General features: G+C 41.5%; 1 protein-coding gene across 1 annotated transcript; it reads left to right on the top strand.

The window, feature by feature from the left end:
• Window positions 1-28,572: 28,572 nt before the first annotated feature.
• On the top strand, window positions 28,573-77,970 carry ZNRF2 (zinc and ring finger 2). Its single transcript, XM_083378559.1, has 5 exons — window positions 28,573-29,482; window positions 53,387-53,482; window positions 70,280-70,385; window positions 72,610-72,691; window positions 75,232-77,970. The coding sequence occupies exons 1-4, from the start codon at window positions 29,011-29,013 to the stop codon at window positions 72,665-72,667; spliced, it is 732 nt and encodes a 243-aa protein (XP_083234685.1). The 5' UTR covers window positions 28,573-29,010; the 3' UTR covers window positions 72,668-72,691; window positions 75,232-77,970.
• The last annotated feature ends 29,552 nt before the right edge of the window (window positions 77,971-107,522 follow it).

Below are 107,522 nucleotides of genomic sequence, written 5' to 3' on the forward strand. Positions count from 1 at the left end.
CAGCCATATTTTTATAATGCTCAGGGGCCAAATATTAAAAAAGAATAGAGCAGCTCCATGCAGCAAAGAGTTGCACAATAGACAGGTAAAGAAATAAATTTTTCAAAGACAGTATGATTGGTTGAATGGATGATTTGAACTTCCGCTGTTTTTCATGTATTCTATTGCATGATCAAAATTCTCTACAATATTCAGATTGAAGCTGCCCAGTGCAAGAGCCAATTGGTGTCATGGTTCTGGTGCTGTCCTAGAAACTAAGACTGAGTTTGAATCCTTTAGCCATGATTGACTTTGGGTCTCTCTCTCTCACTCTCTTGGATATCAATATTTATTGGATATCAATCCAATAAAAAATATGATATTGTTGAAAAATTAAATGCACAAGGAACAAAGAACAATATGGATCCTACATTTGATCTTGTCTTGATCTTTCTGCAAGACAATTAATACACTATATTCTACTTACAGTTTCGTAAAATAGTGGACAAAGAGAAACTCGGTATGTAATAGGTTACATATATTGTGGATGTAAAATTATTTGGTTTTGCTACTCCACTGTGACAGTGAATTGCTCATTAAATAAGATTCTCTGGGTCACTGGCCTCAGGATAAATTAGGTCAAAAGCAGGATTTCAAAATAAAGCCCATGTTTCCTTTATAAATCAGTGTTATTTATGAAGTCAGATAGATCTCTGCCCCTGGAATGACAGAGTGCTTGTTAACAGACTAATCTACCCCAATCTTGGACTATATCTTTTGACTCCTTGAAAATAGAAATTTTTCTACATGTTCCCAGGTCTGCCTCTTTTCTTTCTTCCTTCCTTCCTTCCTTTTTTTCTTTTCTTTTCTTTTGCTAACTAGTTGGGAGACAATCAGAACACAGCCATTTCCCCATATATTCCATCTGGAAAGCATGGATGCCTTTCCTCCTGACTGATTTATTTATTTATTTTATTTATTTAGTTTCATTTATATACCGCCCTATTCCTTGAGGACTCAGGGCGGTTTACAGGGAATTAAAAAATCCACCATACAAAAGTTAAAAAACCAAATTAAAAAATATTAAATTGACCCTGTATACTTAAAACCCCAGTTAAAAATTTCTCCTCAGCCTGGGCCTGAGAGCTCAAAGAGCCAGGTCTTCAGGCCCCGGCGGAATGATCGGAGGTCGGGGGGCAGTCCTCAGCTCCACCGGCAGCTGGTTCCAGAGGGCAGGCGCTCCAACTGAGAAGGCCCTATCCCTGGGTGTCACCCGCCGGGAATCTCTCACCGGCGGCACCCTGAGCAGACCCTCCCTGTGGGAGCGCCCTGGGCGAAGGGCGTTTGATGCCGGCAGCAGGTGTTCCCTCAAATAGCCCGGACCCAGGCCATGTAGGGCTTTATAGGTAATAACCAGCACCTTGAATTTCACCCGGAGGGCAACCGGAAGCCAATGCAGCTCGCGGAGTAGAGGTGTTACATGGGAGTATCGGGAGACCCCCATTACAACTCGCGCGGCCGCATTCTGCACCAGTTGAAGCCTCCGAGTGGTCTTCAAGGGCAGCCCCATGTAGAGAGCGTTACAGTAGTCCAAACGGGAGGTAACAAGCGCATGAGTAACTGTGCGTAGGGCGTCTCGGTCCAGATAGGGACGCAACTGGTGCACCAGGCGAACCTGTGCAAAAGCCCCCCTGGTCACGGCTCCTATGTGGTCTTCAAAATTGAGCCGTGAGTCCAGGAGGACGCCCAGGTTGCGAGCCCTATCAACGGGGGGTAACACCTCACCCCCCATCATTAGAGGTGGAATAAGTTGGTTAACCCGAGATGCCGATATGCACAGCCACTCAGTCTTGGCGGGATTGAGACGAAGCCTGTTTCTCCCCATCCAGACCTGAACCGCCTCCAGGCACCGGGACATCACGGAGAGGGCATCGCTGGGTTGGTTCGGGGTGGAAAGAAAAAGTTGGGTATCATCAGCATACTGGTGATACCCCACCCCGAAACCACGAATGATCTCGCCCAGTGGCTTCATATAGATGTTGAACAGGAGAGGCGAGAGGACCGACCCCTGAGGAACTCCACAAATGAGAGACCTCGGGGCGGATCTCTGCCCTCCTGTCAACACCGACTGCGAGCGGCCCTGGAGGTAGGAGGAGAACCACCGTAGAACGGTGCCTCCCACTCCCAACCCCCTGAGACGCCGCAGCAGGATACCATGGTCGATGGTATCGAAAGCCGCTGAGAGATCTAATAGGACCAGGACAGAGGAGCAACCCCTGTCCCTAGCCCTCCAGAGATCATTCACCAGCGCGACCAATGCTGTCTCCGTGCTGTGTCCGGGCCTGAAGCCCAATTGGTACGGGTCCAGATAATCAGTTTCCTCCAGGAACAGAGGGAGCTGATGCGCCACCACACTCTCAACAACCTTCGCCAGAAAGCGAAGGTTGGAGACTGGACGATAGTTGTTTAAAACAGCCGGGTCCAAAGCAGGCTTCTTGAGAAGGGGCCTCACCACCGCCTCCTTCAAGGCGGCAGGGAAGACACCCTCCTTCAAAGAAGCAGTTATTACTGCATGGAACCAGCCTCGTGTTCCCTCCCGAGCCGCATAAGCTAGCCAGGAGGGGCACGGATCCAACAAACAGGTGGTGGTGCTCAGTCTCCCCATGATCCTGTCCACATCATCAGGGGAAACAGGGTCGAACTCAGTCCAGATAACGTGCTCAAGACCGCCTGATTCCTCCACGTCAGACTCTGCCCAGTCAGAGTCCAGACCGGTCCGGATCCGAGCGATTTTGTCCACCAGATGATGACTAAACTCCTCGGCTCGTCCCTGTAAGGGATCCTCTCTCACCTCCTGGTTAAGGAGGGAGCGAGTCACCCTAAACAGGGCGGCCGGGCGATTATCTGCGGACGCGATAAGGGCGGCAAAGTAGTTAGACTTCGCCGTCCTTATCGCCGCAAGATAAGACCTTATAAAGGTTCTTAACTGCAATCGGTCGGATTTGGATCGGCTGGATCTCCAACCGCTCTCTAGACCTCGTCTCCAACGCTTCATCTCCCGGAGCTCCACAGAGAACCATGGGGCCCAGCGGGATCTGCGCCGGGTCAGAGGTCGCATGGGTACAACGCAGTCAAGTGCCCTGGTGGCAGCCGTTTCCCAGGCCTCCACCAGAGCATCGACTGGGCTGTGGGTAAGGGTGATAGGTATAGGCCCAAGCGCCCTCTGGAACCAATCCGGGTCCATTAGGCGCCTGGGGCGGAACCACCTGGACGGTTCCGCCACCCAGCGGCGGGGGGTGGCATGACGGAAAACCAGCCTCAGGAGGTAGTGATCTGACCATGACAGAGGGGTGATGGACGGGGAACCCCCTCCCAGATCGTCCAACCACTGTCCAGACAGGAACACCAGGTCGCGAGTATGATCCCCCTCATGAGTCGGGCCCTCAATAACCTGGGTCAGGCCCATGGCTGTCATGGAAGCCATGAACTCCCGAGCTAACTCCGATGACCCTCCCAGTGACGGCAGGTTGAAGTCACCCAGGACTATAAGCCTGGGGAACTCCACTGCCAACCCTGAGAGGGCGTCGAGCAGCTCAGGCAGGGCTGTTGCCACACAGCTGGGCGCCAGGTATGTAAGCAACAAGCCCAACTGAACCCGAGGACCACATCTCAAGAGGAGGGATTCACTCCCGGCCATCTGGACAATGGTGGCCTCCCGGGGACACAAAGTCTCCCGAATAACCACTGCCACTCCACCACCCCTGCCCTGAGCCCGCAGCTGGTGCAGCACCCGGAAACCCGGTGGGCATAACTCGGTGAGAGGCACCCCTCCCTCCGAGCCCAGCCAAGTTTCCATGATGCACGCTAGATCCGCACATTCCTCCTCGATCAGGTCACGGATGAGGGGAGCTTTGTTGACTACGGATCTAGCGTTAAAATAGACCAACCTGAGCTCAGGGGCCTGATCACCCTCATCCCCGGGTAAGAGGGTGCTAACCGGAGGGTCGGAGCGTGCCACCGCTCGGAGATAGCGGGGGCGCGATCCCAGGTGTTGATATGGCCCTCCGCGCAAACACCTGCTGCCATTCCCTATCGCCGTGGGGATTTGAAGCCCCACCCCCACATTCCCAGAACCAGCAGCCACCTGCCCCGACCCCGTCCCGTCGGGACCTCTAACAGGTCCAGACTGAGTGCCGGTTAAAGATTCCCTCCCTCCCCTCCCCTCCCTCCCCCTCCCTAACCTTTTAAAATAACCGGCTAAAAATTTTATCAGGGGCCTCTTAGTACGTCTCCACTCGAGGCCCCTAGTTAAGCCCAGCCACCTCTCGGAGCCCCAGCAATTGGGTCCGTCATCAAGGGGAATGTTAGAAAAGAAGGCTGGTCGTATCCAGGAGGGAGAAACCCGTCTAAGGGCGCACAAGTCCGATCCAGAGTATTGTAAACGAGCCATGAGATGGAACTGTCTATATGAGCCATTGTTCACAAATGGGGTCAGGAGTTATTAAGCTGATGGGATGTTAGTTCAGATGTAAAGAACATTAAGTCTGGAACGTGTCTTCATCCAGCAGTCTGCCAATCCGGCTCTGCTCTCACCTGAGCCGGTCCAGACAAGAGCTCATGACTGTCCTCTCACCTAGCCATGAAATCCAGCCTGGGATGGATAGGGGCAGCGTTGCTGGGGAAGCAAAAGTCCACCTTGCTAGTCTCTCACACCAGCAGGGGATTCATAGCCAGTCCAGAGCCGCCCTCTCACCACGGCCTGTCCTAGACTCCTTCCGGAACATCATAGGGAGGTCACGGGAACAGGAGAAAAAATGTCCCAAATCCTGTTCCAGCATCCAGTCCATCTTAGAAAGTAGCAAGCAGACCATCCAGCACACAAATCCATTTCTAGGGCTGTAGGGAGCTCAGTTATAAATGTCAGATACTCAGGTTCAAGCAGCCAAATCTCCATCGTCCTCTGAGAAAAAGGAGACAGAAAAGTCTCTCCCATAGCCTCCACGCCGAGACGGGAATCCGCAGCCATTTTATAAGCGGAAAGGCCAGGAGCAACAGACAGGAACAGAGAGATCCACACGGCTGCAGATGGCGCCCTCCAACCGAGTTCAGGCGCCTGATGATCCATCCAGAGGTCCGAAGCAGGATCCTAGGCTGCCGAAGTCATCTCAATCTGAAAAGCTTCCACAACGCCCGAGGAAGGGAGAGCGAGCAATCAGCACAGCGCCTAACAGCTGATCCTGAGCACCAGCTGATCGGCGGCAAGCTACAGGCCGCCCGGCTGCTGCCGCTGCCGCTTCTACTTCTCTGGGGGGGGGGGAAAGGCTCCACACCGCGAAACGGTGCTAGCCTGTTGTTCCTACACCCCCCCTCCGAATATGCCCTTCGGCTGGGCTTTCGTGAACCTCACCAGTCCCCATTGTGTAGGCTCACCGCAGAGCTCAACGAACGCCGCCCGTGGTCGCCGCCATCTTGGGCAAAAAAATAATAATAGGTTTCTGATGGCATCTATAGATATGCATACATTCAGTGCAAATTGGTGTCTTCTAGTTTTGGCAATGCATAAATATCATACTCCATGTTAGGCATATGGTGATAGCCTACATAGTTGGGTTGAAAATATAAACCATGATGTTGTGACTTCAAGATGTTAATTGGCCAATGGGTATGTAAGTGTTCTCATGGCCATAAGAGGGAGCTAGGAACATAGCTTCTTTCTCTCTGAATTCTCTGCTCTCTCTACTATTACTGTTTTGCTGTACTGTTGGTTTACTACTGTGATAAACCTGAACAACTGTGTTATTGACCTCTGGACTGGTAAGAAGACTTTGTATTTGGAATACTCCTTGGACTGTTACTATTGTGTATGACCTGGAATGTTTATTATTGACCGTGCATTTTTGTTTTTACACCACCTCAAAGTAAAATACTTTCTATTTTTCACAACTCAGTGTATTCTTGTGGTTACTGTGTGACTCTTACTGCTCTCAGTACCCTTCCTTGTCTGTGCAACTCCTTGGTAGCACAAGGAGACCTCTGCACAACAATTTCCTAACACTCCAAATAGTAATTCCTTAATGACAAAAACTTTGCTTGGGTGATGGATTGATGCAGATGGTTTAGTGATATACCTCATGCAAATTTCCAGAGTTCTGATAGTAAATGGTGAGTGATTCCCTTCAGGCTATATTAGAAGAATGTTGGAATAGTCCTTTAATTCTATGTAAATTAATGTGGAAGAATATAAGAAAGTTTTTAAAATCTTTTTTTCATATATTTTCCATATAACTCTTTACTAGTTTGCTTTTCATTTCAGTGCCAAAGAGTTCAACTATAGCTGCACTTCCTTGTCTGCTTGTGTATTATGCTACCCAACAGTAGCATAGTTTTTGCATGCACATTAACAATTAGATCTTCAAGAACCTGACAAAGAATTCATATTTCAAAAAACTAATGAAGATGTACCCCTTGGGGTTTATACAAACCTCTAGAAATGGTCTGCAAATTTATTTACCTTTTGGAGGATTGCCAGCTGCACCATCAGGGGAGACAAAACCAATGATATACATCTAGTGCAAAAGACAAACTAGAAACAAAAATTAAAATAAGCAAGAAAAGAAGAAAATGGTAAGAGAACACCTATCCAACCTTGACGAATATAAATCACCAGGACCCAACAGATTACATCAGAGCTCTGAAGGAGCTGGCAGATATTATCTTAGAACCATTGCACCATATCTTTAAAAAATCCTGGAGCATGGAGGAAGAACCTGAGGATTAGAAAAGGGCTGATGTGGTTCCCATCTGGAAAAAACAGACCCAAGAAACTACAGATCAATCAGTCTAACATCAATACCTGGGAAGATCCTGGAAAAGATAATCAAAAAACAGATCTGCAAACAACTAGAAGCAAACAAATTATAACTAGCAGACAGCACGGGTTTGTTAAAAACAGATCATGCCAAACCAATTTTATTTCATTCTTTGATAAAGTGGCTAAATTAGTAGAGTAGCAAAACGCTGTAGACACTGTATACTTAGATTTCAGTAAAGCATTTGACAAAGTAGACCACAACCTGCTGCTTAGTAAGCTAGAAAAAAGGTGGGATAGATAACAACACCATCAGGTGGATCTGTAACTGGCTGACAAACCGTACTCAGTGAGTAGTCCTCAATGGTACTACATCCACATGGAGAGAAGTAAGCAGTGGGATACCACAATGCTCCATCTTAGTCCCAGTACTGTTCAATATCTTCATTAATGACTTAGAAGAGGGAATAGAAGGGAAACTCATCCAATTTGCAGATGACACTAAACTGGTAGGAATAGCCAACATCCCAGAAGACAAGCTCAGGATCTCAAAAGATCTTGACAGACTTGAACAATGGGCCTTATCCAACAAAATGAATTTTAATGTGGAGAAAAGCAAAGTTTTACATTTAGTCAGGAAAAATCAAAGGTATAACTACAGATTAGGTGAGACCTGGCTCAAAAAGAGTAATTGTGAGAGGGACCTTGGAGTCCTAGTGGATGATCATTTGAATATGAGCAAGCAGTATGCAGCAGCCACCAAAAAAGCCAATACAATCCTGGATTGTATAAACATAGCCATAGAATCAAGATCACACAAAGTATTAGTACCGCTTTATAAAACCCTAGTAAGACCACACCTGGAATACTGCAACCAACAAAAACAATGTTGAAACTTTGGAAAAAGTTCAGAGAAGAGCAATTAAAATGATCAAAGACCTGGAGAGTAAAACGTATGAAGAATGGTTGCAGGACTTGAGTTTGGCTAGTCTAAAGAAATGAAGAAGCAGGGGTGACACGACAGCAGTATTCCAATATTTGAGGGGCACCACAAAGAAGAGGGCGTCAAACTACTCTACAAAGCACCAGAGGGTTAGGGTTAGGACAAGAAGCAATGGTTGGAAACTGACCAAAGAGAGAAGCAACCGGGAATTAAGAAACTTCCTAACAGTGAGGACAATTAACCAGTGGAACAGCTTGGCAGAGGAGGCATGCTGCAGGCCTGATCAGCCTGATTATTCTGGCTGGTGGATTCCAGGAGGAAGGCCTTCCCTGCTGTTGCTCTTGCCCTCTAGAACATCTTGCCCCCATTGTGAGGTTGGTCCCAACATCCTATCTTTTCATTAGGGCTGAAAGATGTGGCTTTGCCAGTTGGCTTGAGGCCCCAGTGGGTGAACAGTGCAATAGAGATGGTTAATAATAGATCCCATCTCCCCCCACCCCGCCCTTGCCATGTGTCCTTGATTTTAATATTTGATTTTAACTTTTTATGTTTAAACTTATATGTAACTGTTAGTTGCCCAAATTTACCCTCTGATAAGATGGGCAGCCAATAAAATTTATAAATAAATAAATATGTAGCTTTCTGTTATGTGTCAATAAATAGTTGCTATTAGAGAAAAGCAGTCTGTAGTTCCCTTCTCTACTTTATCTGATGTTGGGGGTACCAATTTTTAATTTTGGGGCACTTTAATATAGTTTAAATGAGAAATTGATAGCAGAAAGTGGCCTCTAGGCCTAATAAAGATTTTGATGGCCATAGAACTCTTGCTTATTCTTGAATATCCTAGAGATATTTCTCCATGGTATGCAATGATCTGGGATTCCATCACTAAGGAATACTGTGGGGCATGGACATTCATCATAAGTACTTTCATTGCACTTGCCCAGTAGTTTTTACTCTATACCAGGAGTGTCAAACTCAATTTCATTGAGGGCCGCATCAGCATTGTGGTTGCCATTGGGGGGCTGGGTGGGTGTGGCCAGCATGGGCGTGGCTTACTGAGTGGGGCGTGGCCAGCTTGACATAATTCATGTTGGGGGCACCTGTGTGCAGGCCTGGGGCAGATCCAAGGGTCTCCGGCAGAAGGTGGGGTGGGACCGGAGCGAGCACTGGGGCATGGTCCATTGGAGGAGCTCACTGAGCCTCAGGCTGTGCACGGGGCCCCTGGACGGTGGCACGGACTGCCCGGAACTCTGGGCAGCGAAGGTCAAGAGCCCAGCCCGACCCTTGAGCTCCCACGGCACCAGGACCCCACAGCCCTGCCTTGCCTAGCTGCACTTCCCCAAGGGGGCGCCCACCTGCGCTTACCTCTTCCTCAAGGCAGCTGTTGCTGCTGTGCTCTTTCCTTGGCCAGGTTTCTCATGGTGGGTACAGGAGGACAAAGTGCATGGGTCAAAGGAAGGTCCGCTCCCTCTCCATGCGAGGAGACCTGGCTTTGTAACCAAAGCATCCTCAGCAATAGGATGGGAGACCACCAAGGTATGGTGAAAGGGCAACAGTGCTGCTGGTGGCCAAGTGCTAAAGCGGGAATTCCCTCAGACCCTCCCTCCCTCTTATTCCAATCTCCTTCCTTCCTTCCTTTTCTTTCCCCTTTTCCTTCCTTCCTTCTTTCCTCCCTCCCCTCCTTCCCTGCCTCCCTCCTTTTCATTCCCATCTCCTTCCTTCCCTTTCTTTCTTCCTGTTTCCCTCCCCTTCTTCCTTCCTTCCCTCCCTCCTTCTCTCTGTGCCCAGGAAGGGATGAGGGGAGGGGGAGAGGTTGGCAGCACTTCTCTCAAAGAAAGAGTTGGAAGAGACCTTTGAGGTCTTTAGTCCAAGCCCCTGCTCATTACCATTTTAGACAATGGAATATCCAATCTCTACTTAAAAGCCTCCAGTGATGGAGCATCCACAACTTCTGAAGGCAAGCCTTTTCACTGGTTAGTTGTTTTCACAAGTCCTTAGTTCTAGGCTGCTTTTCTTCTTGGTTAGTTTCCATTTATTATTGCTTTCTGATGCTTTGGAAAATACGTTGAGCCCTTCTTCTCTGTGGCAGCCCATCAAATATTGGAACACTGCTATCATGTCACCACCCCTAGTCCTTTAGACTAAGCTAGACATACCCAATTCCCACAAACATTTGTCATGTTTTAGCCTCCAGCTCCCTAATCATCTTTGTTAACCATCCATTTAGACCAGATGGTCCCCCTGGTTTGATTTATAGAACAGTGGGCACAAGCAGAGCCTCCTCAGAGACAGCACCCCAATTATAGAACTTTCTCCCAAGGTGCGGCCCTGGGGCTCAGTTGGGCTTGTTGCTTACATACCTGGCACCCAGCTGTGTAGCAACGGCCCTGCCCGGGCTTCTCGATGCCCTTTCAGGGTTGGTGGTTGAGTTTCCCAGACTTATGGTTCTGGGCGACTTTAACCTCCCTTCCCTGGGGGGGGGGTCACCAGAGTTGGCTCGGGAGTTCATGGCTTCCATGACGGCCATGGATCTGACCCAAATAATCCAGGGCCCGACTCATGGGGGGGTCACACTCTCGACCTAGTTTTTCTATCTGGACAGTGGCTTGATGATCTGGGAGGGGGCTCGCCAACGATTATTCCCCTGTCATGGTCCAATCATCATCTCCTATGGTTGGTATTCCGGTTTGCCGCCCCTCGCTGCTGGGCTGCGGAACCGACCAGGTGGTTCTGCCCCAGGTGCCTGATGGATCCGGAACGGTTCCAGACGGCGCTTGGGTCTATACCTATCTCCCCCACTCACAGCTCGGCTGACGCCTTGGTGGATGCCTGGGAAAGGGCTGCCACCGAGGCGCTCAACCATATTGTACACTTGCGACCCCTGATCCGGCGCAGATCCCGTTGGGCCCCATGTTTTTCTGTGGAATGATCTCTGGAGGGCGCGGGATAGGGGATATTCCTCTGTCCTAGTCCTATTAGACCTCTCAGCGGCTTTCGATACCATCGACCATGGTATCTTGCTGTGGCGTCTCAGGGGATTGGGAGTGGGAGGCACAGTTCTTCAGTGGTTCTCCTCCTATCTCCTGGGACGCTCGCAGTCGGTGTTGGCAGGGGGGCAGAGATCAGCCCCTAGGTCTCTCGTTTGTGGAGTTCCTCAGGGGTCGGTTCTCTCGCCTCTCCTGTTCAACATCTATATGAAACCGCTGGGTGAGATCATTCGTGGTTTTGGAGTTGGGTATCATCAGTATGCCGATGATACCCAACTTTTCTTTTCGACCCCAAACCACCCCAGTGATGCCCTCGCCGTGATGTCCCGTTGCCTGGAGGCGGTTCGGGTCTGGATGGGGAGGAACAGACTTCAACTCAACCCTGACAAGACTGAGTGGCTGTGCATTCCGGCATCCCGGGACATTCAAAATGTTCCATCTCTTTCTATGGGGGGTGAGCTCTTACCCCCCGTGGATAGGGCTCGCAACTTGGGAGTCCTCCTAGATTCACGGCTTACCCTGGAAGATCATATAGTGTCCGTGACTAGGGGGGCTTTCTCCCAGGTTCGCCTGGTGCGCCAGTTGCGGCCCTATCTGAACCGGGATGCCCTGTGTACGGTCACTCATGCGCTCGTGACCTCTCGCCTCGACTACTGTAATGCTCTCTACATGGGGCTTCCCTTGAAGACCACTCGGAGGCTCCAACTGGTACAGAATGCGGCCGCGAGAGTTGTCTTGGGAGTTTCCCGGTACTCCCATGTTACACCTTTGCTCCGCGAGCTGCATTGGTTACCAGTTGTCTTTCGGGTGAGGTTCAAGGTGTTGGTTACGATCTTTAAGGCCCTACATGGCATGGGTCCGGGATACCTCAGGGACCACCTGCTGCCGGCATCGACTCCCCTCCGCCCTGTGCGTTCCCACAGAGAGGGCCTCCTCAGGGTGCCGCCAGTCAGGGAATGTCGACTGGTGGCCCCCAGGGGGAGGACCTTCTCTGTGGGTGCTCCGGCATTATGGAATCAACTGCCGGTGGAGCTCCGGATGGCACCAGACCTCCGAACTTTCCGTCGGGGCCTGAAGACCCACCTGTTCGAATTAGCTGGTCTGACCTGATGGGGGATTATGGGTTTTTAATTGTTTTTTAAATTTGTATTACTGTTTTTAATTGGGCATGGGTTTAATCCTTTTTTTTTTAATTTTTGTATTGTCTTTCTTTTTATATATGCCCTGTGAACCGCCCTGAGTCCCTACCAAGGAGAAGGGCGGTATATAAATCAAATAAACTATAAACTATAACTATAACTATCCCGCCAAAGAGAATTGACATCGGGCACATCGCGTCTGTTAACAGCGTTGTGGTCACCCCAAAATCCTTCTCTGACATCCAGGAGCTACCCATCGAAGAACAGGAGAAATGGCAGCTCGTGATGGAGAAGGAAATGCAGAACTTAAAACAACTCAAGGTCTTCACCCCCCAGCAACCTCCAAAGGAGAGGAAAGTCATTGGCACAAGGTGGGTTTACAAGGCAAAACCACTTGCCAATGGCCTCTACCTGTATAAGGCCCGTTTGGTAGCTCAGGGATTCGCCCAACGCTATATGGAAGACTATGGGGAGACATACTCCAACTGTCCGGGCAGAGAGCGTCAAGACCGCCCTCGTAACTGCAGCCGCTCTGGGGGAGGAAGTCGTCCAATTCGACATCCAGACGGCTTACCTCCACGCCAAATTGGACCGGCAGATCTACGTGAAGGCCCCTCCTGGCTACCAGCAAGAAGGGGAAAATACATGGTTACTCCACAAAGGGTTATATGGTCTCAAGCAGTCAGGGAAACTATGGTATGACTGCCTTAGAAAAAGTTTAGAACAAGTTGGTTTCAATGCATCCCGTGCAGATGAATGTGTTTTCACACGCAACTCAAAGGGTACCACAGAAAGGGTGTTAGTTTATGTGGATGACCTACTATATGTAGGACCTGACAAGGAAGGGTGTGATGAATTTGCCAAGGCCCTGGAAGAAAAGTTCACTTTGAAATCTTTGGGGCGGGTTGATAAGTACTTGGGTGTGCATATTTTGGCCACTAAGGGGGGGTTCGCTCTATCTCAAAAAGAAAAGATAGAGGAGTTATTGGCCAAATGCAAAATGGCAGAATCTAATCCCACGCATAGCCCAATGCAAAGTGACTTTTACAACCATACTCACAAGGACGGTCCTGAGTTCACAGATAATACACTTTACAGATCTGTGATTGGCTCCTTGCTATATATCAGCAATTGGAGCAGGCCTGACATAGCTTTAGCTGTAAATCTATTGTCCAGGCATGTGGAACACCCAAAGGAATTCCACTGGACTGCTGTTAAGAGGGTACTTAGGTACCTCAGGGGCACGACCGATGCCCTCCTTGTGCTGGAACCAGAGAAGGGGGAGACGGCCCAGCTCTCTGCTTACTCAGACGCAGACTGGGCTGGTGACACCAAAAGTAGACGGAGCACTTCTGGTATCCTCATATTGCTAAATGGCTGCCCAATACATTGGCATGTTAGGCAGCAAAAATTTGTTTCTTGCTCCACGGCCGAGGCTGAATATGCCAGCCTGTCAGACACGGCCAATGATTTGACTTGGTTCAATGATCTGATAACGAGCATCTGGGCAGCTCCTCCTCTGCCCATCCAAATTCTAGAGGACAACACAGCCGCCATTGCAATCTCGGAGGCTTATGCAGTAGGCTCTAGATCTCGCCACATAGACATACGCTATAAAAATGTCAGACAGCTTGCCAAAGAGGGTTTTATACGTGTAGGGCACTGTAATACAGCTGACCAGATAGCTGATCTGTTCACCAAACCTGTTCCAATTGACCGGCACAACCTTCTGTGTAAGCGTTTGTGTTTGGTCTTCTGAACGTTTTTATACATGTCTATGACACCTGCTCGCCCCCTCACACACATTCACTGGTCCCTGTCATTGGCTGGCAAGAAGGGGAATTGTTACATGTTTTGTGCCAGCCCATGGCAGTTCTCCAAATAGGTCATCAGATGGAGCAAAGAGGCTTCTTTGCTCCCCTGCAGCAGCCCCATTGGCGAGAGTTTTATGGCTAGGGAGGGGCCGAGACCCCCCATAAATACCTCTGCCCAGGGGCTGCTTCTTTGTTCTGCTTCTTTTTTCTATATTCTCACTTGCATGCATTCTCTATCATACAAGCATGGATGCTTCCATGCCATATAGCTCTTTTTATATAACCTGTCGATGAATAAAGCTTCATAATGACTGCATTTCTGCATTCTGCCTATTTCACTTGGAAGCACCTTAACGTCCCATCGATCTCTTGTGAAAGCTGCTTCACAATGACACCCAAAAGATATTAGTTTGGGCAAGGCTGGATTAAATTATAAAAAAGAAGATGAGGGGAAGTAGAGGGAACACTTTCCAGTCTCTGACAAAATAATTTGGGGGGGGGGGAGTTGACACGGCCTTTTAATTTTAGCTGACACCAATTCCTTTTAACTTCCTATTCAATCCAAAGAGTTCTACTGTATTATTGCCTGGATTTTAGGGAAGGAAGGAGGCAGGAATAGACCACAACGCCAATCTGTGAGTTTGCTATCTCCACTGTCTGCACACCACCTTCCCCACGCAGCACGTGTATGAGGGACAGAGAGAGAGAGATCCCCTTTTTGTAAGTTTGCTTACTCTGCAACACTCCCCTTCTCCACACTTTCGCTTCCCTGCTGGCTCTCTTTCTCTCTCTCTCTCAGAGAGAGAGAGAGAGAGAGAAAGAGAGAGAGATTTAAAAAAGAGAGAGGGGGGGAAGGTGGAAAATCCCCTTTTTTGTAACACAGCTTTCTCCTCCTCCCCTTCCTCTCCAGGCTCTCTCTTTCTTTCTCTCACAAACACAAACACACATGCACACACAGAGAGAGAAACCCTTCCTGAACGGAGCAGGAGATTTAAAAAAGAGAGAAGGGGGGGAAGAAAGGTGGAAGATCCCCTTTTTTGTAATCCAGCTTTCTCCTCCTCCCCCTCTCCAGGCTCCCTCTTTCTGTCTTTCTCTCACAAACACACACACACACACACACACACACAGAGAGAGAGAGAGAGAGAGAGAGAGAGAGAGAGAGAGAGAGAGAGAGAGAGAGAGAGAGATAAACCCTTCCTGAACGGAGATTTAAAAAAGAGAGGTGGTGGGGGGTGAAGAAAGGTGGAAGATAATAATAATAATAATAATAATAATAATAATAATAATAATAATAATAATAATAATAAACAACCTTTATTGTCAAAGTACAACATGTGTACATTGAGATTAGCTGAGCCTCCCCCTGTGCTCTCTCCCCCCAACACACAGTGACAACAAACCCTCCATCCCACCACACTATGTGAACCAAGATCCAAGATCCCCTTTTTTGTAACATGGCTTTCTCCTCCTCCCCTCTTGGCTCTCTGCTGTCACTCTCTCTCTCACATACACACACACACAAACACACACACAAACACAAAGAGAAACCCTTCCTGCTTTCTTCTTCTTCTCACCCTTTCTCTCTAGCCACCATAGAGTTCCAGGCTGCGGCTCTGCATGACTGCTGCGTTTCCCTCTCTGGCCCACCACATGGTGGAGAGGGTGACTGGGAGCCGGCAGCTGCTCCGCGCCTTTCATCCCACAGGCTGGGCGTGCCCTGGGGTGCTAGGCAAGCAAGGAAAGGCCCTGCAAAACGGGGCCAGGCATGGGGAGGCTGCCCAGCAAAGCAGAGCGACTGAAGAAGAAGCCTGGCAAAGTGGAGCGTGGCTGGGTGTGATGGGGTTAAGCTGGGAGGGGCGGGGCTGGCTGAGGCAAATGAGCTGTAGCTGCTGCTGCACACCACCAGCCCCTGACCACTTGCCATTTCTGTGTACATGTTTCAGGGTGCCCAGTTGGGTTGCGGTGGGCTGGGGCTGGGGCAGTGCAGGCCGGTTCCTTGCCATTTCTGGGACAGCCCCCCAGGGCCAAATCTGAGTCCTCCCCAGGCCGGATCCGGCCCGCGGGCCTTGTGTTTGACATGTCTGCTCTATACATTTCTTGAAACTTCAGATACGGAAAAAACATCAGGAATATATCCCCAAGGGAAAATAAAGAATGCCTTGATAGGGAGAGGGAGTTGACTCAGTGACCTATACACTCTCCTCTGATGATTAGGCCCTGTATGCGTATAGCTGGCTGTCCTGCATGATTGAAGTTTGTGTTTAGTATATGAAGTGTATAGAACTGTTAATGCAACTATGGCTTTGGACAGAAAATATGAACATAGAGTAGAGTAGGGAGGGCTTTTTTTCTAAATATAGTTTCAATAAAAGTGATTTGTATTCCCTTTATTTTGTGCACATCGCTGGGAATACTTAAGGATAGCATTTACAGTGTGACACTAATTTCTTGAAACAAGGATGTTTAGCTAAAGACTTTGGAGAAAGAGGAAGTAATCGAAATGGCTGCATAAAAATCTCCTATGAGATCTTTGCCAGTGAAGTCTAACAAATCAAGAAAGAAGAACTAAACTGAGGCTGTGTGATTTTAGAGTTTCCCTTGCTTGCCCCTTTTTTCCTAGCTTTCTTATTTCTGTCAGCAAAAGAGAGTTTGCACAAGCAATTAATTATACATGTGAGGTATAAAGGAGCCACATTCATACATTTTGCATCCGTATTTTATAGCAGTATAATACCATACTGACTTTGGGGTATTTCTTGTTATTAATGAGCACAAACAAGTTGAAACAAGATTTGACCTATTTACAAATTGTAGTTTAAATCAGTCATTATTCTTGATATCATAGGGACCCAGCTTATATAAAACTGAATATTACTATACTTCATGTACAGGAAATAATATATGAGTGAGAGGCTTACTGTTTAGTTTTCTTTTATATCTAACATGAAACATTGCAAGATATGGCCATATAGAAGAGTTAATTTTGGTGATATTCCTGTATGATACACCATGATTTTGAATCAGTGATAGATGCGGAAGAGGGTATATTTCTGCATTTTATTCTGTTGTTTTTAATTCTAGCCAGACAAGAATCAGGAATTCTCCACCTGATTCTGCTTCTCAGGTCTTTCAGCATGGTAGAGTGAATCATGTGGTTCATACATTAAAATACTATACAGTTTACATCTACTATATTTATATAACATATGCTAGTGCAGTGTTTAAACCAAAACACAAGTCATGTTATTGGCATCTGTTGAACAGTTGTAGATTGAAACAGCAATCCAGTGGGGCCTCTTTTTGTCTCACAGGCAGAGAACTATATAAACCATATTTATATCTTTGATACTGCAGAATAACTGACTTACAGCCACTCTCCCAAGGATATAATATACAAGTGATCTCATGCTCCTGATTGCTTTTAACTTACCTAATTTACCTAATTAGAATTTTTCTTTTATTTTCATTTTTGACTAAAAATCCGTAATATAATTTCTGCTATAAACTGAGCTTACAGAAAATAATTACCAAGAATAACAATGAAATTTAATTTTAGATTTTCTGCATTTCTCCACAATTTATAAATCTTGCCTTTGGTGTTTTTATGAACTTAATAGCTGTGGGTGATACTTTCTACAGATAATTTATCTACAGATACAATTTGAAACAGGTGCTTGACATAAAATCAGGTATCACTCAGTCAACAACTGCCTTGTTCAGCAACAGAAATTCCAGTCTCAACTGTGGTTGTAAGTTGAGGCCTACCTAGAGTATCATTGGAGTCATCAGCCAGACCTGCTAGGACCAGAACATCAACCGAGTTCTACCGAAATCAACTTAATTCTCTACATCCCTCCTAGTCTTTCAGTCTGCCCTGGACACTGAGAACTGTGCCCCCAATGCCAGGCCTTAGTATCAACTTTTCCACCAGCAATCTCAGCTGTGTGAGAATAAATGGGTTTGGACGAAGCAATGTTGTCTGTCACCAAATCCACTGCTCCATGGCTATTAACAATGGCTACCTTTACAACGTTGTATACGAATTCCACAGCAGATTGATGCTTCCAAGTACAAGAATCTTGTAAGAGAATTATTCTTTTCCATCCCACTAGGCAAAATCTTTGTATATATGCATAGATGGCATCTATTTATAGGTATGCATCTGCAAGTGCACATACAGTTTCTTACTACACTTGGCCTTTACGCATGAAAGACTGCCTTATATTTAATAATTATATGAATAAGCCTTGGACCCATGCATTCATCCTTTTCTTCCCTTTTCCTTATTCTGGCATGTCTGTAACGAAATTGAGAAGTTTATTGGGATTAACTAAAATACTTTAACTGTGCACTGAGCTTTTTTTTTCCCCTGCAGACATTTCATTATCAATCTACGTAACATCATCAGTGCTTGAATGGAGTGGAGTTTGTTGTCTATTTATATACCAGTAGCTTGCCCTGTCAGTGTTGGTGGGATTCTTCTTGGTGGTTCCTTGAACAGACTGTATACTGTTAGCATGTTTGTCAGTTGGTAGTTCCTTGATTGGGGTATTGTTTACTTCTTAATTGTTGGGTGTTGATTACTGGTGAAGAGATGTTTTGGTCTGTTTCTTTTTTGATTTTTTGATTGTCTATTTTGAAGTTCCTGAATTCTTGGAAGCCTGGTAATCAAATCAGCAATCAACCGGCTCATAGAGATTAACAAGATCTACATACTATTCAAAAGAGACAATCAAAAAGACCAAAATACTTCACACATTAGTCAACATCCAGATAAAGAGAGATTAACACCAAGATTAGCCCTTGTAGCATTGATAATGTTATCTAGTTTGGTAATAAAATATCTGCAAGAAAACAGCCAAGCTCAAAGAGCCAGTCCAGGGGTAGGCAACCTCGGCTCTTTTATGACTCATGGACTTCAACTCCTAGAATTCCTGAGTCATGCTGACTCAGGAATTTTGGGAGTTGAAGTCCATGAGTCATAAAAGAGCCGAGGTTGCCTACCCCTGAGCCAGTCCATGGTGCTTCCTGAGCTTGCTTGTTTTCTTGCATATGTTTCATTACCTTAACTAGGTAACAGTCAGACTAGTACTGACCTAGTTAGGGTAATGAAAGGTATGCAAGAAAACAAGCAAGCTTAGAGAGCACCAAGGACCTCTCATTTCAACCCTGAGCTACAAATATTCTCTTTTATTGGTAAGTTCAAAAAGCATCAAGGATTCCATAATTCAACCCCAAACTACAAATAGTTTCTTTTATTGGAAAGTACTTTCAATCTATCTTTTCCAAAAAGTCAAGAACAAATTACGATTTCTGGTTCTGTTAAAAATAAATGTAGTTCCTGATCTGGATGAAAAAACCCCCCACAGATAATTAATTTAAATACAAAACAGTTTCTCCCTTCTGACCAACATCATACAGTGAGATTGGAGAAGACAGAACTGCCATGTGTTTACTGGTAACTAAAGCTCAGCATTGTTCAAACTAGTCCAGAATGTACCAGTCTGTATAAAAGGCAGCAAAATTTATAGCTGTAGTATGAAGCAACATATTACTTTGAGATTATATAAGCTCTTACCAGCTTTATTACAATAATGTATTTTAATTTATTTAGCAGATTTCAGGAAACTGATAAGACTGCTCTCAAAAGCAGACTTTTGCAAAATAAACTCTTCAAACAGCAGTTCTTTTTTAAAATTGTTTTAATTTTGTCTGTATTATTTTGATAAATAACCCAGGGTGATGAATATACAGTATCTTCGTTCTCCTGTTTTCCCTACAACAATAACTCTGCAAGGTAAGTTGACCTGAGAGAGAGTGACTGGCCTTAAGCCAAACAGTTGGCTTTCATGCCTTAATGCAGGACTAGAACTCACAGTTTCTTGGTGTCTATCCTGGTGCTTTAAACAGTACGCCAGCCTGGTTGAAGAACCAAACAGTTCTTTAGAAATGATATGAAGCAAAAAGATATTTTGGTTAGTCTTCATGAATTTCAGAAACTACTAAAATGTCAGTATTTAAAATGCAAAGTATATGTTAATTAAATTAGAAACACATATGCAAGTAGACATTCTTACTATTACTTTTACAGTTTTACATGTAGTTCCCAAGTAGTCAATATTTTTACCCAAGTTGATTTTTAAAAAATGTATATATGTATATACCATCTGATTCAACAGACACTAAAAAACAATTTAATGGGTTTTTAAATCAGCATACCACATCTACTTTTCATCTCTCTGAGTACTGTGCTTTTCTTTAAAGATGGCAGATCTAATGCATGCTTGCTTCTCAGATCAAATTGAGCATGGAAATGTCCAAAGCTGTTTTCACTACATGTCAATGTGGTTAAATTTATTTTGGCCTTTTACTTCTTTTCCTTAAAAAATGAAATACAAGATTTGCAATAATGATGCCTAAAATGTTTATGTTTATATATTCCTTATAAATGGAAAAGGATTCTAAATTAAAATTAGCTTATATGTGAGTGGAAAGATGGGATGCAAATATTTTGAGGAGAAAAAAAGTGACATTTCTTATAGAGAGGTATCCTTTCAAAATATACATTATTTCCAAAGGTTCCCATATTCCTAGGAAAAAAATGTGCATATGGATGGGCAGAAAGGAGAGAACAACAGAGGCAGTTGCAGAGTGGACTAATTCTATTAAATGTCCATAGTTTTTACAGCCTTAGTCTATATCTTTATCAAAATTGTCGTGATAAATGTTGAGATAAATAAACAATTGTTAAGATAATATATACTTCCAATATAAGATTCTACTTTTAGAAACTTTTGCTTCAAAATTTTGTTGAGATTCTACTATTGTATGCATGAGCTATCTTAGATGCTGTTTCTGTGTTTCTTTGCCATCAAAAGATTGTCATCCACTAAAAACAAATCTCAGTTCATTTCGTTTCTACCCAAGCCTGGCAATATTCGCATACATTGCTAAACCAGGATTTTTAAACAATGACTTTTAAACAAGCCGTAATAATCTGGTTTCACATATAACACTGATATATGATGGACTTGTATTATAAATCAAAAATAATCAGACCTTGAATCAGCATGTTCTTTGAATATAGCTGTTTGGAACCACTGTTTCATTTTGCTGTTTCTCTTAAAAGATTTGAAAGTAGAAAACCGAATTCAAGTTCTTGACCAATCAGAAAGATTGTTTTGATTATTTCAGCTATATCACCCAGTTCTCCTAAAACAAATAAGTCAATTTCAGAACAGTTAGAAATACTTTGTTTGCAAATCTTCTTAGTTATCTATTTTTATCTCTGCATTCACTAAAAATATCTTTATATTTTGCAAATAACATAGTTTTATCAAGTCATCCTGCAATAAGAACTAGAAATTGTCACATTAAAAGATAAGATTCTATGAAATGCATGTTGTTGTTCTTTTTTAAAGAACAGGTTGTTGGTAGTGGTTTGTATTAAATTAACAGCTAGTATTTTAAAATTGAATATAGATTCTTGTCCTGTTTTATTTCTATTAGCTATCATGGCATTTTATAAGACATAGGCATATCTTTAAACTACATAACTGTTATGATCAAAACGCCAAGTTGACTACTCTTAATGACATAGTTTAAGAAGTGGTATTCTGAGATAATAATAAAGTAAGATTTGTTATTAATTGTAAAAAAACAATAAGGAATAGATTTACAATTGTTCCTTTTTTCTTCTATTCTACTTATTTATTAAATTTCTATGCTGCTCATCTCACTGATGCAGCGACTCATATTTTAGCATTTTTATTCGAAAAAATTACCTTTTTAAGCTTTCATATGCATTAAACAACATATGCATATTCAGTTTACACATTTTGGAAAAAATAGTTTTATTGTGATGTTAGCTTAATAAAGATAGCCACAATGGGGTCAAAGTTAGGGTCTTATTGGGATGTTTTTTAGTCTCGTTTCCAAATAAAGTTTGTGTGATGAAAGACAAAAAATGGATAGTGGGTATTTTTTTATTGTAGATAGCAAACATAAGGAAATATTTGCAAGAAAGCTAGCATATCTTTTAAGATCTGGAAGCCCAATTGGAAGCACCTATCAAGTATCATGCAAACAGTGCAGCTGTTACTCTTTTTTCATTGTAGCATATTTTTGAGATAGACGGTTGGAGGGGAAATCTCCTTCTCATAGAGAAAAGTTTATAATGACTTAATTATCAAATGTCATTAGATTTCATCTCTATATGATATGGGAGATGTCCACACAATTTGTTTGGAAAATCAGAATGAACAAAAGGCAATCTCGTCTCCATCAGTGCTAATGTTTCCATTTTAGGATTTATCACTTGGATTTTTCAGTGTACCTAGGTAAGTGTGGCTTTTAATTTGTAATTAACTTTCAGGACACATTAACAAGTAGTAAAACTGAAAAACTGTACCCCCATTAGGATAACTTTGCAGAAACTTTGTTATACTTTTGAGAAATTCAAAGACCAATTTACTTGCTGTAAAACCTACCTTATAAAAACTGTAACTACTAAATGTTTAAAGTTACTTAATAATGAAATTATGTATTACTAAAAAGAACTGCATGAAATTAATTATAAATTGCTTAAATAACAGCTTCAATCTCAATCTTCAGTATACAGTATACATTAATTTCCTGCATAGTTATGTGCAGTACAGTTGTTTTTATTAGTACATATTCACTGAAAAATATAATAGTTGTTTGCTTGGTATTCACGACATTGCAAGTTCTGAATTTCACTTACTTTCTCTCTGAAATACTATACAATGTAAGATCTCTGGATATCATATAGCCAAGTTTCAATATGTAACAAATATTAGAACTCTAAAACAACAGAGTTCCAGTCTTGCACAGTTGCGCAGTAGCACAACAGCAAAGGGATTTCAGGGCTCTGTGCCCTTTGGCTGAATTTCTTCCTGTTAGGGGACCCTAAATAGGCCAGAAGTTGCTCCGAAGAGGCGACAAAGAAGGAAGTAAGTCCCGCAGACCATGGAGAGACGGTGGGCAACCCGATCAGTCCAACAGAAACCTTCCAGAAATCAACAGGAGAAAGGCTAGCCTAACTTCAGAGTCTAGCCCAAGCTATAAGCAACTGAAGTCAAAAAGCACTATTTTAAGCTGATTGTAAACAGTGCGTTTGAATCTGGGCAAGATCATCAATTTTTTCTATCCTACTTATTAACTTTCCTGGAAAAAAAAATTCCCAAGAAGCAAAAAACCTCCGAATGTGAAGGGGGGGGGATTTTTGCCCCACCCTTTTACTAATGGAAGTGGCAAATTAAACCTTTTATGGAGGACCAAAACATACAGAAATGAAATGAATATAGAACCTAAATTTGGATATATTTGGAATTGCTGAATGGTTAAGATTCTCATTTTAAAGGCAATTTTCTATTTTGATAATTGTTTGGGGCAATTAAGCTGACTTTGTAATAATGCCGCTTGGGTGTGTGTGTGAAAGCCCTAATAAGCAGGCATATACATAGAATGAAGGCTACTGCTAAGCTTGTAAGCCGCCCTGAGTCTTCGGAGAAGGGCGGGACATAAATGGAATTAAAATAAATAACAATAATAAATAAATAAATAAATAAATAAAAAGATATTGTACTTGAGTTATATTTTATATCTACAGCGACACCTACAAGAATATGGAAAGACTCTTTGATTCAGCAGAATATATTGATTAAAGATATTGGGCAAAATAAGAAGTCCAAAATGAAAATTAAGAAAATAGATGATGGAATTTATCAGAGAGAATATTTTAAAAAGAAACACCTGTTTGAATATGGTTAAAGTAACAGAAACCACTTCATGGATAACTGGCTTGTTGTGGCGAAGGGGCTTGCGTAATTCAATGAAGCTATGAGCTATGCCGTGCAGGGCCAACCAAGACGGACAGGTCATAGCAGAGAGTCCTGACAAAACGTGATACACTGAAGAAGGAAATGGCAACCTACTCCAGTATCTTTGCCATGAAAACCCTATGGACAGTACTAAAAGGAAAAACGATATGACGCTGGAAGATGAGCCCCTCAGGTTGAAAGGCATCCAATATGCTACTGGGGAAGAGCAGAGGGCTAGTACTAGTAGCGCCAGAAAGAATGAAGCGACTGGGCCAAAGCCGAAAGGACACTCAGCTGTGGATGTATCTGGTGTGAAAGGAAAGCATGATGTTGTAAAGATTTTTTCTCCATAGGAATCTGGAATGTAAGATCCATGAATCAAAGCAAGCTGGACGTGGTCAAACAAGAGATGACAAGACTGAACATTGGCATCTTAGGAATCAACGAACTAAAATGGGCAGGAATGGGTGAATTTAATTCAGATGACCATCAGGTATACTGCGGGCAAGAATCCCTCAGAAGAAATGGAGTAGCCTTCATAATCAATAAAAGAGTAGGAAAAGCAATAATGGGATACAATCTCCAAAATCTCTGAATGATCTCAGTTCAAATCCAAGGCAAACCATTCAATATCACAGTAGTCCAAGTCTATGCCCCAACCACCAGTGCTGAAGAGGATGAAGTTGACCAGTTCTATGAAGCCCTACAGCACCTTATAGAACTAACACCAAAAATGATGTCCTTATCATCATGGGGGATTGGAATGCTAAAGTAAGAAGCCAAAAGATAACCGGAATAACAGGCAAGTTTGGCCTTGGAGTACAAAATGAAGCAGGGCACAGGCTGATAGAATTTTGTCAAGAGAATACGATGGTCACAGCAAACACTCTTTTCCAAAAACCCAAGAGATGGCTCTACACATGGACATCACCAGATGGTCAACACAGAAATCAGATTGACTATATGCTCTGCAGCCAAAGATGGAGAAGCTCTATACAGTCAGTAAAAACAAGACCAGGAGCTGACTGTGGCTCAGATCATGAGCTTCTCGTTGCAAAGTTTAGGCTTAAACTGAAGAAAGTAGGGAAAAGCACTAGGCCACTCAGGTATGAATTAAATCATATCCCTGTTGAATATACAGTAGAGGTGACAAATAGATTTAAGGAATTAGATCTGATAGACAGAGTGCCTGAAGAACTATGGACAGAGGTTTGCAACATTGAACAACAGGTAGCAACCAAAACCATCCCAAAGAAAAAGAAATGCAAGATGGCTATCTGAGGAAGCTTTGCAAATAGCTGAGGAAAGGAGGGAAGCAAAAGACAAGGGAGAAAAAGAAAGATACGCCCAATTGAATGCAGAATTCCAGAGAATAGCTAGAAGAGATAAGAATGCCTTCTTAAATGAACAGTGCAAGAAATAAAGAAAACAGAATAGGGAGGACCAGAGATCTCTTCCAAGAAAATTGGAGAGATGAAGGGAACGTTTCATGCAAAAACAGGCATGATAAAGGACCAAAATGGCAGGGACCTAACAGAGGCAGAAGAGATTAAGAAGAGGTGGAAAAATTACACAGAAGAACTATACAAGAACGAGCTTATATACAAGAACTATACAAGAATGAGGTGGTCACTGACCTCAATCCAGACATCCTAGAATGTGAAGTGAAGTGGGCTTTAGAAAAGCTGAGCAACAACAAAGCTAGTGGAGGTTGACAGTATTCCAGCTGAGCTATTCAAAATCTTAAAAGACGATGCAGTAAAAGTGCTACACTCAATTTGCCAGCAAATTTGGAAAACTCATCAGTGGCCACAGGATTGGAAAAGATCAGTTTACATTCCAATTCCAAAGAAAGGCAGTGCCAAAGAAAGTTCAAACTATCGCACCATTGCACTCATTTCACATGCTAGTAAAGCTATGCTTAAAATCCTACAAGCTAGACTCCAGCAGTATGTGGATCAAGAACTACTAGAAGTACAGGCAGGATTTCAAAAAGGCAGAGGAACTAGAGATCAAATTGCCAACATACGCTGGATCATGGAGAAAGCTGGGGAGTTCCAGAAAAACATCTACTTCTGCTTCATTGACTATGTTAAAGCCTTTGATTGTGTGGATCACAACAAACTGTGGCAAGTTCTTAAAGAGATGGCAGTACCAGACCATCTTATCTGTCTCTTGAGAAACCTATATGCGGGTCAAGAAGCAACAGTGAGAACTGGACACGGAACCACTGATTGGTTCAAAATTGGGAAAGGAGTCCGGCAAGGCTGTATACTGTCACCCTGCCTATTTAACTTATATGCACAGCACATCATGAGAAAGGCAGGGCTAAATGAATCAAAAGTTGGAATTAAGATTGCTGGGAGAAATATCAACAACCTAAGATATGCAGATGATACCACCTAATGGCAGAAATTGAAGAAGAACTAAAGAGCCTCGTGTTGCGGGTGAAGAAGGAGAGTGCAAAAGTTGGCTTGAAACTTAATATTAAGAAAACCAAGATCATGGCATCCGGCCCTCTCAGGTCCTGGCAAATAGATGGGGAAGAAATGGAGGTAGTGACAGATTTTATTTTCCTGGGCTCCAGGATCACCGCAGATGGGGACTGTAGCCAAGAAATTAAAAGACGCATGCTCCTGGGGAGGAAAGCCATGTCAGATCTAGACAGCACAATAAAAAGCAGAGACATCACCCTGTCAACAAAAGTGCGTATAGTCAAGGCTATGGTCTTCCCAATTGCAATGTATGGCAGTGAAAGTTGGACCATAAGAAAGGGTGAGCGCCAAAGATTTGAGGCCTTTGAACTATGGTGCTGGAGAAGACTCCTGCGAGTCCCTTGGACTGCAAGGCGATCAAACCGGTCAGTCCTAGAGGAGATCAACCCTGACTGCTCTTTAGAAGGCCAGATCCTGAAGTTGAAACTCAAATACTTTGGCCACCTAATGAGAAGGAAGGACTCACTGGAGAAGAGCCTAATGCTGGGAAAGATTAAGGCCAATAGAAGAAGGGGATGACAGAGAATGAGATGGCTGGCTGGAGTCACTGAAGCAGTAGGCGTGAGCTTAAATGAACTCCAAAAGATGGTAGAGGACAGGAAGGCCTGGAGGAACGTTGTCCATGGGGTCGTGATGGGTCAGACATGACTTCGCAGCTAACAACAACAACGTAACAGAAAGATTTTGGATATGAATTTTACTTTAAGAGGGAAGAGACCCTCTTTCTTCTCTTTTCTTCTCTTATTTCTTGATATGAGTAATATAAGAGTTAGAATGGCATATATATATATATATATATATATATATATATATATATATATATATATATATATACACACACATACACATACACATACATACACATATATTTTAGATATTTAAATGTGATTGATTTTAAGAAAATTACAATGGATTGAAAAAATGTTTTGAATGAGTTAAAATACCAGATGACTAGATTTATTAAATGGAATATTTAAATATTAAATATATTCTTAATTATGGCAAGAAAGAATGGAAAATTTTTGGAAATAAATATGTATTAGCTTAGGGGAAACATGGGACTTTCAGTAGTATACTATCTTTTTATCCCTCTTGTTCTTTTTTCCTTTTTTTAGTCTTATTTATTCCCTAAGTAAGGTAAAAGTTATGGGATGGTTTACATGAGAAAAAATAGAATCAAGTATTTAAATGTAATTAACTTTGAGAAAATCTTAACCAGTAAGAATGTCTTGAATATTGTGGGAAAAACAAATGTAAAAAGAACTGTAAATGGGATCTATGGTGAGGCAACAAGAATAACTAGATAGAAAAGAAATATTATATTTATGTGATTATTATTTGCAGAATTATTACAACAAAAATTATATTCAATTGTTATCTATCAAAACAATAAGAATTGTATTAACTTAAGATTGGTAAAAGAGAACATTATGGGAAGAAGAGGAAATCAAGTAAAGTTATTATGTGGATTATAGACCATAGAAACCAATTGTTAGCGAATGTTTTTTTAAATGTAAGCCCAGACAACCCACTGTTTACCGAATATTAAGGTGACCTAATTAAAAAAATAATAAATCATTAAAAAAGAGAACTGTAAAACAACGATCCCCTCCACCAAAGGAAATCACAGTGAGTGACGTCACTACCCGACACATTATTGCCCTCGCTGCTTCTAAAAAATTAAAAATAAAAATAAAGAGAGAAGCTTCCAACTGGCAAAATATTTCCCAACAGCTTTTTTCACTCTGGGATCCTCCAGAAATATTCTAATCCTAACTTCCAACATTCCCAGGCACATGGTAACATGCCTTGGAATTCTGGGAATTGTAGGCCGATTATTTTGGAAAAACACCGGGCCAGGTAGAGCCCCGTATAAAGAAAATAAACGTGCCCTTAAACTTGTGTACCTTACATTTCACTCCTCTTCCTCACGACACCTGTTGGAACTAAACGGGGCGGAAACACCCGCTTTATTTTTCAACTTAGAACCGCGGGTATTTTTTCCCCGGGACAGAAGTTACGTGCTGTACCCTTTGCCCTCCAACCCAGGCACCCAACGTTAATCCGTTTGAACGAGTCTGAACGGATACGATTAACACCTCAAGGCTCGCGGGGGAACAGGAGAGATTGACTGACAGGTTCCTTCCGCTCTCTAACACGCTTCCAACAGAACACTGTACAGATTTGGGTTTCTTCCCCCCCCCCCCGCCGCCGATAACGACCATTGCCAGGCAGAAACTGAACTACCCCTGTTCAGCACCGAGAAAAGCTTAGCCTGTTGATCGGCCGGCAGCGGCTTAAAAGCGCAAGGCCGGCGAAGGAGGGAAGGAGGCAAAGAGAAAGAGAAGCGGAAAACGCGCGAGTCGGATGGGCCGGTGCTTGCCTCATCCCGCGGGCCGCAGCACGTGTTAACCTGCTTTCCTACTCCACCCGTCGGAAAGGGCCGGGTGTGTTATCTCCGGGACTGGCAGAGGGCGGAGCAGGAGGAGGCCAGAGTTTCCCCGCCTCCCGCCTCCCTCCCGCCATTACGGCGACAAGGCAGTACAAAAAGAGCGAGCGAGCGACCGCGCAGCGGTGCCGCCCCCTTGCCTCGCACTTGAGTGAGCGCGGGGGAATCGGGCCGTGAGGCAGGGAAGCGGCCTCACGGGCGAGCGGCCGGCTGCGGCCGCTTTGCTCGCTCTCCTTTCTGCAGGGAAGGATGGCGGAAACTGCGGGGCTGAGCTTTCAAGCCGCAGCTGCAGCGGCGCCGTCATTCTGCGCCGCGGTTATAACTGCTGGAGCCTTCCCCGTCGCTGCTTCTAGGGTCCCGCAGAGGTGGAAGCACATTCGCAGACCCGGGGCCGCTAGCTGAGCCACCGTTTCCTGGTACTTCTTTGGCGCTCGGCTTAGACGGGCGAGCGGTGGATGTTTCGTTCTCTACTCCGTTTCGCCGGCGGGTCTCACTGAAAGGAGAGGCGGGAGAAGAACGAGGAAAAAGAAGGTGGTAGCGAAGGAAGGACCATGGGCGCTAAGCAGAGCGGCCCGGCAGCCACCAACGGCCGAACGCGGGCTTACTCCGGGGGAGACTTGCCGTCCGGCAGTAGCAGCGGCGGCGGCATTAACGGGACGGGCGGGCGGCCGATAGGCGGAGCGATGAGGTACACACACCTGGCGCCTGGAGCGCACCACGCGGCCTCCGGCTCCTCGACGAGCAGTGGGGCGGCGACGGCGGCTCCCCCTTTGGCAGCTCCCAGGAGTAGGTCTCTGGGCGGGCCAACTGTCTCCGGGACTAGAGCGGCGCATTCTGCCTTCAACATCCCCAACAGCAGCGGCCTCTATGGCTCCCAAGACTCGGTCAGCAGCACTCCCGAGGAAGGGGGGCGGGAACGAGCCACGGCGAGTGGCGGCGCAGAAGGACCCGGCGAGACGAGCGGAGGACCCCGGCTGGTTATCGGCTCACTGCCCGCGCACCTTTCGCCTCATCTTTTTGGAGGTAAGGATTCCTGCCAGGCCATAGTGAACAGGGCCTGTGAGAGTGAGGAGTGGGGAACTAAACCGTTTGGTAGGGGACAGTGGTGCTGGGGGGTTCACTAGAAAAATGTAGGGAGAAGGAAAGGGCAAAATTCTCATTGTTAAATCTCCAAAATGGGCAAAATCTTTATAGCGGTTGAACAGTTTTAGGACGGGACCAGACTCTTCAAAAGTTTGATCTTGGGACTCCTAATCTCCTCCAAGTGGAAGAGCGATATATATTCCCCTTAAGAGATAACAGCAGTTTTCCTTGTGGACAGTGGAGCTGCTTGTACTATTGATTAAGCCTCGCTGTTAATAAAGTTAAGCTACACTGTGTTCAGGAGGTTAAGTCTCCTGTTTATAGCTACATAGGTTTATACACTTGACTATACAAATCTGTTCAAAGTAAGAATGTAGTCAAGTGGGAGTTACTCCCAAACAAGTCTATCTGAATACAACACAGACTTGGAGTTACATTATTAAAGCTGGTAGCCTTTATACATGCAATTTACAGCTGCTGTTGTCTTGCTCTCATAGATTACCATTGCTTATGCTACAGTAGACCACTTCCTAAGTGGTTCACTATAATACCTGACCAAAACTAATGACACCACTGGGATGTAAATGATCAACAAGTGGTTTTGTGCTAAAGAGTCCTACTTATTTCTAAACAGATTTTTTTCTTCTTAAAGTGGCAAAGCCTGGATTTTAATTGCTAATATATAAGGAATGGGTAGGACATTAACTTCTGTATCAAAATCACCCAGGATACCATATTAACAATATGGTACTAGTACACAATAGCTATTGATTTCTTCAGCAGAAAAGTTCAAGTGCCAGTGTGGTCTCGTAATGGCTTTAGACAAGAAATACATAGTTAAAATGAGAATATATGGAAATTATGTTAAAATGTTAAAATTTCTGAAATCCAAATTGACCCCAGTGACTGCAAAAGTATGTGTACTTTAAGTCACTATGATCAATCATCACAATCTGTTACTTTTCTGCTGACTAAAAAGGTCTAGAGAAATACAGTCTCTCCAATATCAATTGTTGATGCTGTCCATTCAAACATGTCATATTCTAGGTGATTCTATGGAATACAATTCTCCACATTTTCTGATCTTGTTATGACTTTATCAATTGTTTTATGCTCTAGATCAGGGGTCAGCAACCTGAAACAGTGAAAGAGCCACTCAGAACCGGTTCCCTCACAAAAGGAAAAACTGGGAGCCGCAAAAATTGTGTGCACTTGCGCACACATGCGCACATGCGCTGAACAGGGTTTGACTGAAGAGTGGAGCCAAGGCGAGATATGCACCTACCCTGCATATTTGAATTGATTGGTTGAACTTTTTTAGTCCCACTTTTTTTTTTTTTTGGACTGCACATGGCAGAGGACTGGGAGCCGCAGGAGACGGCTGAAAGAGCTGCATGCGGCTCTGGAGCCACAGGTTGCAGACCTGCGCTCTAGATGGTGTTGGCATTGATTGTGTCTAGCCACTATGTTTTTTGGCATCCTTGTTTCCTTTTATTGCTAACCATTTCAGGCATAACTTTCTTTTCCAATGATTTTGATCACATGACATGATTAAAATAAGGAAGACAGAATTTTCCAGCACTGTGTCCAGTTTTATACATTCCAATACTTAATTGTCATCTTTGCTATCCAAAGAATGTTCTTTGGATACCTTCTTGTTGCCTTCTCCAACAAGACAACTTGAATGACTTAATTTTCTTTGTGTCAAATTTTTTCATGGTTCAACTTTTGCAAGTGTAAGCAACTATTGGAAAGCACAATACTGCAGACTAATCTGCATTTAATTGCCATGCTGATGTCCTTTTCCATAAATTCATATTCATAATTGCTGTGCAACTCAGTGTGATTTGACTCCTTTTTCTGGGCAGTGTTCACTTCTTTGATCAGTTGGTAATCTTAGGAAAGTAAATTTTATCACACATTCACTCTCCACTGTTAATTGTTCTTTTGGAATATTTTTATTCCATTCCTAACAGTGATCATGAATTTAATCTTCTTGAAGTTCAGAAAGAGGTCACATTTCTCTTTCTCCTTTTGATTAATTTTTTTCAGATCTTTTTTGGTTTCTAAGAGGAGTTTTGTTGCCAATTGATTGAAGAGGTTGAATAAGGAAAGTGAAAGAATGCAACCTTTCACTTCTTTTTCTGTCTTGAACCAATCAGTGTCTCTATGAGGTATTTGCATAGCAGTTTCTTGATTTGTGTGCATGACTGCACCAACTTGATCAGATATCTTCATATCCCAGGCCTTCTAGGGCTTTCCACAGCCTGTCATGATTCACACAATCCAAGTGTCAATAGATACTATTTTGATATTCTTGATTTTGCCATTATCCAGTGTAGATTTACAATATAGTTGTGAGTATCACAATCTTATCAATTACTTTTTCTAAAACTTTCTTATAAAGAAAACTTCAACTGTTTAATTGTTTCATGGTTGCATTCATTTTGTTTGCTATAAAATTGAGTAATTTTCTCTGAATGTGTGCATTGGAAAAGGTATATTTCTTACAATAGTTTTATATTATTTTATACTATACATATCATATATGTAACATTTCTTATGTCCTGGCTCAGATATACTTAAGTATATTTATGGTTGAGGGAACAAGTTTGGATGACACAAGAACCCATAAATAGGGTTTATCAGTGAAAACTCCAGTTTAAGCTTACTGGTTCAGTCCAGTTGGCTAGATAGAAAACATTTGTCTTTTAATTTTATGGTGCTGTGTACTTCTGGGCACTATTAATTTTCAGCCTCAGGTGGATTCTCTGATAAACTATACTTCTGGATTATTGGGTTCTCATGGGATTGATGTCTTTAAATAGCTTTTGAGCACAAAATGAAAACAAAGTTATCATGAACAGTAGGATATGAAGAAACAATAAGAAAGTCTCCCCAGATTTTTGTGGGACAAATGTGATTGAGTTTCAGTCTTGTTAATGCATGCACAAACAATGTAAATTAAAAATTGAAATATGTGTGTACATAGCATTTATGCTATTAGTAGACACATCAACAGTGTAGAACAATTAATCAGCGGAAAAGCTTCTCTCCAGATGTTGTGGGTGCTCCACCACTGGAGGCTTTCAAGAAGAGACTGGACGGCCACTTTTCTAGAATGGCACATTTCGAGGGTCTCCTGCTTGAGCAGGGGATTAGACTAGAAGACCTCCAAGGTCCATTTCAATCCTATTTTTCTATGTTCAATATTCTAATAGGCACCTATACTTTTCATATGTCTAGCTAGTGGAGGCTTGGATAGTATACTATGGTGGGTGCTTCAAGAAAAAAACTGACACATTTGTCCAAAGCTGAGATGATTGCACAAAATCATAGTTGCTCCAAATAAGAGGAAGAAATTGAAATTAAATTTATTGTTTTAGATAAATGAACAAGGAACATAATTAAAATAGCCAGCTTCCTAGCAATGAAAGAGAAAGCATTTGAACTAGTGTGCAGTTGTTTATTTTAGTTATTAATTGGCATTTTTAATTTTTTTAGACTATATAAGGCTGTATATCTTTTTGTAAACAATATATAACATTCCTTGATGTAATTTACAGTATAAATTGTGAATAAAAATACCAGGGAAGCAATGTTGTAGGATGAATTAATTGATCTTTTGTAATATCTGGAATTAATATACTCTTGACATTATTTTTGTTTAGGTTCTCCCATACCTGAAGATCAGCTATTGACATTCCTTCATGTGGAATTAAAATAATAATAATGTCCCCAAATGCTTTTCCAAAAGGTACTTGGACTTCCTTTGGGGTTTTTCCCCCCTTGAAAATATTTCACTTCTCATCCAAGAAGCTTCTTTTGAATTAGAAGTAAAATGTTTTCAAGGGTGGTGGTGGTGGGGGAACAAGAAAGTCCAGTCAACTTTTGGAAAATCACCTTTGGGACAACAATGACCTGGATAATTGAGAATCTCCATAGACAATAAAAACTAATGTAGTTCTAAGAAAGTGGTTTGGGGAAACCATTAGCCTAATTCATTCCCAAAATATTCTATGCTTTGTCTTGCCATTTGGCATAAGAGATGAACTTGGAAAGTCAGGAACCTACAAGTCCTAGCTGAGGCTGAATTATCAACTCAACATTAAATAGCTGCTTCCCTTCAGAAAGCTATGAAAAGAACAATCAAGTTTCCCTTGTCTCATAAAGTCAGGAAGGAAAGATTTGATATGTACACATAATACATAAATATAATAAAACTTATTTAGTTTCAATTCTGCCAAATCATAGTCCATCTAGAATGCTTTGATAGGACTTCCAAATTCCTTTTGGGTTTAAAACATTTTGTCACGTGCATATCACATAGTAATGATACCAATTGACCAGTACTCATAGAGCAACCCTCATTAAAAAAAATAGGCCAAAAATAAAATAGTATTTACTGCATCTAGAAATACTTTTCTTCTCTTCGTTCTAATCTGTAATTAACCGAATCGTATTTGTGAGCATTCTGTCAAGCCAATTTATGTGTGGTGGTGGGGGTCTAGAACAACTTGGCACAGGCAGCTCACCATCACCAGCTTGCCACTGCCAAGTTGCCACAGGATAACTCCATATTCAAGGTGTTGGTAATGACTTACAAAGCCCTACATGGCATGGGTCCGGATTACCTATGGCAACACCTGCGGTCGGCGTCAACTTCGCTCCGTCCAGTGCGCTCCCACAGAGAGGGCCTCCTCAGGGTGCTTCCGATCAAAAATGTCGACTGGTGGCCCCCAGGGGGAGGGCGTTCTCTGTGGGCGCGGCAGACCTGTGGAACCGCTTGCCGGTTGAGCTCCGGATGGCCCCTGACCTTCGCTCCTTCCGGCGGGATCTAAAAACTTACTTATTTGAGCAATCCGGCCTGGTTTGATGGGTTTGGGGTTGGGGTTTTAACATGGTTTTTAATTATTGTATATATCGGGTATAATATTTAATTGTTTTTTAACTTTTGTACTTTGTCTTTTAATACTTATTGCCCTGTACACCGCCCTGAGTCCTTCGGGAGAAGGGCGGTATAATAATTTAATAAATATAAATATAAATATAATATATAGCCAATTTGCCATAGGCAGAACTGACTGCAGACGGCTGGAGAGAGAGCTTGGCAGGCAAGTGAATGGGTGGACAGAGGATTGACGGCTGAAGGCTTCCCATTTTCATACACACACACACACACACACACACACACACACACACACACACTACCACCGTCTCTTCAGTCCAGAGCTTGGTGTAGCGGCAGTAGCGTGTGTATAAAATGGGATGCCCTCAGCTGCTGCCCTCCATCTGCCCTACCAATCGCTGCTGCCACTGTCATCCATAGGCCTAGCCTCTTCAGCCCCAAGCTCCACGGTAGCAGCAGGGTTGTGTGAAAATGAGATGCCCCCAGCTGCTCCCCCCCCTGCCTACCAGTGCTCTGTCACTGGCCTTTTTGGCCTGGAGCTCAGCAGTAGCAGCAGCGGCTCTGTAGTGTCTGAATATGGGATGCTGCTGCCACCATTCTACACTCTGCCCACCTGCTCATTCACCACTTTGTGGTGCATTCATAACAATCTGGAACTGAGCATGCTTAAAACTGTAGATATGAGAGTGGGTTTTAGGAGGAGCCCTTGTATTCTACTTCCTCTTATTACATACAACAGCACAATATCAGCAGTAGAAGCCGTCAGGTTTTTGGGTTCTGTAATTTCCCAGGACTTGAAATGGACACTTAACATTAGAACCATCATTAAAAAGGCACAATTAAGAATGTTCTTCCTGCATCAGTTCAGAAATTCAGACTGCCCCAAGAGCTGTTGATACAATTTTACAGAGGAATTATTGAATCTGTCATATTTACTTCTATAACTGTCTGGTTTGGTACAACAACCAAATAGGACAGGTACAGACTCTAGTATTTTTGCTCTTTCATGGGATTATTATCAAAGTATAAGAACTAGGAAGTTCTTCCATAATCTCACCCAGTTTTCAGAATATGATCAATTTTCTCTGTGAGAGATATCCAGATGCATAGAAGCTTAAGAAAGTAATTCTAGTTCTGCAAAACATATAGCAATCAAATTATTGTCTTAAAACGTAATATAATAGGAACTTAATAGGAGGAGGAAAGTAATCATACAGAGTACACAAACATATTGGAATGGAATTTTTGAAACATTTATCTTGTAGAATCATCCTTCAAGTTTTCCAATAACTTCAGTAAGTTATAACAGAGCTGTATATAATTAACTATTGTGTTATAATATACTGCTGGAAATTGTGATACAAAATCAGGAGGAAGAATGTTATCCTGAAAGTAGTATCTTAATTGGCAATTTTACCTGTTTGCATAGACCAGGGGTAGGCAACCTTGACTCTTTTATGACTCGTGGACTTCAACTCCCAGAATTCCTGAGCCAGCACAGTCATAAAAGAGACAAGGTTGCCTACCCCTGACATAGACCCTACTGTCTGTTATGATTCAGGTTTCCCTGATTCTCTGAGCTTATGCTTTCTAAGTCACAATTTTGACTGAGGCTGCAAAATGTTCTGAGAGTGAACATGAAATTGGCTCATGATACTGCCAATTTTGTTTGTTGTTTGATTTGTTTATAGTGGTGAGGTGAGGGGGTAGGTTCCTTTCATTTTTTGCTAATGGGAAATGAATGTCAATTGCCAACAGTCTTAGTAGAATATCTGTGTTGCTATAACTGCCCAGCCTTTTTATAAATTTGTGTGTACTACTTGCAAGTATGACACCTTAACGAGTCCTACTTGTGATTGCTTTGAGTATAACCTGGAATTTCCACTTTTATGATTTTGAAAGGATAATCTGAATTTTAAACAATAGTAAACTCTATTGTGGTGCAAGTTATGTAAATATAAATGTTCTCTGCTTAAGGTATTTTTACAAGGTTTGTTCAAAATAAAATAGAAAAGTTTATTTGGGTTTGGCTAAACCAGGGGTAGGCAACCTTGGCTCTTTTATGACTCGTGAACTTCAACTCCCAGAATTCCTGAGCCAGCCATGCTGAGGGGAAAAGGAGAGGTTTCCAAGCTGAGCCATGCTGAGCCATGAGTCATAAAAGAGCCAAGGTTGCCTACCCCTGGGCTAAACAAAGCTAAGAAAATATTCTATATGGTCTCTGTGCATGTATTTATTTATATTCTCTAGCAGGGCTTGAAAATAAGAGTTTGTACTAAGTATTTGAAAATATTGCTTGTCACCACAATTCAGGCTCTATCCTGCAAATATGTGCATCTGTAATTCCTATATATTTTCGTTTCATATAGATATTTGCTTTAATGTTTATTGCATATAGAAGATTATATCTGAAAAAAGTCAGGAATAGCCACATTCCTTGTGAGTTAATCTACCTTTAGGGCAAAAAAAGACCTAAGTTAATTCAAAATCTTCAGGGGTCTTTAAAGTAGTGTGAAGTCTGTGATCTGTGAAGCTATAACTTGGCAGTAGCAATGGTAAAAGGGATTCTAAGAAATAACTTAGCAGTAATTTAGTTTAGCCCTTAGGTTTATATACTTCATTCCATTATACATTTTTACCGGAAGCCTCTGTATAACTGAATATTACTATTCAAAAGGAGGTAACACATGAACCTTATAATATCCCAGTAGGTTGATGTTTTGTAATTATAGGCTATAGAAATTTAGAATATCTGTAACCATTTCAAAAATATTTCCTCTGTTTTAGAAAAGATATATGCTATACTATTCTTTATATGTTTTTACAGCATTATGAACTATTTTCACATATAATTCTATCAAATTTGGGGAAAATTTGATTTACAGGTTATTAAAATGTAGGTAGGTAATATTTATATAAATCAGTTACCAGATTATTGAAATGTAAATATTGTAAAAATCTAAAAAGTTTGTCTACAAAGTGAATTTAAAATTGTTTTTAATAATGGAATTAAATTTGAACTTTAAAGAAATATATGATCAGTTATATATCTAAATAAATCACTTTCAGATTAATTCTAATTGGGAAACTGCACTACTGTTTCAATTCCCAGAATAGTAATTTTTATATTAGTAATAGTTTATCATCAATAGTTCATCAACTATATTTAATTATGAACCATTATGGATTATAATCCTTCAGATGGATTTGTTCTGTTTCTGAAGTTCGGGTTTCACTAAACATAAAATTTTACAATATTACAGTAGATCTTGTCTCTTTAAAATAAGAATATATCTTTTCAGATTATATAGAAATGCTAATTATTAAATGAAGATTCTTACTATATTAGTTCTCTTGATTTGAATAAAGTTTTTAAGGTGCAAAATTGATATAAGATCAATTTTTTATGAAACACTCATTTAATATTACCGGTACTTCAAAAACTTTTATTAAATTTTGTATGTATAAAAGGAAATTTTATTTCCTTTTTGCTGTGTTGTTTTCTAGCTTTTCCTGCCCTTTTTACTTTTTTTAAAAAAAAGATTGCAGTGCAGATATTCACTCCATTCATAAAACTTGCTTCCTTTATATACTGTATTTTAAAGCTTGCAAAGCAACACATTAACTTCCTCAAACTCATTCATTCACAGTATAAATCCTTAGTTTAAAGCATCCATGTATTTACAGCTGTACACACATGTATAGTATAACTTATGTTTAAAATGGTACTTTAACTAGTAGAATAAGTCATATTAGAACAGGGGTGTCAAACTCAATTTCATTGAGGGCCACATCAGCATTGCGGTTGCCCTCAGGGGGCCGGGTGGGTATGGCCAGGGTGGGTGTGGCCTACTGGGTGGGCGTGGCTAGAGTGCATATGGCCTACTGGGTGGGCGTGGCCAGCTCTACATCGTTCGCATCAAGGGTGCCTATTGGGGGCCTGGGCAGGAGTGGGACAGATCTGAGGGTCTCTGGCAGAAGGAGGGTCTCTGGGCCAGGGCCAAGGCAGTGGGGGCCGTTCCCTCACTGTTTCCAGGATGGCTTCGTGGGCCACATGAAACCACTTTGCGGGCCGGATCTGGCCCCCAGGCCTTGTGTTTGACATGTCTGTATTAGAATGTTGTACAGCAGTGGCCCCCAACGTTTTGGGCACCAGGGACCAGTTCCATGGAGAGAGGTTTTTCTGTGGACTGGAAGGGATGTGGTTTCGCTTGTTGTCTGCAACCCATGGAGGAGGCTTCGCTTGTTTGCGCAGACTGGTTTCTGGCATGTCGCAGCCTGGTGCCAGTCCACGGATCTGGGGTTGGGGCCCCCTGTTGTACGATGTGCTTACATATTTATTAAATCAGTTATATGACTTAGTTATTTTATTCTAGACTGCATGCTAAAAATTATTTACATCTGAAACTTCATGAAAAAATCCTTCCTAATTATTATTTTCTGAGTCATTATTAAGTCAAATTCTTTGTCATACTGCTTTGTATTATTAAAAACTGCACTATTACAGGTAGTCCTTGATTTACAACAGTTCATTTAGTGACCATTTTTCACACTTATGACAATTGCAGCATTCCCATGGTCAAATGATCAAAATTCAGAAACTTGGTTGACTTATATTGATCATGCTTACAATGTCTCTGGGTCTTGTTTTGCAAACTTCTGACAAGCAAAGTCAATGGGGAGGCCAGGTTCACTTAAAAACTGTGTTACTAACTTAACAATTGTGATGATTCACTTAACAACTCTAGCAATAAAGGTCATAAAATGGGGCAAAATAAATTTAATATCTGTCTCAGCAATAGAAATTTTGGGCTCAGTTGTGATCGTAATTTTGGGACTACTTGTATTTATTTGATTGACCGATATAGCTGCCCAATTTGCAAAAGCAATTCCAGATATCCTATAATTGACTAGAAACATGTAAACAAAGCTACTTGACATAAGATATAACAAACTCCCAGAACAGAAAAATAGAATAATCAAGGCTGACAACATTTCAAGGCATTTTAGGTAGCTCATTCTGTAGTATAACCCAATGCCCGTGGAAGAATCAGGTTTTCAGGGCCTTACATAAGACCAATAGATTGGGGCAGGGAGCATCTGAATCTCATTCTGTACGGCAGGCATTGTGATAGAGAAGGCATGGCTCCTGGGTCCCACTAGTTATTTTGTAGGCAGGATTCAAAGTATGCTCATTCTCCCAGATGCCATGGGCCAAGCAGATGTAATTGGAGATGGGTAATGTTAGATGACCTGTCCCTGGTGCATGATGGCTTTACAAGTGATAAATTGAATTTCACTTGGAAGCTTATAGATAGAGTGTAGCTTGCAATAGGGAGCCAATGCAGCCTGTAAAATGACAGTATTACATAGGCTTATTGAGGTACTCATAGTTTTCTTAACCATTGTATACTGGATGAATTGTATTTTCTGGGCTGCTTTCAAAAATAGCTTCAGGTAGAGCATGTTGCAGTATTCTATTCTGAGCTGAAGGATTGTGAGCAAAACTGCCTGACCTGGGAAAAAGTGCAGGTGATATACAACATAGATTTGTGTCTTAGCCACAGCTGCCACTAGTTCCAGGAGATGAGAATCCAAGAGTATACCCAAATTATACAGGTGAAACTCAAAAAATTAGAATATCGTGCAAAAGTTCATTTATTTCAGTAATGCAACTTAAAAGGGGAAACTAATATATGAGATAGACTCATTACATGCAAAGCAAGATAGTTCAAGACGTGATTTGTCATAATTGTGATGATTATGGCGTACAGCTCATGAAAACTCCAAATCCACAATCTCAGAAAATTAGAATATTACATGCAATCAATAAAACAAGGAGTGTACATAGAACAATATCGGACCTCTGAAAAGTATAATCATGCATATGTACTCAGTACTTGGTTTGGGCCCCTTTTGCAGCAATTACTTCCTCAATGCAGCATGGCATGGAAGCTATCAGCCTGTGGCACTGCTGAGGTGTTATGGAAGACCAGGATGCTTCCATAGAGGCCTTCAGCTCTTCTGCATTGTTCAGTCTCATGTCTCTCATCTTTTTCTTGGCTATGCCCCATAGATTCTCTACGGGGTTCAGGTCAGGCGAGTTTGCTGGCCAATCAAGCACAGTAATCCCACGGTCATTGAACCAGTTTTTGGTGCTTTTGGCAGTGTGGGCAGGTGCCAAGTCCTGCTGGAAAATGAATTCAGCATCCCCATAAAGCTCGTCTACGGAAGGAAGCATGAAGTGCTCCAAAATCTCCTGGTAGACGGCTGCGTTGACCCTGGACTTAATGAAGCACAGTGGACCAACACCAGCAGATGACATGGCTCCCCAAATCAACACAGACTGTGGAAACTTCACACTGGACTTCAAGCATCTTGCAGTGTGTGCCTCTCCATTCTTCCTCCAGACTCTGGGTCCTTGGTTTCCAAATGAGATGCAAAAGTTGCTCTCATCAGAAAAGAGGACTTTGGACCACTGAGCAACAGACCAGGTGTGTTTTTCTTTAGCCCAGGTAAGATGCTTCTGACGTTGTTTGTTGTTCAGGAGCTGCTTGTCAAGAGGAATATGACATTTGAAGCCCTTGTCCAGGATCCGTCTGTGTGTGGTGGCTCTTGATGCACTGACTCCAGCCTCAGTCCACTCCTTGTGAAAGTCCCCAACACTTTTGAATGGCCTTTTCCTGACAATCCTCTCCAGGCTGCAGTCATCCCTGCTGCTTGTGCACCTTTTTCTTCCACACTTTTCCCTTCCACGTAACTTTCTATTAATGTGCTTTGATACAGCACTTTGGGAACATCCAACTTCTTCTGCAATTACCTTTTGAGGCTTTCCCTCCTTATGGAGGGTGTCAGTGATGGTTTTCTGCACAACTGGCAGGTCAGCAGTCTTCCCCATGATTGTGATTCCTACTGAACCAGACTGAGACCATTTAAAGGCTCAGGAACCCTTTGCAGGTGTTATGGCTTAAATTAGCTGATTAGAGTGGGACACTTTGAGCCTAGAATATTGCACCTTTTCACAATATTCTAATTTTCTGATATTGTGGATTTGGAGTGTTCATGAGCTGTACACCATAATCATCACAATTATGACAAATCACAGCTTGAACTATCTTGCTTTGCATGTAATGAGTGTATCTCATATATTAGTTTTCCCTTTTAAGTTACATTACTGAAATAAATGAACTTTTGCACGATATTCTAATTTTTTGAGTTTCACCTGTAGTAGTTCTGCCTGGAAGAGTGCAACCCTATCCAGTTGTAAAGATGGAGAGTCTCCTGAATTAGGGGACCCAAAACTCACAACTACTTGGTGTTATTTGGTTGAGCCATAGCTTCTTCTCCAGCTGGGCCCCCATAATTTTGAGACATTAGAAGAGAGGTTTGACAGTGGTTGGCTTAGTTTAGAGCAGACATGTCAAACACAAGGCCCGGGGGCTGGATGCGGCCCGTGAAGTGGTTTCATGTGGCCCGCGAAGCCATCCTGGAAACAGTGAAGGAATGGCCCCCGCTGTCTTGGCCCTGGCCCAGGCTGGCCAGGAGCCAATGTACAATTTCGTGGTGGTCATCTATGCTGAAATATATTCAGTCTTTGCTCCACAAGGCCATCTGGAAACAGCGAGGGACCGGCCTGTGCCGTGTCGGCACTGCCCCCTTGGTGCATGCTGGGGAGTTATCACCCTTCATGAGGAATGAAGAAATGCACCATCGCCTGGAAGTGGCCAGCACATGGCCCTGCCTACTTTGGGCAGGCTAGGGGTTGGGCAGCATTGTGCTTCTCTTCAGATTCATGCCACCCAGCTCAGCCTCTTGGCACTGTGAGTAGAGCACCCCACTACCTGCCAAAACTGGGCAGGCTAGGGGCTGGGCAGCATTGCGCAGGTAACATCAACTCTCACGCTGCTCATGGCATCCCCTCCCCTACAGCCCACCAAGCTGGATATGTGAAGTAGGCGAGGGCCATGTGCTGGCCATTTCCAGGCAATGGTGCATTTCTTCATTCCTCACGAAGGATGACATTTCCCCAGCTGTGTTTCTTGCCTGTTTTTCTCCCTCCCTCATCTCAAATATTTTCCCACCACTCTGTTCTTTGGAAGGAAGGAAGGAGAGGGAAGGTCTGAGGGAAGTCCTACCTTAGTCCTGCCCTGCTGCCCTTTCACCATCCCCTTGCCCCCTCCTCCTGGCCTATCCTGAGGGGTCTCCCTATTGCTAAGGAAGCTTGGGATACAAAGCCAGGTCTCCTCACATGGAGAGGGAATGGGCCTCCCTCTTGATTTTACCCTCATACCCGTCATGAGGAATCTGGCTAAGGAGAGCAAGCACAGCAGCAGCAGCCTTGAGGAGGTGGTAAATGCAGCTGGGCACCCCCTTGGGGAAGTGGGGCTGGGCTTAGTGCTGTGGGTGCTTGAGGGCTGGGCTAGGCATTTGACCTCCGCGCCACCACCCAGCCCCCCTCCCCTGCATGGCAGTGAGGCTCCTCTGGTAGACCATGCCTTGGCACTTCCCTGGTCCCATCTCCTTCTGCCAGAGACCCTCAGATCTGTCCCACTCCTGCCCAGGCCCCCATAGGCACCCTTGACACAAATGATGTAGAGCTGGCCATGCCCACCCAGTAGGCCATATGCACTCCAGCCACGCCCACCCAGTAGGCCACGCCCACCCTGGCCACACCCAGCCGGCCCCCCAGGGGCAACCGCAATGCTGATGCGGCCCTCAATGAAATTGAGTTTGACACCCCTGGTATAGAGTATAATAGAATATTAGTCTGATCCTATGGTGATGAATTATCTCATCCTTCATTTTCATGTGGATGTTCAGTGAAGGAAGAATTTTGAGGCCCCTATAAAGAAAGTGATTCAGAGTAGATCATTCTGTTCACCACCCTATGTACCAACTGGAATGTGGAGAAAAGAGGGAGTTTTTTCAATGCCTTTTGTACAGAACTCTACAAGCATTAACAAAGGACATCAGTAATGTTCTTTCAGCAGTTTATTTTCATAGGCATTGTATGGCAGTCCTTTTCTTCTAAATATTGCTGTCTTTTAAAAAGTTTTTAATTATTGAAACTTAAAAATAGAAGGCATGGTATGTGTTAATTTTTAACAGTTTTTAAAAATGTCATCTTTAGAAAAAGCATAAGGTAGACATTGTAAAGATACAAGGTAATTCTTTTTTCTTGCTTGCTTTCCTAATGTTTTCCCCCTTTCCATTTTTTCTAATACTTAAGACAAAAGCATTGCCCATCATTACTAGGATTTTGATACATTGATAAGGACCACTTTGATATGACATGGTATTTTCTCTCTATACTAATGACTGCACCTCAAGAGAACCCTTTGTTAAAAGTTATGCAAGTTGCAGACAATACAACAGTTATTGGCCTAATTCGAGATGGTGATAAATCTGCATATGGACTTGAGGTTGATCAACTGGCCCTGTGGTGCAGCCATAACAATCTGGAGTGAATATGTTTAAAACTATAGAGATGAGAATGGATTTTAGGAGGAGCCCATTTATTTTATCACCTTGTACTATGTTTGACAGCACATTATCAGCAAATCTTTGGTTTCTATAATCCTCCAGGACTTGAAATGGATACTTAACATTAGAACCATTACTAAAAAGGCACAACAATGTTCTTTCTGCATCAACTCAGGAAGTTTAGGCTGCCCCAGTTTTACAGAGGAATCATTGACTGTCATATGTACTTCTATAATTGTCTGGTTTGGTACAACAACCAAATAGGACAGGTACAGACTCTAATGGATATCTAAGACTGCAGAAGGAATATCTGCAAATCCCCTCACTTCCTCAGGACGGTGCTACAGGGCATTGCAGGCCAAAACAACTAGACATAAGGACAATATCTCCTTGGTCCATCACTCCGCTGAACACCTAAATTCTCACAGTGCTGTCTTGTGTCTATTTGTATTTATCTAACTAGTATGGCTGTAGCACTATTTTTATCCTTATTATCCTTCTTACTCCCCCCTACTTATTGGCATTATTATAATGATGATGATTATCATCATTATGTTGCCTTGCATGTACACTGAGAGCTTCTGCACCAGAGACAAATTCCTTGTGTGTCTAATCATACTTGGCCAATTAATAAATTTATTCTGTTCCATTCCATTCCATTTATCGCTCATATGTGGGACAGAGCAAAGTTTAGAAAGCAGTAAGAGCTAACTTTATAAGTAGAATTTCTTGTTTCCAAAGGCCCAGATTTAGGACTAGTGCTATAACTTTTCTATTGCTAGGTTTATTTAGCTGATAGAATGAAGAAATTACATATGCAATATTCAGGCATACTATGGTTTAGGGAAATTGCTATACTATCAACTTTTCTTTTTGCAGTCAGGAGTTCCATTTCTTACCTACTGGTATTTATTTTAATTTGTCATTTTATGCACTTCTTTATGTACATGTCATTAATGAACAGAACAACAGAATCAAAGCAATGCTTGCACACAATTTTTCTTAAACAGAAATTTTGCTGGGCAATTTCAAAAAAGTAAAATGAACTCTGACACTGTGAAAAAAAGTAAGTGCTGACTCTTTCTACTTCTTTCTATTGAACTTGCTATATCCAAAGTCCAGTGGAGTTTACTTATCAGTAAAGAATAGTCAGAAGTTGGAAAGCCGGTCAAATAATATATTTAGACTTTAGGTTCATTTCTCCAAGTTCTTTGCATTGATGCTTTATAGCACAGGTGTCAAACTCACCATGTCATGTGACATGTCACAATGTATTGTGACTTTTTTTTTGCATTGCGGGAGCTTTGACACCCCTGCTTTATAGTAAATGATACATTATATCTTTTGTTGCTTCTTTTTCAAAATCATGCTGTTGTTTACATTTCACTTTTTATTCATAGAAATTACTACAGGATAATGAGTCACATAATGTGATACCATTGGGTTGACCATGTTTATCATTCTTGGTTGTCAATGAACCACAGTCTGGAATTGACCCTATGGACTATCCATTGTTAGCAGTACTTCCTCAAAGGTATCTCCTCCCACATATTTTCCTTTTTCCCCCTTTGATATTTTACTTAATTGTCTTCTGAAGTGTGGACGTTTTGGAAACATGTAAATATGATTAAGTAAGCTGTGAACAGAAAGCTTTAGAAACAGACCAGATATGCTCTTAAGCTTTATTTTTTACTTAAATCTGATTAATGATTATAAAAAGACTAAAGACTTAATGATTATTTAAAAAAAGACTTTAACTTGTCGCTTAACAAATGGTTGCAAAACTGAATATTAAAATTTAGTAACTGTTCATGTTAAGCATCTAAATTTTGATAAATGATTGTTAAATTAAGCATTCTGGTCTAAAGGGAAGGGGGGGAGTTTCTTTCTAATGTATTCCAACACCTCATAGTGCTTTGTAGAGTCCTTCAATTCTTTGTCAATCTCCCCTTGAGATGGTTAGATGGAGAAGTGCTGAAGAAAGTGCAAAACAACAGGATAGTTTTGTCCCAGGAGATGAAGTTTGGAATCCTTTCCTCTCCTGCAAAATTTCTTCTCTTTTAAAGTATCACCTGGCCTATTTGACCTTTTACTACTTCTCTACAAGAGGAAAGTATATGTTATCTTATCCTCTTTCCCCTACTTATCCATTTGTAGTAGCTTCTTGTTTTAGCTTGTGTGAATGTTACTATCTCCAGTGTTTTATATCAGATGCAGAATTTAAAAGAGAATGGAAATGGGTCAAAGGGAGGCATTCTATGAGGCAAATAAAGATTTATACTTTTGACACAATACATTGTCAAGTAGAGTTTTTTGGCATAACAATAGTAATTGCATAGAATTTGCTTTGGTGATTTTCTTTCAGGTTATTTCTGTTCCACAATCTTTCATAATCTAGATCTGTATCTTGTATTCTGTAAATTTGTCTGTTGGTGCAAAATATCAGACTAATTGCTTTATGTAGGGAAAGATTGGGGAAGAATTGGAAAGATTGTTAAGTCACTTTTTCGCTTGCCAAAGTGAAGGTAGGAACCAGGGTAAAACAATAGTTCTTGCAAACAAGGAAATGTATTGCTCAAAAAATGCTGCAGTGTTTCAAAGATTAGTTTTACTGTGGTTTCAGATATATCACATGATCAAAAATAAGATGTTTCATCTCAGTGTTGTGGTATAACAATATTGAGCTACTTTCACAGTGGTGCAGAATCCTTATGTAGTATTGTCCTGTCTATAAAAATAATTTCTCAAAAAACTTAAACCTTAGGAGATGTAAATTGTGTGAATATATTGACATCTGATGCTGCATATTAAATTACCTGGCTATTTGTTAAGCTTATTTAATCATTTGATTGGCTTTGTCAAATGTTGGAACTTTAGGATATCAAAAAGTAGTATCATTTATCTTTGCTAAATAAAATGCAGATAGCATGTTTAACAATGATGACTTCATCATTGATATAGTCCCACAATATTCTACTCTTCAGTTCAAGATATTTTCTTCAATAAGAAGCATCCCTTCTTCCAATTAATCAATTAAAACAATTTTTACAAATGTACAAAGTGTGATATGTTACCGTTCAAAAAGCATCTGTGGTCACTTCATGATATCAAGTTTGATTTTTGTAAGTGGTATTAATGAGATTCAAAATATATTTATTGTAAATGGCCCTTGAGTGTAGATGAGGCCCTGGATGTTTTCACTCAAGAGTTTGGTGAGTGTATTCATTATATGTAATTTATGTTCATGAATTTCTTATTTTATCTTAGTTATTCTATTTTAAATTTGCTGGTAGAAAATTTTTAAATGAAAATAATAATTAAAATATCCTCTCAGATGGAAAATTGAAATGCCATATATACTTGCGTAGCAGCCCATCCGTGGATAACTCAACATTCACATTTTTAACCAAAATACCCTGATAAATGCACCACTTATGTATAATTCCTTTGTTTATATATATTTTATATGTTTTAATTTTCACAATTGACTTATCCATGGTGGCAACATATGTGACATGTGATTATATATTCTTAATCTATCCTGTAGCTGAAAGATACTGGTGTTGTGATTGTATTCACATCATACAAACATTTTAAATTGGATTGTCAAACTTAGTTTTAATTATAAAAAGGAATATGGTTTTTATTTAGAACAAATATATCTTCTTAAAACCTGAAGTTATTGAATAAAAACCTCAGCTTTTAAGAATTGAAAATTAGAAATTTAGAATTTCTGTAAATTTATCTGGTTATGCATTTCCCTAAAGACAGATGAATTTATTTAGAAGTTATGTAGAGACTCGGTATATAATATTGAGTGAGGAGATAGCTTGCTGTAGGGTAAGTTTTTTTCTAAATGAAAAAAACCTTTATTTCCATACCCAATATAGAACATTTTATCTAAAGATAAAAACAAAGCCTAAATTTCTGTAGAAATATACATGTGTAAGATCCACGCTGACCATGTTAAAAACAATAGGTCAGGTCTCATATGCCACCAATTTCATCAAAGGTAATTCTAGCTTGCTAACAATAAAAACACCAATATAAAAAATGAAAACAGTAGAGACATTACATTTGAATTAAAATTGACCACAGATAGAGAGGAAGGGAAGAGATAGAGTCTCTTCCATTAGCTGCCTCCTGAATGACAGGCCCACATTGGGACTCCAGGCCAGTTAGCAAAGCCGCGTCTTTGGGCCCTTTCAGAGGGCCAGAAGGATGGATGTGGATCTCATCTTGGAGGGCACAATGTTCCCTGAGGTGAGAGCTCTGGCAGAAAAGATTTTTCCTGGACCCTGCCAGAATTCCTTAGAATTCTTTGACCAATGGGGTCTGGCTGCATGGTCCTTCTGCCATCATAAACATTTGAAATGTTTATTTTTACTGGCGGTTTTAAATAAAATGAAATCTGGAGAAGTTAAAATGTAAAATATATATAAACACAAACAGCAAAGATTGTATTGAATGGAATATTTTCTGCAAGTTTCTCAATATACAAAAATATAAGGCACGGATGTCTGCTTTCTCCCTTACTCTTTGTAATCCCTTTGACAGATGCAAACAATTAAAAGACTTTGGTTGCTTTTTTGAATACAAAATGAAAACTTAGATAACAGCAAAAGACTTAAGCTTTTATGAAGAAATTTTTCTGAAAAGGCAGACCATTGTAAGATAATAGACTCAGTGGAATACCTAGAGTTTCATCTAATAGGAAGCAATAAAGATATAGTTCAAAACAATCAACAAACTAGACAATCTCTGATCATTTGGATTCTCCTTTCAGAGATATTTCCTACCAGATTCCTCAATGCCTTCAACAATGAGAGACCTTCCAATGTACTGTCTTCACTGGAAATGGAAAAGTTGGGACACATTCAGAGATGAATCTGCCTTGAAAATAGCCCACATATAGGACAGTTAAACATAAGTGCAGGAAATGTTTTATGACATTTTGTATGATAAAAATATAATTTTTATAAAATATTGCATAATATTTGCCAAATTTTAATTCTACTGGTGTCTTGGGTCTCAGATTTTGTACACATTCTCTAAGTTAGCTCACTTTTGAGGTACCTGGGTTCAAAAATTGTTGCCTTATGATCACCATTTTGCCCAATTAAAATGTTACAGTGAAGAACATTTTACTAGTATATAGATTATGGAAATAAATAAATAAATAAAGAATGTTTTAATTTTTAATTTTAACTGGGTTTTTTATTTTTCTCAGGGTTTTATTTAATCTTTTTAAATTTGTTTTAACGTTTGTATTGATTTTCTTTTAAATGCCCTGTAAACCCCCCTGAGTCCTTCGGGAAAGGGCGGTATATAAATCTAAATAAATAAAATAAATAAAATAAAATAAATAAATAAATAAATAAATAAATAAATAAATAAATAAATAAATAAATAAATAAATAAATATGGATTGGGGGAAAATAAGATTTTAAAAAATAAGGTTTTAAAATTCTACAGGGTTCAAAAGAAGAAGGTAAATTAACATTGTCCAAGTTAAGACTGTACAGAGAGCAAGCTTCCTGTTATAGATAGCAGAAGAAATAAAATCTTTGAAAAGTAGAGTATTAGTGATGAACAATTATAGCTGTTGAACTTCATAGGTAGCTGTGGCAAATACAAAAGAACTTGAAAGAGTTTATAATAAGGCAAAGTTCTTTAAAATCTGGAATCTTTTAAAGAAAGAATAATTCATTATTTCTTTCCAAAATTTATCATCAGGCCTAGGGAGTCTGGAGGTGAGATTTAGTCTGTGTATTATTAATTGTTACTAGTGACTTTGTTTTCAGCTCAGCTCCTGTTTTGCTTTCTCTGTGCTTTCTCAGAGCTTGATTACTTCTTTTTTCTTTTTTTTTCTTTTTGAGAAGTAATGACCATGAAACCTCTTTGAAACTTGTGATATGAAAGAGTTGTGACTTGGATTTTTTGCCTGTTGGCTGGAAGGACATTTTTGTTGTGATTATGACATGGGTATATAACATTCTCAGAAATAACTTTCAAGCAGCAATCAGTATTCTTAACCCATTTGGCAGGAAAATGTGTGAGACGGTCAAAATAAGCAGACAAAATTGATTGATAAATGAAACTTAACTTGCAAGCAAAAACTTTTTGACAAGCAAAAAAAGAGCCAATTTGTTTTTCTAAGCATAAAGACTTATTTTTCCCCAATAATAACTAGGACAATTAGAACTGAATTCCTATGGATGTTATGTTTTTCTTTTTGTGACTGAAATTTGTACTTGCCAATGGTATAAGCCAGTGGTGGCGAACCTTTTAGAGACCAAGTGCCCAAACTGCAACCCAAAACCCACTTATGCATTGCTAGGTGCCAGGTGGGCGTGGCCCACTGAGTGGGCGTGGCTATGGTAGTCATGGCAGCATGGACAGATGTGGCCACCTCAGTGTTGCTCCTGAGGAGGGATGCCTGTGGGGGCCGGGCAGGGTTGAGGGAGATCCAGGGAGTCTCTGGCGGGTGAGACAGTGGGCAGGAGGCTCCTCATCTTGTTTTGGCAATAAGCCAATCAGTAGGATTCAATTATTGTCATGTATGGAAGCTGAGAGGAGGACATTTGTCAGTGTGTTATGTGATCACTATCAAGTTGGTTGTGTTTTTTTGTGTTCTTTCATTGAGTTTGTAAAATGTAATAAAATTAAAGTAATGCTGCAAAGAGTTGACTGGTTGCCCAGAAAGCAATGTATAATGGTATTATTAAGTGAACAAGGCTACAGTTATAAAGAAATTCGAAGAAAAATTGGTGGAAGCTTAACCAAAGGTGGCATTTCTACTGTACACTTTTCCCAAAAGGTTTCCACAATTTTGGCCACTACTGTACGAGGGTGGAAATAAACAATGAAAGCACAGTGTCTTGGATTTTACAGGTTGTTGGAAAAGTAATTCATTTTACCTGATGCTGAAAATAACAGAAATCTGAAGCAGAGTGCCTGTACTAGCAGATGCAACTGATATAAAATCTGAACGAAGAATGGTCAATAAAGCATTCTTGGTTGTCTATTTTATCTTTCCTAATAAGTTGTAACCAAGTTCCTCACTTAACTTTGCAAAACCTGTGGGTCCCACGCCATTCCACATACCTGCAAGAAAGCAGCTGCAATCCGAGTACTCTAACTCAGGGCTTTTCCAGTCGCCTAGCAAGGTGTCAAAAACTTGATGACCCCCCCCTCCAAAAAGGAAAAAAAGTGATAAAGTACAGTAGTCCCTGACATACAACAGTGATTAAAGTTACAAAGGGACTGAATAAAGTGGCTTATGACCATTTTTCACTTATGACCATTGCAGCATCCCCAGGGGTCATGTGCCTCTCTCCTTCTCATTCCCATCTTCCTTCCTTCCCCCTCCCCTCCTTCCTTGCCTGCCACCCTTTCTCATTCCCATCTCCTTCCTTCCTTCTCATTGTCTCTTCCTTCCTTCCTCCCTCCCATTGTCCCTTCCTTCCTTCCTTCCTTCCTTCCTTCCTTCCTTCCTTCCTTCCTTCCTTCCTTCCTTCCTTCCTTCCTCCTCTGTGCCCAGGAAGTGTGAATGAAGGGAGCAGAAAGCTTGGAGCAAAGGGGGGGAGGGGCGGGAAGTGTGAATGAATACTTTCTGATTTGTACATTTCCCCCCTTAGCTCCAAGCTCTCTCTGTGGTTCCCTCCATGCTCTTTCTATTCCGTGCATTCACACATTCCCCCCCATTCGCTCCAAGCTTTTTCTTCTGTTCCCTCCAGGCTCGCTCTCCTCCATGCATTCGCACATTCCCCCCATTCACTCCAAGCTCTTCTGTTCCCTCCATGCTCACTCTCCTCCATGCATTCGCACATTCCCCCCATTCACTTCAAGCTCTTCCATTCCCTCCAGGCTCTTTCTCCTCCGTACATTCGCACATTCCCCCCCCCCGATTTGCTCCAAGCTCTCTCTTCCGTTCCCTCCAGGCTCTCTCCTCCGTGCATTCGCACATGCCCCCCCCCGTTCGCTCCAAGCTGTTCCGTTCCCTCCAGGCTCTCTGTCCTCTGTGCATTCACACATTCCCTGTTCGCTCCAAGCTCTTCTGTTCCCTCCAGGCTCTTTCCCTTCCGTGCATTCACACATTCTCCCCCCATTCGCTCCAAGCTTTTTCTTCTGTTCCCTCCAGGCTCTTTCTCCTCCGTACATTCGCACATGTCCTCCCCCCCAATTCGCTCCAAGCTCTCTCTTCCGTTCCCTCCAGGCTCTCTCCTCCGTGCATTCGCACATTCCCCCCCCCCCCCCCGTTCGCTCCAAGCTGTTCCATTCGCTCCAGGCTCTCTCTCCTCTGTGCATTCACACATTCCCTGTTCGCTCCAAGCTCTTCTGTTCCCTCCAGGCTCTTTCTCCTCCGTGCATTCACACATTTCCCTCCCCCATTCGCTCCAAGCGCTCTCTTCCATTCACTCCAGGCTCTCTCCTCTGTGCATTTACACATTCCCCCCCCCCGTTTGCTCCAAGCTCTTCCGTTCCCTCCAGGCTCGCTCTCTATACATTCGCACATTTCCCCCGTTTTCTCCAAGCTCTCTCTTCTGTTCTCTCCAGGCTGTTTATCCTATGGGGGAGAGGGTGAGTGCTGGGCCACAGAGCCCAGACGGCCAGTAGAAGCCAGGCCATCTCCTTGCCACCACCCGGTGGCCATCCGGGGGTTCCGGGCATGGCCCACAGCGTGGTGAGTGACTGCCTGCTATGGCAGGGGGAGGGAAGATTGTTGCCCCAAGCTGCTGCACAGATCGCTGTGCCGCCGCTGTTCCCCCACCCGCCACATGGATCTCCTTTCCCCCTCCACCATTTCCCCCCGCACGAATCACCGTGTTACCGCCGCTGTTCTCCCCCACCACATGGATCTCCTTGTCACCACCGTTTCTTTCCCCCACACGGATCGCTGTGCCACTGCCACCATTTTCTCACCCCCACCCCCTGCATGGATTGCCCTGCCTTCCTTCCCAAGCTTGAATCCACGGCCACGGGGTGATTTTGCAACACCCCAGCAGCCCGATCCGAGCTCCGGAAGCTTGTAAAAGGCCTCTGCCGCCTGGATTGGCCATGGGGGGCCCCCTGCAAAATCGTTCTGCAGTCTTACCTGGACTCACGCTGGCAGCTGCTTTCGCCATCCAGCCCTGATCCGCCCTTGCTCTTGCACCTGCTTTGACTCAAAAGTGCAGAGAGAGAGAGAGTGCAAGCGCACGTGGAGAAACAGAGGGGAGGAGCCTGGCCCCACCTCCTTCCGGGGTGATGGCATGCGTGCCCACAGGGACGGCTCCACATGCCACCTGTGGCACGCGTGCCATAGGTTCGCCACCCTTGGTATAAGCACTCAATTCCATATGTAAACAGTATAATCTAGCTACATGGCCTATTATAGTATAAAAATACAAAGAAAGAGATATAGTTAATAAAGCAAAATGGGATTATTTATGTATTTTCTTTCTTTTCAGGATTCAAATGCCCAGTTTGTTCCAAGTTTGTATCTTCAGAAGAAATGGATTTACATCTTGTGATGTGTTTGACAAAACCAAGGATAACTTACAATGGTAAGGAATAAAAGTCCATTATTAAGTCTAATAATTAAATTAATATAAACTTTGCAATTTTAATGTATTTTAGGTTATATTCTGAATGTAAATATCTGGTTCCAATAATTAACATCCGTACAGAACATATCTAAGCTTTATGTTCAATTATCTGACATGTTGTTTATTTCAGCTAATTTTCTCTTTAATGCTTCTAGATTATGTTTTTATTTTCAAGAATCATGATTAGTCTTTGAAAATTACTTACCAAAGTAACTAAGAAATGATGAGAACATACAGTATTTGATACTGTGAATTTAAGCCAATGGCTTATCTAGTTTATTAATAGCATTAAAGAATTTGAAGTCAGTGATTTTTTTCACTTTGATATTTATGTCTTGGCTATTCTTTGCAGTGAATTGAAGAATCAGAAGTGAAGATTGTAAAATATTCTATTAAGTAATGAATCTTTAATTTTTAATCTTTAATTCAAATGTGCAGAATAATCTATCTCATAGGGCATGAGATGAAAATTGATGTGGTTCAAGTTTTAATATTGCGTTGACCGTAATATTAAGTTCTTGGTTATTGTGTACACAATTTGATATGTATTTCTTAACATCTACTTTATATCAGAGTACTCAAAATATTGTAGCAGAAACATACATACACACAAACACACTGCTAAACTGACTATTTCCAAGCTGAGTATTATAATTTGTTTTAAACAAATAATCCAGGAGTTTTAAATGGATAAACCTCAATTTTAGGTTAGATTTGTTGGCATATTCATCCATCAAACTGAAAGTAGGTAGTGAGGCAGAAGTTGAGGGAGTCCATGATTCTGAGAACATATATTCTCTTCTATTGTAAAATTTGTAACTTTATTAATTGTCCTTCACAGTGTTTTGGAACTGAATAATTTATGTATTAAATGCTTCTTGGACTGTTTAAATAGAATTTCAATAGAACTTTGTCTACTTTTTTTAAGGTACAATAACAATTTTTGGCTAAATATTTTTTTATAAAAATATTTTATTGCCCACTTTTTCCAAAGCATATAAACATGCATCACAAGAAACTATTATTATATCAAAACATTCAAAAACTAAAATACATATTATTTGTATTTGTATCACTGGTCAATATGGTAAATAGAATTGGTTTACGAGTACAGCAGCAAAAATTACAACAAAGTAATTCTTAGGATGCACAAATAATAAAACCATTTTTATTTTTATTTTTTTAAAAAATAGGAAAAACCAAATAAAGAGGGAAATATTTTATTCTATTATAGTAGCATATTTGTTATATTTATCAACAGTCACTACTAATAAATACTACTATAATATAATTGATATTATTGCAAAACATCACAAAATATCTGTTATAGAAACACATTGTGCTACTTCTTTTGATTGGTGGAAAATATTTTCTCATCCAAAACAGATTGCTGACAATCATTTTTTAACATCTGGAATAATAATTTCTCACATTTTGCAGTATGATTTTTTTAACTACCCCCTTGTTCAATACATCCACAATTTCTGTTAAACAAACTTTGATGTACAATTCAATGTCACAACATTTATTTATTTATTTATTAATGGGACTTATATCCCGCCCTATCTCCCGAAGGACTCAGGGCGGCTAACAACAATAACATATAACAGAAATTAAGATAAAATTAAAATTAAAGTCATCTGAGCAATAAATTAAAATTAAAAATAAATTAAAAATTGTAAACATAATTAAAATGGAAAAGGAGTGTTTTGAGGCCGCGGTGAAAGGACCGGAGATCTTGGGCCATCTGAAGCTCAGGGGGGAGCTGATTCCATAGGACTGGCGCTCCCACAGAGAAGGCCCTTCCCCTGGGGTTCGCCAGCCGACATTGTCTAGCCGACGGTACCCTGAGGAGGCCTTCTCTGTGTGAGCGTACTGGGCGATGGGAATTCGTTCCCGGTAGCAGATGGTCCTGCAAGTATCCCGGGCCTAAGCCATGTAGGGCTTTAAAGGTAAGTACCAGCACCTTAAATCTCACCCGGAGGGCAACCGATAACCAATGCAGCTCATGGAGCAGAGGTGTTATATGGGAGTATCGGGGAGCTCCCATCACTACCCATGCAGCCGCATTCTGCACCAGCTGAAGCCTCCGGGTGGTTTTCAAGGGCAGCCCCATGTAGATAGCATTGCAGTAGTCTATACGGGAGGTAAATTTAAATATTTTCCCTGAAATCTACTTAAATACCTTAATATACCTTTCCAAAAAGTTACCAAATGATCATGACTATATTATATGGGTTAGTGAACCCTCACATTTTTTACACTGCTAGCATAAAAAATCTTTAGTTTTTTAGAGGACATAAAATCTTAACACAAACTAATCCAGGGAGGAAGGGAGGAAGATTGGTTCTGATTTCCATTGCAGCAATTATAACTACAATTACAGAATTATTGCTTAGTCCTAATATTTTTATGTTGAAAAGATTGTAAGAAAATGACAAAGAACTTTATATACCATGCAGCATAAGGCTTAAGTAATAAGACAATTCTATTAAACAAAATTTAGTTTATTTAAAACAGTAGAAAAATGTTTTGATTCAGAATTTTAAAGGATACTCGTCATTTTTTGCAGTATCGATTGATTGAATTCAAGAAAATCAAAAGCGTGAAAAGTAGGATAGAAACCAGATTAAAATGGTTTAAAATCATGTTCATAATTCTGATTTGCAAAGCTGAGATGTCACCAGCTATTTCAACATTGTCTTTGTCCTAGTTGAAAATGAGCTGTTCCAAGCTTACCAGAATAATATTGTAGTCATAAGTCCTATAGCAATATTCACCCTTATCAATTTTTAAAGAAGCATTGATGACATAAGATTCCATCTACTTAATTCTAAAATACAAACATCTTACACTACAAATTTATATTGCTTCTATCTACATAATCTGTATTGAGATCACTGCTAGTCTTCTACAATATATTGAAAATAATTTCTTATTTAATCTGGTTCTAGAACATTACCTAAAACTGAACATGAGACGTCAGTTTTAGAGTTTAATAGATACACAAAATCATTTAAAAGATTAAAAATATTTGAAAATTTTTAATGGACCAATACTGATCTGTGGTTAGTGTCAATAGTAATTATTAATTGACTTCTATCTTCTGATAAAAATAAATGATGCCGTTAGCTCCTCTTGAAGGAACAAATTCATTAGTTCAACTTCTTTAAAAGTTTTGTCCATATAAAATAATCCTTACATTGTAAAATAGATTTTTTCATATTTGGCAAATTACAGAATTGATATAATATGAGGAGCCTCTGGATAGTGGATCAGTTGAATGATTTATTTATTTGGGTTTTGGGTTTCTAAGTGAAATTATATGTGCAAACTATATTATAACAAGTATGCAGAAATGGGGTCAAATCTGTCTTTTCTCTGAATCCACCACATATAATTGCATAGTATATGTATTTATGTTTATAATCCATATTAAACTCAATGATCATAAGGAAGCAGCATTTGATTGAAAGGTGGAACCTGAATTTTCCACTTTCAAGGTCTACTATTTCATGTGGCAAAATTTGAGAATAGGATGTATGTTACTGTATTTATTTTGAGCTAACATCGAATGTTATTGCTTGACAAGAGATGAAGAAGTAGCCATTTCATATGTTAAACTTGTGTATTGCTTTAAGAGATTGGGAGGGGGGAAGAGGAGGATTGTTCCTCAAGGCCATCTGAAATTAAGATAAGAGCTTGGCAGGTTTTCTAATGGAAGGGAAACTGATTCTTCAAATTAATAGGAGAATATGATTAATGACAAAATTAGAAAGGTGCAGAATTATGTTTTAATATATTGTGCAAGGGGGGCGGAGATTTCAGATTCAAGCTTCCTTCGAGCAAAGCATTTGCCAGTGTATTAGGCTGAATAAAGGACTTTTAAGGTAAACAATGCCTCAGAGTCACTTGAAAAGCCCATACGTCGGAAATCTGATGTCTACTATTTCATGTGGCAAAATTTGAGAATAGGATGTATGTTACTGTATTTATTTTGAAAAAATGGAAAATATTGTTTTTATGAACATGCAAAGATTTTAATGCATGCCCCATCGTTAAAACAGGCAGTTAAAATCTAATTGTATATATGTCCATCTCTCTGTGAGTACAAACATGTAAATAAGTCTTTGTGTGACTGTCTGCTGCAAACGTTGACATGTTTTGCACTGACAATATAAAAGGCAGCCCTTTGCTTTAACTGTTGGGTTTTGAATCACTAAAATGTGGGAGAAATGCAACCTAGATGTTTTGACAAACTTCGTGTGTTGAATTAATTGGTAAATGTGATTCATGACTTGTAAATAAGGGAGGGAAATTCTCTATGATGTGGGGGATCAAGGGGAGGAGAATTCATATTCTGGCATCCATCCATGAGTGCCGATGCTTCATTTCATTATTATAGACTTTTTAGATAAAACAATGCCTGAATGTTGTTTTAACTGTCTCATTAATTGGAACCATGACAGTGACTGTGAGTGTTGTGCTGTGTGTTTATAAAATTTTAAAGATGAGATTGGTCATTATAAAATTACATTTGTTCAAGATAATTGTTATTTGGAGCAAAAATACTTACTGAATATTTACACTAGCTACAGTTTCAAAGTTACAAAAAAGATTTTATACAGATTTACTGTCTTTTTTTTAGAATAACAGTTATTCTTTAATGATCAAAGCAGAAAGAGGCTTTGTTGCTTGTTGTAGGCCAAAACATACAAATGAGATGAAATGAAAAGCACTACAAAACTTATATTTAGAGGATTTGTAAAGTTAGTTCAATTTTTACTGAAAGAAGTGCAGTTCTCAGAGTTCTAGAAATCCCACTATTACTACTACATTTGTGTCAGAAGCACCTACCAAGGTGGTTGAAAGGATTAGCCAGTGACATCATTGTTGCCGAGGGGATGCGTGAGGTGGCTCCTTTTTTGTCCCTGGTATTTTCCCATTGAAGTGGTACCTATTTATCCACTTGCATTTACATGCTTTTGAACTGCTAGGTTGGAAAGAGCTGGGCAAATTGATGGGAACTCATTTAATCATGTGGCTTGCCTGTCGGTTTACAGCTGTCGACCTCTCAATGATTTTCTGACTCAGTGTCCTTACCACATGGGCCACCAAGCCCCCTGCCCAACACCTCTATAGTTACATTATCATGATCTGGGTGCTTGGCAACCCATTCACCACCCTACAAGTAGTTACTAAAGCCCCACAATCACTTGGTCACCATTTGCAACCTTCCATGCTGGCTTCCCCAGAAAGTCAAAGGGGAAGCTAGGAGGGAAGATAAAAGTCGTTGGGATAAATTTCTCCCATCCCTGTACCCTTCCTCAACCCCTTTGTCCTCAACCTTGTCTGGCCCCTCTTGCACACTTCCCAACCCATGTGGCACTTCTTGCATATACTCTTGCGCACTCTCAATCTACACAGTACCTTAAATATCCTGTCGTAAATCCTCCCTGACATGCATGGCATGTCATGCATTTCATTGTACACATGAATCCTCCCCACATTACATGACACCTTTTCTCACCCTTGTTCATCTTCCCCGCGCCAGTCACATACCCCCACACACCTTCCTCATGCAATATCTGTTTAACATTCTCTCCAACCTGCATGACATCTCTTGGCATCTGTTTCTTGCAGCATGTCTCATACACCTTCCCCAACCCTACCCCATATCCTCTTCCACCCTGTTGCTGCCTACCCCATCCGTACCTGCTTGCAGACCTGGGACTACAACTTCCTGCTACCTTTCATACTGACTTGGTTAAGGGAAGTTGACAGGAAGTTGCCTTGCCTAATGACCATGGGATTCAGTTATTGGCAGCCACTGAGACTACAGGGATTGCCATTGTAAACAGTGTGATTGTGCTTTAAGACTGTATCAGTGATGGAAATTACAGTCCATATTGCCATTTTAAGTAGAGGACTACCTGTTTATAGTTGTAAAGCATTTTCCATTCAGATTTTTTTCTGTGGTGTTGAAATAAGTCAGTTCATTCTTGATATTCTAGACGGGACAGGGGAGATCTGGTTTGGATGCTTTCATTAAATGTTTTTTGGGAGATAGATTTTGTTTTGATTGGCTTTGCTACTTGCTTATTATGCTGTCTTGATATAAATTTAACATTATAGACATTTCAGCAGAAAACCTTGGACTTACTTTGCACTTGAGGTGGATGAAACAGACATTTCAAGGCTTGATAAAATGATCTACAGAAACTCCTAATACACTTAGTTTTCAGAATGTCTCAATGTAATGGTAAACAGAATTTAACTACTTGGCTAATAAGTAACACATCTTAAGTTGTATCACAACAAGCAGCTGACATTTGAAGTTGAGCTAAGCAGGACCAGGTCAAAAGTTAAGAGCTTGGATAGCTGTGGTAGTTAGCAAATGCTACTATTTTCTTTTCCTCCTTCAGAATAGGTAGTGACCTTATGGCTGCTATAATAACTTCAGTTTGCTGTAATATTTTTGCATCAGTTTTTTTCTGTACTTGTTTTTCCTAGGCTTTTTTCTATAATTATATGAAGAGGAGTGAACAGAGTTGTGATTGAAATTCTGACTGGTAGTCAACCTGATGAATGATTGTTAAGCAATAAATATGTGTCAAATTATTCAGAATACAAACCTAACCTTCGTTTATCAGTAGCTTAATTCTGCTTTTGCATTACACATAAGAAATATTAACAAGTATTTGTTAATATACTTTTGTTATACAAGATAAACCTACTAGTGATAGAGAGTACTTGTACTATAGAAGTCACCTAATACAAAATTCACTAACTAGTATTTACTTGTATTTTTCTGTTCCTTGACTCAGAATTTCCAGAAATCAAAATATCTGGAAGTTAGCAGTGTTGTAAGGGGATTTATATTAATGTTATTGCATATCATGTTCTTTACGAATATTAATGTGAATTTCACATGATTATTTTAAATAGATTTATACAGTAATAAAGTTTACTATAGAGCAAACCATTTCTGAATCAATAAAACTGGCATCGGTTTGTCTGCTGAATAGAGTTTACAGGTAGTCCTTGGTTTATGATCACAATAGAGCTCAGAATTATAGTTGTAAGTTGTGATTGTTAAAATGCCCACACAATTGCTTCATTCAACAACCGCAATCCTATTGGGGTTGTTAAGAGAGAGTGGATTGTAGGCCCAGGTCTGCACTCTATTTCAAGTCCAGGCTTGCACTGAAGCATTCCCCCAGTTTACATGTGTGGTGTATGCTTGGCTTCCCAGAGTCTCCTGCACCCCCTGAGGCACTTTTTACCTATTTCCCACCCCACTGAATCCTATAGGGCATGGGCCTACTTCCTACCCTGCCAGACAGGGGTCCTCCCCATCTCATCACTGCTTGCACCACTTACCTCAAAGATCAATACAATGCATAGACTTCCTACAGAGACCTTCTTAGAACATTCTGGAAATGAGTGCTATTCTTTCAATCCCTGAAGGGCCTAATTTTCCAAATTTATGATTGGAAAAATCATGCCCTCCTAAGAGATTGTGAGTATGGCGCCTGCTTCCAGATGTTCCTTGTTTCCAGGAAGACATGAGCTGATCTTTATAGAAAAGATGATCTTTGGAAGAGGTCATTGGAAAAGATATGACAGAGCAGGGAAGAGAGTCAAATTCTCTGGTACAGAACATGGGGAAATTATAGTGTAGGGGGGGTGGAGGCAGCTCCAGCATCCCTGCAGTTGGTCATAAGAGGAGGTAGATTGCCCAAAATTTCATCCGGAGACTGCAGTAACTTCAAATACAGGCCAACTGTCCCTTCATTCAGCACTGTCATAATTTTGAACAAATGGTTGAAGGTTGAGGACTATCTAGATAACTGCATAAATTGTAGTTTCATTTATGTCTTCTATGTATTAGATTCAACATTTGTTATATATATATATATACGAGATTGGGAGAAATAGGTTAATGTGCATATGTTCCATATGGTCTTTCCTTATTTCAGTAGAGCAGGCATAGTAAAGTGTGAAAGTATCTTTATAAAGAAGTAAAATAATATGTAACGAGATGTAAATGTTTACAGTGTTTTGTCAACTGAAGATTTATAGGTGATCTGGATTTCTCGCATTGTGTTTACTACTGTTGGACATAGCTTTTTCACTTTTCTTCACATTTTATAATACCGTATATACTTGAGTATAAGCCGACTCGAATATAAGCCGAGACCCCTAATTTTACCCCCAAAAATTGGAAAATGTTAGTGACTTGAGTATAAGCCGAGGCTGGGAAATGCAGCAGCTCACCACCAAACCACACCAAACTCACGGAGCTCACGGAGCTCAGCTCGACACGTCTGCCATCTTAGTTGAGCCTGTTAACAGACTTCATCAGTTCCAAAATCAAGATCACACCGGCAAGCTTTGTCAGTTGTCACTCGCGGCAGTACAAATACACTAGTACGGAAAGCTGGCATTCACTTTCGGGGGGAGGAAAAAAAAAAACACAACAACACCGCACGCTTTAAAAGATTGGAGTTTTGCAGCCTTTTTTCTCGGGCCCGTCCGCCACCTTTAACTTAAGGCTGCGCTCTCGATTTCCTGGTGTGTGTGTGTGTGTGTGTGTGTCAGACCCACGGGAATGGCTGGTAGGGAAGCGGCATTCCGGCATTCCCCCCCTTCCTGTGTGTCGAGCCCACGGGGCTTGACACACAGAGAAACGCAAATGCCGGACTGCCGCCACCTTTACTAGCCATTCCTGCGGGTGTGACACACACACACACACGCACGAGGGGGAGAAACAACGCTGGACTGCCGCCACCTCTGCCAGCCCTGCAAGCCTCTGCCGCCCCGGCGTTGGTGGTCGAGCTCTTCGGAGCCGGCAGAGAATCTCCCGCAGGAGGAGGTCGCGGCTTTCTCTCTTGCTTCGGACTGCAAGGATTTAAACTCCAGGAACAAATCCCGATGGAAGTTTTTTTTTAAAAAAAATACTTCTCCGGGTCGGACAGGGGACCCAGGCTGAGGTCTAGGGGTAGTGGGGGGGGGCTCGCAGACATAGATGGGCTCAAGTGGAAGCCAAGCAGCCCTCCCGAACCTGGGCTTCTGGACGGAGCAGCCGGTGGTGCGTTTCAAAAAGCAGAAAAGTTGGATTTTGAACTTTTCAGCAGCGCATCTGCACCCGCTGCTTTTATGACCGACCTGCCGTTTCCCCCCCCTCCCGGTCCTTTCCCCCGTCCAAGCGGACGCTCCAGGCTCTTTGGGGGGGACGGGCAGGCGGGGGGGGAAGGAAGCGTGCCGAGGCGCCGCTCACCTGCGATCGGCGAGTGCGCTGGACTCGGCTGCGTGTCCGGCGGAGGGTTCAGATCATTCCGGGCCAGAGCGGCTTGGCGGGCGGGGCCGTTGGGCAGGCGGCGTGGTGCAGCGGGGGAGTCAGGGCAGCTCTGCCATGGAGCAGCTGGGGTGGGTGGGTGGGGGGAGGAGGAGGAGGAGGAGGAGGAGGCGGAGAGGAGCGAGCGAACGAAAGACAGAGCTTCCGGTGGCTACCGCTGCTGAATATTGCAATGAGCCGCCGTCTCCCTATGACCGCTGGCGAGGGGATTTCATCAGAGCACGCAATCGGGGCTCCCCCTCGTGGGTGCGTGTGTGTGTCAGACCCACGGGAATGGCTGGTAGGGAAGCGGCATTCCGGCATTCCCCCCCCTTCCTGTGTGTCGAGCCCACGGGGCTTGACACACAGAGAAACGCAAATGCCGGACTGCTGCCACCTTTACTAGCCATTCCTGCGGGTCTGACACATACACACACACACACACACACACACACACACACACACACGCACGCACGAAGGGGAGAAACAACGCTGGACTGCTGCCACCTCTGCCAGCCCTGCAAGCCTCTGCCACCCCGGCGTTGGTGGTCGAGCTCTTCGGAGCCGGCAGAGAATTTCCCGCAGGAGGAGGTCGCGGCTTTCTCTCTTGCTTCGGACTGCAAGGATTTAAACTCCAGGAACAAATCCCGATGGAAGTTTTTTTTAAAAAAAATACTCCTCCGGGTCGGACAGGGGACCCAGGCTGAGGTCTAGGGGTAGTGGGGGGGGGCTCGCAGACATAGATGGGCTCAAGTGGAAGCCAAGCAGCCCTCCCGAACCTGGGCTTCTGGACGGAGCAGCCGGTGGTGCGTTTCAAAAAGCAGAAAAGTTGGATTTTGAACTTTTCAGCAGCGCATCTGCACCCGCTGCTTTTATGACCGACCTGCCGTTTCCCCCCCCTCCCGGTCCTTTCCCCCGTCCAAGCGGACGCTCCAGGCTCTTTGGGGGGGACGGGCAGGCGGGGGGGGGAAGGAAGCGTGCCAAGGCGCCGCTCACCTGCGATCGGCGAGTGCGCTGGACTCGGCTGCGTGTCCGGCGGAGGGTTCAGATCATTCCGGGCCAGAGCGGCTTGGCGGGCGGGGCCGTTGGGCAGGCGGCGTGGTGCAGCGGGGGAGTCAGGGCAGCTCTGCCATGGAGCAGCTGGGGTGGGTGGGTGGGGGGAGGAGGAGGAGGAGGAGGAGGAGGCGGAGAGGAGCGAGCGGATGAAAGACGGAGCCTCCCGTGGCTACCGCTGCTGAATATTGCAATGAGCCGCCGTCTCCCTATGACCGCCGGCGAGGGGATTTCATCAGAGCACGCAATCGGGGCTCCCCGCCCCTCGGTCCTGCCCAGATGCAGCAGCAGCAGCAAGACCACCCCCCCACACACACACACCTCCGGTCTACCTTACGGCCCGGTGACTTGACCCCGGGGATAGATCGGAAAGAAGGCAACAGACCTTCCTGCCCCTTCGCTGAGAAGGAGCTCCAGCAATGAGAAGAGCCAAGGGGTGGGGCACCGTGGAGAGGTTAGTGGGTGGTGGTGGTGGCGGCTCTTAGATACCGCGTAGACTCAGGGGTCTTCAAACTTGGCCCTTTGATGACTGGTGGACTTCCTGGAGAAGGAAAAATGCCTGGAGAAGGAAAAATCGGCCGCAGCCTCGGGGTAGGCTTCTCCGGGGGCGCCGCCGCGATTCTGCAGGTCTGTTGCCTTCTTTCCGATCTATACCCGGGGTCAAGTCACCGGGCCGTAAGGTAGACCGGAGGTGTGTGTGTGTGTGGGGTGGTGGTCTTGCTGCTGCTGCTGCATCTGGGCAGGACCGAGGGGCGGGGAGCCCCGATTGCGTGCTCTGATGAAATCCCCTCGCCGGCGGTCATAGGGAGACGGCGGCTCATTGCAATATTCAGCAGCGGTAGCCACGGGAGGCTCCGTCTTTCATCCGCTCGCTCCTCTCCGCCTCCTCCTCCTCCTCCTCCTCCTCCCCCCACCCACCCACCCCAGCTGCTCCATGGCAGAGCTGCCCTGACTCCCCCGCTGCACCACGCCGCCTGCCCAACGGCCCCGCCCGCCAAGCCGCTCTGGCCCGGAATGATCTGAACCCTCCGCCGGACACGCAGCCGAGTCCAGCGCACTCGCCGATCGCAGGTGAGCGGCGCCTCGGCACACTTCCTTCCCCCCCCGCCTGCCCGTCCCCCCCAAAGAGCCTGGAGCGTCCGCTTGGACGGGGGAAAGGACCGGGAGGGGGGGGAAACGGCAGGTCGGTCATAAAAGCAGCGGGTGCAGATGCGCTGCTGAAAAGTTCAAAATCCAACTTTTCTGCTTTTTGAAACGCACCACCGGCTGCTCCGTCCAGAAGCCCAGGTTCGGGAGGGCTGCTTGGCTTCCACTTGAGCCCATCTATGTCTGCGAGCCCCCCCCCCCACTACCCCTAGACCTCAGCCTGGGTCCCCTGTCCGACCCGGAGGAGTATTTTTTTTAAAAAAAACTTCCATCGGGATTTGTTCCTGGAGTTTAAATCCTTGCAGTCCGAAGCAAGAGAGAAAGCCGCGACCTCCTCCTGCGGGAGATTCTCTGCCGGCTCCGAAGAGCTCGACCACCAACGCCGGGGCGGCAGAGGCTTGCAGGGCTGGCAGAGGTGGCGGCAGTCCAGCGTTGTTTCTCCCCTTCGTGCGTGTGTGCGTGCGTGTGTGTGTGTGTGTGTGTGTGTGTGTGTCAGACCCGCAGGAATGGCTAGTAAAGGTGGCGGCAGTCCGGCATTTGCGTTTCTCTGTGTGTCAAGCCCTGTGGGCTCGACACACAGGAAGGGGGGGGAATGCCGGAATGCCGCTTCCCTACCAGCCATTCCCGTGGGTCTGACACACACACGCACCCACGAGGGGGAGAAACAACGCTGGACTGCCGCCAGCTCTGCAAGGCTCTGCCGCTCCCTTCTCTCAGCAGCCTGTTCCGAACGAAGGGACAGTTCTTTTTTTTTGTTGACTTGAGTATAAGCCGAAGTGGAGTTTTTCAGCCCAAAAAGTGGGCTGAAAAATTCGGCTTATACTCAAGTATATACGGTAATTTCATTAGCTGGTGATTACAATATAGTAAAAATATTAAAGTATTTTGTGACAGGATTAATTCACTAAGGAACCAACAAGTTGGAATGATGTTTATTAGTCCAAATTAGCAGATTATAGTAAATAATTGTTCTTATTTCCAGGCAGGACAAAAGCAAAAATTGTTATGCTATATTGATATGTCTAGTTTAATGAAAAGAAGGACTAGACGTAACATGATAGCAGTGTTCCAGTAGCTCAGGGGCTGCCACAAAGAAGAGGGAGTCAACCTATTTTCCTAAACTGTTGTAATTTAGGAATGAATTGTAAAAGGACTACCTATACTGTTCATTGTAAATGAATTGTAAGTCAAGGACTACCTATACTGTTATAATTGTAAAAGGACCTTAAGGAGATGTTTTCTCATCCTCTATATTGTTTCTGTCTAGATCAGCTATGATGAGAAGAAACTATATTAACATAGGACAAACCAATAGATAAAATACAAAACAGTAACATGACTTCTAGGGAATAATAATAAAAAGAGTTGTATCTACTGAACAGCGTTTATATATACACAAGTTGTTGCTTCAGTTATATCTTCTCTATATAATAAATTCAACGATTTCTTGATCAACTTCTTTTTGTGGAACTTGTGTAGTCAAACTAATCATTCCCACAAAGAAAATGAGAAGAAACCCTTAATAGGGGCAATATCTCCTATGAAATTGAACTTAATCATGACAGTGGAATACAGTTTTTTTGCTGCTGAAATAGAATGAAATGTCCTGGAAGAAGATATGGTGGATTAACTAAACAAGAGTGTTCCATTCATGGACTTCCGGTGGCGACGTGACGCCGAAGACAGCCGTTTTCGGGCTGCCCGCTCCGCAGCTGTGTTTTTCCATCGTAAACAGCGCCGATCAGCTGTTTAGATGGATTTGAAGCCCCCTCCTCAGGAGAAGAGGAGGGGGTGAGGCCCCAGGTAGGGGTTGAGCTCTCCGGGGCCGCCTGAGCTGAGAGTTTGGGCGGCTGAAGGATTGAGCCCCCCCGAAGCCTGGGTTGCTCCGAGCTGCGCAGCGCCTCTGCTCCGGGATTTTTGGAGCAGAGCCAGGCGTTAGCAACCACCCCTGCCAAAAGGAAATACTTCTGATTATCAAGATGCAGGCAGAGCAGTACAGGAGGTCAAGGTGAAGTGGACTCTTTATTTTTGCTCTCTAGCTCAATGGATTTTATAGCTTTAAAGTGAAAGTGCGCAATAAGTGAAAGTGGGGGAAGATGGCGGCTAAAACTTCTAAAGCTCTTCGGAATGCGGGGTCTTCCCTGGTGCAAGAGACCTCATTGCAAGCTTTGCTTCCTCCTGTGTCTCCCCCGGTATTGACGCTTAAGGATTTACAAGATGCTCTTGGAAAGCATGCACAATTGATGTCTGATATGATGGATGAAAAGTTGAAAAAGCTGGAGGAGAAAATGGAGGAGAAAATGGAGAAATTGGAGAAGAAGATGGAAGAGAAGTTGAGAGCAATGAGGGTGGACATCTTGTCTATGGTTGAATCCGTAGCTGAATGTGTGCAACAGCTGGATGTAAAAGTGGAGGTTCTCAGTCAAAAGAACTCTATATTAGAAGCAAAGGTATTAGAAAATGAAAATATAAGGGATAAAATGGACGGAGAATTGAGCCTTGTTCAGTATCATCAGATGCAGTATGCTATTAGAATCAGGGGTTTAAAGGAGAATGGTAAAGAAGATTTAAAGCAGCTGATTTCTGAGGCTCTGGAAGGGGTACTGGGCCAGCCAGCATCTGAAATTGAGGGAAATATGGACAAAGTTTTTCGTGTAAATTCATGGATTGCAAGACAGAGGAAGTTACCCAGAGATGTGGTGGTCTATTTTACAAAGAGAGTAATTAGAGATGAAGTCATTCAAGCTGCTTATGATACTAAATTGGTAGTGGCTGAGCAAGAAGGTTTGGTTTTAAAAGAGATCCCTCCGAAGATCCTAAGGAGAAGGAAAGATTTTGCATTTCTAGTACAGGAACTTAAGAAACATGATATTAAGTTTAGATGGGAGATTCCAGTTGGATTGGTGGCGACGCACGAAGGTAAAAGACATCGTTTGGTTACTGTGGCTCAGGCACATGATTTTTATAGTAATGTGTTAAAAGCAACCCCCCTATCATTTTTGGAAGCTGCAAAAGGATACGGTGTGGGAAAGCTTCAAGATGTTGCAGATAGACAGACAGAGGACAATGGTGTTGGAGGGGATCAAGTCACAGTCTCATCGGTTGCAGCAGGAGGCCAGAAGATGACGCGTGCCGCCCTAAGAAGAGCGAGGCGAGAGCAAGAGCAAGACCAGCAGAAAGTTATGGAATCTCCAAAGCGTGCTTACAGTGAAGATCTGGGAGAGGAGCAGTCTAAAGAAGTTTTGGGGGTCATGACAGATGTGCTCCAAAAGTTTTGGGGCGTTAAGATTTCTGATTAAATTTTTAAATTAGAATGTCAATGGAGTAAAATTATTATAGAGGAGAAAGAAAGTTTTTTTTTTAATATTTTACACAATTTAAGATTGATGTTATTTGCTTGCTAGAAACGTATATTAGGGTTATGGACTTAAAGTATGTGTTGAACTAAGAATGGGTACGCAAGCTCCTAATTAACAACAAGTTGTCTTAGAGACTGCCTAAATCTTTTTTTATATACTCTTTTTATTTGAACTCAAGGATGATTTGGAATTGCGAGACATTTGGCGTGATATATATAAGAACTATTTTTGATCATAGTTTAGTTTGGTCGGAGATTATTAAGATTAATAGAGATAGGCACTTTTGGCGCGTAACTGTGAATTTGTTTGGAAATTAGAGAAAGGTGGGAGAATGCAAATAGCAGGTGAAAGTTTTTTTTTCTTTTTTTTTGAAATTAATATGAATAAGGACTGGGATTAAGAAAATTTATTTTGAGTAAAGTTCTTTTTCTGTTTTCCTCTTTTTCTTTTTTACTTTATTTGTAATATTAATATTGTTTGTATTCATTTTATATGAGCTAGAGGGAGATGGAATTTATAGTTATTGTTGATAACATAGGGGTGTTTATGTTTGTTTTTCGATTTTATACCCTGTATTTAGCTCTGGGAAGTCGGGGGGGAGGAGGGAATGGGGGAGAGGGATAGGGAGGGTTGGATAGGGGTGGGGGAGGGGGGGATTAAAGTCAAAATGTATTGTAAAACTTTTTAAATAAATAAAAAAAGAGTGTTCCACTCATAAAATAACAGCCGTAAGCATGTGAAGCATTATGTTTTTGAATGAATGAACCTTTATTGTCAAAATACAACCATGTATACATTGAAATTGGCTGAGCCTCCCTTCATGCCCCCCACCACCACAACTCACAGTGGCAACAAACCCACCATCTTGTGATACTATGTGAGCTGATTGCACAACATACCGGCCTCGCAAGTCAATCATACATAAAATTATAAAATTATTTCCCGTTCAAGAGCCTGACAGCCCGTGGATAGAAGCTGTTCTTCAGCCTGTTGGTATGGCTGGCTATACTCCTGTATCTCCTACCCGATGGTAGGAGAGTAAAGAGGTAACGACCAGGGTGTGAATCGTCCCTGAGAATTTTCCTCACTCTTCCAAGGCAGCGAGCCCTGGCGATGTCGTCCAGTGGTGTCAGGGGACAGCCCACAATGTTTTGTGCTGTGCTCACCACCCTCTGTAATGCTTTCTTATCCATGGCTGTCAAGCCAGCATACCAAACCACAATACAGTGCGAGAGGTCGCTCTCTATAGTAGACCGGTAAAAGAAGGTCATTAGTTGTTGTTCTACCCTGTTCTTCTGCAAGACCCTGAGGAAGTGGAGTCTCTGTTGGGCCTTTCTGGCTACCTGGGTCGTATTGACTTTCCAAGTAAGATCTTCACAGAGGTAGACTCACAGGAATTTAAAGGAGGAAACTCTCCACACAGCGCCCCCCCCCCCCGATGTAAAGTGGGCCAGGTTCCTCTCTTTTCCTCCAGAAGTCTAGCACCATCTCTTTTGTCATACCGATGTTCAGGTGCAAGTTGTTCTCTAAATACCATATGGATAGTTTTTGTACCTCCCCCCTGTACGCTGTTTTATCTCTACCTGTAATAAGACCCACTACGGTGGTATTTGCGAACTTAATTATCGTAGTAAATGGGTCAGACTATACACAATTGTATGTATACAATGAGTACAGGTAGGAGCTAAGCACGCAGCCCTGTGGCGAGCCGGTGCAAAGCTTCATGGGGGTGGATAAAACCAAATTGCAATATAACTTTGTGAATAACATCATTAGGTTTAAAACATGAAGCATTTAATTTTTAAAAAAGTATTAAAAAAATAACTATTGTGTCTGTTAATTTATCTGTTTCCATAGAGGATGTCCTGAGTAAAGATGCTGGAGAATGTGCAATATGCTTGGAGGAACTGCAGCAAGGGGATACAATAGCACGATTGCCTTGTTTATGCATATATCATAAAGGGTGAGTGGATACAAAACATAATTCAAGAACTAACTATTGGACTATATTTAGAGGCATGTAGGCAGAATCCATCATACCTACCATGTCTTTCCTGCTTCCATATTATCCCTCCTCCATGCTTTATGGAGCAACTCCAAATTCTTCAGACAGATAAGAGTAGAGAGAGGTTTAAATGTTCTGTTGGTTTGTGGCTGTATATATATATATATTTTCTAGCTATGCATTAAATGAACTGTCAAAATTAAATCTAATTGTGATCATGTTGCATTGGTATATTTAATGTTTCAGTTCAAACATAATTATGTCATTTTTGATATCTGATAATATAATGCAGAAAGATACTGTAAGATAAAAGCTGTAAAGGTTTACCTATGTAAATATTGACACATTTATTTTTTAAAAATTGTCCTGTTGGGCAATTATTTTTTAAAAATTGTCCTGTTCTCTTGGAGACCATATATATTTGAAACAATTTAGAGTATTTATCCAGGGATCTGGTGTCTATTCTCTCCCGCTCTCCCTCCCTCTCTGTCCCCCTATCTCTCTCGCTCTCGCACAGACTTTTTAAAGTACTTAATACAGGTCTTAAGGGAGAAGACACTTGCTTTCTCATTACATTGCATTAGTAGCTTTAAAATATTGGTTGCTGCATATACAACACATATGTCTGAAGGATGGGCAACATCTCAGTGGGTGAAGTATTTAGTTGAGTGCTTAGGCCAAGGAACACAGTGAACAGAATTTTGATGCAATCACTTCACCAGGTGAAAGTGGATTCTGGGGTGGTGAATAGATTGCAGGGCTCACCTTGCCCTCCTTTGCACTTAATTCTCAACTTTAAGACTGGTTATCAGACTCAAAAAGAAGTCTTCAAATTTCTGATTGCCACACCATTCCCACAATCATGTGTTAATATTTTGGTGGTTGGCAATGGGCTTGCAGTTGTAGTGACCGTGTAGTCACATGATTACTTTTTGTGACTTTTTTTTTACCATTTTACCATTTATTGGATAAGTTGAATTCAGATTTACGACCACTTGAAAATAATAGGAGAAAGGTGTATTGGATATGTTTGCCGCCTTGAATTACCATATTTTTCGGACCATAAGACGCACCGGACCATAAGACGCACCCAGTTTTTAGAGCAGGAAAACAAGAAAAAAAATTCTTTCTCCTTCTCTTTCTCTCCCTCTCTTTCTCTCCCTCTCTCTTTCTTTCTCTCCCTCCCTCTCCCATTGTCCCTTCCTTCCTTCCTTCCTTCCCTCCCTCTTTGTCCTTTCTCTCTCTGCATTAGAGCAGTACCCGCGGAGGCGGCCCTGCAGCCCGGCTTTCTCTTGGAGAAAGCAAGCTGAAACGGAGTGAGGGAGATTGCCAGAAATGCGAATCGGCCGATCTCGCGCTCCTGCAAACTCCCTTGCTCGGTTTCAGCTTCCCTTGCTACAAGAGAAAGCAGGCTGAAACGAGGCAGATTGCAGCAGCGCGAGATCAGCCGATTCGCATTCCAGGCAATCTCCCTCACTCCGTTTCAGCCTGCTTTCTCTTGTAGCAAGGGAAGCTGAAACCGAGTGAGGGAGAGTGCAGGAGCGTGAGATCAGCGTTTCTCAGCACGTGCCGATTCGTGCTCCTGGCAATCTCCCTTGCTTTCCACTTGCGGAGGTTGGGGCTGGCCATACGGATCACCTTCGGACCATAAGACGCACCCTCGTTTTCCCCCCCACTTTTGGGGAAAAAAAGTGCGTCTTATGGTCCGAAAAATACGGTATTTTAAAAATAATGAAGATGGGATATAAATAAATATATAAATAACCAGATGATTTGCTTAAAGACGATCATAAAACTTCATAATATTGTTCAGTCACATGATGACTCAACTTTACTACAGTGACTTAGGAACAAATTTCCATTCCCAGTTGTGGTTGTAAATTAAGGACTACTTCAATTTGATTAGGCGTTAAGGCCCACAAAGCTTGTTCAATGAAACATAGCTATTTATGAATGCGTGAAACACAACATATTGTTTTATTTATTTCTTTAAAACCAATTAACTTTTGAAAAGTCATTTACTTATGTAGTTTTTCTAAAGATACCTAACAGTAGCAAAAGTATTTATTTGAAAATCAGTGCCTTATAATTGGCACTTTTAATTGTCAATTTTAACAAAATTTAAAATATAATTTGTTCTCATATTTAAGCCTGAATTTTTTTCCTTTTTGTCATTCGTTAGATGCATAGATGAATGGTTTGAAGTAAATAGATCTTGTCCTGAGCATCCTTCAGATTAATCGCCAAGTTTGCTGCTTTTAAAGGTAAGAGTTGTTAGTTTCTTACTCTTTTTAATGTCGACTAATAATTGAGTTACTATTAGCTCTCTTTTGATTTACAAGTAGTCCTCAATTTACAACCACAATTGAACCCAAAATTTCTGTTGCTAAGTGAAACATTTGTTAAGTGAGTTTTGCCCCATTTTATAACCTTTCTTGTCACCGTTGTTAAGTGAATCTGGCTTCCCCATTGACTCTGCTTATCAGAATGTTGGAAAAGGTGAACACATGATTTTGGAACACTGTAACTCTCATAAATATGAGTCAGTTCACAAGCGTCTATATTTTGTTCATGTGACTATGGGAATGCTGCATGCAATGGTTGTAAGTGTGAAAAATAGTCATAAGTCACTTTTTTCAGTGCTGTTATAACTTCAAACAGTCACTAAATTAACTGTTGTTAAGTTGAGGCCTACCTGTATATTGTTGTGTTTGTAATGGTACACAAGGTGTATATAACAATAGGGTGTACTGTATTTCATTGTCATGAATTCCATATGCCAGTTCCTTTTTAAAGAATATTTTGAAGTAGGGATGCTATCTGAGCAATGTCAATTAGCCTATTCAGAACTGATTTGTAATCCCTAAGATCTTTGCCATGATTTAATCATTTTTTTTCTTGTTGGGATCACTGTCATATTGTAAGGAAATTTCTCTTTTTTTAAAATCCAAAAACTTACAATCTGAAGGAAAGAAAGCAGTATGTTTGAAATGAGAAATTCCTATTTTGAATGCCTGCTGCTGTTTCTGGTGTAATATTTATATTTAAAAAATTTGAATTCAGATACAAGTTATTTTAGGTTAACATCTCTTTTAATTGTGGGCACTTTAATTATATTGTGTATCTCCTAGATAGTGGACATAAAAGAAGCCACATATGTATCACATGGATGTTTTGATTGCCATGGTTTAAGCTTTAGAATCAGAATAGAGCTGGAAGGGATCTTGGAAGTCTTTAGTCCCAACTCTCTGCTCAGGCAGGAGACCCTACCATTTCAGACAGGTGGCTGTCCAGTCTTTTCTTAAAAACTTCCGGTGATGAAGCACCCACAACTGGTTAATTGTCCTCACTGATAGGAAGTTTCTCCTTAATTCCAGGTTGCTTCTCTCCTTCATTAATTTTCATCCATTGTTTCTTGTCTTGCCTTCTGGTACTTTGGAAAATAATTTGATCCCCTCTTCTTTGTGGCAGCCCATCAAATACCAGAATACTGCTATCTTGCCACTCCTAATCCTTCTTTTCTTTAGTCTAGCCATACCCAATTCCTGTTTTTGCCTCCAGGCCTTTGATCATCTTAAGTTACTCTTCTTTGCATTTTTCCCAAAAGAGAAAGGGGAAAAAAACCTCTTGCTTCACTGATATAGCTTTCGTATCCAATTGCAACAAAAAGCATAGAGTTAGAGATGTAAACTATTGATGCTGCCACAAAAAAGAGCTGATTTGGTCTACTGGTTAAGGCGTCAGCTAGAAACCAGGAGCCTTAAGCACAAAAGCCATCTGAAGGTGATTTTGAGCCAGTCACTCTCTCAGCCAACTCATTTCATAGGGTTGTTGTAGGTAAAACAGGAGAAGGGAATATTAGGTATGAATACCACCTTGACTAATTTATAAAAATAAAGAAGACAGGAAATAAACAAACAAGCAAGCTAGCTTGAAGGAATTTTCTACTATTGATATTTTAATGAAATATTGTATTGTTGCTGCATTGTAATATTGTATTAGCAGTATATTTTTTAAAAATATGGTGGCAGTCCTAACTAATGTACTGCAGATTACCTGTAACCAGTGCCTGTTCTTTGCCTAGTTATGGTAGAATTATCTACCCTTAAATATAGAAATGATAGATATTGAATAATGAGCTATATTCGGTCAGTCAGTTTCTCTTATTCAGTCAAAGGTTGTGATTGCAATTAAGACAGCCATAAGTTTCACTAAATAAACAAATTTACTTCACAGAGTTGTAACAACCAAATTACCAGAACTTTCTATACAACCTTGAAAAATATACATATCCCCAAAGTGTTCCAGTACTTATAGTCCAAAAAGCCATAACTGATTCAGAAGTAGAAGGTTTCTATCTTAATCTTCATGCTTAGGAATTTCTTCTTAATGGAGACCAGATCTGTTCTTTTCTTCCTGGTTTCAGAAGTGCAGTTAAGATCTAGTTATTTCATTTAACATAGGAGTAGAACATGACTGAGCAAAGGTGGGTTCATGACTTTATTTTCTTTATATTATGTGTGGAGCTATCTTATACTGATCTTGATTGTTATCTGTCCAGACCAGAGCCTTCAGGAATAGACCACATACAAATAAAGAAGCTATGCTAAAAGATATTAGCCATATGCTGAAGTGAAAGTAATTATTTCTCAAAACTATTAATATTAAAGAATAAGTTCAAGAAAATTAATAATAATTATTTTTAAATACCTGAATATCAGATGTCCTGATAGATACTACTGTGATTTAGAAAATGTATTTTACTCTCAAGAAATATAATTGTATGTTTGTTAATCTTTTGTAGTCTCTTACACTGCTTACCAGAAGTAATAGATGTGAAGTTCCATCATTAGAAGTCAATCTAAAAGTAAACTTGTGTTCGTTTTGGAGTGGGAAAGAAGAAGATGGAACAAGCATGGGACAAATGGTGCAAAGCTGGATCCTCAGTGTACCAAATGCTCATCTAAAGGCATCACAGGGATTTTGAAAATGCTGCACATCCTGGAAAAATTCTCTCCCACAAACTTCATTGATGTTTTATATTTACAGGCCAAAGTTACTTTCATTTTTTTTAAAAGCAGTGTACAGAAACAGAATGTTCTGACATAATTCCTTGAACAGATGTATGCTCTACATCAGACTGGAACATTTTACAAGGAAGATGCCATTTTTTCTTTGGAATCCCCTATTCTTTTTTCTCACAGTAAAGGAGACAAACTATGAGAATCAAAGATTCTTCACTCAATATGCTGTTCACATTTTTATGGAAAATAATGCAATGTTCTTTCTTTGAATCTTTGAAAATTTTGAAAAGTAAAGCTTTGTCACAAAGCAGCCCAAAAAAACAAAATGCAATCAAGGCTAATTCTGAATTAATATTCTTGATCCAATTAGAGTTATTGAAATCCATAATCTCTTCTCATTTCTATATAATAAAGTACATTGTAAATTGTAAATATCAATGCAGCAATTTTTTTTTGAAAATGCATAATCTAACAGCTATGCAATATTTTTTAAAAAAACCTATAGGGACATGGCAAATAACATCTTTCAGAATGCTGCCAGTCAAGCTAATTTAACGGGTATTATATTTTTAATGTTTCAGGTAGTTATTTTCTTATACTATCACAGTTACCAGTCCACCTTTCCTTAGGTTCAGTAGTCACAAAGGTAGGAAAGATGAAATGTTTCATTGGGATAATATCTGGCCTTTTTAAAACTTTTCTATTGGAGATTACTGTATCTCAATGGCTGGTCATAGCAGATTATAATAATTTGCATCAATGTCATTGATACATTAGCTGTAATCCTACACCCAGTCCCATGTGCTTCTTGTTGATATAATCAGGCTTACATACTTTCTGGGTATATTGCCTGTATTCTTGAATCTATAATACTTTACTACACAATTGTGTCTTATCATAAATTGTAAAATGGGCTTTCTCTGATAGGGTAGAGAAGAAGCTGATCAAATAAAATTATGAGCTGTTAATATATTTGAGGATGTTTTTAGAAGCAATTAAAATATCTTATAAAGTTTGTGACAACATGAAAAACTATTTAATAAAGGTGATGGAAAACTTGAAACTTGAAATGAGAAAAATAAGTTGTGTAATCAGATTATTTCATTATATTTATGTATTCTGTTCCCCTAAGATCATTTTAAAAACGTTTTTCTGTTGACTTATTGTTATTAATGACTTGTTACATTGCACGTAATTCATGTGCTTATAGAAATATTTCGTACATTTGCTGTACATTCACAACTCTTAAAATTTTAAACCAAATATTAAATTCATGAAAAATGTCTTTTGCAGTGTACATATGTATTAAATGCTATAGCCAGCAAACTTTACTTTCTTCAGAAAGAAAAAAAATATTGTATTTTCTTTCTCTGGTTCAATATTACATAATGGTCAGAAGTTGATGTTCAGCAAGCATGAAATTCCCAAACCACATTTGCTTGCAATGTGCAAAAAACAAACAACGCAAGAAGGGGTATTTACAGGAAAGAAGTCATGAGGGACAAGTGGCAAGAACCTGAGTCTTTTCCCATTCGCTGGTGGGTTTCTTTCATTTTTCAACACTAAATTCGTAAAAAAAAAACATAATATGAAAGATATTTCTTTTATTCAGAACATCTAAGACAACTTTCATTAAAACATAATATTGGCTGTGTAGCGTGGGAATGAGAGAACTTTGCGATTTTGCGATTTAATTTGTTTTTTTAATTGGATCAACTGTTTAAGAACCAGGTGCAAAATACTGAGATCAGCCAGAGCCAAGTGTAAAGGACATGTAACTAGAAATAAAACAAACTTTTGGATACAAAATACTTTTGAGAATCAGATATTTGAGTTTTCCTAATTATCTCATCCCTTCATTTTATTTATTTGAAATAATTTATTTTTTTTATTTATGCAACTCTCAAATTGAGCCTGGTCCCCAAACCAATACCTTATAAGGGAAGAGAGTTCCTTTCCCTATTATTTTAACTGCCACTACTTATGTAATAGGGATAGCCTTCCTCAGATATTCTGGGTTTTTTGAACAAATCGTACAAAGAAATGTGAAAGTTAAAGAGTTTGTGTATGTTGCTCTGCTTACTAGACTGAAAAGTCAGAAGCCATTGTTCTAAATTAATTCACTAATAAAATGAATTTGAGATTACAGGCCTAGGGTAAAACGATGTAAGTTAGAAGTTCAGGCCTGCTGTAAACCACAGTTCACTGGGTAAACTGTGGTAACTGTAGTGATAACCACTTAGCAATCAAAAGGTACGTTCTTTAATGAGAAAGTTGCCAGAAGCCACATCTGGCTGAGTTGATGCCAAATTCCAAGTGGTAGATACTACTTTTATTATTTCCTCCTTTTCATTATCACTTCTTCACACACTACTCATCTATTCATTGAAACAAATGTGCACACACATATAGTCCTGGTCGGACATGAGGACCAGAAAACGGCTCCTTTTCCTGCAGCAGTGCATTGAGAGTCCCGAAGGTGCTTTTTCCAAAAGGCAACTGGACTGTCTTGGTTTTTTCCTTTGAAAATATTTCATTTCTCATTCAAGAAACCTCTACAGAAGTGAAAGGTTTTCAAAAGAAAAAACTCCAGTTGCCTTTTGGAAAAAGCATCTCTGGGACATCTATTGTCTGGATGATTGGGAATCTCCATAGGGTAGAGTATAAAGGTCGAAAGGTGTTAGAAGCAAAACCATAAGAGGGCAGCATTATTTCAAAAATGGGTTATGTTATTTTTAGTCATTGTTCTCTCTGGTTGGGATATATACATGAGTCAGCCTGCTTTTCTTTTCTCTGCATGATGATGGGAATACATAGGAGACTGAAATCCACATGTAGACTAGTTAATGCCTTTGTTTTGAAAGTTAAAACTTTCAACCTGGTATAGTACTAGCACATCTGAGAGTAACACTCTTAAATTCTCAGTCACTATCCCAACCAAGTGTTCCAGCACACTTGGAGCCATAAAGTTGGAAAAGGTTGCTATGAACAAGTGCAAAACAGCAGTATTTATTTAGGTTGCTGGTTTGTATATTTGAAAAATTGATGCAACAAAATGTTCAACAGAGGTTATTCCATGAGATAACATTAATACTGTGCAATAATTATTTGCAGAAGTTATCAGCCCAAAGGTATTTTTAAGCTAGCAGGTCTTGCATTGCTTCAGCATGATTATTTTAAATCTGAAAAGTCTAGGTGATAGAATTTTAATTATTTTATCAACTAAAATATTGATCAGTGGAAACTTTAAGGAGGCATTAATTAATGCAGCTAGTTAGATTTGCTTAATTTTGAAACACTAGAATGTCCTTGAAAAAAGATAAAAAATAGTTCTAATTTGTGAACTATTTATTAAATTGTAGAGTACCATGGATTGCCTTTAATATCCTAAATGCAATTATATTGAGGTGTTAACAAGGCAGAAATTTAAAAAAATATTTTAATTGATTTCATAGATTATCTAAAAGTGCCAATCAATTGTTGATTGTTCTGTTTACAAGCTCTATAAAGTGCATTCTGACTCAACACTTTTCCATGTTTTGACACCTTGATTCTTAAACACTGGCAACAATTTCAACAGATTTTTTACATAAACTGCAAAGATGGTTTTGGAAAAATTATATAATCTGTGGTTTCCAAATCTGATTTTCAGATAACCTTTTTTCATGTTGACCTTGTTTTTTCATATTGACCTTGTTTATTGCTTACCAATGAGCCACTGGGTTGCAGAGAATTTAGAAATGTGTCCTTAATTCATTTGAACTATTGGCCACTTCACTGTACACATTGGTGTAGCTGAAAGTGGTATGCATTCTACTAAGCATGATTTCTTTGGGATTTGCATGCTGTGTCAATTCAAACATTGTGATTTGCACACTATGACTTAAGAATCATTGTAATGTTTGAGACCAGCCAAATATGATTTATTTAAAAACCTGGTTAAACAAATCACAATGTGTATCTGGTATGTCTGATAATATAGCCAGAACCTAAATGCTAATATGTATTGTAGGCAAGGATTTGTAACAGTAGACAAAATTAGGAAAGCTGTCTTTTTTATCTTCTCATTGTGAAACTCCTAAAAAGCTTCCAATGTTTTCTCGAAACTGTGGGAACTGTGAATGCCTTATATAGGCACTCATTAAAGTAGGATTGAAATGTGATTTTGGTTTAACAAGAACTCTAATGTCATCTCCCTACTAAATACACATAATAATTTGAAAAATAATACAAAGATATTAGAATATACATTTGAAGAAACTAAATTGCCAAACCAACTTTTAAATGTGGGTGGATGGTTAAGGAATAACTAGACTGGTGAAGAGTACGAACTTTTTAACCCTCCCTGGAGCTATTTGGATGGTTGAAAGAACCCACTGAAAATCAGCAGTTCAAATTAAGTATTTCCACAAAATGGGAAATGAAACTTTGAGGATGAACAATTTAATGAGGAATGTTATAATACTTGGTGATGACAATAAGCAAGAAATCTTCCTTCATTATTCTGTTGATAAAAGTATAATAAGTAACATTGAATGTAAAATACGTTTTTTTAAATGAGTTATATGATTGAGAAAAATTACTTGAATTTTTTTTTAGGTACATCTAATTAGTCTGGAAGTATACAATTATGATTTTCATTTTACTGATCAAGGCTGTACATTTTAAGTAACATTCCATTTGTTTAAAATATGTACATGTTAATAAATTTTTGAAGCATACTTTATGATTGGGTGTCTTTTTAAGTTTTATTTAAACATATACAGGAAGCTGACCTCAGTAATTATAACAACTTCAAAGTACATTTTGCTTCTTATGGATTTTTATTCAGTTTGTCATTTTTGTTATGAAGAAAATGAATGCAGTATATTTTAAATGTGTGGTGCTTCACTCTTATTTCTATTCAGCTGCTGGCGTAGAAGAGTGAACTGCATGGATTATCCACAATATGCAATATTAATCTAGATAGAATATTCTAGAATATTCTGTCTTCTACATGCCAAGAGTTAGCAAGGACCCAATACATTTGTGATTCAGAAGAAGACCATCTCTTCAATACAGTCTCATCATTCATCATTTTAGCCATTGTCTATCCATTGTAGGATGAAGGCCTCTTCCGCATGTTTCCAACCAATACGGTCCTGAGCTTTCTTTTGCTAATTAGGCCCGCAATACTTGCTGATGTCATTGCTCCATCTTGTTTTAGGTCTCTTTTGTGGAGATGCATTTTATCAAGTGGAATCCATTCTATGACTGCCTTAGTACACCTGCCATCAGTTGTTCTTGCTATGTGACCAGTCCATTTCCATTTCCATTCTTTTACTCTCTTGATGATATCATATACTTTTGTTTGTTTTCTAATCCATGTGCAGGTCTTTCTACCTTGTCTTGTAATGCTGAGCATGTAATCTTTCCATGGGTCTTTGCGCCACTCCTAGCTTTTGTATTGATTGTGAGGTTAGTGTCCATGTTTCACTGGCATATGTTAGAGCAGGTAGTACACACTGATTGAAAACTTTTCTCCTCATGCATGGGGACAGGTTGTTCTTGAAAATTATGCTTAACTTACCAAATGCCTGCCAACCACATTTAACACATTTAACGGGTTGCTCCTCTGTCCTAGTCCTATTAGACCTCTCAGTGGCTTTTGATACCATCGACCATGGTATCTTACTGCGGCATCTTCGGGGGTTGGGAGTGGGAGGCACCGTTTTACGGTGGTTCTCCTCCTACCTCCTGGGATGTTCGCAGCCGGTGTTGGAAGGAGGGCAGAGGTCGGCCTCGAGGCCTCTTGTTTGTGGAGTGCCTCAGGGGTTGGTCCTCTTGCCTCTCTATATGAAGCCGCTGGGTGAGATCATTAGTGGTTTTGGGGTTGGGTATCATCAATATGCTGATGATACCCAGCTTTTTATCTCCACCCCAAACCACCCCAGTGATGCCCTCTCCGTGATGTCCCGTTGCCTGGAGGCGGTCCGGGTCTGGATGGGGAGGAACAGGCTTCAGCTCAACCCTGACAAGACTGCGTGGTTGTGTGTCGGCGTCTCGGGAAATTCAGAATATTCCACCGTTAATTATGGAGGGTGAGATATTGCCCCCCGTAGATAGGGCTCGTAACCTGGGTGTCCTCCTTGATTCACAGCTCTCCTTGGATGATCATATAGGAGCTGTGACTAGGGGGGGCCTTGGCTCAGGGTCGCCTGGTGCGTCAGTTGCAGCCCTATCTAGACCGGGATGCCTTGCGCACAGTCACTCATGCACTCGTGACCTCCTGTTTGGACTACTGCAATGCTCTCTACATGGGGCTGCCCTTGAGGACTACTCGGAGGCTCCAGCTGGTGCAGAATGCAGCCGCGCGAGTGGTGGTGGGAGTTTCCCAATACTCCCATGTAACACCTCTACTCCGTGAGCTGCATTGGCTTCCAGTTGTCCTCCAGGTAAGATTCAAGGTGCTGGTTATGACCTATAAAGCCCTAAATGGCATGGGTCCGGGTTACTTACGGGAACATCTGCTGCCGGCATCAACTTCCCTTCGTCCAGTGCGCTCCCGCAGAGAGGGCCTCCTTAGGGTGCCGTCGGTGAAAGAGTGTCAACTGGCAGCCCCCAGGGGGAGGGCATTCTCTGTGGGCGTGCCAGACCTGTGGAACCGTTTACCGGTGGAGCTCCGGATGGCTCCCGACCTTCGCTCCTTCCGACATGACCTAAAAACATATTTATTTGAACAAGCCGGCCTGGTCTGATGGGTTTAGGGGTATTTTAACGTTTTGTAATTTATTAAAATGGGCTATTGTATTTAATATTTTTTAAATTTTTATATATTGTATTTTATTGTATTGCCCTGTACACCACCCTGAGTCCTTCGGGAGAAGGGCGGTATAAAAATAAAATAAAATAAAATAAATAAATAAATAAATAAATAAACACACCATTCAATTTCCTTTATTGTATCACCTTTCACGGAGATCCGTTGGCCAAGGTATATGCTCTGTAGTAAATGTATTTCGGATAGCTGCTTTTTCCTGCATTAAAGCATAGTCTATTTATGATCTTAAATAATATTCTGAGACACAATTTGCACTGTTGCCAATTTTGAATAGACCAGTAGTAGGCAACCTGATATCTTTAGGATTATTTAGATTGCAACTTTATATAACCCAGCCAATAATATAATCCAATGAAATCTTTTGCTTCCATTAGAAACTATCATACGGAAGTCTTCTACTTTCCAGATATTACGATTGATTTTATGATTGCGGCTAGATGAAAACCTTCAAAACTTTTATAAATTTCAAGAGGCACTTTTTGACTTTGCAGTACAATAATAAATTGAATGAAAATTACCCCAGTCTAGTTAAGTGCAGTTCATGTGTAGAATTTAAATGAACACCTGTTAACTCTTATTGCAGCTGATTTAGGTTTCACTGCAGTGTATTCTAGAATTGCCTTCACTTATCAGAGTTGTGCCTCATTGCCTTAAGTTAGTGTAACGTATGTGTCAGATTTGCACTGACATTCCAAACTAATTAATAGAATTCAAAGTCATTTCCACCAGTGTCAGAATTCTTACAAGACACTTGCAAAGTGTTCATTTTGTACTAAAATGGAGTGTAGTAAGATCCTCAGCCTTTGCTCTTTGTGCTAATTAATCTGGGAGAACAATTAGCCTCTTATTTGTTCTTTCAGTTTTCTTTCGATTTCACAGAAACATTTTTTGCTAAGTAGCATACATAGATTGGACAAAACTCATTCATACAAAGATTTGCCATAATTTTTTCATATGTTACTACTGGCGAGTTAGAACACACTGAAAAGTAATGAAGTCCTGTATTAAATAATTTCTAATGTGTAATTCTTCAATTTCATACTAAATAATATGCATCAAGACACTAAATATAGGCAAAAAGCTTGGCTCCAGAATTGCCTTTTGATTTTGTGCCAAAGTAGCAGAGGGAGAATATGGTAGCCTTTGCTGAGCTTGTGATCTTAAAAGGCATGATTTCAGTGCCTGCTCAAAAGGGTGAACCATCAAGCTGCAAGAACTGCTGGCTTGGAATATGTGTCAGAGAGTCATGAATGCAGAGTTTTATTTTCTTCATTTCCTTCTCTCTAGAGCAGTGTTTCTCAATCTCAACAGTTTTAGGATGTGCAGACTTCAATTCCTAACATGCTGCCCAGAGAGTTGAAGTCTGTGCATGTTAAAGCTGTTAAGGTTGAGAAACACTGCTCCAGAGCAAAGCTCCTTTTGTTCTTCAAATAACAAAGGAGTGTGGGATACATCTATCTCAGCAGGTTCTTTCTTCCCTTTGTGCAAATCAGGGTACTTTTTATCAAATGCTCTGTCTCACTGTTGTTCTGGTGCTTTTTACCCCTCCCTCTCCTTATTCAACACACCCACCACCTCCTGTCAGCTGTCCAGCTGTTTCCAAGGAAATCTGTATCTGTCAGTCCTGAAGAAACAGGCACATAATACTAGTCTAACCTATGCTGACAGAATTTCTTCAATATGCTTTTTCACAAGCACTATAACCCTCCCTGCTTTCAGAGATATTGTTCTTGACACCATTGCTCTGTTTATATACAGACCAAGTCACTTTCAAGCATAACAGATGTTCCCTCTTCAGTCCTAGCAAATGTACAACTGTTAAATTATATGTAGGCCTTGACAACTTCCTACAAAGCCATATTTCCTGTCTGGGTAAAATTCTTGTATGCTTTTCCTTTCCAGCACTTAATGGCTCTGCAACAAGGAGTAACTCCGATGTCAGCTCAGTAATATTCTTAATTTGCCAGCAAATGTGAAAGCCTGATTTGGAAACTACAATATTATCTTGAAATGACTGTCCCTCACATCAGAAATAAAGGATTTCAAAATGTATGGAGAAATAAATGTAATACTTGTCTGCAACTATTTATTCATTTATTTGCTTGATTGTTTGCATCTCCCTTTTATTATTTTTACAAACTACTCAAGGTGGTGAACATATCCAACACACCTTCCTCCCATGTTCCCCATAACAACAACACTGTGAAGTGAGGTGGGGTGAGAGAGAATAACTGGCCCAAGATCACCCAGCTGGTTTTCATGGCTAAGGTGGGACTAAATTCATGATCTCTTGCTTTCTAGCCTAGTGCCTTTAAAGCATTTACATCTTTTCCTAATAAAGTGACAAATAAGAGCTACATTTGCAAACATGCAAATGGTGATGGTACTGATGATGACCTATAAAGCCCTAAATGGCGAGGGTCCGGGATATCTGAGGGAACACCTGCTGCCAGCATCAAGCTCCCTTCGTCCAGTGCGCTCCCACAGGGAGGATCTTCTCAGGGTGCCGCCGGTTAAAGATTGCCGGCGGGTAACACCCAGGGGTAGGGCCTTCTCAGTGGGCGCGCCTGCCCTTTGGAACCAGCTGCCTGCGGAGCTTAGGACTGCCCCCGATCTCCGTTCATTCCGCCGGGACCTGAAGACCTGGCTCTTCGAGCTCTCTGGCCCAGGCTGAGAATTATTAATTTTTAATTTTAACTGGGGTTTTTATTTTCTCTCAGGATTTCATTTAATCTTTTTTAATTGTTTTAACTTTTGTATTGATTTTCTTTTAAATATCCTGTAAACTGCCCTGAGTCCTTCGGGAAAGGGCGGTATATAAATCTAAATAATAATAATAATAATAATAATAATAATAATAATAATAATAATAATAATAATAATAATAATAATAATAATAATAATAATATGCCAATATTAATTCTCCTAAGCTCTGTAGATGATAGAATATTGTAGAATATTGTACTCAAGGAATCTGTATCAATTATTACATCTGACGACATTATATCTAATGGCATTGAATTTGCTTGGAAAAATGAGTGCTGTAGGCCAATGAAGAGCATCAAGGTAAGACGTCTGTAAATTAAGAACAAGTTCTGTCCTGTCTTTCTTGAATTGTCAGAACTGATACTTACAAATAGGCTGTCAATTATTAAAAATGGTGGATAGCATTCTTTCTTGGGTCAGTGAACCACTGAAGCCATTTTGTTTTTCAGGAACCACTGAAAACAAGTTGCATATTACAAATGTGCAATTTCAGTGGTCTTGAAAGCATTCTGCAATGTCACTGGTTCATTGGTTCAAGGAAAGGAAGTTTGAAAGCTGTAGGTTTTCAGAACTGCAATTTCCAAGAGCCTCAACCAACATGGCCAATTGTGAGGGTTGCTGGGAGCTGTTTTTCAGTGAATATATGGAGGATCAAGGGCCAAAAATTTCCCATAGTATTTTATCTATTTGTTTTTAAAAAGTATTTCAGATTTAGATTTAAAATAGTTTTCAAATTTAAAATTCTGAGAACTTAAAGGTGTATTCAGATATCATATTAAACCATAAATCCTGCTTTAGTAAACTGGAAAAAATATTAACAATGGGATGAAGCATGCAACAGTCTTCTCCCTCTAACTGAAATACCATTTCAGTGTCTGGATTAAGCATACATTTCAGACCTTGGCTCCTCTGTCCTAGTTGATAAAATACAGACTGCTTAATCTTGGATTAAAAGATGTCTCATTTTGTTTTTTTAAAGCCTTGCTGGGCTCAGTATCAATGCTTGGCTCAAGGTAAAAGTTTGCATTATCACATGCCAATGGGAAAAAGTACAAATGTTAGTACAAAGATCTTACATGATTACATTCTTTGTTCAGTGTCTCAAGATTGTATTTCCTTAGGAACCTGGAATGTAAGATCTATGAATCCGCCCTGTGCGTTCCCACAGAGAGGGCCTCCTCAGGGTGCCTCCAGTCAGAGAATGCCGGCTGGTGGCCCCCAGGGGGAGGGCCTTCTCTGTGGGCGCCCCGGCCTTATGGAATCAACTGCCGGTGGAGCTCCGGATGGCACCGGATCTCCGCTCCTTCCGGCGCGGGTTAAAGACCCACCTGTTTGAACAAGCTGGCCTGGCCTGATGGGGAGTTAATTTGGGTTTTTAAATATTTGTATATTTTATTGTTTTATCTTGGGCATTAATTTAATTCTATTTTTAACTTTTGTAGTTTTGTACTTTTATCATTTGCCCTGTTCACCGCCCTGAGTCCCTAGGGAGAAGGGCGGTATAAAAATTTAATAAAACTGAAACTGAAACTGAAACTGAATCAAGGAAAGCTGGACGTGGTTAAACAAGAGATGACAAGACTGAACATCGACATCTTAGGAATCAGTTAACTAAAATGGACAGGAATGGGTGAATTTAATTCAGATGACCATCAGGTATACTACTGCGGGCAAGAATCCCTCAGAAGAAATGGAGTAGCCTTCATAGTCAATAAAAGAGTAGGAAAAGCAATACTGGGATACAATCCACAAAATCACTGAATGATCTCAGTTCGAATCCAAGGCAAACCATTCAATATCACAGTAGTCCAAGTCTATGCCCCAACCACCAGTGCTGAAGAGGATGAAATTGACCAGTTCTATGAAACGTTCCCTTCATCCCTCCAATTTTCTTGAAGAGATATCTGGTCCTCCCTATTCTATTGTTTTCTTCTATTTTTTGCATTCTTATCTCTTCTAGCTATTCTCTGGAATTCTGCATTCAATTGGGTCTATCTTTCTTTTTCTCCCTTGCCTTTCGCTTCCCTCCTTTCCTCAGCTATTTGCAAAGCTTCCTCAGACAGCCATTTTGCTTTCTTGCATTTTTTTTTCCTTTGGGATGGTTTTAGTTGCTACCTCTTGTACAATGTTGCGAACCTCTGTCCATAGTTCTTCAGGCACTCTGTCTATCAGATCTAATTCCTTAAATCTATTTGTCACCTCTACTGTATATTCGTGAGGGATATGATTTAGTTCATACCTGAGTGGCCTAGTGCTTTCCCCTCCTTTTTCAGTTTAAGCCTAAATTTTGTAACGAGAAGCTCATGGTCTGAGCCACAGTCAGCTCCTGGTCTTGTCACCCTGCCTATTTAACTTATATGCAGAGCACATCATGAGAAAGGCAGGACTAAATGAATCAAAAGCTGGAATTAAGATTGGCAGGAGAAATACCAACAACTTAAGATATACAGATGATATGACTCTAATGGCAGAACTAAAGAGCCTCTTGTTGCGGGTGAAGAAGGAGAGTGCAAAAGTTGGCTTGAAACTTAACATTAAGAAAACCAAGAACATGCTATCCGGCCATGGGGAAGAAATGGAGGTAGTGACAGATTTTATTTTCCTGGGCTCCTAGATCACTGCAGGTGGGGACTGCAGCCAAGAAATTAAAAGACACTGGCTCCTGGGGAGGAAAGCCATGGCAAATCTAGACAGCACACTAAAAAGCAGAGACATCACCCTGTCAACAAAAGTGCGTATAGTCAAGGCTATGGTCTTCCCATTTGCAATGTATGGCAGTGAAAGTTGGACCATAAGAAAGGCCGAGCACCAAAGAATTGAGGCCTTTGAACTATGGTAATGGAGAAGACTCCTGCGAGTCAAACCAGTAAGTCCTAGAGATCAACCCTGACTGCTCTTTAGAAGGCCAGATCCTGAAGTTGAAACTCAAATACTTTGGCCACCTAATGAGAAGGATGGACTCACTGGAGAAGAGCCTAATGCTGGGAAAGATTGAGGGCAAAAGAAGGGGATGACAGAGAATGAAGTGGCTGGATGGAGTGACTGAAGCAGTAGGTGTGAGCTTAAATGGACTCCAGAAGATGGTAGAGGACAGGAAGGCCTGGAGGAACGTTGTCCATAGGGTCACGATGGGTCGGACACGACTTCGCAATTAACAACAACAACAACCTATTTATGTGTTTACACTTTATCTATTTGGATGTTTTTTTAAAAAAAAAATCTGGCCCCAATGATGAAGAAATGTATTGACCTAATTTGTGATGTCAAAGGCTACAGTGAGCTCCTTCCTGCCTGTGATGTAGTTCAACTTAATGGTCTTTATGTGCATGAAATTAATTCAGAACTAACTTTTTTAATGAGTGTCAGGATAACACCTGGTAGGTCAGTTGATTGAGTTCACCTTCTGCAATGCACACTAATTAAGTTGTCACCTAATCAGCAGAAAAGCTGTAATTGGTACAAAGGCTATATGTACTTTCAAAGGCTCTTTGCTAGCAGGATTTTTATTACTAGATAGTTTGAGTCTAGCATTTCATTCATATAATTGGAATTTATTTCCAGAAAGGATGGGACTTTATTAGAGCATCAAATTCTAATACCCTAAAACCTGATGGGAATGTGGTCAGGACAGTGTAAGTGATTAGAATTTGACTCACTTTCCTCAATATGGAACATGTGAATGCTGATTTGAATGTTTTGAATCTAATTTAGATTCAAAGAATTGAGCTCTTCTAAAAGTTAACGGGAACCTTTGATTAATGGTTCTGTTGCTGACGATTCAGTTAACTAAAAATTGAATTAGAATACCGTAAAGCACGTTCCCTTTTGCTCAAGTTATCTACTTAATATCTATGTCCAACTTAATGTTCTCCAGATATTCTGGGTTATAAGTTACACAATGATTAGCTAGCTGGCTGGAGTAATGTCTGATTCATCTGAATACAACTAATTTGGGGAAAACTCATGCATATAGTAGACATATGTAATTTTATGATTTGCCTAACTAGTTTGGACTTTAGATCATTCAGTATTAAATTTGGAAACATACTTGTTCAAGGGACTTTCCTGACTGCTTTGGAGAACTTGTGCCACACTACCATGAAAGTCTAGAATTTGTGATTTAGCCTAGTGCCTGGTTTGAAATGGAAAAAGGAAAATGGTAAAATAACAACAACAACAACAACAAAACACTGTCCCAGATACTGTCTTGATCAAGATGGTTGATTGGCTGCACTTTGTAATCAGTCTTCCAAACATTTCATCATTATCTCCTAAATGAGAGACAGAAGATACTTGGGGTTTGTTATTATTTTCTTACTGAGAAACTACCGTAAACTCCTTCAAGAATATGACATACTGAATGTTTTTAAGATTGTAAGTGTACTAGGTTGTTATGTCCTGATATCAGTTATCTGGTGAAAAAACAGGTCACATTATGTGGTATCCTTGACTAGTGTTCTTCAGGTTCAGATTGTTATTTAGCAGACAAAACAAAAAGAACAGCTTTCCTTTGAATTTTCAAAGGCCCACTTGCCTAAAGGTATTGCTTGTTGCCATAGGCAACAAAGCAAGTACTTATTTGCATATTTCAAATAATAATAGGGTGTTAGGCTAATTACTTTGAGTAATATGAATCTGAAAAACTAAGGAAACAGTTTCCCTGCCAGTCTTACAATCCCTTGTTCTCTCCCTGCTTTACCTGCCTGCTGGTAAGGTGCAAAGGCAAAAAGCCTGCACAGGCAAGAATTCTGATCCTCCCAGATTCCCACAAGGAAACTCAGTGGGAGAGCCAGCAGAAATATGGAAGTTGTGTTTACTTCCACTGTTTTTTTTGCTCAGCTTGGTCATTTTGTTTCTCTGTTTAGGCATCTCTGAAATGATGACCGAATGGGGCATTGTTTGTCTGATAAGTATTATCTCTCAACCAGCATGGTTACTATTTCAGCATGTCTGGAGGATACGGAGATTTTTTTTTTAAAAAAAGGAATAGGTTATTATTTTTAATCCTATTTCCAGTTTACATATTTTATCTTGTATTCAACATGCAGAATGGAACCTCACAAAGCCTAATTTTGATTTATTATGCCCTGGCACAGAAAACCCTATGAGCTTGTACCCCTGTGATGATGGGGTTCTTTTCTGCAGGCTTCCCCACTTGGATTTCTGAAGTCTAAACAGGCACACTGCTTTACTTCCTGAACTTCTGCTCTGAACTTCCACTCTCCCAAAGAAGATTCTTCATGTGATCCGATTTCCATAGAGAGAGGGAGGGAGGGAGAGAGAGAGAGACTATAAATATGTAAAGACAGTGTTCTGAAATGCTTTGTAGAGAATTCTGTCTTGTCTATAATCACTTTTAAAAATGGAACATTTATATGTGAAAAAAGAGGAAAATCGCAGAAGCATATATTACTTCTATACTAGCTAGCCTTGCACACTTATCTATACATCCATGTCAAACACATTACAGGTAATCCCCAAATTATGAATCTTGCAGCACCACGGCAGTTCTTTGCCCTTACGAACTACTGCAGAGGCTCTGCAACATTCACTGTATTCCCCCCCTCCTCACAACTGCTTCCTGCTGCACCGGACTCACTTACCTTGCAAAAATCCTCTCTGCCATGGTTTCTTTCCCTTTGAGGGAGAGGAGAGTCGGCTTGGAAATGCTTTTCATGCCAAGAATAGAAGTTTCCGGAGTCCGTGATCTTGCACAAGTGTTTGAAGTTATGCCAAATCACGGACCTCAAAAACTTTCATTCTCTATGCAAAAGGAGTTTGCGGTGCCTGTTTCCTGTTCTGTCCCAACTCCTTTCTGCCTGAGGGCAGGTCCAAAGCCTTCAACTGAGAGAGAAGGCCAGGCCCCTCGCACCTGCATCTGGCCCACCAGAGCTGACCACACTTGGGGAGGAAGTGACCCCATTGTCCCTGGAGCCTTGGAAGCCTCCTCCAAGCTGCCTGGAAATGAGGCTGGGGGAGGCTTCTTTGTGCCTCTGAAAGTCAGATCCAGGCCCCAGAGACCTGCTCTGTTACCACCCAGAACGGGGGTTGGGAGAGGCTTCTACATGCCTCTGCAAGTCTGTTCCGGGTGGCAGAGGTTGGAGCAGGCCTCTGAGGCCTGGATCCGACCTCCAGAGGCACACAGAAGCCTCTCCCAGCCTCTGTTCCGGGGGTGGCGGCTGTGTGGCTCTGGAGTTGGAGGGAAGCCGGAGGCAAGTACCGCAAACAGCGTGAGAGTTCAGGCACCCATTCTCTGCAAAAGAGGATTGATACATGAACTCATGCGATATTACGGCACCCAGGAGCTTCCATCTTCTGTCCCTCAAAAACAGGAATCGCGGCAGAGAGGAGACAGAGCTTTTCAAGATAAGTGAGTCCGATATGGCAGGAAGGGAGGGTGAAGCATGAAGTTTCTTAGTGGTTCAGGGAGGCCTTGGGGGCCTGTCCCATCATTAGGCTCCCCCATAGCCTTCCCTATCCTAAGATACCTCATGTGTACTTAACGAGCCATGTGCATCTTAACGAGCAGGGTGTGATCTCGTTCGAGGTATGAGATTCATTCCCATGAATTTTTGAGTTACAAATGGAATGGGCAGGCTCCATTCTATTCGTAACACGAGGACTACCTGTATTAGCATTTAAAGGCTTTTTACAGCAGTGATAAAATGTTCATTCAAATATAGAAAAAGAGGTCAATTCCTCCTACCACCATAGCTAATGGACAATGAGTATATTTCAGTCACTCCTTGCTTTTTCTCAGGATGCTGTTTAGAAGACCCAAGACAACTATGGATGATTCATGAGTTTCATGAATTCCAGTTTTTAGGACTCGGAGTCTCCAAGATTGTCATTTTAATGAAATGAAATGAAATGAACCTTTATTGTCAAAGTGCAGCTATGTGTACATTGAGATTAGCTGAGCCTCCCCTTGTGCTCCCACCTCCCAACACACAGTGACAACAAACCCTCCATCTTACTACACCATGTGAACCAACTACACCACACACCGGCCTCCCAAGTCAATTCTGCATAAAATTCACAAAAGTTATTTTATTTATTTATTTATTTATTTTATTGGATTTCTATACCGCCCTTCTCCCTAGGGACTCAGGGCGGTTCACAGGGCATATATAAATAAGTATACAAAAATTAAAAGAAAATTAAACCATGCCCAAATTAAAATATAACAATAGTGAAATAAAAACCAATTAAAAACCCAAATACCCCTTCAGGCCAGACCAGCTAACTCGAACAAATGGGTCTTCAACCCGCGACGGAAGGATCAGAGGTCCGATGCCATTCGGAGCTCAACCGGCAGTTCGTTCCATAGTGCCGGGGCACCCACAGAGAAGGCCCTCCCCCTGGGGGCCACCAGTCGACATTCCCTGACTGGAGGCACCCTGAGGAGGCCCTCTCTGTGGGCACGCACAGGGCGGAGAGGAGTTGACGCCGGCAGCAGGTGGTCCTCGAGGTATCCCGGACCCATGCCATGTAAGGACTTAAAGATCATAACCAAGACCTTGAACCTCACCCGGAAGACAACTGGTAACCAATGCAGCTCGCGGAGCAAAGGCGTAACATGGGAGTACCGGGAAACTCCCAAGACAACTCTCGCGGCCGCATTCTGTACCAGTTGGAGCCTCCGAGTGGTCTTCAAGGGAAGCCCCATGTAGAGAGCATTACAGTAGTCTAGGCGAGAGGTCACGAGCGCATGAGTGACCGTACACAGGGCACCCCGGTCCAGATAGGGCCGCAACTGGCGCACCAGGCGAACCTGGGCGAAAGCCCCCCTAGTCACGGCTACTACATGATCTTCCAGGGTAAGTCGTGAATCTAGGAGGACTCCCAAGTTGCGAGCCCTATCCACGGGGGGTAAGAGCTCACCCCCCATAGAAAGGGATGGAACATTTTGAATGTCCCGGGATGCCGGAATGTACAGCCACTCAGTCTTGTCAGGGTTGAGTTGAAGTCTGTTCCTCCCCATCCAGACCCGAACCGCCTCCAGGCAACGGGACATCACAGCGAGGGCATCACTGGGGTGGTTTGGGGTCGAAATAAAAAGTTGGGTATCATCAGCATATTGATGATACCCAACTCCAAAACCATGAATGATCTCACCCAGCGGTTTCATGTAGATGTTGAACAGGAGAGGCGAGAGAACCGACCCCTGAGGAACTCCACAAACGAGAGACCTAGGGGCCGATCTCTGCCCCCCTGCCAACACCGACTGCGAGCGTCCCAGGAGATAGGAGGAGAACCACTGAAGAACTGTGCCTCCCACTCCCAATCCCCTGAGACGCCGCAGCAAGATACCATGGTTGATGGTATCGAAAGCCGCCGAGAGGTCTAATAGGACTAGGACAGAGGAATATCCCCTATCCCGAGCCCTCCAGAGATCATTCACCAGAGCGACCAATGCCGTCTCCGTGCTGTACCCGGGCCTGAAACCCGATTGGTAAGGTCCAGATAATCCGCTTCCTCCAGGACCAGAGGGAGCTGATGCGCCACCACACTCTCAACAACCTTCGCAAGAAAGCGAAGGTTGGAGACTGGACGAAAGTTGCTCAATACAGCTGGGTCCAAGGCAGGCTTCTTGAGGAGAGGTCTCACCACCGCCTCCTTCAAGACGGTGGGGAAATAACCCTCACTCAAAGAAGCAGATATGACCGCCTGGAGCCAGCCTCGTGTCCTCTCCCTAGCTGCATAAACCAGCCAGGAAGGGCACGGATCCAATAAATATGTGGTGGAGCTCAGCCTCCCCATAATCCTGTCCACTTCATCAGGGGTCACAGAATCAAACTCCTCCCAGATAACATCGACAAGACCGCCCGTGTCCTGATCGCCAGACTCTGCCAAGCTGGAGTCCAAACCGGTCCGAATCCGAGCGATTTTATCCGACAGATGTTGACTAAATTCCTCGGCACGACCCTGCAAGGGATCCTCCCTCACCTCCTGATTAAGAAGGGAGCGAGTCACCCTAAACAGGGCGGCCGGGCGATTATCTGCGGACGCGATGAGGGTGGAGAAGTAATTACACCTCGCCACCCTCATCGCTGCGAGATAAGACCTAATATGGGTTCTTAACCGCAACCGGTCGGATTCAGATCGGCTAGACCTCCAGCAGCTCTCTAGGCCCCGTTTCCGACGCTTCATCTCCCGGAGCTCCGCGGAGAACCATGGAGCTCGCTGGGATCTGCACCGGGTCAGGGGCCGCAAGGGTACAACCCGGTCAAGTGCCTCAGTGGCTGCCCTTTCCCAGGCTTCCACTAAGGCATCCGCCGAGTTGTGAGCAATGGAGGCAGGTGGGGACCCCAGCGCTGCTTGGAATCTATCAGGATCCATTAAGCGTCTGGGGCGGAACCATCTGATTGGCTCCGTACCCCCACGGCGGGGGGTGGCAAAACGGAAGACCATCCGCAGGAGGTGATGATCGGTCCATGACAGGGGCATAATAAATGGAGAGCCCCCACCAAGATCATCCAACCACCGTCCAGATAAAAAAATCAGGTCCAGGGTGTGGCCTCCCTCATGAGTTGGTTCAGAAATTACTTGCGTCAGGTCCATGGCCGTCATGGAAGCCATGAACTCCCGAGCTAGCTCAGATGAACCTTCCAGGGATGGTAGATTGAAGTCTCCCAAAACTATAAGTTTGGGAAACTCAACCACCAAACTCAGCCATTTTGTGAATGTTTTAGCAGAAAATCAACAAAATTGGTATGTTAATTCTCCAATAGACTTAGCATACCTACAAAAGAGCCCAACAGGGAAGAATTTGGGCTAAAAGCTTTCTCTTTCTCTCTTTTGATGTTTTTAGGTGACGCTTTCACACTCTGCAGCTTTCAATAACAGTAAAAAAAACCAACTGCGTGGCTCTCAATTTTAACTCAAGATAGTTGATAGTTGGATCTGGGAATACAGTATCTCTTTGGGTGTGTTCTAGGGCTCCCCTTCCTCAGGTGACATCTCCTGGATTTATTATCATTTGTTCACACTTGCTAGATCATTGAACATTAGTCTAAATCATTTGGAACTTGGAGAACTTGGTGAATTGTGTTGTTCTAGAGTTACAAGTTAAGACTATACTTTTTGAATTTACCCGCCAGTTTTATTCTGGTCACAATGCAACTGTTAGCATTTTATGCTGGACTGTTTCAGTGTTTTCTTTAATTTTAATGCTAATTTAAATATTTTGTTGTTGTTTTGATGTTATCTTGCTGGATGATATTGATAGATCTTGAAAATTAAATGCTTTGAGACGAAGCAACACAAGCCTCCATTTCATTACGGAAAATGTCCATTCCCACATTATGCCTGAACAGAAAATAAGCAAGCTTTTTAAATGCACTTTGTAATATGCTACTTTGCAAATTCATAATTTTAAAACAATATATCTAAGGCCATTTCCTATTTCCACACAAGACTACGCTGCCCTCAGTAATGGCTATACTTTCCCCATAGTCTCAGCTTGGCCAGTGAGGAGCATACTGGGAATTGTAGTTCCTTATCTCTGTCTATCAATAAAGTCTCTTTGTCTGACAGATGAACTTGCTATTAATCGTTAGATCATCTTACATCACTTGTCATGTCTGTTGGCTTTGCACTATTTTTTAATCTCTGACTCAACAACACGTGTTGGTGAGCCAATTGATGAAAATAGTCCTTAGCAGCTCTTTGTTGGAAAAGTTCAGCTCTGAGTGAACAAAATGCATCAGAGGGCAGAACCCACAAGTATTTCTATGTTTGCAGAGAATATCACATGTAAATTGTAGTAGATCCCAAGAAAGCCCCTTTGCCCTTTGAAAATGCTTCTGATTTGCAATAGTGGAAAGAAAAGACTGATTCATTTATAATACAGAGCTCAGTACAGGTCATAGTTCAAGCCATGTGGGTGGCTGTAAGTGGAGCTTTCCCCTTAAATTTTGATTCCAACACCCAGCTTCCACTTGAATTTCAGAACATTGTGTGAAGTCACTATGCTTGCAGCAGGATCCACATGGGTATCAAAAAAGTCAAAATGGCAGCTTTGATCCTTTATTTATTTATTAAATTTTTATGACACCCATCTTCCTTATAAAATGACTCTGGATGGCTTACAAATTAAAAAAACCAAGCATTTACATGGTTACAGCTGGGGTCTTGACTTTTTTTTGATGCCGGCTCCCTCAAGGGCACCCCTTTGTATTTGATATACCAACTGAGTGGCAGTTTCAGGAAGAAAATATCTGATAGTAAGAACTAAACTAAGAACATTAAATCTTTTTTCACCAATTTGATTTTAGTACAAATTACCATGTCCAAATGGCAAATAGGAAAGGATCCTATAAAGGCCCGGGATATTTGCAGGACCGTCTGCTGCCGGGGACGACTTCCCATCGCCCGGTGCACTCACACAGAGAGGGCCACCTCAGGGTGCCGTCGGCTAGACAATGTCGGCTGGTGACCCCCAGGGGGAGGGCCTTCTCTGTGGGAGCGCCAGCCCTGTGGAATCAAGTCCCCCTTGAGCTCCAGATGGCCCCGGATCTCCGGTCCTTTCGCCGCGGCCTCAAAACACTCCTTTTTCATCAAACTGACCTGGATTGACGACGGGTTTTAAAATTGTTTTAATGTTTAATTGTTTAGCTAATTTATTTTGGGGCTGTTTGTTTAATTCTTTTTTAACTTTTGTATTGTTGTTTTTATTGTTGTTAGCCGCCCTGAGTCCTTCGGGAGATAGGGCGGCATATAAGTCCCAAAATAAATAAATAAATAAATCCTTACATAAATAGTTTGTGCCTGCGTCATCTGCAGTTTGCTGAGTCACTTTTTCTTTCCTGGTAAGCCAAGGAGTTTTGGAGTGGTGTTTTTCACCTCTCATGGCAGATTGTCATTTGGGATGTGTAATTATTTAAGGGGATGTATCTTTCCCCAAAAGCACTGAAGCACTGTAATGTACTTCTGCTTTCTTCCACTCCTCTCCATTAGCATATTGGCACTGCATCTTTTTTATAGACAAGTTTTATTAATTTTTTAATATTTACATATACATGTATTTGTGAAACAATATGGTGGTTGAGTAGTTAAAATAAGAAAGGCCACACCTAGAATACTGCATCCAGTTTTGGTCACCACAATATAAAAAAGATGTTGAGACTGTAGAAAGGGTACAGAGAAGAGCAACAAAGAAGATTGGGGAACTGGAGGCTAAAACATATAGGGAACGGTTGCTGGAATTGGGTATGTGCAGTTTAACGAAGAGAAGGGTGAGGGGTGACATGATAGCAGTGTTCCAATATCTCAGGGGCTGCCACAAAGAAGAGGGAATCAAGCTATTCTCCAAAGCACCTGAAAGCAGGACAAGAAACAATGGATGGAAACTAGTCAAGGAGAGAAGCAACCTAGAACTAAGGAGAAACTTCCTGATAGTTAGAACAATTAACCAGTGGAACAACCTGCCTCCAGAAGTGGTGAATGCCCCAATACTGGAAGTTTTTAAGAAGAGACTGGACAGCCATTTGCCTGAAATGGTATAGGGTTTCCTACCTGAGCAGGGGCTTGGACTAGATGACCTCCAAGGTCCCTTCCAACTACTACTACTACTTCTTCTTCTTCTTCTTCTTCTTCTTCTTCTTCTTCTTATTATTATTATTATTATTATTATTATTATTATTATTATTATTATTATTATTATTATTATTATTAAATAACCAGTTGTAAATAGTTCAGGTTACATCAACAGAGATGCCCTCTCTACTTCCCTTAGTTATTACATAGTCAAAATAGGCAAGTTAGTACATTTCTAGTTGTAACCTAGTCAATCAACAAAACTTAAAATATATTTTCAGTAATACATATCAATATCCTGTTTTTAAATTTTATCTAATTGCAATAGGATATTCTAAAGTGGCCCATAATATATAGAAAAAAGCTTAAGTTTTGGGTAACACACAATTCCCTATTTCAATAAAGAATAATTCTTTTGTCTACAAAACTTATATTGTTCATTACAAAGCATTCTTATGTTTTACCATTAAAATCTAATTTTCATCTTAACAAATCACCAGTTATTAGAAATATGTTTTTTTCCTTAACCATTCAACAATTATTAAAATACTAACTTTTATATATAAAATTCTAGGTTCTATACCAGTGATGGCAAACCTTTTAGAGACCGAGTGCCCAAACTGCAACCCAAAACCCACTTACGTATCGTTGGGTGCTGGGTGGGCATGGCAGGTGTGCCCCATTGGGTGGGCGTGCCCCATTGGGTGGGCGTGGCTGCAGTGGTAACGGCAGACTGGCTGGGACTAAAAAGTTCAATCAATCAATTCCAACTTTGCGAGATCTTTTTTTCCCCCGCAGAAGTTGAAATTGATTGATTGAACCTTTTTTTTGCACACAGCGGTGGAGGCCTAAAGCAAAGAGTTTATAAAACCCAGCTGAAGGCCTAGGACTGGGGTGATGGTGTGCGTGCCCACAGAGAGGGCTCTGCATGCCACCTGTGGCACCCGTGCCATAGGTTCACCACCACTGTTCTATACTATGATTCAAATGTAACCACTGAATATTCTACAAGTCATCTTGACTGTACATCAATTATTAAAATATTATCATTTGATATGTCATTCCAAGTGCTAAGATATAGTTCGGAGTTATATTCTAAACGCTTACATTTGTTTACCTTTACAGATCTAAAATCTAAATGTAAAATCAGTTATATTTTTTAGAGATTCCCCTTAATCCATAAAAAAGATTTTTATAGTCTAACTCTCAAAAGAGAAACAAGTTCAGTTTTTTTTTAATCTAACTCTTACCTTCCTTTTGTGCCAATCATGCTTCCCTCTTGGCATCTTTAAAATCTCAAATGTATCTTCCTTTCTTCCTATACCCCTTATTTGAATCCAAGGAGCGTACCCAAATGTCAGTTTTGCAAGGAAGATGTCCCCTTTGTAACCATTGTATTTTTGCTTTGATAATTCAGTTTTTGATGGTTGATATAATATAGTTGTCATTAAATCAGTCAAATCTTTTTTTTCCTTCCAATTCTATCTGGGTTAGGTAGAAAGTAGTAGCTGATATTATGATTGTCCTTTGATTAATTGAATTCTCAATATATTGTATTTGAAGGCCTTTAGTGTCTTCACTCTTGGTGTTGTTTTCTTCAGGTGCTGCTGCTTTTTGGGTTGCAAGTTTTGTAGTTGCCATTAAATTTTGGACTTTAATGTCTTCTGTAGGTTGCTTTTGTTGTTCTTTGAAATCTCCTATTTTAGTATTAGTTTCCACTTCTATTTGATTTTGGGTTATCTTTTCCTCATTTAAAATCAAAATTTGATTTGGTGGCTTTAAGTTGTCAGATTTTTCTTGCAATTTGGCTTTAATTTGCTCTGTCATTGCCAAAATCGTGTCCAATATCAGTTTATAATCAAGTGGTGGGATGTATTCATGCCTTTTGTTGTTGTTTGCAGTTAAATCTTCCATGGAGGCTGTTTTAATAGTCATAGATTTTCCACCTCCTGAAGAGTTGTATTCAGTGCCAGGTGTTCTCACCCTTATCTTAGTCTCAAGGATAGCTCTGTTATTCAGTGAGCTCTCACAACCAAAAAAGGAAATTTACTTGCTGTACCAGGTTTCGCCACAAGATGTCATCAGTAACATATAACATGCAATGTAGAAATTTTCTTTTCTTTTTCCAAATTAATATAGAACTTTTGTAGGATTGGTCCAAATTTTTTCTTAATTCACAGCTTAGAGAAAAGATAGGGTAGTGGATTCCCAGCAACAAATAGAAGTTTTTTTAGTAAATACAGATGAAATTACTTAATTTCTTTGCTGAATTAATTAAAGTTCTTTTGCAGCTTTGAGGTTTTAAGATTTGTTCCCAGAGTAGATATTCGCCGTTTTCTCAAAAAATGGGGAAGGAGGTTTTCAGGAAAGTCCCACAGGAAGATGGTTAGGGAATAAGAAAGGTAAAAGCTCACCCAGGTGCTAGGTAATGCTTTGGCTTTCAGCAGGGAGCAGCTTAATGATCGGCCATCTTTATGGCCGGTCTCTTCTTCTTCAGGCCAAAGGAGATGATTCCGGATTCCAGTGGAGGGCTGCCACCCTTCCACGATCACAGGAAAGTCCTCCTCTTGGTAATCGCCCCTCCAGGGCGATTTTTGACCCTTTCAGGTCCTCCAAAAAAAAGAAAGAAATGGACGGCAGGAAGCAGGCTGTTCCTGCACATCCGGAAGCGCCACATGCACAAACCGGAAGCCCAGCTCTGCATCTTTTTTGAGCATGACAATTCCTAGTGATTTAATAGGTAATGTCATGAAGTTATCCTGGCAACAGTGCAGAACTTGTTTGCTCTTGCTTTCTTCCAGAATATATTTCAAGTTTCCAGCCTGCATCTTGGAATTCTTTTGTTACTCTAACCCAGTGGTCTTCAAACTCGGCCCTTTGATGACTCGTGGACTTCAACTCCCAGGATTCCTCAGCCAGGCTGGCTGAGGAATCCTGGGAGTTGAAGTCCACGAGTCATCAAAGGGCCGAGTTTGAAGACCCCTGCTCTAACCTAGTGTTTTCCAAACTTTTAATTTTAAGATTTATGGAATTCCCCAGACAGCTTGAAGTCTACACTTATTAAAGTCAACAAGGGTGAGAAACCTTGATCCAACCAAATACTAATCAAGACTGATCTAGTTTAGTACAGAAAGGAACTGGTTTCCCCTATTTCCAAAGGCATCTAAAGCTGTTGATGTTAAACTTACTAAACAAACTGATTAGCTTATTCCTACAGTTCTTAAAACACAAATTTATTACAATAATGGAAAAGGCTCCAAATAAAAACCATTTACCTCCATGGGAACTATATTAAGCACAAGGCTTCTGTAAAATTTTGGTCTCTTAACTTGTAACACAAGTCTATTTTTATTTTCAGGGACCTTGGTTCTGCTGAACAACAACTCCATTATGAGCTGCCAACTCATTGGAAAGAGCCCATTTGCCAATGTACCTGGCAGTTGAAAATGTGTTTTCTAAGAAACCTAGTGAAACAGAGTGGATTTCTTATTTATTCATTCTGTAGATGCATTTGGCCATCAAAATGACCCTTTTGACTTAGTGATTCCAAGAACAAAGAGCTGTTTTACAGTTTGTTGGAATTATTATTTTTTGCTGAGATGGCAGTGAAGGGGAGAGAATGGCTGATATCTCTCTTGCCATGATGTGATTTACTTTAAAGCTCTGTATGAAATTAGTGATTCAGTAAGCCATGTTCTATGTTGGTGCTAAAACTGTGGCCCTATATCTGCAGGGGATGCCGAGATCATCCCTTAAAATTCTTAGTGAATTGTCACAGAAGGAGAAAATTTTAAGTGCAGATAGTATTTGCATTGTGTCAGATTCCATTTATATTTCATTTCTAACTCTCTTTCTGCACAAACCCAAATCTCACCCCCCCTTGGATTCTGCCATTCTCAAGAAGGAAAGGGAATAAACATGGGAATTTATTGCCTCCATTTCCTCTGCTTAGATGTAACTTTTTGTTTATCTAGTCTGCCTGTTACCCATCACAATAAGATCGATGACAGGGATTCTCTCTCTGATCTTACGAGCAACTAAGAAAGAGGGTGGGGGGATTCTGGTTTGTGTCTCCGGATGGAATGTGAAGGGGAGGGAGTAATTGTGCTGCGAATGGACTGATGGTTCTCCCTTTCCCACGAGGAGTTTGCCACCTGAAACTTGACTGATCCGGAACTGACCAAATGAACTGAGGGGTGGGGTTTTGCGTGGGGACCCTTTAAAAATATCAATCTGTGAGGGGATTTTTCAGATCCTGTCTATTATACCTTCTGTCATCTATGTCTTAGTAAAAGTTCCTGCTTGGACAATCTTGTCTCCATGAGTTTTTCTTTCTTAAGATGTGGATTAAAGTGGGTTCTAACATATTGCTTACATATAATTAAAGTTCATCAAATGCTTAAAGTTAGCTTTATTTTGACCTGACCCTGCTGTCTGGAGTGGGACATCAGCATGCCATTGGAAGATCAACTGGAGTCCAGACCAGACTGTATTGGAACAAGCCTGCTAGCAAAATGTGGAGCAAATTGGTCACACTTGCCAAATGGAAGATCCTTAAGTTGTCCTTATCCTAATAGGTATTGTCCACCTGAAAAAAAGCTACTGGACAACCACCAGTTGATGCAATAACAAAGGAGAAATAATTTAAGTTTCACCTCTCTGATTATAATAGATCAGGGGTGTCAAACTGCTGGCCCATGGGCCGGATGCGTAATGCAAAAGCTGTGCCCACCCCATTGCCAGCAATGGCAAAATCGTCCCGATACGTTGTGCGATGTCACGTGACATCACGAGTTTGACATGTAGGTAATAGATCATGCACCTTTACTTGGTCTGTTTTCATTATCCTCCACCTGCACAAGGTCCTTGAAGAACCAATGAGCCAACTGGGATTGGCCAAATGAGAGAGGCCTTGTGGAAAAAAACTTTATTAAGACTTCCCACCAGTTCCTACATGACTCAGATAACTGTCCTGCTATGTTGAACAAATACTTCACCCCAAGCCAGGAGATACAAAAATGGGAAATGGTAGCTTACAATAACCCTAGCCTAACCCTAACCCTAACCATGCAGCTCTTTCAGCCGTCTCCTGCGGCTCCCTCTGCCATGTGTAGTCCAAAAAAAAAAGTGGGACTAAAAAAGTTCAACCAATCAATTCAAATATGCAGGGTAAGTGCATATCTTGCCTTGGCTCCACTCTTCAGTCAAACCCTGTTCTGCGCATGCGCGCATGTACGGCATGTGCACACATTTTTTTGCGGCTCCCAGTTTTTCCTTTTGTGAGGGAACCGGTTCCTAGTGGCTCTTTCACTGTTTCAGGTTGCTGACCCCTGCCCTAGCCCATTGTAGGATCATTTGTCAGTCCAAAAGAGAAAGATAGCAGAAAGAACTGTCAGGTATGACTTTTTCATACCTCAACATTAAACTCCTTAAACTACAATTAAGTTGTAATTACTTAAGTAATTGCATATATTTAACTCAAACCTGTTGCAGAATATGCACAACTGTGGAGATTTTAGGTATAATGAAAGAGGGCTTTTTAGTGATGACACCTATTTATTAAAATTCATGCTGATATGGAATTTTCTTCACCCCTGTTCTTCAACTTCTTTTTGTATCTGGAGAAATAAAGCAAACCAGGAACATACACAGACTCTCTTCAGTTGGAAGAACAAGCAATGAAGGAAGCCAAGACGCCAAGATATTTTGAATTTTATTGGAGGGGGAAGTCGAAAGATATGTTAAGAATTCTCACCAATGGATGTTTGTCTGATTTCCATAGATGTCCATCTCATATTTGTGACTAATTTGATTTTTAGAGAATTTATCAATTTGTATTTATCAATCTTTTTTAGAATACATTACACTGGTATGAGTGTATTAGTGGCTGTTTTTAGCTCAGGCTGAAAAAATGGAACTGAATATTCTAATTTTGTTGTTTTTCTGGTCATTTAAACCTTTTTTTCCTCATTCTAGAAACAATAATAATAATAATAATAATAATAATAATAATAATAATAATAATAATAATAATAATGATGATGATGATGATGATGATGATGATATTGACAGACTCTATCTACCAAGGCAAATAGGTGGATGTGGAATGCTGCAAGTATATCAGATGGTTGAAGAAGAAAAAATGGCTTTGGAAGAATATCTGAAGGACAATAATGAAGATGCACTGAAATTAGTATATCAGGAAGGCTTACTGACTACTGGAGAGACCAAACTGGCCTACAAGAAAGACCAAATGAAGAACAGAATAGAGGCATGGAAAGACAAAGCACTACATGACCATTACATTAAAATAGCTGGGAAAGCTTTGGAGAATAGCTTGACTCCCTCTTCTTTGTGGCAGCACCTGAGATATTGGAACACTGTTATCATATCCCCCCTCTTCCTTCTTTTCATTAAACTAGACATACCCAGTTCCAGCAACCGTTCCTTATATGTTTTAGCCTCCAGTCCCCTAATAATCTTTGTTGCTCTTCTCTATACTTTCTAGAATCTCAACATCTTTTTTACATCATGGTGACCAAAACTGGATGCAGTATTCCAAGTGTGGCCTTACTAAGCCATTGTAAAGTGGTATTAACACTTCACATAATCTTGATTCTATCTCTCTGTTAATGCAGCCTAGCACTGTCTTGGCTTTTTTGGCAGCTGCAGCAAACTGCTGGCTCATATTTAAATGATTGTCCACTAGGACTCCAAGATTCTTCTCACAGTTGCTACTATTGAGCAAGGTATCACCTGTACCAGGGGTGTCAAACTGCCAGCCCGCGGGCTGGACGCATCATGAAGAAACCATGCCCACCCCATTGCTGGCAATGGTGAAAAATCTCCGATATGTCGTGCGACGTCACAAGTTTGACATGTCTGACCTATACTATATCTGTGTGTTTGGTTTTTCTTGCCTAAATGCAGAACCTTACTTTTTTCATTTCATTTTGTTAGATAGCACTCAATGTTCAAGTCTGTCAAGATCCTTCTGTATCTTAAGCCTATCTTCTGGAGCGTTGGCTATTCCTGCCAGCTTGGTGTCATTCGCAAATTTGATGAGTTCCCCATCTATCCTCTTGCCCAAATCATTGATGAAGATGTTGAAGAGCACTGGGCCTAGAACAGAGCCCTGGGGCACCCCACTACACACTTCTCTCCATATAGATGCAGTTCCATTGAGGACCACACGCTGAGTACGGCCTGTCAGCCAGCTACGAATCCATCTGGTGGTGATACTGTCTAACCCACATTTTTCTATCTTATCAAGTAGTAGGTTGTGGTCTACTTTAACAAATGCCTTACTGAAGTCCAAGTAAATTATATCCACAACATTCCTCTGGTCCACTAATTTTGTCACCTGATCAAAGAATGCAGTAAGATTTGTCTGGTATGATTTGTTTTTGATAAACCCATGTTGGCTTTTGGTTATGATTTTGTTTGCCTCTAGGTGTTCGCTGATTCGTTGCTTATCTTTTCCAGAATCTTGCCAGGCATTGAGGTCAGGCTGATAGGTCTGTAGTTTCCTGGATCCATTTTTTCCCCTTTTTTTGAAGATGGGAACTACATCAGCTCTTTTCCAGTCCTCTGGTAGTTACCCAGTGCTCCAGGATCTTTGAAAGATATAGTTCAGTGGTTCTGAGATCACATCTGCCAGTTCATTTAGAACCTTGGGGTGTAGTCCATCTGGTCCTGGTGATTTAAACTCATCTAGGGTAGACAGATGCTCACTTATCATTTTTTGCCTATCTTAACTTGTGTTTCTGTTTTTTATGGTACTGTTTTTGATAGGTTGGATTGTTTTTTCCCTTTGTGTAAATATGGATGCAAAAAACAAGTTGAGTAGTTCTACTTTCTCCCTGTTGCTTGCCACCTCCTTGCCACTTTCTCCCACTAGTAGACCAATCATTTCCTTAACTTTTTTCTTGCTTTTCACAGGTTAAAAGCTTTTTTTGTTATTTTTTACTTTTGTTATAAGCCTTAGTTCATTTTGAGCCTTAGCTTTCCTCACTTCATCTTTGCAGGCTGGGACTATTTGCTGATATTCTGCCTTAGTTATGTGCCCCTCTTTCCACTTTTTATAGTTGCCCTTTTTGTCCTTCAATTTATCAGAGTTCTTTTTGCAGCCATGCTGGTTTGAGAGCTGTTATTTTTCTTCTTCGTTGGTATTGTGCTAGACTGGACTTTTATAATCTCACTTTTCAAAATTTCCCAAGCTTCTTGAGTTTTTCCCCCTTCAGTATTCTCATCCATGGAATCCTTCCCAAGCTCCAGTTTGTTGAAATTAGCTCTCTTAAAGTCAAAGACTCTAGTTTGACTGTGTTCTATTGTTGTGTCTTGCATAATGTTCAGTTCCAATATTGCATGATCACTCCCCTCAAGGTTCCTATGGTTTCAACACCTTCTATCATTTCATTTCTGTTAGTGAGAATTAAGTCCAATATGGCTGATCCCCAAGTTCCCTTCTCTACTTTTTGGGAGACAAAGTTTCTGCTAGGTTCGTCAGGAATCTGTTTGATCTTCCACTTGGTACAGAATTTGTCTCCCAGTTGATGTCAGGGTAATTAAAGTCCCCCATTACTATTGTGATGTGCTTCTTACATACCTTAGTTAACTGACAAGCAAGAAGTTCATCTATTACAATGATGGCAAACCTTTTAGAGACTGAGTGCCCAAACCACAACCCAAAACACACTTATTTATCACAAAGTGCCAGGGCCGCATCAGCATTGAGGTGCCCTCAGGGGGAGCAGGGAGGCACCTCTGAGTGCTGCCTCTGGCATGTAAAAACTGGGGGCGCAAAAATGGGCCACCATACTGCAAGACACAAAAACGCCCACCGCCACACTGCAGATGCAGATACAAGGCACTGTACCACGCAAGAATGGGGCAGGGCTAGTATCACATCACGCAGGCACTCGCCCTGCCCCATTTCCAGCGTGTGCGTGCTCACAGCCCTGTGTGCGCATGCACACATGTAAAATGCTTTCCCCTCCCTTTTCTTCCAGTCCAATTGACAACAGTTGGTGATCTCTGCTTTACCACCTCTACTCAAGCTTGTTAGTCAGCCGCTTCATCTCCTTTGTGCTGGGCGGGGCTCCTGCTCCGGGCGGCGGCGGTGACCTGATGGACCTGTTGCTGGTGGCGGTGGCACGCATGCCAATAGAGAGGGCTCTGAGTGCCGCCTCTGGCATGCATGCCATAGGTTCGCCACCACTGATCTATTATCTCTATTTGATTGGGTGGCCTATAGCATACACCTATGACAATGTCATTTTCCCCCCCTTTTATATTGACCCAAATGCATTCAAGACAGTTTTCATCAATGTTGTGCTCTATTTCTGTAGAGATGTAATTATTTCTTATATAGAGAGCAATTCCACCTCCTCTTTTAGTTTCTTTTAAATAATTTAAATCTCTCTAGCTATGTATTCCATTTGTGGGTTTCATCTCACCAAGTTTCTGTAATGGCAACAATATCATATCTGCCCTCATTTGCCTGAATTTCTAATTCACCCTGTTTTTTGCTCATGTTCTGTGCATTGGTGTATAGACATTTGAGTCCTTTATGACTGATCCTGTGTTTACTTTCTACACAACCTGTGTGGTGCCTGAGTTCCCCTAGTTTTTACCACCTGCTTACCACACTTTGTGTGGCACTCGCTATTAAAAGCTTGATTTTGCTTGACAGAAAGGTTGATGTTCTTGTCCACACATACATTTATGTTACATGCACTGATAACCCTATAATTTTTAGATTGCCGGGGACAGGGATGTTCTGTATCAATTAACTCACTGTCCCCATTGTTTAGTTTAAATATTTCTCCAGAAAATCTGTGAATTTATTGCCAAGTAACTCAGTTCCTTTCTTGGATGGATGCAAACCATCTCTTTTGTACACTTTTTCATTGCACCAGCTGCAGTCATCGTGACTAACATAAC

Source organism: Vipera ursinii, assembly GCF_947247035.1.
Source record: "Vipera ursinii genome assembly, chromosome: Z".
NCBI lineage: Eukaryota > Metazoa > Chordata > Lepidosauria > Squamata > Viperidae > Vipera > Vipera ursinii.

Excerpts from the sequence above, each read along its gene's own strand:
- ZNRF2 (XM_083378559.1), top strand. The coding sequence starts at position 29,011 with ATGGGCGCTAAGCAGAGCGGCCCGGCAGCCACCAACGGCCGAACGCGG. Across the intron at positions 53,483-70,279 it reads ACCAAGGATAACTTACAATG|AGGATGTCCTGAGTAAAGAT; the intron begins GTAAGGAATAAA and ends CTGTTTCCATAG. Across the intron at positions 70,386-72,609 it reads TTATGCATATATCATAAAGG|ATGCATAGATGAATGGTTTG; the intron begins GTGAGTGGATAC and ends GTCATTCGTTAG.